The following is a 144,179-nucleotide window of genomic DNA, read 5'->3' as shown; positions in this document are numbered from 1 at the left end:
ACCACTGAGCCTAAATGACCATACCTTTACACTCAGCCCCATTACAAGCCTTAAAAAGACCTTTTTTTTATCTTGAGTGAGCTGAAACAAGTGTTGGTTGGAAAATAAGGGCAAACCTATGGGTGAAGTCATGCATGTGTTCATCTTTTTTAGTGTGAGAGTTGTATGTGATTCCGAAACTATAAAGTGTTGAACAATTGTGTTAATATGGAATCATTCTTTGTGTGAGGGCATTTGAGCACCTTTGTTGAGCTTGAACTTGCATTTGAAGCAAGTATTGTGAACTTGAGAATCTTTGGTAATGGTGAGTCACAACTTGAACCTTTGAGTGCACAATTGATCCTTGCATAAGTAAGTTGAGTCTTGTTGTGTGCATTCATGATTGAGTCTTGTGTAGCACTGTTTGAGACATCCTTTTTGAACTGCTGAACTTGAGTTTTACTTGAGGACAAGCAAAAGTTTAAGTTGGGGGTGTAGATGAGTCCGAGATTTGGACTCATTTAGGGCTTTATTTGTATAGATTAATGTCCTCAAATGCTTATTTTGTGCCAATAACTGATGTAAAATCCTTGATTTCTAGGTATTTGGATTGAGGAACAAAGCAAGGACACTAATTTGCAAAAAGGAACGAAGCGAGCTGAAAGAATGAAGAAAAGTAAGTGTGGTGATCGCCAAGTCCATTTGGTGAGTCGCCGAACGGCTTCTTGACCGCTTAAAGTTCCAGTGTACCAATCTTGCCCTGAAGGAAAGAACCAAGTCGGCGGCGGATCGTCGAGTGGTTCCGCGATGCAGTGTGGATCGCCCAAAGTTACTGACCTCGAGGATGCTGAAGGGCAATGCAGAAGGGCGATGGAATTGACCAAAGCGTGGATCGCCGAATGGATCGGCGAACCCGACTTACTTCGCCAAATGACTCTTCGCAGCACATCTTTGGCCACTATAAATACACTTTTTAACATCTAGTTTAGTATCATTTTTTTTATCAATTATTATCATATTTTCATTTTTGAATTGGAATTACTCTAAGTATTGAGACAAGTTTTCTTTAGTTTTCTCCTTATCTTTGAAGAATTGAAGTTTTTCACTTTTGAGAAATTAGAAGTGGGTCTTTGAGATTTTCAACTTGGACCATTGTAAGGACGAAATTAATCTTACCCAGTTGATGGAAACTCAATTTGGTAACAATTTTTATCTTTTTATGATGTCTAACTAAACCCCAAATCTTGGGGTGTGATTATGTGATTATGGGCTAATTTAGTTTATGGGTATTGCTAATTATTAGTTTAAATGTTGTTTAGAAGTGAATTCAATCAGTAATTGTGGTTTAATTTAAGAATTGTAGTTACAAATGCAATTTTACCATTGTGTTTTTGGCTTGCTCGAGAGAGAGGTTTTAAAACTAAGATTATTCATTGATGGTCAGTGGGTATTGGGTTGTCATGGGTTCAGCTCGAGAGAATGAATCCTAAACCCTTTTCCATACATTCAGCTCGAGAGAGTGAATGGACTAAAGTGTATGATGTTCTTATTTAGCATGGTTGTTGATGTTCGAGAGAAATCAACTTGATTCAGGGTAAACTGTTCGAGAGAAAGTTTACCTCATCTATAGTCTAGCTTATTTACTGATATACAACTATTTCCTAACAGTTGCAATTACCCATTTGTCTATATTAGTCTATAATTGAATCAAATCCCAAGAACCCATCTCATTATTGTTATTTCGTATTGTTTGCTGCTGTTGTAACTGATAATTCCAAACCAAAACCATTTTATTTGACATTCGTGTCACCCCTGACTTGAATTATGTTTTTATTTGATAATGTCTATTCCTATGACTGATTTAACCATGTTCACACTTTACTATTGAATCTTAAACATGTACTGCTCCCTATGGGATTCAACCCCAACTCATTTAGTTGGATTATATACTGATTAACGATCATTGACGCTTAGAATTGGATGAAGGGTCTTTGAAACGTTATTAATCACTTAACTCTACTACTTCATGCTAACCTATCTTTGTTTCTATGAGTTGAGGCTTTCGTCACTGCAGTATTCCTCATCAATAGACTGTTTTCCTCAGTCCTAAAGTTGGTGACTCCATTTGTTAAGTTGTATGGGGAACAACTTGATTACAACAACCTAAAAGTGTTTGGGTGTAGATGTTTTCCATATATCAAGCAAGGGTAGCAACAAGTTCAGTCTAAAGACTTACCCTTGTGTGTTCATAGGGTACAACAGCTTACACAAAGGATATAGATTATATCATCCCTCTACAAGGAGGGTTTACATATCCAGACATGTTGTTTTTGATGAAAACACATTACCCTATGTGTCTCCAAAGCAATCTCAGACTAACATGATGTCTCACCTCACCTTGCTACCTTTGTTGAATCTTTTTCTAAACTGCAGGCACATGATAATTCTGATTCAGGGGAACTACAGGCTACTAGTCCACACGTTTTTCTAAACTGCAGGCACATGATAATGTCTACAGGTTTTTTTTTCTCGCTATAGGGGAGTCGAATTCAAATACATTAAGCTTCTTATGAAGTGTGTTTCATTCCTCAAAGATTTCTTCCTCCTATTTTATGAAGTTTAATTTTTATTGCAAGTCATAATGATTAATGTAACTATTGCAATTTCTTTTTTCTATATTTGGTGACTTGTTGTTTAACTCTGTTAAAAATACCAACAAGGAAGTTATAGAGAACAATATCAAATTTATGTTATGAATCGAACTGAATCGATTTATGTTATTTTTTTAATAAATTCGTGGACTTTTATTTAAGTGTATAACCGTCCCGAACAATTGGGATGATCTTTTTAATTTATGAAAAAAATTAAAAATTCCCAAACCGAATAACCTTATATGTATGTAAATATATTTATATATTAACATTATGTTAAAATTAATATAATATATTTTATAACATTTTTCAAATATAAATATAACCTAGGTCCTAGGCCTCTAGCTAGTGACTAGATGACTTTGAGTCTTTGCTCTTTAATCAGTTTTTACTTAGTTAGGTTTAAAAGTAAAAAATATTGTAATAGATACTCTATCAAACAATACAACAACACCTATGCAAACACTTCCACTAAATATTTAAGATCAAACAATACGACAACAAGATTTTCCATTCTCGTCTTCTTGGTGAAGAATTAAAGTGCTACTTCAAGAATATATTTGTGAAAGAAATATTTTAATAGTAGTATATTTTGAGATGATATTTTTAAAGTAAAAAACCCAAAAATTAACTGAACCGTACTGATACCGAAGAGAAACCGGTATGATTGGGATGATTTAAAAAAAATCTAATTTTGGTATATATTATAAAATACCCAAAAAATTGGAACGACATAATTTTTAAAAAATAACTGATCGAACCGTACCATTAACACCTCTACCAACTATTTCCATGGAGATTTTCTTAGACTTCTTTCTTATACTTAAAATCTTTTGGTCTCATAATTTTTGTGCAACAAAAATGAAAATTAAAAAAAATATAGCACTTTAAGATTTTGGAGGAACGCTTTACCTTAAGATATAATGTTCTTGACAATGAAGTTTATGTATCGAAAATACGAATATTACCAAATGATCATATATAAGCTTAATAACATAATTCAATCCCGTGCGAAGCACATATAATTTACCTAGTATGTAATTTACCTAGTGTGATATATAGCCACGAAACTATTAGCTACAATATAAAATTCATCATAAATTATTCACTTTTGATGACAAAAATTATACTTTGTGCTTAAATATACGAGTCACATAATTTTAGTGATGAAACATAAGAACTTATAGCCAAATTTTGTCCACTAAAATTTCCCATCAAAAAATAAATTGGCACCATTTGTTGTGTACTAGTAGCCACAAATTCAAAGCTTTTCGTGACACATTATTTTGTCACTAACGATATTCTCAATCAGCAACAAATCATTTTAATCCTAAATTTAGTTAAATTCTGAATATGTAAAAATTTTGTCGCAAAAAATATAGTGATACATTAGTGACAAGCCATTTTTTGTCCTAACATTAGTTAAGTTTTTTATACGAAATTATTTTGTCACAAAAAATACGTTGATACATTAAAAACACATCACTTCTTGTTCTAAAATTAGTTAAATTTTAATACGAAGTAATTGATAATAATAATAATAATAATAATAGTAATAATAATAATAATAATAATAATAATAATGACCAAGTAATTGACTTATAAAAAGCCACTTCAAATATATTGACAAAGAGATGAAAAAAATGAAAGAAAATAGTTATCCCTTTCCTCTCTTTCTTCTGGTGTAGTTTATTCTTGCATTAATTTTTATTTTATTTTATAATACTACAATCTTTTATGTTAGTTTTTTCCTCACTAGTTACTATTATTTAAAATGGAACTTTGACCTTACTCTGTCAAAGTTGCCACTTTTTTTTTTTTAATTTAAGAGTTAGTTGATACTTTTCCCTCTATTTTGCTCATCACAGCAGCCAAGAACACTACATTTGACTGGTCAGCCATTGTCCCAACTCCCTTCACCTCCCCTGTCTTCTCTTCACCTAATCAAACCCAAAAACCCTAAGACTTTTTCTTCTTCTTCTTGTTCTTATCAATTAACACTTCATATTAGTATATTAATCAGTCAAATTTCATACCCGCCGTTTCTCTGGTTGCCGTACAGTGAAATTCATCACCGAAATACATCAACGATAATTGCTTTTACAGTTGTTAAACCATTAATTTCGTTCTAAGCGGTTTAACTAATTTATTTCTTTAAATTTCATTTATATAAATATATTTATGGCGACTAGTAGTAACAAAGAAACGGCGATGAGGCTTAGAGAGGTTGCGGAAGGAGCAGTGAAGGCGATTGGGTTAGGGTTTGATATAGTGGATGATTTGAGGTTGAAGTTTTGCAAGGATTATCAGTTGATCTCTGTTGACGATGATCAGGTGCGAGACATATCTATTCCTGGCGGAATTTTGGTTCAAAATGTTCCCAAATCTATCAATTGCGATAAAGGCGAACGCATGAGATTTAGTTCTGATCTTCTCTCTTTCTCCAAGGTATCTCTCTCTTTTTGCAATTTCTTTCTTATTATACACAAAATGATATCTTATGTTTGAGTGTAGAGCTGCTCCTTAACTATGTACTTAACAATTCTGCTCCTTTTAAGTTTGCCAAAAATTAACACTTATTAGTATTAAACTCCATCTGAAAAAAATCATGAACATTTATCTTTCTTTCTGTGATTTTCATGTTATTTGTATGTAATTGTGATTTGGTTTCAAAATATATTTGGTCAACTTGTAGAATCAATGAGTTGTTCCTGCTGAATTCCCAATTTAAAACTCAGTAATTTATAGTTTCCAGGGAAAAGGTCCATATATACCACTGAACTTTGTGACATGGTCCAAATATGCCATCTGTTAATATAATTGGGGCCAAATATACCCCTACTCTTACAAGATTGAACCAAATATGCCATTATTCAAAGGCAAAAACTGGACATGACAAATTTGAGCCTTTCTCTTTCAGAAAAAGCGACGTGTTGAAAAGCTTTTGTCATTAGTGAATAATGGCATATTTGGACCGATCATGTAACCATACAATATATTTGACCTCAACTATTTACCTATGGTATATTTGAACCATTTCACAAAGTTTAGTGACAACTCTGGACCTTTTCACTAGTTTACTCCCTCTATTTCATCTTTACGATAGTAAGGTGATTGACCAGGAAGTTAATAAAGTTATTTTAACTTATTTTCACGATAATGGAAGAAAAATATTAAATTAATAATTTACAAGTTGATGGTGAAAAGATTACATCAAAACTTTAAACATTGAATAGATTAATGGATTTGAATATTTGGAAGTTGCAAAAGTAGTATAAAAATGGAAATGTTGTATTGCAATAGAGGGAGATTAGTGCTTTCACCATGAGATAGGATAATTTCTTTTGGAGTATAAGCAACGAAGGGGCTCAACGAGAGAAAGGGAAGAAGGGATTGCTGAAAATCTAAGGAATTTGGCAATCAATGAATCTGAGGCAAGTCCCTGTTTTGATGATCATTAGTTATTTTGAAAGGGGTGAGAAAATATGCGCATGTTGAGAGATGTGGATAAATGGTTAGGAGTTGACGAAAATGCATGAAGTCTAAGTTTGAGAAAACCTCACTAAAATCGTCCAAAACCGAGCTCACAATCTTCCAAAATCTAGTTTTGAAGTCCAAGTTTGAAAATTGAAATTAAAATCTTCCCAGGTGTAATTCCTTAATGGCAAACGCAACTCAGACTTGAACCTAGACCTATCACATACTTGATCCCACCCCCAAACGCAACCCGAACCCGGACCCCTCTCCTTCTTCGCAATTATGATCCTCACATTGCAAATGCAAAGGTCAACCTTTTCATCCTTCATGAATAGGACCAGAGCTTCACAAATCTGAAGAAGGAACTCAACTTCACCAGATGAAAACAGTTCAACTAAGGCCAAAATCAACCGAAACTCCGAATGGACCCTCGAAAATCATTTGGAACCCAACAAAAACAAATAAAATTTGCAAATGGACTAAAATTTTGTTCTGGACCTGTTAGAATCATCTAATGACGATCCTAGTCATCTTGACTAAAAGTTGACCATGGTCAAACCTTACTTTTCCAAAACTCAAGAATCCACCCAAAGATTCAAAGCAGTCCTCAACACCTCGAGATCCATGCAAGCCACTCAACTTAGTCAAAAATCACCTTGTGGTCCTATCAAAACTCACAACTTGAATCCGACCTCGTTAGCCGCACATACAATGTTGACTTTTATCAAACTTCAAAACTCAAAATCTCATCCAATATTCATCCGATCACCTCAAAAACCATGCTACCTATCCCGCTAGTCACAAAATGATATACAGAAGCGAGGGGAAGGGTTAAAACATGGAGAACACACAGAAAACTCAAAACGACTATGAGGGTTGTTACATTTACTTGAACTAGTTTCACGGCACGTGTGTATCGTATATATAGTATACAATATTGTAAAATAGAATTAATACTACTAAATTAAAGATTTTAGTAAGTAATTATAATTGAAAGAACATAGACAAGTGCTTTTTAACGATTAATACATATTTTCATAGAGTTACTTGTATTTTGAGATCAAAATGACCAGATATCATTGAAATATTTTAGAATACATTCAAAGTATAAGTATGGGGAGAAAGTGACATTTCTTTAGTAGTATTATTTTTTACTTCACTCAATTTTGTAAACAAATCTAACCAACAAAATAGAAAAAACATATCAATACAAAAAATGTCGCCAATAGCCTTTCCTCTTTGAGGTTATGCACATAAATGATGAACACCATTTAAGTACAATTTTTCTCTTAAATATTCATACTTGAAAATTTAGTATGTGCATGACACTAATAAGGATCACCATAAATAATTTAATATTTTATCTTTATATGTAATATATCTTTTACAAAATTTTATATAGCTAGCAAGGAGTGTATCTTGTGACTTAACATTTTCTCAAATTAAAATGATCCCAAAATAACAGGAAATTCATACTTATAAAATTTCATACTCAATATAAATATAAAAAAGAAAAAATATATCGAACAATATGTTAGGGATGCGGAAGTCATTAATTTTAGTATTTAATTATATTTTTAGTTGCTTTATTTATTACTCTAGAATAAGGTTTAGTTTCAGAGTATCATAAGGATTAGGTCAAGTTATAGTTATTAGTTTGGAATAGGATTTAGGTCTCCTACTTTCATAAGAATTAGACTTCCTATTGATGTAATAAGACTCCTATTTAAAGGGGCTTTTGATGAATAAATCAGTAAGTCATAATTCAGCAAAAAGAAGGAGATTAGAGTTCTCTCTTCCATTGAACTCTAAGGTTTCAGTCTCCCTTTGAAGAGATGAAGAGATCAGAGTTCTCTTTTAATGAATTCTATGGTTTCAGCCTCCCTTTAACGAGCTGATTTATATTTCGCCTTGTGAATCGATCCTTTCCTAAAGATTCATAACACAATACATAGTCAATGAAGAAGGAAGACAAAAATATATGTTCATGGTATATTTACTCTAATGTTTCATTTGATTGAAATCTCTTGCCACCAACACTTTGCTTTCTCCATTCATTTTTACTTACATATCTATTTAAAAAATAATTATTATCATGACTATATTATCATATTATAAGTAATAGGAAAAATCTATTTTTGAAATAGTGGATTTAACATCCATACTAATAATTCAATGGACTACGTTGATGCCCATTGTTTTAGCAAAATTAGGAAGAAACTCCTTCGTTTGAGGGTACAAGAATTAAAAATGAAAAAAACAAAGAAGAAATATCTTACCCAAATCATGTGCCTTTGTTCATATTTGTTTAATATTATACACTCTCTCACAACTTCTCATCACTGTTAACTCGTGAAATTCGTAAGAAAGAAATACGAGTGAATTATTATATGATTTGCTACAATTTGTTCACCAACTCTTTCTTATGTGGTACTTCAAATTTCTTTGAATTTCGAACTTAATCAACTGTTACAAATAACACTTAGGAATTTTTAAGAAGAAAAAGAGTAGAAAACTTAAAATAATCTTAGTTTAAAAGTGAGGAAATTCCTCTATTTATAACAAACAAATAGTAGTATGAATAGGTGCTAATTGTGCCTTACCAGAAATGTCACAACCTTTTGAATAAACATAGGACAATTGTTTTTAAATTATTAATACATATTATCATAGAGTTACTTGTATTTTGAGATCAAAATGACCAGATATCATTAAAACATTTCAAAAATACATTCAAAGTTTAAATATGGGAGAAAGTGACATTCCTTTAATAATATTATTTCTTACTTCACTCAATTTTGTAAACAAATCTAACCAACAAAATAGAAAAAAAATATCCATTCAAAAAATGTCACCCACAGCCTTTCCTCTTGAGGTTATGAACATAAATGATGTACACCATTTAAGTAGAAATTTTGTCTTAAATATTCATACTTGAAATTTAATATGTGCATGACACTAATAAGGATTACCATAAGTATTTCAATTTTATCTTTATATGCAACATATCTTTTACAAAATATTATTACTCAATTAATATTTAAATAAGGCTATCATAGAGAGGTAATTTTACCAAAAAGTGTACTTGGTTGTTATCATGAATGATGGTTACATATACTTCAATAGAATAATTTAATTTTAATATATGAATAACATCACCTATGGTGAAAAATATTTCATTTCATTAAAATTCTACCTTATCTTTGTGAAATTGTAGTCTTCTCCTTTTTTCTGCCGCATACATATCATATAGTTGTTGTCTAATGAAAGTATCTAGTATCTTATAGAAGTTGTATCATGATGTAAAATATTTAAATTTTTTAATAATAAAAATTAATAGATGAATAAACTTTAAAGTATTATTTATAGAATCATTAATTTGATTTAAGATCATTTTATGATCAATCAAAATTTTCTTATCTATTTTTATATAGCTAGTAAGGAGTGTATCTTGTGATGTAAAGAAAAATTATATGGAACAGTACATAGTCAATGAAGAAGGAAGACGAAAATATATGTTCATGCTAAATTCACTCTAGTGTTCCATTTGATTTAAATCTCTTGCCACCAACACTTTACTTTCTCCGTTAATTTTATATATACATATCTATTAAAAAATAATTATTATCATGGCTATGTTATCATATTATAAGTAAAAGTGAAAATATATTTTTGAAATAGTGAATTTAACATCAAAACTAATAATTCAATGGACTACGTTGATACCCATTGTTTTAGAAAAATTAGGAAAAAACTCCTTCGTTTGAGGGAAAAGAATAAAAAATAAAAAATAAAAAAGAAAGAAGAAATATCTTACCCAAATCATATGCCTTTTCTCATATCTGTTTAATATTATTGTCTCTCCCACAACTTCTCGTCACTGTTAACTCATGAAAATGGTAAGAAAAAATACGAGTGTGAATTGATGAATGATTTGTTACAATTTTTTCACCAACTTTTTCTTATGAGGTACCTCGAATTTTGATGAATTTCGAACTTAATCATTTTTTGCAAATAACACTTGAGATTTTTTAAGAAGAAGAAGAGTAGAGAACTTAAAGAAATTGTAGTTTAAAAGTGTGAGGAAACCCCTCTATTTATAGCTACCAAATAGTAGTATGAATAGGTGTTAATTGTGCCTTATCCGAAAAGTCACAACCTTTCGAAGAAGTCACAACCCTTTAAAAAAGGCACAACTCATCAGGAAAGGCACAACCCTTTAGAAAAGTCACAACCCTTCGTCACAACTCATTGAAACAGTGACAATCCTTTAATTTGAAAAGGTATCTACTTTCAATATAATAAAATTAATTAATAAAATAAATTGAATATTTTTAATTGGGGGTATTATAGTAATTCAACATTCAAGTTTGGGAGTTCATGCTTTTAAGGTAGTATAGAAGATATAGATAGATTACATGAGACCTAGTGACTTTAGTAATTTAAAAAGATTATTAAAAATTAAAGATATATGAAAATTTTCAGTTTTTAAGAACCTTATAGTAAATAAAGATAAATAAAGAGCTGAGGCGTGTTCGTATCAGTACCATATTACATTAGCACAACAAATTATGTTGCTTATTATGGAAAAGCTCATGGTGTCCCATGCAGTTTTATAAAGCATTGATTTCCATATGCAATAACACAACAATTTAGTACATGAGATAGAAGAGGACGCTTAGCAACCTAAGCTTTGTGAAGGTTTTCTGTTCCTTGTAATCAGTACATTGAGGTTTGAATAATCATTTTTAGTTTTTTGCTATGCATATAGTTGTTAATCCTTAATTGGTTCGGGGGTTTTTCGGTGATCCGGGTGCTGAAAGATTTTTTGTTCAGTTGGATGGAGGAAGAAGGAGAAGACACAAGGTGTGGAATGTCGCACCTCTAGTACTTACGCGGGCTGTTTGGACAGAGAAATAAGAGAGCTTTTGAGGGTGTAGAAATGAATTTCGTACAACTAACAAGTAGTATTTCCTTGTGATGCACCCATGGTATTCCTTTTTAAATAGATAATTGGGTGTCTCTCATGAAAACCTATCACTTTGTAGGTTTTCTACTTTTGGTATACTCCTTGTATACTGGTGCTTACTTTGCCCACATATTACATACTTTTATTATTTTTATCAAAAGAAGTTGTGAATATAGGGTATCCATTCACTTCCTTGGTGTCTTTACCTTTTTTTAATCCTTTTACTGAAAGAACACAAAAAAGGAAGGATTTTCTGAGGTGAGGAAGAGGAGTAAATTTCTACTGGAAAGCTGATATAATTATGATTAATAATTTTTTATTTTGAGTTCAATTTTAATTTTCCTAAGACATATTACCTTTATCCTTCTAGATGTCCGAGCGATTTAATCAGGAACTATCCCTTTCTGGTAAGATTCCAACGGGCCATTTCAATGCTGCTTTTGAATATACCACTTGTTGGCAAAAAGATGCTTCCTACACGAAAGCTCTTGCTTTTGATGGGGTCTTCATCACTCTCTATAACATTGCATTAGAGAAGGCTCAAGTTGTACTGCGTGATCATGTTAAACAAGCAATTCCTTCGTCTTGGGATCCAGTAGCATTGACAAGGTGAGAAGTGGTTTGCATTTCATTCTTTTATTTCCTCCAGGTGTAGGTAACCTCTTTCATTAAATCACTGCTCATGTTTTTTCTACCTACTTTTTTAATGGTTGTTTTTCCTCTTTCTTTTTATTTGGTTTAAAAACTGTAACACATCGATGAACAAATGAGATAGAGCTTGCTCATAAGAAGTCGTAAGCATGTAGGAACCCTTTTATTTCTGAATTCTCTGGTACTCAGCTTCTTAAATACCTCCAATCTTATATATCTTCGTTGTGGAGATTTTTGTTGGGTTCCTTGGGAGGTTCTTGAATACAACAAGTTGATAATTCCCAAGGTATTCATGGAAGTTATTCCCCTATTCTAGAGCTGTGCATGGATAAGTAGAAGTAAGATCCTTTATGCACCTAATGACAGTGTATTTATAATAACAGAGCTTTCTACCCGCAAAGAATGTTTCCGCACCAGTAATTATCTTGTCGATCAACTGATGAGATGCCAAGGGCCAAGGAGTGGGAGACTGCCTACATTTTACCGTTATAGTGAGCCTCCAGAGTGACATTGTGACCTGCAAAAGATGCATTCCCTCAAAGCTAGTTGCTTTGTAATTCTTTTTTGCTGGAACAACATTGTAACTGTTAATAGTTCTGATAAATTTTTGGACTTCATTAGCTCCCTAGTCATAGTGTAGTTTCTACTCATGTATTTGAACTAAGTTTTGCACATTAAACACATCGCATCTGCTTGATGCTTTATTAATGAAACACCCTTACTTCATCAACATAATAAAAATATATTGTGGCCTGCAATTTGATGCTAAATCATATTACTCAGTCACATACTCAACATTAATTCTTAGACTTACATCAAAAGTTGGAAACAATTTTAATTTCCAGGTTTATTGAGAAATATGGTACCCATGTTATTGTTGGTGTAAAGATGGGCGGAAAGGATGTTGTATATGTCAAACAGCAATATTCATCAACACTTCAGCCTGCTGATGTACAGAAAAGGTTGAAAGAAGTGGCAGATGAAAGATTTAGCGACGCAAATGTACAATCCAGCACTACTTTGGTAAGCACATATAGGGTAAAATGGTTTCTGATGTCCACTCTCACGAACAAACACGCACACACACATACAGAGACAGTGGTCCAAAATGTTGGATCACATTTCCTTGCAATATTTTGATCTCCAGCCTTAGCATTTTATGTTAAATCTAAAATAGTCTGTTTTTCTCTACACCTATTAGTATCTTTCTTTAGCTTTTGACAATAAGTTATAATTGCATTATGTCTTGCAATCTGAAGATCATATTTGTTTCTGGGAACCTCAAAAAAGCTGGCTTGACTTGCTTATCCTGATCACCTGCTTTGCTTCTTTCAAATTTTTTACTGGTGATGATTGACTCTTTACGTAAAGTTATCTGAGTATCTAATGGGCACATTGAAATTTGAGCCATCTATATTTTGCTTGTACAGCAACCAAATTCTCGTTTTTGGTTGCTTATTTGGTAAGGTTCCTCTGATTGAGCATATTATCTAGGTGCATACTTTTTCAATGTATGCAGTTAGAATTTCTACTTCCATACCACTACATCTCCCATACCGATTGAAAAAAAAAGAGCGGGTACTGTTTTTACCGAATAACAGAGAGGTATGTAAATAGTCTATATTCTTATAAAAGTAAATGACACTCTGGGAGAAGAAAAAATATGTAAATTCCTCCGTTGTCAATTAGCACAAAAGTTCTGCATCTTTATAGTAATTCAACCCTTGCTTGGTCTTCAGATTATAAATATAATCCTGGCAACCTATATTATTTTGCTTCCGACTTTACTTCCTGCTGAAAAGTTCGATTCTCCTCCAACTGAATAAGTACTTTTGTGAAAAGTTTATCCCTAACTATTCCTTTATCAGCTGATATCGTTTTCTTACAAGTGTCATTTTTATATGATTTAATTCTGTATTTGAATGACAATTTTGTACTTGGGAGTGTGTATAGTATATGCTGCTTATTGTTAATGGAAGGACAGTAAACATTTCATTTCAAAACTTGGGATGCGCACAATCTTTCTGCACTTCAACGCTATGGAATTACTCAAATAATGAACTTAAAGTTCTTCCAAGAAACTTGACTGTGCAGAAGGGCCTCAACTTCCCTTCTGCTCTTGGTGCCATTGCAATGAGAATGAACTTGAGAAACTTACAATCATTAGTATTCTTTTTCTGCGACAGAAATTTCTATACTGTTTGGCTTTCTTTTCTTAAATAGATTTTGTCACTTAAAATGTTGTCTCTTTTTATCCAGGCTTTTAGGTTCTTAGAGTTATAGCAGATGGACCATTTTTCTTAAAATTGTTGGTACTTTTCAAGAAAAGGTTTTATTTCAGAGTTGTGTTAGCCTTGCAATTAATAAAACCGGAAGCATGTTGTGATTCTAACTTAAGCACTTTGGATTCATTGCTTTCAGCTAGCTAATAGTGAACAACTGTTGCCCTTTATGGATTCCACTACATCAACAGTTCATCTTCACAAAGAGGTAACAAGTCTTATGAATACTATTAAGCAAAATTTCTGCATCCTTAAAGTTTGTATTTGCTTGGCCAGTTTCTGATTGAAGATGTTTTATAAAAATTTGACTGTGACTTGTTATGGATATAACCCCAGGTTAATCCAGTAAAAGGCAACAACATACCAGTATAATCCCACAAAGTAGGGTGTGGGGAGAGTAGAGTGTACGTTAAGGATGGCAATGTGCGGTGCGGGGCAGTACGGGTTAGAGTTTTTGCAGGGCGGATATAAAATATTTTTGGAGAAAAACATGTGGGGCAGTGCGGGTACGCGGGTTGTTTTTTTCTCTTTTGATCTAAAGCTAAAGGGAAAATTCTATGGAACACAATAAGGGTAAAACACATCTCTCATTAGTCACTTCTCTCTCTCGTAGTATAAAATAATGGTTTATACATTTTTGGGCTTCTAGTGTGAGTAAGTGGTTGTCTGCTCCTAGTTTGAGGAAGGCTTATTAGTCAGTCAAACTGATATTTCATCCTTTTTCTTTTGTATATGAAGAGCATCCAATGAACTACTATGGTTTGACACTGCTCTTTTTGAGACCATAACTTTCATTTTAGCTCTTATTTAGGTTTTCTGATTGCTCTGATTTTCGCCTTGTTGCCATCAGTGAAACCCTAAAGTGCCTTTTCAAACTCTGGTTGGGTAGATGTTTCATTTCTTCCTTCCATTTCCAATTTGATATTCAAGTTTCTTTCCGTTTCTTCATGTGTCAATATTATATTCATTATTTGGTTGTCCATAATCTTCTCATTTCCTTTACCAATCCCTACTTTTACCTATTCTCTTTGACATCAGGATATTACATTCCTCTGGGGGAGGAGAGGTGGAAGCCGTATCAGAAATATCCCACATAAAAGGTGGTGTCAAACTGTTCCAGTTGAACCAGACGTGATTTCAATGTCATTAATTCCAATATCATCATTATTGAGCGGGATTGATGGCAGTGGTTTTTTGAGCCATGCGATTAACTTGTACATACGTTGTGAGTATTGAATATCTTTTGCATAATATGGGCTGCTGTTTCCTGATTCATCTTAACCAAAGACTTTGCTGCTTGCCTCTTAGGTGTATAGCTAAATCTTTGTTTGGCTTTAAATGATAGAAAGATCTGTCTAAATAAATACAAATTAGAGTTAACTAAAGGAATGCAGCAAAACCTTGAATTGGCCAAAAGTGTAGTTAATATTTGGACACTTTAATTAGCTAGACCTTTATGGAGGAAACTGAATTCCAAATTATCACAATTCATAAATCCAGTAATCTACAACTCCTGATATACTAGAAACAAGATGACTCTTGTGAACTTATGGCTGTAGATGTTTTAAGAATATAAGCTTTAAGATCCTCACATATTTTGCCTTCTAGGAAAGGCAAATATCATGATTTGAGTGTTTTTGCACAGGAACCATCTTTTTGATATTCGTGCAAAACTAGGGGTGTGCAAAAGCCGAACCGACCAATAAACCGAACCGAAAAAAATGTTATTGGGTCATTGCTATTGGGTTATTGGGTTAACGAGTTTTTAATGGTTTTATAAAAAAAATTATTGGGTTATCTGTTTGGTATCGGTTTTTAGTATTGGGTTATTGGGGAAACCGATAACCCATTAAGACAATAGTAAGTTACTACTATACCCTTAATAAATATTAAATATTAATAATTTAACATAACTAAACACTATATCAGAACTCTACACTACGGTCTACACACTTCACACGTCATGGTACTTGTACTTCACATCAGAAATTCCATATTATGTTTTGGTTGTAACATGTTGTTGTAACCTTCGTACTACATCTACTCTTGTTGATGCAATTTCTCATTATATTTCTTGTTTCACTATATCAAAGCATTTACAGTTGATTTGCTTGTCTCACTGTATCGTGCCAAATTGTTAGAGAAGTGAGAAAGCATATATTTATTTTATGAGCATTTTCTTATTGGGTAAACCAAAAACCGAACCGTTAATGTCCAAAAACCGATAAAGAATATGTTATTGGTTTGTTATTGGTTTAGCGTATTTAAAAACCGAAAACCAAACCGATAATACATAAAATCGAACCGAACCGACCGATGCACACCCTTATGCTAAACTCAAAAGTAACTTTTAGACAACTCATTTGATCGTTGTATATGGCATACAGATAAACCACCAATTGAAGAGCTTTATCAGTTTTTGGAGTTCCAGCTTCCAAGGCAATGGGGACCAGTGTTTGGTGAACTTCCTCTTGGTCCAGAGAGGAAGCAGCAAAGTGGTGCAACTCTGAAGTTCAGTCTAATGGGCCCCAAGTTATATGTTAATACAACTCTGGTAATCTCCAGCTTTACTCATCTATTACTTGGGAAGCTATGTTAACTTCATGAATTATTTTTTGATGAATTTTCAGTTTTAAAAAGTTTTACGTCAAATCCAGTTTCTGATCTGTGTTAGATTTTATCAGATCATAGAAAAACAATGTTTACAGATTACCAGGTTTCATGAAGTACTCTTTCATTGAACTGTTTCTTACAATGCTCGATTTGATACTTAAACAGCTGGGAAGCTATTCCGTCTCTCAAAGGAGTTTGTAGTAAATCCTTTGTTTTTTTTTTTCAAAGTGAATCATATGTTTATATATTTTGATATGAGGCTATATTATGCAAATGCTAAACTATGTTAGAGAAAGGCTGATATAAAGCATACTACAGAAGAGGATAAACATAGTAAATGGACAACAGTTGAAACATTGCTCTATGGATTGGATCATGGAATTGCAAAAATTAATGATAAACATAGATACCTTCTTGAACAGGCATTAAATTGCTCAGTTCTTGGTTATTCATGGTCTTGTTATAGTATTGTATGAGCAAATAAATTTTACAAACGAACTGTGATATGTCAAGAGCACAAAAAGAAAAAAGGAAACCAATGGAATGCAGTTCCATTTCTACAAAATCAGTCCAATCATCATCTGTTGATTCTCTTATAGATTTGGGTAACTAGGTGAAGGACTGATTTTTGAACTTCATGTATATAGAAAGGAGTGTCATGTATGAATGAAAATGTAACAATTAAGAAATATGATCCCTTGGATGTGAAATATGGACTTCTTTCACTCTCGAGAGTTCAATGATGCCTTACGCTATGTAATCATTAACTGTTTGTGTTATTTGTAATCCACCCTTCTTTGACTCCATCTTCTAATCACTTCTTTAGTAGAATCAATAAAGAGTGGAATAAGCAGTTCATTTGGAGCAGCAGTTGAAATAAGTGATGCAGGATAGAATAAGAGTGTTGGCCAGTCAAGAACTCTCACATTCTAAAGATGAAAGATGCGGAAATGAGTATGTTGTGATGGATGTATGACCATACTAGGAGAGACAGGATTAGAAATGAGATATCCGAGACAAGATGGGAATGGCTTCGGTGGAGGACAAGATGTGGAAAGCGAGACTGTGGGCATGTGAAAAGGAGATTCACTGTTACCCTGTACAGGTGTAAGAGGTTGGCTATGGATGGTTTTAGGAGAGGTAGAGGTGGGCTGAAGAAGTTTTGGGGAGAAGACATTAGACAGGACATGACATTGATTCAGTTTACCGAGGACATTACCTTAGATAGGAGGAGGTTATGGAGGACACAAATTAGGGTAGGAGGTTGGTAGGTGGTAGTGAATTGTCTTGCTATCTATCCATCATAGTAGTCTTAGTATTACTCCTATAGTTTTATTGTCCTTCGATTTCTGTTACGATATGATATTTCTTGTACTTCGATTATTGTATTATTTTGTTGTAGTTACTGTTTAGAATGCTTCGTTATGCTTGCACTTTCATTGATTCTCTTTTTGGACTGTTTTGCCTGTTTCTTCTTGAGCCGAGGGTCTATCGGAAACAATCTCTAAGGTAGGGATAAGGTCTGTGTACACTCAACCTTTCCTAGACCCCACTTTGTGGGATTACACCGGGTATGTTGTTGTTTATATTGTTCAACAGTTATCAAAAATTACTTTGCATCAAGCTCCCCAATTAGGTCACAAAATGGCAACCCTATGAGAAGATGAAACGTATCTTTTCCTACCTGCTTAATTTAGAAAATATAAGGATCCTTCCTGTTACTAACACACAGCACCAACTCTATTGGGTTCTTTTCGATCCTTAGATTGTTAGGCGCTGAGATAGGACTCTATTCAGCTCGTTGCATTAAAACTCAACTTTAATGGAGCGCTGCTATCAATGCCTTCATTGTCAATATCTAGTGATCCCGAAGACTTGTGTTCCATTCTGAGTGGTGTTTCTGCTGCTGATATGATTAATCAATATACTACTGGTCAAATTACTTGTGTGGCCTTGCATCATAGAATGCAAGTATTTCTAGTTTATGGTTCTGTCTCCAGGAGCCTGCCTTATTTCAGGTTTGCATTTTGTGATCACATTCTGGTTCATGCTATCCAGATTTTGGGGACTTATTATATGCATGCCAAGCTTCCCCAGTATGCTTCAATTTGACACTAGCTTAACTTTGAACAGCTTTCTGGAGATAGTTCTGAGGACTAGTATGCAAATTTTGTACATTATACTGATAAACGACTGTGTAGTCTTTATTATAGTTTCACACCATTCTAATTCTTTTTTTGGGGGCATGAGGAGTGAGGGATGGTGGGAAGCACAATGGGATCGACAATTATATTTTTGTCTACTTCCCATGATTAATTTGTGTCGATAGATAGTCTAATACATTTTGTTTCTTCTTACATTTGTGACTTTTTTGAACGATAGTTGCCTAATGTACAGCCAATCAATGCTGTACATTTTATTTGTCTGTGTCTATTTTTTTTAAAAATGAATTCTTGGCTGTACCATTTTAATAGGTGGATCTGGATAAGCCAGTGACTGGCCTCCGATTGTATTTGGAAGGAAAAAGAAACAATTGCTTAGCAATCCATTTGCAGCACCTTTCATCCTTGCCAAAAAGCCTTCAGCTTCAAAATGAATCATATGGCTATGCGAGCAGCTCCTCGGACCAAAGGTATCATGAGAAGGTCCAATGGAAAAGTTTTTCACATGTATGCACTGCACCCATAGAATCTGATGATCTCTCCATTGTCACGGGGGCCCAATTTGAAGTTAGAGAATCTGGTCTGAGAAATGTTCTTTTTTTACGCCTTCGGTTTTCTAAAGTCATTGGTGCCACAGTCATAAAGAGACCTGAGTGGGATGGTTCTCCTGTTATCACCGAAAAATCTGGAATCATCTCAACTATAAGTTCTCATTTTTCCTCCGCTCAAAAGCCACCGCCACGACCATCTGAAGTTCACATAAATTCTGCACTTTATCCTGATGGACCTCCAATGTCAGCACAAACCCGAAGACTCTTGAAGTTTGTTGATACGACAGAGATGATGAGAGGACCCCAGGATCAACCTGGCTATTGGATGGTGTCCGGCGCTAGGCTTGTAGTCGACAAGGCTAAGATTTCTCTTCGTGTTAAGTTCTCTTTACTAGCTGTTGTCTTGCCAGATGAAGAGGAGTCATTGCAAGGCTAATGTATATGGGGGAGAAAAAGAAACAAAAAATTTCTACAGTTAACTTAGCATTTTTGTTATTATATATCTGTAAAAATAAATAATAGGATTTTGGGAACTTCTCTTGTATGAATTGCTTTATTAATGTGCAGTCTGTAAAATGATCATCTTGTTTACTATGGGGGGGACAAAAAAAGAGAAAATGGGAAATCTCTTTGTAGTCTGGCAATTAAATTAGTTTGTCTACTCTATTTTGTATTTTAATTGCTTACTATGACTTTTGGCTTCTTAACTTAATAACCTTGGGGTATAATCCAGGTAATTACACCGGGTGTCCCTCAAAGTGGGTGGTCTTAAATTTTATATCTCCTATAAGAAAAGTTTTTAGAGACTAGCCTTTCTCCCTCTTTATATATAGAACAACTACACCTTTGCCCTTCTACACTTCAAATATTTTTATACAACTCTTCATGATCAATTGTTTCTCAACATTTATGTCTTTTTCTTCATTTTTTTTCATTTCTTTATTTTTCTTTTTTCTCAACCTTTACTTTTTCCGTCTTTTTTTTGTCATTTTTCTTCCATTTATTATTTTGCTCTTTTTAGATGCGTATTTAGGATTTCGAGATGATATGTGCACTATTATGAAAGATGAATATAAGATACAGATTTGATTAGTTTGACATTTTGAAAACAGTTAAAATTTTATAATAATAGGTCCAAAATTATAGTGGTTTTAATTAATGTCTCTGGCATTTAAACTGCATTAACTGGAGCCCCTATGACAGATAGCAGACGCTGGATGGAAAAAAAAACTAAAACTTACTTAAAACACTTAAACTTAATACTACTAGCTAATTTCAACTAACATTGACTACTAAAAGTAGTGTAATTGCTCTGGACTACTTATGCTAGAGTGACCATTTTCTTGTTGGCGCAAATTCATATGCAATTGGATTTTGGACAAGTTACTTGTTAGCAAACAGAAGAGTCATCGATTCTCCCGAGAGGTTACAATAGGCGCGAGCAAAGATATTAATGATGAGGAAAGCTATTAATCATGAGCAACTGGCCAGTCTCCTTATTATGTTCGTATCTGCTCCTCCTTATCCTAATGCAAAGCTCAGGTTCATCTTTATACCACAAACGAACGCCAAAAAACTTCATTTCTCCAAAAAATAAACTAATAATGTCATAGTCATTTGGTGTTTTTCCATTTTCCCATAAGCCAGCAAGAGGTACCAACAAAAAAAAAAAAAATCATATTTTGAATGGTTGGATAAGGCAAGTTTTCGGGTCATCAACGATATCTCATCATCACATAAGTGAGCTGTGATGTCAACTAATTTACGATTCAACATTGACATATGAAAACCTCACAAGCCTTTCACAATTATACAACATTAACTCAATGAGTTTTCTGAACATCTCAGGGAATGCTGAACCTCTTCAACACCATACATCCACAAAGATACAGATACGCCAAATTTGGCATCCCCTTGAAATTGGTGTTTTTTTCAGGCTTTTGGAGCCCCTTGATAACAATTGAGAAATCAGAGACCAAAAAGAGATGAAACTATTATGTATTTCTTCTGATTACAATTGATAAACTATCCACTATTTATATACAAAGGTACAAGCATGATTCTAGCATAATATCATATCATATCTTGCACAATATCAATGGTGTGATTGTGCTTAGTTAAATTAGAATATTGTCCCGAATATTTTAGAATCATATAAGATATTTAGATATTTGGAATCATATCAGATATGATTTGGAATCACATCTGATATGGTCAACATCCCCTCTCAAATTGATGCTACTTATCAAGAAGCATTAATTTGGATAATAGGAATTGGTGTCTGCTCCTTGTCATCGCTTTTGTAAACAAGTCTGCCAATTGATCATGCGACGTGATATGTCGAAGACTAATGACTTGATCAACAACAAGTTCTCGAATATAATGACAGTCTACTTCAATGTGCTTTGTGTTCTCATGGTGGACTGGATTTGTTGCTATTTGTATTGCACTAGTATTGGCAACATGTAATGTAGTGGAGCCATCAAGAGAGATATGAAGTTCTGCCATCAATCGACGTATCCACACAATTTCAGAGCAAGCGGCTGACATTGATCTATATTCTGCCTCCGTTGATGATTTTGAAATTCTTGGCTGCTTCTTGCACTTCCATGAGACAAGTGATGATCCGATTAACATACACCATCCTGTCGTAGACTTTCGAGAGTTTGGACATCCTGCCCAATCTACATTTGCATACCCTTCGAGATTTAGAGATGAAGTTGAATGAAAGAAAATACCTCGATTAATTGTACTCCGAACATAGCGAATGATTCTGAAAAGGGCAGAAAAATGATGCTGGCAAGGATTTGTAACAAATTGGCTCAAGACTTGAACTGGATAAGAGATGTCAGGTCTTGTTATTGTCAAATAAATTAGACAACCAATGAACCTCCTGTACAATGCTGGTTCTGTAAGAGGGTCACCATCATCATTTTTGTACTTCACATTGATCTCCATAGGTGTGTGAGCTACTTTCTGATCACTTAGAAATGCTTGTGTGACAAGATCCTCTGCATACTTCTTTTGACTTAGCATGATACCATCCTGCAAATATTCAACCTCTATCCCTAAAAAATATGTTAACTTGCCAAGGTCCTTCATTTTGAAAGTTGCATTAAGAAGATTCTTGAGCTGTACAATTCCATTCTCATTATTGTCGGTTATAATCATATCATCCACATACAATAGTAAAATTTTCATACCAGTATTGGAGTGCCAGATGAATAATGAATAATCAGAAAGAGAAAATCCAGCATTTATGATGGTAGATCGAAACTTCTCAAACCATGCACGTGGTGCTTGCTTAAGACCATAAAGAGATTTTCGAAGACGACAAACCGTATCGGTTGAGCTTGGTTGTACCCTAGAGGAGGCTTCATGTATATAACCTTATGTAGTTCACCATGCAAAAATGCATTTTTCACATCCATTTGATGAAGTTTCCACCGTTTGATGGATGCTATAGTGAGCAACACACGAATTGTCGTCATCTTTGCAACAAGAGCAGAAGTCTCCTCATAGTCCAAGCCATATTCTTGTTTATATCCTTGAGCTACTAGCCGAGCTTTGTACCTCTCTAATGTTCCATCATACTTAATTATAGAATAAATCCATTTACTCCCAATAACATAAGTTTCAGCCGGTTTAGATATCAAATCTCATGTATGATTTTCTTCTAAAGTCAAAAGTTCCTCTTCCATTGCCTTTTTCCAGCAGTCATGACTTGATGCATGTTGGTAAGTAGTTGGAACAAAAATAGAATTCTAAGTAGCAAGTAATGCATACGATCGACCGTATCTACTAGAAGAGTATCCATATCGATCTGGGGCAAATGTTTTACGTTCAGAGTGATGAAAAGAAGGAATGGAAGAATTTATTTGGTCACTTGGTAAAGGTTCACCATCAGAATAATCATTGTTGTCAGATGAGTCAGTGAAAGAGGTATTCAATGAATTATGTGACAAAGTACTATTACCTGAATTATCCGTAGGGAATGCATCTGATTGACCAGGATCATCAATAATGCCATTAGGGTCTTCATTGGGAGATGTGAGATTTTGTTCCTGCTGATTCTCAAACTTGTGCAGAAATGAGACAGAGTCTGATTTTGTTGAAGAGGTAATAAGGTAAGCAAACAGATGCTCAAAGAAAATTACATGTCTGGAAACTCGCAATTGTCATCTAAAAGAATCATAACAAAGATATCCCTTTTGAACATCATTATAACCCAGGAAAACACACCTCACAACTTTACCAGATAATTTATGACGTTCATATCTAGGTAAATGGACAAAACACACACAACCAAAAACTTTTAGATGAGAATAATCAGAGAGTTTACCAAAAAGAATGGAATATGGACTATCATCTTTGTTAATGGTAATGGTGTGTCTGTTTATTAAATAGACAGAAGTTTGGATGGCTTCAACCCAAAATATTTTAGGAACATTTGATGTATCGAGAAGAGATAATATGGTTTCCAGAACATGCCTATTTTTTCTTTCTATAACCCCATTTTGCTCAGGTGTGTATGGACAAGAGTATTGCAAAGTAATGCCTCTCTTTTTGAAAAAATCTATGAGTTCTGACTTCATGTATTCTCCACCTGAATCAGATCGAAATTTTTTAATTCGTTTATTGAATTGAGTCTCAACATAGATGACAAATTGTTGTATGATTTTAGGAACTTCACTTTTGTTTCTAAAAAATAATACCCATGTATATAGAGAAATATGATCAATAAACAAGATAAAATATAGATACCCCAATCTAGATGAAATTGGTGCAGGACCCCATACATCACCGTGAATCAAATCAAAAGTAGAGTCATATGAAGTAGTACTACAAGGAAAAGGTAGTTTATGACTTTTGGATTTAGCACAATTTTCACAGGGCAATTTTGATGACAAAACCCATGATTTCTTATTCAAATGAAGACAATACTATAACATGGAAGAAAGTTTTTAAGCATGTGGATGTCCAAGACGATGATGCCACAAGTACCACAATTTATTTGAGTTAGTGATGTCTCCTTTAGTGGCAGACAAATAACATGCATGGTGAAGTGTTTCAAACATGGACAACTGGAACATTCTCCCAACTTTACGACCCTTGGCGATCACCTTCCCTGTCTCCAGATTCTGAACAACACAACCAACACGTGAGAAAACAACAAGGCAATTTTGTTCCACCAATTGTCCAACCGAAATAAGATTAACAGTAAGTTTAGGGACAAAAAGGACATTAGTGAAGCAAGATGATTTTCCAATCTTAGAGGCAGGTAAAGTATCACCATTGGCTGTGAAAATAATATGATTTTCTGATGGAGTTGATAAAGAGTGTAAATTATGGATATCTCCTGTCATATGGTTAGACGCAGCCGAATCTATATGCCAAACTTTTGAATTCTTATTTAAATTCTTACCAGGATAGGCAACAGTGGGAGCACTAGAAATATCCCCGGGGAGAGCAGCTGCAACTGAATCTTGTATCATCTTTTGAAGTGCTTTCGGATCCAAAGAAGATGGTGTGATATCTGCTTGACTCACATAAGCTTCAGACGCTTGATAAGCTTTGTGCTTGGTTTGACGCGTGTTTGGGCGTCAATTGCACTCTAGAATTATATGGCCAGGCTTCTTAGAATAATTGCATATGTTTCTTTTCTTGCAATGTGACGCAATTTGGCTATACTCTTTGCACTCAAAGCATTGTGGTCCAGACTTTTGAAATGAGCTCTGAGTATATGATTTATGGGCACCTTTTGATGTATACATAGCTGCGTCAATTGTGTAGGAAGAATCCATGGATGCCAGAGTATTGATACACGTCTCCTCACGAATGAGTTCTCCAAAAATGACATCGATGTCTGAAAGATTTTCCCTGTAAGAATGTTAGCTCTAATAGGCTCAAAATCAGGTCTCAATTTCATGAGAAATTGGACAACTCGAGTCTTCTTCCTCTCCAACAAAACTTTCTTGAAGCCTATGGAAGAAAGGTTTCCTCCAAAGCTTTGGTCTTGTTCTGACCAGATTGCCATAAGTCCCGAATAATAACTCTGAATGTCTTTATCTCCCTATTTGTATTCCGAAAGAGTATGTTCCAACTCAAAATCCCGAGCATGATTACATTGAGAATATACCTTTTTGAGATGCTTCCACATCTCTGCTGCCAAGTTGAATAGACGCAGACTGAGTGCAACATCTGAATGTACATAATTGAGGATCCACAAAATTACATGAGCATTGTTAGCGTTCCAAACTTGTTTTTCCTTGTCTTCATTTGACTCAGTTGTTGATCCATTCAAGATTCCAAACAAGCTTTTCCCTTGAACAAAGATCCGAAAATGAAATTCCCACATCAGATAATTTTTTCCATCAAATTTGGTAGACAAAATGTCGTGAGAATGTGACTCCATTAGAAAGACGAGATATCCGATGATAGAAATCAATCAACAATAAGGAGCAAATTAAACTAGTTTCTGGAAAAAAAAATTAGGCTCTTAATACAATGATAACAATTGAGAAATCAGAGACCAAAAAGAGTTGAAAACTATTCTGCATTTCTTCTGATTACAATTGATAAACTATCCACTAGTTATATACAAAGGTACAAGCATGATTCTAGCACAATATCATATCATATCATGCACAATATCAATGGTGTGATTGTGCTTAGTTAAATTAGAATATTGTCCCGAATATTTTAGAATCATATCAGATATGATTTGAAATCACATCTGATATGGTCAACACCCCTTAGATCTAGCTTCTGTAAAGACGGGAATTGTTGCTATTCAAAACACACAAAGAATGATGAATGATGAAAATGAGTAAAGTAGTAAATGACATTTTTTTTTATTAGAAATCGTTTATTTTACTTTATATGAAAATTACATGTTTAGAAACTAGATAAAAATCACGTGATCATATATATATATATATATATATATATATATATAAAGAGAACCTTAGGTCCGCCTACGTGGCGCCACCACAAACCAAAATTCCTTTTAATTTATTTATTTACAAAACTAGCCTTCCCCTTTCATGAAAAGTTGTGACTTTTATGAAAAGTTGCGACTTTTATGAAGAGTTGCGACTTTTATGAAAAGTTGTGACTTTTATGTAAGGTTGTGACTATTCCCAAAGGTGGCAATTTTTTCAAATAGTTGTAACCTTTTCGATAAGGCACAATAAACATTTGTTCACACTACCCTTTGTTGTCTATAAATAGAGGGATTTCCTCTCATTTTAAAACAACGAAAATTCTGAACCTCCTCTTCTTCTTCTTCTTCTTCTTTTTCTTCACAATTAAATATTTGTGTACACTGCACCTGTTGAGTGGCTCACTGACACCATTGCTTATGTTATAGATCATGGTATGCATTTTTACAATCATTATGCTTATGTTATTAAGGATAAATGATAAGATGTAATAATTTTCATTTTCCTTTACATTATTAATGTTTATTACCATGTAATCTTGTATGTATTATAATATAGTGTTTTAACTTTATTGACTGATAGGTTTTAACCATTATTTTATAAATTCGATGATATTAAATTTCCGCGCTTTGCGCGGGTAATTTTCCTAGTATATATATATATATAAAAAAAAAATAACCCTAGGCCCGCCGACATGGCGCCATCACAAACTAGAACTCTCTTTTAATTTATTTATTTCCAAAACTAGCCTTCCCCTTTCATGAAAAGTTGTGACTTTTATGAAAAATTGTGACTTTTATGAAAAGTTGTGACTTTTATGAAAAGTTGTGACTTTTATGAAAAGTTGTAACTTTTATGAATAGTTGTGACTTTTATGAAGAGTTCAACTTTTATAAAAAAAATATGACTTTTTATGAAAGGTTATGACCTTTCTGAAGGGTTGTAACTTTTCCAAAGAGTTGTGACCTTTCCGATAAGGCACAATAAGCATTTGTTCACACTACCCTTTGTTGTCTATAAATAGAGAGATTTTCTGCCACTATTATTTGTTTGGTTTTTTCCGCTATAGGTAGTCGAATTCAAATACATTAATTAAGCTTCTTATGAAGGTTGTTTCATTCCTCAAAGTTTTCTTCCTCCTATTTTATGGAGCTTAATATTTACTATAAGTCGTAGTGATTCATGTAACTATGACAATTTTGTGCTGCTATTTTGGTGACTTTTTTTTAACTCTGTTAAAAATTTCAGTAAGGATGATTGAAAATTGATCTTCTCTGTTGTCCCTTTCTGCAGGTTTCTTCATATAAACAAAGAAAATTGATTTCAATTGCAATTCCACATTACTACTCTTGCACCTCTCAGTCCACAACTCATAATGCTGCTGAAATTGTTGATTCATTACATTTGGTTTTTTAGTAATCAAAACTTTTATGTCTGTTACTATTATTTGTAGTTATTTTTTTTTGCTATAGGGGAATCGAATTCAAATACATTAATTAAGCTTCTTATGAAGTGTGTTTCATTCTCAAAGTTTTTTCCTCCTATTTCATGAAGCTTAATCTTTTACTGTAAGTTCTAGTTATTCATGTATCTATTGCAATTTCTTTTTGCTATTTTGGTGACTATTTTTTTAACTTTGTTAGAAATTCCAGTGAGGATTATTGAAAATTTATCTTCTCTGTCGTCCCTTTATACAAGTTTTTTCATATAATTTTTGAGAAAATTGCTTGTGGGTTGTGCTATATTTGATAATGTGATAACTAATATTGAACCAATGATGAAGTTTGTTAAAAAACCAAACAAATTGTTCTCTTGCTTGCCACAGTTAGTATATTATTTTGATTTTTTTTCTTAGGTACAAATATTTTGTATGTCATTGCACTCTTTCTAGAATATTAGTATAGAGACAACTAGTCCACTTCTTTTATCGCAAGTTAACTAATTCTTCGTCTCTTCTTTTTGGGCATAATAAGAGATCAAGTTTTCTTGAAACTAACAAATGTCCAAAATAAACTATAACAAAAATATTTTTTATCGGCAATAAATATGCACATTAACGAAGAATGCTAGAGAATTTACCATCATTAGTTAATTGTCATTACATTCAATGTTGCTATAGACTTTAGGGACAATTATAGAGAGTACCAACTGCATCTGAAAATACATATTTAGCGACAATTAAGCTATTAATTGCCGTGAAAGATCATTTTTTTTGTAATGATAACTCTTTCCTTTGATAATTTTTTTTTGATAAAGTAGTAATAATTGTTTCTTTTGGCTTCTTTAAATTTAATTTGTGAACTGTAAACTTGGATTTGAAAAATATGTTAAGCAAAATGCCTTTTTCTTCTTGATTGTTAGAAAAGTGTAACACCTCGTATGCTAGAACTACCAAAATGCAGATTTTTCATAAGTTGTAGGTGCAACCAACGGTTGCCACCCACGGACTGTAGGGTGACCCACAGTACGTTCTGGTGGTCTGTGGTTCACCACCTGCAACCCTCCCCATAAACCTCAGACAAAATCTTCTAAGGCATGACCCACAAATCGTAGGTCAGGCCACAGACCGTGGTCCTGGTTTGTGGATCATGGCCCCAAAATCTAGTCTTTGAAGCCGAACGACGGCTAACCAGAACGGACCCTCGGTCCATCCACGGTCCGTCGGTCTGGTCCGTCGATGACCCCGACAACTTTTAAGTCAAGGGTCTTTTGGTCTTTTCCTCATGCGTTGGACCCCTAAACTACGTGGTTATGGTCAGTTTTAGCCTAGTAAACAAATTAGAACCTAACCTAATCAATCACTCACCAAAAATTCATCAATCTTAGAACAAAAGAGGAGAAGTCGACCAAACCCTAGTTTAAGAACGCAATAATTTTTCATCAGTTCCACCCCCAAAATTGAAAAATTTCTTCGTGAATTTTGTCACCAGGTATGTGGGATTTCACAAGTGGGTTCCTTTCACCCATTAGGTCCCTAGAATTCAGTCAGATCCTTGATTCCTTTCATTATCTAGATCTAGGGTTCCTAGAATTTTAGCAGATCATTATGAATTAGTTACTTTAATGTTCCTAATCAGATTACTGTGATTTTAGTATTTTTTTTGCGTAGATTCTTTCATGAGTTCAGAACCCTAGCTATGTAGTTCTTTAGTTCATGAATTAGACATACTAGGTCATATATTACAAATATACATGCCTCAGATTTAAATGTTTCATTATCAGTACATTAATGTCACATTTTAAGTTAGCATGTCAGTATTTTGAGCTATCCAGTATTACATAAATTCATTCATAAATTGTTAATTTCATAATCAATTAAGAGTAGCTTAATACCGAGTTGACGAGAGTCAGTAACCCTCAAGTCCCAGAACTAAGTGCCCCGTAGGTTGTAAGTCTCTTCTGTAGGCATCATTTCAGTGATCACTCCAGTCATGCCTCTATACCTATGGCATGGTATATTGGGTCCTCTCGATGGGGTGTATACATCAGACTCCAAATTTAGCTTATGTGGTTTTATGTCGATTATTATTAGCTCCCACAATCAGATTCTATTGCATTGACCATGTTATTAGTTACAGTCAGATTTCAGTCTCAGCATGTTATAAACTTGGTCATTGCATTTAGTTAGTTCATGTTCAGTATCGTGCTTATCTCTTATCATTACTAGATTTATGCTTTGGTTCAGTTATGTTATTGTTCAGCTTTATTGTATCCTTCATGCTCAGTACCTTTCAAGTACTGATGCATACTCTGCGCTACATCTTCTCGTGATGTAGGTTCACGTTCTCAGCTTCCAGATCACGCATAGATCGGTTCCCGATCTTCAGTTCAACAACATCAGTGGTGAGTCCTCATTCTCTGAGGACGATTGACATGATTATCTTCCTTTACTTTTAGTTTTTAGTTTTCAGTATTTGCTAGATCTAGGTGGGGTATGTCCCAACATTTCTAGTTAGTAAAGTATTTATTTCAGACATAGTTAGAATCAACTTTAGAATTTGAGTTTGAATCTTCAGTTATTGTTAAACTCTCAGTATTCATATATTTAAATTTAGTATAGGTATTCCCCATCATTTCAGATTATCTCATGATTAGCTTCCGCACAATATTTATTAATTCAGTTTATGTTTAAGTATGCTTATGATATACCATCAGGGTTAGCTTGGGGTCGCTCGTGATCCTAGGTCCCGTGTCTCTGTCCTGGGGGTAGCTTCGGGGCATGACAAACTTTGTATTAGAGCACTAGGTTTAAGAGTCCTAGGATGTCTGAAAAGCCGCACTAAGTAGAGTCCTTTTCATGCGTATGAAGGGAACCACATCTAATGATAAGGAGGCTACGAAGTGTTTTAGGAAAACTTCATTTTCTTGTTACTCATATCGTGCGTAAGGTATGATCTAATTCCTCGTTTCTAACTCGACGTTATGCACTTTCAGATCATGCCTCCTCGTAGAGCTTACAGAAGGAATGCTAATGCACGCAATGCTAACGCAACTCCTCTAGTCCCAAATTAGGAAGTTTCGAATGCAGAGTTTCAAAACGCTATCCAACTTTTGGCTCAGAGTGTGACTAACCAGAACAACCAACATGTTCCAGTTCTTGCAAATGCTAGTGGTGGATCAGTGGCAGCCAGGGTTCGTGATTTTGTTAGGACGAATCCTCATGAGTTCTTAGGATCATAGATTGGTGAGGATACCCAAAACTTCATAGATGCGGTCAAGAAGATCTTTGGAGTGATGCAAGTGACAGGTAATAATAGGGTAGATTTGGCATCCTATCAGCTTAAGGATGTAGCTCATATATGGTATACTTAATGGAAAGAGAACAAGGGTACATATGCAACTCCTATCACTTGGGAATGCTTTAGTGAAACCTTTCTGGACAAATTCTTTTTAAGAGAGTTGAGGGAGGCAAGAGCTCAGGAGTTTATGAATTTGAGGCAGGGTTCCATGCAATCCAAGAGTATGGGCTCAAGTTCACCCAACTCTCCATGTATGCTCCTCACATGGTTGTCGATTCCAAGGCTCAAATGAACAAGTTTCTATATGGGGTATCCGACTTAGTGAAAACAGAGTGTAGGAATTCTATGTTGCTGGAAAATATGAACATCTCTAGACTCATGACCATGCTCAGTAGGTTGAGAGTGATAAGCTTAGGGAACAAGCTAAGGATAATAAAAAGGCTAGAACAGGCAACTATGAGTATTCTCAACAGAAATCGGGTGGTGGAAATTGCTCGCAATTTCAGCAGAAATCTTCAGCTCCAACACCTTCATCAGTTATTGTTCTATCCTTCAAGACCCGATAAGATCAGAAAGGTAGAGCATCAGGCTCTAAGTTTCAGGGGAGTATTTCAGGTACCAGAACCTACCCAACTTGTCCAAAGTATGGTAAGAACTATCCGGGAAAGTGTCTTGCAGGAAAGGAATGATGTTTTGGGTGTGGTCAGTCTGGTCTCATATTTAGAGATTGTCCTTCTGCTAAACATGGTCAAGGAGGTAATAACGGTAGAACTCAGTCTACAACTTCAACAGCACCAGCAGGTCGTCTGACTCAGCAGGGTAACTCATATGGTATAGGTGGTAGACAACACCAAAACAGGTTGTATGCTCTTCAGGCTCGCTAGGATCAAGAAGATTCTCCTGATGTAGTCACTGGTACGTTAAGAGTTTTTGACTTAGATGTTTATGATTTGTTAGATCCAGGGGCTACTCTTTCCTTTGTAACTCATTATATAGCAGTCAACTTCAATGTTAGCCCAGAAACTCTCTCAGAACCCTTCTCATTCTCTACTCCAGTCGGTGACCCAGTTATAGTTAGACGTGTATATAGAAATTGCCCTGTCATAGTCTCCCAAAAAGTCACCTCAGCAGATCTTGTAGAGTTAGAAATGGTAGACTTTGATATCATTCAGGCATGGATTGGTTACATTCCTGTTATGCCTCAATCGATTATAGAACTAGGATTGTTCGTTTTCAGTTTCCAGACGAACCAATCTTAGAATGGAAGGGTAGTAGTTTAGCGCCTATGGGTCGATTCAATTATTACCTTAAGGCCAGAAAGATGATCTCTAAGGGTTATCTCTATCATCTAGTTCGGGTTAAGGATTCAAGCTCCGAAACCCCAATTCTTGAGTCAGTTCTAGTAGTTAATGAGTTCCTAGAAGTGTTTCTAGAAGAACTTCCCGGAGTTCCTCCCTAAAGGGAAATCAACTTTGGAGATTGCCTATTTATATTCCTCCTTACAGAATGGCTCCAGCTGAGCTTAAGTAATTGAAAGAACAATTGAAAGACCTTCTAGATAAGGACTTCATCAGACCTAGTATTTTCCCATGAGGTGCACCAGTGTTGTTCGTTAAAAAGAAAGATGGTTCTCTCAGAATGTGCATTGACTATTGGCAGTTGAAAAAACTCACAATCAAGAAGAAGTACCTTATCCACAGGATTGATGACTTGTTCGACCAACTTCAGGGTGCTAGTCATTTCTCAAAGATAGACCTCAAATCTGATTATCGTCAACTTAGAGTCAGACATAGTGACATCCCGAAAACAAATTCAGAACTCGGTATGGTCATTATGAATTTGTAGCTATGTCATTTGGACTAACCAATTCTCTTGCAGCTTTCATGGATTTGATGAATAGAGTGTTCAAGCAGTATTTGGATGTTTGTTATCATCTTCATTGATGATATCCTTATTTACTCAAGGAATGAGGAAGAACATGCGAATCATTTGAGAATTGTCCTGCAAACTCTCAAAGATCGCCAGTTATTCGCTAAGTTTAGCAAATGTGAGTTTTGGTTGCAATTTGTTGCTTTCCTTGGTCATATAGTGTCTAGCAAAGGGATCCGAGTGGATTCTCAGAAAATAGAAGCAGTGAAACAATGGCCCAGACCTACCTCTCCTACATATATCAGAAGCTTCTTGGGTTGGGTTGGCTATTACAGAAAGTTCGTGAAAGGATTTTCATCCATAGCCTCTCTATTAACTAAGTTAACTCAGCAAAAATGTTAAGGTTTAGTGGTCAGATGATTGTGAGAAAATCTTCGCAGAACTGAAAACTAAGTTGACTGCAACTCCAGTTTGGACTCTACTAGAGGGTTCAGACGGTTATGTGATCGTTTGTGATGCATCCATAGTCAGCCTATGTTGTGTGTTGATGCAGCAAGGTAAGGTTATAGCTTATGCTTCTAGACAACTTAAGGTGCATGAGAAGAATTATCCAACTCATGACCTCGAGCTTGCAGTAGTGGTGTTTGCACTTAAGATTTGGAGACATTACTTGTATGGTGCTCACGTACATGTGTTCACAGACCATAAGAGCCTTCAGTATGTGTTCACCCAGAGAGAGAGTTGAATCTTCGCCAGAGGAGATGTCTTGAGTTCCTTAAGGATTATGATATGAGTGTGCATTACCATCCCGGTAAGGCCAATATAGTAGCAGATGCTCTTAGTAGACTATCTGTGGGTAGTGTAGCACATGTTGAGAAAGAAAGAGAGGAACTAGTGAAAGATGTTCACAGGCTTGCTCGTTTAAGAGTTCGTCTTATGAGCATATCAGACGGTGGTGTAACAATTCAAAATGGGTCAGAATCTTCATTGGTAGCAAAGGTTAAGGAAACGCAAGAACGTGATCCGATATTGCTTAAACTAAAGGGTGTAGTCCATCAGTAGAGGGTTGAGGTTTTCCCCCAAGGGGGAGGTGGTGTGTTCGCTATCAGGGTCGTTTATGTGTTCCTAAGGTGGGTGAGTTGAGACATCAGATTCTTGTAGAAGCCCATAATTCTAGATATTCTATTCATCCAGACGCCAGTAAGATGTACCGTGATCTGCGGGAAGTCTTTTGGTGGAATGGTATGAAAAAGGATATAGCAGATTTTGTGGCTAAGTGCCCTAATTGCCAGCAAGTGAAGGTAGAACATCAGATCCCAGGAGGGATGACTCAAGAGATCAACATTCCTACTTGGAAGTGGGAAGTGATCAACATGGACTTCATTACAGTTTACCTCGTACTCGCAGACAACATGACTCTATTTCGGTGATAGTTGATAGAGTTACTATGCGCACTTTTTGGTTGTTAAGACTACAAATTCGACTGAGGACTACGCCAAGCTTTACATTAATGAGATAGTCAGGTTGCATGGGGTTCCTTTGTCTATCATCTCAAATAGAGGTCCTCAGTTTACCTCTCATTTTTGGAAGTCATTTCAGAAAGGTCTTGGTACTCAGGTTAATCTTAGCACATCATTTCATCCACAGATTGATGGTCAGGCAGAGCGTACCATTCAGACCTTAGAGGACATGTTGAGAGCTTGTGTGATTGATTTCAAGGGTAGTTGGGATTATCGCCTTCCTCTTATAGAGTTTGCCTACAATAATAGTTACCATTCCAGCATTCAAATGGCCTCTTATGAGGATTGTATGGGCCTAGATGTAGATCTCCAGTTGGTTGGTTTGAAGTAGGTGAAACAGCCTTGATAGGGCCATAATCAATTCATGATGCTATGGAGAAAGCGCAACTCATTAGAGATAGACTTAAGACATCCCATAGTCGTTAGAAGTCTTATGCATATGTAAGGAGAAGGGACTTAGAGTTCCAAGTTGATGATTGGGTTTTTCTTAAAATGTCACCTATGAAAGGGGTGATGAGATTTGGCAAGAAAGGGAAGGCCAGTCCTAGATATGTAGGCCCTTACAAGATCTTGAAAAAAATTGGTAAAATGGCTTATGAATTAGAGTTGCCAACATAATTAGCAGTAGTGCATCCAGTTTTTCACATTTAATTGTTGAAGAAGTGTGTGGGTGATTCAACATCTATTGTACCTTTAGAAAGTGTGGCTGTGAAGGATAGTCTCACTTATGAAGAGGTACTAGTTGAAATCCTTGATCGTCAGGTTCGAACGTTGAGAAACAAATAAGTCGCTTCAGTTAAGGCTTTGTGGAGGAGTCAGTCCGTAGAGGGAGCTACTTGGGAAACAAAAGCTGTCATGAAGTCCAAGTATCCTCATCTCTTTCCTTCTGATTCCATTCAAGCTTGAGGTAATAGTTCCTCTTCAGTTTTGCAGTCATTCATGCATAGCTTCAGTCTTAGTAGCATGTTCCTTCAGCTTGTACTTGCATTTTCAGCGCATTTGCATGTCCTTGGAACTTAGTCCAGTCAGAAATCGGTTTCAAGAAATTAGTGGCAAGGTTTGCAGCTCTTTCCCTCCCTATCCAACTAGTTTAGACTTCATTCGAGGACGAATGTTCCCAAGGAGGAAATAATGTAACACCCTGTATGCTAGAATTACCAAAATGCAAAATTTTCAAAGGTTGCAGGTGCAACCCACGGTTACCACCCACGAACCGTAGGTGCTTCAAGTGGGAACTGTCTCATCCATCTGAACAGGACAACTGAATGAATGCCGCTGACCAGTGTGACTGGTCGTTTAGTGTGACCCACAATCCGTTCTGGTGGTCTATGGTTCACCACCTGCAGCCATCCCCAGAAACCTCAGACAAAATCTTTTAAGGCATGACCCACGACCGGAGCCACAGATCGTAGGTCAGACCACGGACCATGGTCCTGGTTCGTGGATCATGTCCCCAAAATCTAGTCTCTAAAGCCGAACGACGGCCTACCAGAATGTACCCTTGGTCCATCCACAGTCCGTCGGTGACCCCTGACAGTTTTTAAGTCAAGGGTCGTTTGATCTTTTCCTTATGCATTGGACCGCTAAACTACGTCGTTTAACCCCTAAACTATGTGGTTATGGTCAGTTTTAGCCTAGTAAACAAATTAGAACCTAACTTAATCAATCATTCACCAAAAAATCATCAATCTTAGAACAAAAGATGAGAAGAAGTCGACCAAACCCTAATTCAAGAACGCAACAAGTTTTAATCAGTTCTAGCCCCGAAATCAAAAGATTTCTCCGTGAATTTTGTCACCATGTATGTAGGATTTCACTATTGGGTTCCTTTTACCCATTAGGTCCCTAGAATTCAGTCAGATTCTTGATTTCCTTCATTATCTAGACCTACGATTTCTAGAATTTCAGTCGATCATTATGAATTAGTTACTTTAATGTTCCTAATCAGTTTACTATGATTTTAGTATTGTTTTGTGTAGATTCCTTCATGAATTCAGAACCCTAGCTATGTAGTTCTTTAGTTCATGAGTTATACATGCTAGGTTAGATATTACAAATATACATGCCTCAGATTTAAATGTTTCATTATCAGTACATTATTGTCCCATTTTCAGTAAGCATGTCAGTATTTTGAGTTATCCACTATTACAGAAATTCAGTCATAAATTTTTAATTTCATAATCAATTGGGAGTAGTTTAATACCGAGTGGACTAGGGTCAGTCACCTCAAGTCCCAGAACTACGTTCCCCGTAGGTTGTAAGTCCCCTATGTGGGCATCATTTTAGTGATCACGCCAGTCATGCCTCTATACCTCTGGCAGGGTATATTGGGTCCTCTCGATGGGGCGTATACATAGGACTCCACATTTAGCTCATGTCATTTTATGTCGGTTATTATTAGCTCCCACAGTCAGATTTTATTGCATTAACCATGTTATCAGTTATAGTCAGATTTCAGTCTCAGCATGTTATAAACTTGGTCATTACATTCAGTTAGTTCATGTTTAGTATTCTCAATATAGTATCATGCTTATCTCTTATCATTGCTCAAATTTATGCTTTGGTTCAGTTATGTTATTGTTTAACTTTACTCTATCCTACATGTTTAGTACCTTTAAGTTCTGACGCATACTCTGCACTACATCTTCTCGTGATGTAGGTTCATGTTCTCAGCTTCCGAATCACGCATAGATCGGTTCCCGATCTTTAATTCAGCAGCATCAGTGGTGAGTCATCATTCTTCGAGGACGATTGCTATTATTATCTCCTTTTTCTTTTAGTCTTTAGTTTTCAGTATTTATTAGATCTAGCTGGGGCATGTCCCAGAATTTCTAGTCAGTAGAGGCTTTATTTCAGACATAGTTAGAATCATCTTTAGAATTTGAGTTTGACTTTTCAGTTGTTATTAAACTCTCAGTATTTATATATTCAAATTTAGTATGGGTATGCCCCATCATTTCAGATTATCTCATGATTAGCTTCCACACAATATTGATCGATTCAATTTATCTTTAAGTATGCTTATGATATGCCAGCAGGGTTAGCTTGGGGTCACTCGTGATCCTAGGTTCCATGTCCGTGTCCTGGGGGTGTGACAGAAAGTAAGGTTGTCTTTATTATTATTATTATTTGTGGATATTTGTGAGTTCAAGTGCTCACAAAATTATGCTTTTAAGATTTTAATATGTTATGTGTCAAAATTTTGATTTAGAATATCCAGTTGTGAACAGTTCCATTCAGATGTCACCTACTGCTTGATTGATAGTTGCATTATTTTTTTGTAACTCCATACTATAACCACAACAATAACTATGGTTCAGTTTCAAATAAGTTTGGGCCGGTCATGATATGAAACCTAAGCAATCGTAATAATTATTCTGAGACAATTAGGAAAAACATTTATGATACTAACAATTTTAGGGTCATTTTTAATACATACATGATACAACATAGTATAATAAAAAAGAGATTGATGGAGGTTAATAAGAAAAGTGCTGAAGGTCCTCCATTTGAATTTAGTTAATTATGTTCTTGTAAAGACGTGTTGTTCTACTTTACTTGGGAGTGTTGTTGTTCGAGACTTTTTGGTGTCTTCTTTAACATTTGATGTTGTTCTTTATAAATTTTTGGAATTTAGAAAATTTCATTACTTCTGACCAACTATTTAAAATCTTAGACTTCTTTGTTATGTTTAAAATCTCTCTATGACTCATAATTTTTGTACAATAAAAATAAAAACTAAAAAAATATAGCACTTTAAGATTTCGGAGGAGCGCTTTGCCTTAAGATAAAATGTTCTTGACAATGTAGTGTATGTAATACAAATATTATCGAATGATCATATGTAAGCTTAATAAAATAGGTCAATCCCGTGCGAAGCACAAGTAATTTTCCTAGTAATATATAATTGGAGAGCGGATGATATTTTCAAGAATATATATTTATTAGAGATTGATAATAATATTAGCACTGTCTAATGTTTTAATAAAAAAATTGTTACTATTGAATATTGCTAATAATGTTTAAGTGTTGGTTAATATAATGATGTGGAGATAAAAATTGAGATAATCGTATAGGAAAGTGACTTCCATGATCCATCCAAGAGCAAGGTAAGTCATTTTTTTTATTTGGTGAAAATTATTCTCCCCATTTGTTTTTTTTACAGCCAAACACTTAAAACTATTTTTCCTTATATAAAATACACCTAAAATAGGAAAAGAGTAAAATACACTTAAAGAGTCATTTGGTATAGAGTGCATTAAGAGAAATAATACATGTATTGGTAGAGTGTAATAGGCGAATAATGCATGTATATATATTATGTTAACTTTGGGTATTAATAGTACCTTGTTTGGTACACTTTTTTCATGTATGTCTAAAGCTTGTATTAGTTATACACTTTATTGTGTATTAAGGTGGGTATATTATTAATATCATGGATTTCTAGGTATTAATAATGTAATGTTTTTTATGCATGCATTAACATAATTAAAAACTCATCTGCGCTCAACTTTTTATTACAATCATAATTGTGGAGGATATCTTTATAACTAATTTTTTAAAGCAATATATGTTATTTTTAATATAGCAAACCAAATAATGCATAAAAATAAATTATGTATAATTAATATAAGCATAACTAATATATGTTTCTCATGAGATTCTTTTTTCTCTATCAGCATAGTGTTGTACATAATCATGAAACCTCTGGCTGGAGCCAAGAGTAGGGCTGTCAAAAGTGAGCCTAAGAATTTTAAGGGTTAGTCTTAAGATAATTTGTATTGGCTTCAATCTAAAGTATCAACCCATTAAAGCTTTAATCCATTTTAAGTGAATCCTTAATCGAGCCCAATTTAATCTTCAATTCCAACCCGACTCTGTATTTGCATTCATGTAATGTATGTTCTTGTATTGAAAGTATGAATTTCTATCTATATTATATCTTTTAGTACTTATCTATCAATTTGTAACTTATTTTTTAAAATTTTCTTGAGTTCAAATTTAAATTGTGTTTATAAAATTTAAATAACAATTTATTGAAATTATTGAGGTTAAGTGAGTCCAATTGGACTAGTCAGGACCCAATCCAATTTTTAGCCCATTTGAGCCTAAATTGTGGTCAGATCTTTTAAGGGTTGAGCTCAGGATAATTTGTATTGTCTTCAATCTCAAGTCTAGACCTATTAAAGCTTTCACTCATTATAAGAGAATCCGCAATCGAGCCCAATTTAATCTCCAATTTCAACCCGATTCTTTATTTGCATTGATGTAATGTACATTCCTATATTGAAGGTATGAATTGTTATCTATTTTATATCTTTTAGGATTTATCTATCCATTTATAACTTATTTTTTAAAATTTTCTTAAGTTGAAATTTAAATTATGGTTTTAAAAGTTAAATAACAATATATAGAAATTATAGTCAAATTAGGCAAGTCAGGATCCAATCCAATTTTAGCCCATTTCAGCCCAAAGTAAACTTGGGCGGGTCAAAACCGAATCCAATTTCTCTATCAATCCATTCTAATATCTCCAATTTATGCCCAATAATTTGACGCCCCTAGCCAAGAGTATCAGTGCTCGAAGACCCTTGTAACACCCCGAAAACTAGTAGGCCAGACTAGAGCTTGACATTAGGTTAGAAGCCTTGAACGTACCTCTCCGTACCTTAAACTAAATATTTTCGTGTTAGAACGTCAAGGTTCAAATCACAAGGACCAACCATGGGTCCTTGAGGAATGCACCAAAAACATGCTTAGGCAGTGACCCATGAGGGGTCACTCACGCCTCATAGGCCCCCCCACGCCTCGTGGGTGAGGGGCTGTAGATGGAACCTGCAGGATCTGGTCGCAGATCCCGACGCACGCTTCACCAGCACGGGCCGTGGGTCCAACCACAGTCCATCTATGAGGGGGTCGTGGGTGATGACTGGAAACCATTTTTGTGAATTAGTTAGGGGTACTTTGGGGTTTTCCATTTTTATTTAATACAAAGTGACGTCATTTTACACTAAATTAGACTAACTATATAATGATTTAAGACCTCTAAAATTAGTCATCCTTCTCATAATTCCAAAATCCCAAATCAAAATCAACTTTCCCCAAAATTCTCTCTCTAGAACTCAAAGGAAGAAGAAGAAGAAAGTTGAAGCTAGGGTTTGAAGGATCAAGATTTTCTACTCAATTTAGTTGGAGATTCATAGCTAAGGTATGGTAGTCCTTCATCCATGGATAGCTTTCATCCATGGAGCCCCTCAAACTCTCAATTTCAAAGTTATAAAATCCCTAAAAGCTAGGGTTTTGACTCCAAGTCATGGATTCTTTCAAAAATCATTTTTATGATTTAATTACTTTGTATTATGATTGAATTGGTGATTATTATGGTTTTTATGATGAAATCTCCCATTAATCCATGAAATCCCCATATTCCCAATTTATGACTTTGTGATATGGGTTTGTTGATTATAGAAGAATATTATGAGATTATGCTTGTAGTAGTTGAGTTAATTGAATCATGTTATTATTCATGTCTAATGTAGTAACTCTAGATGTGTTGATTGAATATGATCTTTGTCTCTTGAGGGGTAAAGTATGAGAATTATGCATGTTTGTGAAGGTTATGCATATGTTTTAAGAACACTTTGAGAGTAAAGTGATATAATCTTATTGTGTGTAGTTGAAAGGACATTCTCATATACACACATATGTATGATTATGATAATGATATTGTGATGATTGAAAGGCTATTCTCATGAATTCATAATGAACTTAGTATGAAAGGTGTTCTCACATAGTAATGGTTCTAGGGTTGAATGACTTTTCTCACCTAATTGAATTGAAGGCTAAAGAACCTTTATACTTAGAACATGGATGGTGATAGTTGCTCACGTATGGTCTAAAGAGTTATTTTAATGAATTAACTTAGATTGATTGTCAGGGATATCTTTTCATGAAACTTGAGTCGAAGTAGAGACTTAATGACTATCTTGTGGGATTTAGGCCTAGCACCAAGTGGATATTGAAATGAGATGGAGGTTCCCACCTAGTTGAGTTCGGGTTTCCAAAATGGGAACTCTCACCTAGTAGAGTCCGGATTTCCCAAAGTATGTCTCATGAGATGGAAGCCTTCATCTAGTGGAGTTTGGGTTTCTAGTAGCAATCTATGTATCCCATAACTACATGCCCCGTAGAAAAGTTAGCTAGTGGATCCGACTAAGCTAACAAACCAGTTCTACCTTAGGCAAGTGGACCAACCCTTGACGGTGTGGGTAACACCGAGAGGAATCATGTGATAGCTCACATGTTCTCATGTCGGTTAAGGCTATATCCCAATTACAACAAGATTAGTAATGAACTAAGATTATGCTTGAAGAAGAATCTCCTAGAGTTCAAACCTAATGGACTAAGATTGTGCTTGAAGAAGCATCTCCTAGAGTCCAACACAATTAATGAACTAAGATGTGCTTAAGGAAGTACTTCACAGTGTTCAAGAGTTTTAAGAGATGATAAATATGAGTGGTGACCAAGAGTGGTACTTAGCATGGGTGGGATTATGGGGTCTTATCCATGCATTGCAAAGTGTGACTTGAGGTTACTTATGAAGTGTTTCTCTTATATGATGTATATTTAGATTGGATTGTTGCTATAGTTGCTTTCCTTGTTATGTTTGACTAAGGGTGAAGGTTCCCTTGTCCATGAGAATTAAGCTAAGGATGAGGTTCAAAGATGGTAAGTATGATTATGATGGCATAAGAGTTTACTTAGTATGGATGAGATTATGGGATCTTATTCATGCATTGCACAAGTAGACTTTGAGGGTGTATATGAAGTGGTTCTTTTATGCTATGATAATCTATATATGGGTTATGTTTATGAGTTATGTTTTTCCAACTATCTCTATGATGATGTTCAAACTTGGCATATAGCATGATTTATAATGAAATGTCCCCTTTTAGCATGTTTTCAAGGTTTTAATGCATGACTATCATACTTAGTGCATTTTTGTACTAATTCATATTTTTCTATACTTTTCCCAAGTGTATGGTCCGGTTCTTAAGGCGGTCACCATTTGGTTCAAACTTGGATTCGACTATTCTCCTAGCTTGTGGTGAGTTCTCATGATTCGAGGACGGACGTGTTACTTTGATTTTCATTTCTAGTATTTCATTTTTGGACTATGCTTGTATGGGATGTGCCCCTTCTCATTTTGAACTATTGTAATAGATGCCTATATTGAGACAAGTCTAGACTTCCGCTTGTTTTTATAAAAGACTTCGATTGTAAATAAAAGTTTTAAAATTTCTGCATCATTTCTATTTACTTTATGTTATGATATGCTAAGTGGCTTATGTTAGGCTTTTTGGGGTCTAGTACGCCATGTTACATCTAGGGTGTACCATTGGGTCGTGACAACCTTGGGATTGCTCAATTGAGTTTCTTTAGGAATGTATTTTATTTTTTTATTTTTAAAGTATATAATCCTTTCTTTGTTATTTTTAGGTCAAATTTACGTGGTTGGGCAAAAATTGCCTCCTTAGTATCGATGACCAAGGCAAATATGGTATGCGTTACTCCCTCCGTCCACTTTTATTTGTCATGTTGCATTTTTTGAAAGTCAATTTGGTTATAATTACTTTAACATAATAAGACTTTATTTAAAATAAGTAAATAAACTATAGAAACATAATTTTAATTTTACTAAACTTGTTTGGTTAATTTGATTTTGCAAGAATTCTTCTATCTAATGGGTTATTATTTCTTGCTCAATGCACTTTAAAAGAAGATTTCTTATTTTTGGTTTGGAAATAAATCAAATCAAAAATATAAGTTTCACCCCAAAAATATAAAATTTCTAAATGTCAATTGTTTCCCAAAAATTTAGAAGTCATCCCCAAATATCAAATATTGTCCTCAAAAATTTAAAATCTTACTTACCATTTCAAATACCCTTTAGCCACCCCAATATCCCATATCCCCTTCCCATTCCCTATTATATAATATACATTTTTTTAGTTGATATTTTCTTTTGTAGGCTTTACAAAGTGGAGTATAAAAGTATACAACATTATTTTTACATAACATGGTTGTTTTATTGTATTGTATTTTAAAAATATGAATAAAGTTCTCTGTCAGTTTATAATTCACATCAAAATTTGATATGAATTTGCTTACGAAGTAATTGAAATCAACATTTTAATCAATAAATATATCAATATATGTTTATTTGTCACATCACATACAATGTATTTCACTATTTCAATTTCGGTGATATAGAAAATGAACTTAATTAATTCATCCTCAATTTGAAGAAGATCATTGTGTGACATCAATTGAATTACCGAGCAAGTGCTTAAGCCGTAACAATTTTCATACTTATTTGTTGTGGATTCCTATAGATTTTTATGAAATCAAAGTTGTATTGTGCAACTTATTATATACATATTTATATCTTTATTATTTTAATTTTACAGAAGTTTTAATTAATTTGCAATGTCGGTTACTATGTATATGTTTAAATATATATTTTAGGGATAAGGCACAAGTACCCGCTAGACTATGATCGAAATCTCAAAGACACACCTTAACTAAAATAAGGTCCTATTACCTCCCTGAACTTATTTTTTTCGTAATTTTGTACACCTTTTGTCTTACGTGGCACACTCCGTGACTCCACGCAATTGAGGCGCGTGAAAGATATTTGGATGCCACATAAGCCAAAAAGGTGCAGAAAATTACAAAAATAAAATGGGTTCAGGGGGATAATAGGACCTTAGTTTAGTTAAAGTGTGTTTTTGGGATTTTGGTCATAGTCTAGGGGGTACTTGTACATTTTTCCTATATTTTATATCAAATGTCTTATCTAATGAAATGATTATATGTATTGATTATATAGAAAATAAAAAATAATCAATAATAATAATAATAAATCAAGTGATTAATTATATATGCCTCCCTATATATATTGATTATATAAAAAATAGACAAATGTCTCCCTAACCTATTATTGAATTCTCAACTACACACTTATACTTTGCAGGGACGTATTACCCCCCCTGGATTTTTCAAAAATAAAATATATACCACCCTAAAACTAGACAACCACATTCTCAACATGTAGTGATGCCCACTCGCTGGCAACTGTTATTTTTTATTATTTATATTTAGATTTTCCTTTTTATCCCCTTTTTCATTAATTATAAAAATATCTTTATTCTTTTTATTCCTCTTTCTTCTTCTTTTCTCTTTTGTTTTTCATTCACTTCTTCCAAATTAGTCATCCACGAAAAAGATCGAAGCTATTTTTATTATCATTTTTCATCACTTTATATCATCCTTGCACCTTGACGAGCTTGATTACTCATCTCTTTTTTTTATTATTATTATGTTATTTCTTTGTTTCCATGTGTAATATTTTATTTACGAGTTGTAGTTGGTTAAATTCTTGGGTCTTCACCAAACAACAATAGAGATTGAAGATAAGATCTGATGGTTGATATATGTTATTGACCTAAAATCGGTGACAAGGTAGATTAATGATGTTGATATTTTGAACTAATTTGAGATTGATAAAAATGCCTCCAAGAGAGTGAGGACACTCTCTATGCCATGTGAGCATTTAAGGGTGTAATTATTCTGTTTTAAAATAGTCTAGGGGGGTGTTAGGACTCCCGTGAAACATAAGTGTGTATTCAAAAATTCGATAATAGGTTGAGGGGGCATTTGACTATTTTCTCTTATAATAATAATAATATAATTATGTGGATGTAATTAATATTTTATCATATGCCGTATATTTTTGAAAAAAAAAAAAACTTATAATATCGAAGCAATTACACCATCCTACGCTAATTTGAAGAGGGAGATGATCTCACTTTTGAAACAACAGTTGATAGATTGTATTTTTATACATTCTGGACAACCTGAAAGGTTGAAATTTCTCAAATGTAGAATCCTTTAATTACCATTATGATCAAGCATTTTGAGTATGCAAAGGATCATGAAATTATCTCTTAAGCAAAAATGTATTCATATAAGGGGATAAGAAACACATAAATGCCTCAATCCAGCAAAGCCAAAAAGGATGCGTGCAAATGTACATCAACGCTAGATCCATAAGAAGTGGTTAGTGTAATTGTTTAATTTGTTTTAACTTATATAAAAATTATTCAAGATAAAGATATTAAAATTATGAGTGTCAATCTATTAACAATTTTCATAAACTATATGAAGCAATAAAGTCTAATGATCCATCTATAGATTAATTTTGAATATACTTAAAATTTGTTTTATAGGTGTTTAACAAACAAAAATAATGTCCTACTTGATGAAAATTAGAATGAATTATCTCATTCTTTACAAAGTGATAAAGGATGAAAAAAAAGTTTTGACTTTATGTCTTGTGTTTATGTCCATTAAAATTAGGAGAACAATTTAGTGTAGTAGACAAATAATTCTTTCTAAAGTAATTTATATACCTGATGAATGAATATTTTACCTCAAATAAAGAGAATTTAAAAATATTAACAAAAGTTAACTTCAAAACAAAAGGGGACATCCAATTGACCATTTAGGGAATTAGTTGGGTTGGTCATCTTTAGATAATTAATTAATTTAGTTTTAAGGTCTATTTGTGTACTTTTTTAAAAATTTAAATTAATTTTACTGTGGATTATTCTCACGAATATCCTTATTTGGGGTGGTTTAATTCAGTTTGTTTCTCAATAATTTATTTAAGTGAAAAGAAGTAGTCAGAATCACTTCTTCTATTTTATTTTCTGTACTCTTCATCATTGATTGATTCATGTTCAAGTTCTTGGATAACGTTAGGCTCAATCAATTTAACTAAGAGAAAATAAGAAGAATTTTCGAGTAAAATATAAGAAGAGAAAGGAGAACATGGTACATAATGAGGATTAGACTTGAGTAGTAATTTAACGGTAGACTGTACAGGTCTTGTTCAGTCACCAAATCTACACTACACTCTAAATCGATGAAGCTCAAAATAGTAATATGAGGTTTGAGAATATGAGATAAAAATTTAAGAGAATTAAAAGAGAATCTAATCCTAAACTTCCGTGAATCTTCTTATTTAATTTTGAAGAGGCACAAAAAAATTATGTTAACATGAAGAAAAGTACATTTCGTATGAACTCAACCGTCCTGTATGCAAAAATCAATAGTGTATATTACCAATTTTAGTTTTCTCCATTCTTTTTGCCAAGTTTCTTTTGTTAACTGGAGTAGTATAGGAATATTCATATGTTGTCCTTCGACTACGCCTTTCAGCCTGGCATTAAGAACTGAAATGTCACAATATTTTTTTGATTTCGTGATGTTGAAATGTGGCACACAGTTAGTAAGGAGTCAAATGCTTTTAACAGATATAGTTATGCCCATAATCAAATCAAAGAAAGCACAACTGCTTGGCAACTATAAGGCCAATACATGAATTGCACATTAATTTTTGTTTCCTATTCTCTATTTATCTATTATTGAACTTAAATGGAAAAAAACTATATGTTGTTTGTTACTATTTTCATTCCATATTCTCTTCTGCAATACTTTTTAAATCAGCCTTTCATTTTTAGCATTTTTAATTTCTCGTGAATTTCTTATCAAATAGCATAGAAATATATATAGCAGAAGAAAAGTATTTTCCATACAGACAATTATTTTATACAGTTTTTTAAGTAAAGAAAATGGGATCCCAATATAGTGGAGAGAAGTTCCCATTATATTGTGTGGCAAGAACGAGTTCGAATAAAAAAAAGGCAAAAGGGTCTGGTGGACCCTTCTACTTGAATGAGTTTGTATTGTGAACCCTTCTACTTATTCCTTTGTCATCTGAACCCCTGAATCCATCTAAACTCAATATTTTAAACACTTTTTAACCCTTTAGTTGTGTGTGTACCACAAACGCCTGACACGTAATTTTAAAAAAATAATTATAAATGACACATGTATATATACCACTTCATGTCATCTTGACATTTTTATTATATTTAATTAATATATTTCTGATTTTTATTTGTCTTTTGTCATCAAACCCACCACTTTCCCCCACAATCTCATTTCATTTCTCTTTCATCTTTCTTAAAAAAAAAAAGTTCAACCTCTTCTACTCTTTTCATTGAAGAAAAAACTCCAGTAGTAGAAATCATGGCTCAATCAAGGCAATCCGTCTTTGTTTTCATCTAAGTCGAAGAAGAGAGGTTCACCGCAACATCTGTGTGTGGCTATATATACCCACATTTTTCTTTCTCATTTTTTTCTTCATTCCCACAAAATTGTTTGAGTATTTTTGTTGATTTTGTTCGATTTTCAATTTATCTATGTAAAATTTGTAACTTATTTTCGTATTTGTATGTTGTTTAGTCTAGATTTCATCTTCTATTTATGTCTTTGTTTAATTTTTAGGTTTTTAGTCGATTCATACTAATTATGTTGAAATTTTTTGGGGATTTTGTTTGTTATGCTTTCAATTACATGTTTCATGATTTCTATTAGATTATAGGATTCTAACAAAAATAACTTTCATGATGATGCAGAAAACTACAATAGGATCAACCACAAAATGAAGCAAAGAATTAAATGAAAATGCATAGAAATAAAAAAGGAGTATAACGATGGAAAAAATGGAGAAGAAATTTGGGGAAAGGAGATCGAAAAAGAGGCCAAAAAAAGCTCAAATTTGTCTAATAATGGTGTTAAATGCATATGGGGAAGAAGATGGCTTTATAAAACCCTAATGTGGCTATTAGACCCATTTAACCAGATCTCACGCTCATCAGGTGTGTGTATCACACGCTTCTTTGTTGTGTCTGCCACATAGGATGCCAAGTCAGAAAACGTGTTTAAAATATAGTGTTTCGAGGAGTTCAAGGGTTCAGTTGACAAATGATTAAGTAAAAGGGTTTGGAATACAAACTCATACAAATAGAAGGGTCTACCAGACCCTTTTGCCTGAAAAAAATAAAGATAATACAGGCTAGTGGCTACTTATTTAACAATTTTTTTCTTTCCACAATTTAATTAAGATAAAGGGTTTAAACGCTGTGTGGAAAAAAAGAGAATGACTTAGCAATAGACCAAATGAAAAAAGATAGAAGAAGCGATTGAGCGGCAACCACTGACCCAAACAATTCCGTACACCTAGAGTTTTTCTAAATATCGCGGGAAGATAATATTTGATTATAACTAAGTCATGTTTACTTTATTAAATGTGTTTTCTCATATTATATCATGTTATTTATTTTATCAGAAAGTGTATATGGGTCTTACAGAGCTTGAGACGAGCATAATTTGTTTTCTATGATCTTAAAGTAAAGATACATATATATATATAACTAGATCGGTGATAGCACGGACCCAACATTCTGAATTTTGATGTGATCTTTTTAGCGTCATAACAAAACATCAATAATTAACTATATTATTGATTTTCTCGTATAATAACAGTACAACATTAGTCCACGGAGAAAACAAAAAGAGGCATTTCTTATTATCAATGTTTACAAGTCTGCTTTTGGAAAATATGATTAATTGAGTCACCTTTTTTTCCATACATCTAGAAAGAGATGAATACGGTCTTAAAGTTAATCCAGAGTCGCCATGGAATTACAAGAATCTTCAGCTCTGATTTCTCCTCCATTCTCCTTATTGTTTCCTCTGCTGAGCCACTTAGAAGTTAGGATCGAAGTTTGTCCCTCTGTTATCCCCAAATGTCAATTCAATGTGATTAATGGTCAGCCTCTATTACATTCTGTGCTAATCTAAATTCCATAAAAATGTTTGAACAAATTACCATGTCCATATACAGAATCTACCAAAAATAAATATGCAGAAAGAGCAAAAAGAAGATACATATAATGTTTTACAATCAATGCCTATATTTCATTCCTATGATAAACTGATGTCAATGGATGGAGGAGTGGGGATACTGAAATGAAACGAATAATGAAACTCAATCTATCAATAACATGCATCATCTGTAAGGCAAACATTGAACTCTAATATTACAAAATAGCATAATAAATGAAAAAGATAGAAAGACAGACAGGAAGGAATATAGACATATGACATTCAAAAATAAATAAATTTCCTACCTCTTCGGTGTCTCATAATCATCTCTCTCTCTCTTATTTACTCTTGGTTATACAAAGTACCATGGTCCAAAGACGCTGCAAATCACTTGTCCAAGGGTCATGGTAAGCATATTCGTAGATGTCGTGTCAAACAAAATGTTTGTGGTTAGGGTACTTCAAAAGCTTTTCATAAACTTTTTTCATTGCTAGTAACTTTCAGAATCTCAAGCTTTAGACACATTACAACCATATCTCATAATATATGAGTCACAAGCAATAAATAGAAAAACCAACCAAATTAAAGTAGTATCATTTGGGTTTGTGAATATCTTCTTCGTTTATCATATGCTAGGAGAAGCAGTTGACATGATAATACGAAATGAACATGAGTTCATACATCACAAAATATGAAGATCGATAATAGAATTTGAACACTAAATTCAGGTAACAATAATAAAAACATCCAAATAATGAGAGTTAAAGAATCAAATAGTACCCTTTGATAAAAGCTACTATTGCAATAGCACAATCTTTACTAGTTAACTATTGTCAATCTGGAAGTTGTGTACGAAGCACATTCTTTCTATTTGTTAGTAATAGACTTCCAAAATAGTAATCCTTATCATCCAACAAAAGTTGCACTTATAGGTTAGGCTTGTTTTTTCTCCACCAATTGATATCAATTATCAAGAGAAAGAAACCATTTGACATTCAATTTTATCAACACTTTTCCTTCTATCATAATGTCTTGAAAGTTCTGAAATAATAAGTCTTATGATTTATCATCTGGTCCACTAAGTTGATGGCATACATATTCTTGTCTTTTGAGTATATACATGGATGAACACTCTTTATATAAGAGTTGATATTTTATACTTTCTGAGCTCAGTTGAAGTCTACTTGTACTTGAATAGAAATAAAATAAATCTTTCCTAAAAATTCCCAAACCCCCATTCTTTCCCAATCAGAAGAAACAACAAGAGTTTGTGTACTCTGAAATTATGTGCAGAATTTTCCCACCATCAATCATTATTAGCATTAAAAACAGACTCGAGACACCATACAAGAAACAAATCTGAAATATTCTATGCATACTCATCACCATTTCGAAGCACCCAATATTATTCATATGCATGAACTGATTTCCGTTAAATAACAACAATAATCTAATCGAAAAATGGCAATAATCGAGCAAAACGACTTTAGATTACCTACTGCTCGATCTCAGAGACCTTCTATACTCTCAAATTCAACTCTCTCTCTGGGGTACAAATTGACACAAAACAATTAAATTAAAGCTAATCTTGATTATCAAAAATTAAAAGATAATAACTTGTTCTCCCAAGAAAATATAGAATTCAAGGAACTTACTGATGGTATCGAGTGATGTACTTCTCATCTTGCTCATCTCGAGTTCCATCCGCCTTGTTGTCCCTACTACAAGCCCAATACTGTTTTCTGTTAAGTTCAACTTTTGAAATTAGAACGAATTGCCTTACCAAAAAGGGTAAGACTCATTGACAGAACGTGAATGCATTACTAACCTTTGGGAATTTTAGTCACATAGCATGTCTATATTTTTATTGAGTTCTTCCCAATACCCCTGAGGATTATGCAACTGACGCAAAAAAACCCGAATGTGTCGGCCCCAAAAAGTCAAGCCCAAGCTTGGTCATGATTGAAGAATTTTATCAACATATTGAAACAATACTTTCCAAGAATTTAAAAGTCAGTGAATGAATTTTAATTTAAAGTGAAAAGAAGCCTACGAGGGAAAGAAGATGTTTCATCTTCACAGGAGCAACTATGAACTCCAAACCCAAAAGTCCACTGTAATAAAGTTCAAATTTGCACAAAGCTTGTAAATGATTATGACTGCCATGATTGTAAGGTTTTTCTCAAAAGACCTCACACCATTAAGAGAATCTACATCTTATATGTAGTTTCCAATCTTTTCTTGAGAGATACATTAGCTCTCTGGACTAAGTCCAATAATGTGTCAACACAACCATAATGAACATAAAAAGATACTGATTTTGTGGCTCTTAGTAAATATAATTAATCACAACAACCCTCTAGATCTTAATCCCTACTCTTGATTTTCCCATCTGTAAGCATGTAACGAAAAAGCGAATGAGTTTTTTATTTTCCATAGGTATTTAGTACTCACTTTCTAGATGACCACACCTTGTAGATTAATACCAATGCAATCATTATTTAACTACATGAAGTGATGTACAGTCTAGAGTAAATATGAATAAATATAGAAAAGAGAAACTCACAGAGGCGTGATCCTCGAGTGCATATCATTCTGGAACACTGAGAATGAAGTAATTTCACTGTACCTTGCTCATATCTCTTTCTCTCGCTCTCCCTGTCTATGTTTTTTTTAAAATATATCAAAAATACAATGTTTCTCTTTTTCTAAAGTTGTAGTGATTGATGTCCAAAAGATTTTAAACATACCATATCCCACATAAAGAAGAAGAGACAGGCTCTGAGTCTCACATTGCCCTGTTTTGCTCCATTTTACAATGATCCATCACTACACATCCCTTCAAATTTGCTTGCTCTTTCTGATAATAATCACCCCACACTACAAAAATCATGTAAATATCAAATGTATAAGTGAGGAATGGTATCTGTAGGGAAAAGAAATGAAAGTCTTTTAGTTGGTTCGAACATACTATCAAACACCTTTGTTGCACCAATTCTTAAATTAAGTTAATCATGCAATATAAATTTTAACGATAGAACACAGAATTTGCAACACATCTCATAAGATTGCACCTGAATATCTCAATTCAAACATGAATATTGAATAAGCATATCAAAAAAATTGGTACATGCATATTGAAACCCAATAGGAAACAACCCAAAAGAACAAGTGACGATTACAGATAATGAGAGTGCAATAACTAAAGAAAGATTGCTTTAAAACCTCAAAAAACATAAATAGAAACTCCTTCCACTTCTTCGCGTTTCAACCCCAGAGCAGGTAGATGTAACAAAAGTAAGATTATCGGGAAAATTAAATTAAAGTGAACTAAACTATCAGCACAGAAAGCACCTTAGATGCAGTGTGTGCATTAAAGAAAAGATCCAGAGTTATATACTTATCTATTTATATTTTGAATCATGCATGAGCAAAATAGATAAAATTGATGATAGGCACACATAAGAATCCAAAAAAGAATTGAAACGTTGTGTTTCAACCGCTTTGTTCTTGATGTGGGCATTTTTTAAATTTGTTAATTTTTTACCATAGGTCGTTGCATGTACTTGGAGAAGAAAGGAAAGGAAGAAATTAAAAAGATGAGATACAGGGACCATCGAGCTTAGATGGAAGTCCTTCATGGAACCCATGGTTGGATCTTCCCAATAAAAAAATAATTCAAAATGTGAATTTCAAATAGGATTAGTACCTGCTTTATTATATTTGTTCCTTTTTTGGTGTAACCTTCAGAGCAGGTTTATTAATTACCAGCAAGTAAAGAGACAGAATATAAGAAGACCAACAGAAAATTCATTGACATAGCAGAGTCTTTATGAGTATCTGGGTAGTTATATTTGTTGCATATTTTGATTTCTCTAAAGTAAAAGGTTGTTACACCCAATTATTAAGCAACGAGGAGCAAATGAAAGTAGAACAGGGTCATTACGGAAAAGCAAAGATTTAAAAAGACGACGATGAAATGAAGAAAATTAGAGAACATAGAAATAAAATCTAAACTCGATTAGAAACATGCAAGTAGAAAAATCCACAATAAACTCACCTCTATTAAAAATATGCAAGTAGAAAATTGATTGGCAAAAGAAAATTCAACATTAAACTAATCTCCGTTAGGAACATGCAAGTAGAAAATTTCATAATAAACTAAGAAAAAAATCAGAAAATCACCCAAGAATTGGATCCAAAATTGACAACAGATCTACCTCTAATAAAAACGAAAATTAGGGGGAAAAGGGGTGAGAAAAAAAAATAATCAAAATCTGAAAAATCTAAACAAAAGAGTGAGAAGATTAAGTGAACTAAAAACTTATAAGAAGAAAAGCAGAGATTTTAATCTGAAGGCCAAAAACTTACCAGTTTTAACTTTCTCTTGAAAGAGATTGAATTGAGAGCTCTAATTACCCTTAGATCAGCCCAAAGCAATCTCAATTGCTCACACGTGGAAATAAAAAGACTTCAGTTGTTAATGCCCAATCAAATTGAGCCACAAAGGGCCAAAAACTATGAGGCCTTATAGTACAACTTAAAATGTTTTTGATACCACTTTTTAAAGTTGTGTTAGTCCCAACCCAAGTTCCACTTCTAAATAAGGGTAATATCAAAATATTTTTTAAATCTTGTGGTGTTAAACATATCATGTGAAAGTTAAATTTGAAATTTGACAAAAAAAATAATTCTTTAGAGTTTCGAAACAAACTAAAAAAGAGAAACAAATTAATAGATCTAATATAATTATTTTGTTAAAAAATACTTATTATAATTTTATTACTACTATAAAAAAAATTGAGTCCTTCAAATTTGGGGTCCTAAGAAGGATGAAGGATGCCTCATTTTTAAAGACAACGATTCACCATTGAGAAGGTAATATTTGGTTATAATAAAGTCAAGTTTAAGTTATTAATTGTATTTTCTCATGTTGTATCATGTTGTGTATTTTATCAGAAAGTGTATATGAGAAGCCTTAGAGAGAAAGAGGTTGAGGCAAGAGAAGAGGAGATTAAAACAAAAGTTGAACCAAAGTTGCACGCCCTGCGTATTGTGGGATATGGGAGAGAGAAAGGAATTGACTTCTACCTAGCAAAGAACACTTACGGAAAGAAGTGTGGCTATTGTGAGTTTGGTAAAATAATTCGTAGTTTAGTTACGGATTTAACTCATCTCATTATAGAGTAAATTCTGAAGTTGTAATTAAATTTGAAAGTTGTGATTTATTTGGGAAACAAATGTCGTTAATATTGTGTATGACAAATATTATATGTCAACATATTGAGTGTGAGGTACAAAATAGAATGACACATATAATTGTTGGTATATATAATTGTTATGAAAGTAAAATAGGAGAAATCTATGATGCCTATCACAAGTGAAATTAATATTATTTGTTTTTTTTTTTTGGAGTTTATGACTTTCATGATCCATCCAAAAGTGAAATTAAAGTGGTAGATGATAAATCATTTTTCTTTCTTTTTTTATTTGGTGAAAAATATTATCCTGATTTGAAAAAAAAAATCTTTTTCTCAACCAAACACTTGAAATTAGAAATTTCAATATGAGCTAACCCACCCCATTCGGGCTACCCATACAAGCTTTGAAGGTTGAAGGAGTCAGGCCGGGCTGACCCATTTTTTTGTGGGCCGGAAAATGGTCAGTCCAGCCTACAAGTACGTGGGCTATGGGTTGTGTCAGGCCAACCCAATTTTTTAGAAGTATAATATTTTAAATCAATTTATAATTTAAAAATATTATCATAAATATCGCAAAGACAATATTGTAGGTGTTTACTGTTGCTATTTGTCAATCAAATCTACAAATAAAATTATAGAGAATTTTTATTCTATGTAAAACATATTTTATAAACATAATTTGTATTTAAATTTTGAATATTTATGACATTAAATAGATTTTGAGTTTGGAGTCTTGTTATTTTTGTCACGCCCCAAGCCTACACCCTAGGCAGGACTGACACTCGAGAATCATTGTTGACCCCAAGCAAGCCCTTGGTCCGGCTTACTTACTTAGCGGAAGACTTAATTTAACAAAGATAAACCCATATAACTCAAGAATGTTAATAAGAAAGCATTCAACTAGCCAATTAGACAAAATCAAGTCTTTAAACAACATCTGAAATGAATAAGACTAAAGAACTATAACTATCCGTCTATGAAGCCTCTAAACAATAAGGGATGTCAGTACAAGACCCTCGATCATCCTAACAACTGAAATACTAGAAAGCAAAGTAAAGGGAGTCCTCCGGAAAGCAAGGAGGCTCACCAATTGACTCTGAGTGCTCAATTGGATCAACGAGGTGCTGGATGTTGATCCTAGTTACATGTGTCTGCATCATAAAACGATGCAGGCCAAATGGCATCAGTACATTGAATGTACGAGTATGCGAGGGTAATACTAAAACATAATGTAAGCTTGAAAAGAATGTGAAAGGAACACTTACCTTGGCTTTACTCAACTCATGAATAAATTAACTCAATATAAAGCAACAATACACATGCAGTATATGAAAAGCTTTTAGAACAGTAGAAAGCAACTCAGTTTGTTAAACAAATGTGATAACAACTCAAATTACTCATATAATAAAGTAATATAATTTCTGTGAGAGTTTCTCTAACAGACAACCACCACTATGAGCCTAAGTGGTGATACAGTGTCGCCCACACTGTCAGAACTTTCCTATATACTTTGTCGTCATATAGGACGCCTTAACTAAGTGGATCCACTAGTCAATGCTAAAAAGCACTAAGGAATCATCTTAAAAGTATGATCATTTACTACCGATGATGGCTACATGGTTTATGGAGACTTGAGTTATTATGAACTTGCGTCCCCATATCGGTGCTCAATACTACTCCCAAAATGTAGTTAGCTCATATGTTTTTAAAACAAAAACACTTTCTTTGATTTGAGATAATTACTCAAAACTTAGCTTAAAAGCTCTCTTGGAAATCGGTGTTTCTCTTTCTTGTTCAAATGTGAAAATATTTTAAACTCTTGGGAATATTTAGTTCCCGTAATATCTTTGAAGAAATGAACTTTTCCTCTTATCCTTAGATAACTCAAGGCTTAAGTCTTAAAATGAAGTTAAATTAGTTGTGAAAGACTTTTGAAAAACTTTATGAACTTCTCTTGACTTATTCTTAACTTCTAGGCTTGACTCTTAACGTTCCTTGAAATTAATTATGGATTCAAGGTTCATGATCTCATATTTATGGATGATTTCATGATGTTTAGATGTACCTTAGAGTATTGGAATCAACTTAGAAACATAGGTACGTTACTAAGGAACTAGTACGGAAAGATGGGGAAGAATGGGAAAAACTGGCGTTCCTGGCGCTCTAAGAGGTGCGGGGCGCCAGAGGGTAAAATTCAGAGACTGAGTTGGGGCGCTTTGGCTGGCGCGGAGCCCCAGAGGTCAAAATTCAGGAGCTGTGTTGGGGCGCGCTGAGAGGCGCGACGCCCCAGCCCCTTCCCCAGAAAATCCTAAATTTTCTTCTTCATTTTTCAACTCTAAACCCTCTAATTTCACTTGGTTATTTCCCCAAACACTTAGAATCGACTATACCCTCAATATATACAAGATTCAATTTGAAATCACACCTAAAAACATGAATCAACCTCAAGAAACTTCAACAACAAGAACCCACAAGATTTCAATCGAATTTACATCAAGAACTCATATGATATAGTTTCAAATCAATATAATTTTGCTGAATTGAATCATGATTGGTGCGTGGGTGAACTAACCCAATGCTATATGATCTCACATACCTCGTAGGATTGAATTCTTGTGGAAATCCACAACCAAACTTGAGCGTTGTTGACGAATCTTAGACTTTTCTTACTCCTTTCTCCTCTTTTCTCTTTTCTCCAAGCCCTAGCGTGAACTTCAACTTTTATAAACTGATCTCAGTATGATTATACCCCAAATAAACTCCTAAAAACGAATTAAAATAATTGGGTAAGGAAAAGACTAAAATACCCTTTCAAAATCCGGTTTAGACTTTTCTTATTTGAACAACCCAACTTCAAATGGACATATCTCACTCATAAGTACTCGGAATCGCGCAAACTTGGCAGCGTTGGAAAGATAATTCCAATATATTTCCTACAGTATCTGGAAGAACACCTAACTCATCTTGAGCTAGGAGTTATGGTCATTTGAAGTTGACCCAAAACTCAAACTTAACATAACTTAACAAATTTCCAGATTTTTCATTCTTTCCTAAAATGACTATTACCAATTCTAACTCTTTCTAGTTCTTTCAATTAGCGAGATGTTACAATATCTCCCCTTTGGGAACATTTGTCCTCGAATGAGATTACTCGTACTAGGCTAAGGGTGTAACATCTAACATTCAGCTCAAACACCCAATAAGCAATGCAAAAACAACATGCCAACTTATAAATTAAAGAGTACTAAGAAGAGAATTAGTACCTTCATCTAGAATTTCTCCGGGCTCAAAGAGATGTGGATATCTCTTCTTCATATCTTCCTCAGCTTCCCAAGTAGCTTCCTCAACAAACTGATTTCTCCAAAGAATTTTGACTGATGCTACTTCTCTAGTCCTCAACTTGCAAACTTGGCGATCTAGAATCTTAACAGGAACCTCCTCATAAGATAAGCTATCCTTGATCCCAATATCTTCAGTTGGTATGATCAATGAAGTATCGCCCATGCACTTCTTCAACATGGAGACATGAAATATCGGATGAACCGCTGCCAAACCTCATAATACCCTTCATGGGTGAAACTTTCAAGTACACCCAATCATCTATTTCAAACTCTAACTCCCTTCTCATACCATCAGTGTAGGATTTCTGATGACTCTGCGCCATTTTCAACCTCTCTTGAATGACTTTCATTTTCTCCATAGCTTGATGAACTAAGTCTGGTCCTATCAACCCAGCTTCACCAACTTCAAACCATCCAATAGGAGATCTGCATCTTCTCCCATATAAAGCTTCATAAGGAGCCATTTGGATGCTAGAGTGATAACTATTATTGTAAGCAAATTCAATAAGAGGTAGGTGATCACCCCAATTACCTTTGAAATCAATCACACAAGCCCTCAACATATCCTCTAAGGTCTAAATAGTGCACTCTGCTTGACCCGGTTAAACTCTACTGCGGTGATGATACTGTAAGGGAGGTCCTGCGAAAAAATAGCTCGACGCCAGGATGATAAAAGGCTTAACACCTATCATTCTTATTACTTTTTCAATATGAAAACGAAAATAAAATGAAAAATAAAAAGGCTGCCCACTTACAAAATTGGCCTAAGCCTATGCCAATGGACTCATGACATCCATGCACTGAGTCGTCAAATGACGCACGTTAAGAAGACCCAAGCCTACATGCACGGGCCCATCCCACAAAGTTCTACAAATGAAGACTCGGGCCTGTCAAGCCTTCTTTCCTCGATCCAAGCCCGGTGAAAAAAAAGCATAAGAAGAGTCTGATAATGGCCGGTCTTTAAAGGCCCTTAAGAAAGAGGCTTATGTCTGAGGATGAAAAGCAGTGCTTAAGTTCACCTTTGAACCCAAGCTTTTCTGAAAAGATTTCCAAAACTGTGCAGTAAATTGTGCACCTCTGTCTGAAATAATCAAAACTGGCTCCCCATGAAGTCTAACAACCTCTTGAATATATAACCTAGCATAATCTTCTGCTGAATGGGTAGTCTTTACCGGCAAAAAGTCTGAATTTGTCATTGTATCAACAATCACCCAAATAGAATCATGTTGCCTGCGAGACCTTGGTAAACCTGTGATGAAGTCCATATTGATCATCTCTCACTTCCATTGCGAAAGTTCTATATTTTGAGCCATACCACCGGGTCTTTGATGCTCTACTTTAACTTGTTGGCAATTCGGACACTTAACAACAATCTCTGCAATGCCCTTCTTCATACTACTCCACCAATAAACTTCTCTCAAATCACGATACATTTTTGTGGAACCCGGATGAATGGAATATCTGGAGCTATGAGCTTTCTCCATGATCCTCTCTTGGAGTTCATCCACCTTTGGTACACACAATCTACCTTAATACCTCAATACACCATTTCCCCTTTGTTCAAAAGCATTTACTTTTTGCTTATGAACATTTGCCTTCAATTCAAGCAAAATAGGGTCTTGGTCTTGCTTATCTTTTACTTCTGACACTAATGATGATTCAACCCCATTCATCACCACTACTCCTCCTTCTGTGGAATCCATTAGGCGAACTCCCAGGCGTGAAAGTCTATGCATATCCTTTGCTAGTTCTTTCTTATCTTCCTCAAAATGGGCGACACTACCCATAGACAACATGCTCAAGGCATCAACAACAACATTAGCCTTACCTAGGTGGTAAAGAATACTCATGTCATAATCCTTAAGTAATTCTAACCACCTTCTTTGTTTGAGATTAAGCTATTTCTGAGTAAACACATACAGGAGACTCTTGTGATCGGTGAACACATCCACATGAACACCATAAAGATAACGACACCATATTTTCAAGGCAAATACTATAACAGCCAATTGTAGATCATGGGTTGGGTAGTTCTTCTCATGAACTTTCAACTGTCTGGAGGCATAAGTTATAAACTTGCAATTATGTATTAACACACAACCCAAACCAACTCTAGACGCATCACAATATATGATAAAACCTTGAGTACTTTCTGGTAAGGTCAACACTGGGCAATAGTCAGCTTTTTCTTCAATTCCTGGAAGCATTTCTCATAAGTGTCAGACCATTGAAACTTCACTATTTTCTGAGTTATCTTGGTCAAAGGGGATGAAATAGACGAGAACCCTTATAATAGCCAGCCAACCCCAAGAAACTCCTAATATCAGTTGGAGATGTGAGTCTAGTCCAATTCTGCACTGCCTCTATTTTTTGGGTATCAACTTTAATTCCCTCTCTAGACACAATGTGGCCTAAGAATGCCACATACTCAAGCCAAAACTCACACTAAGAGAACTTGGCATATAAATCTCTATCCTTTAAAGTTTGGAGAACTATTATGAGATGACTAGCAAGATCTTCTTCATTCCTTGAATAGATTAGTATGTCATCAATGAATACGATAACAAACATATCTAAATAAGGTTTGAATACTCTATTTATAAGGTCCATGAACGCTGCAGGTGCATTGGTCAGACCAAAAGACATAACTAGGAACTCATAATGACCATAACGGATCCTGAATGTTGTCTTTGGAATGTCACATTCCCTCACTCTTAACTGATGGTAGCATGATCTGAAGTCTATCTTAGAGAAACAAGTAGCACCCTAAAGTCGATCGAAAAGATCATCAATTCTTGGAAGAGTATACTTGTTCTTGATTGTAACCTTGTTCAACTGGCGGTAGTCTTTACACACCCTAAGGAAACCATCTTTCTTTCTCACAAATAAGACCGGAGCTCCCCAAGGTGAGACACTTGATCGAATAAAGCCCTTATCAAGGAGGTCTTTCAACTATTGTTTAAGCTCATTCAACTCTGCTAGTGTCATTCTGTATGGAGGAATAGATATATGATGAGTGTCTGGAAGAATGTCTATACCGAAATCTATTTTTCTCTCAGGAGGGACTCCAGGAAGATCAGCAGGAAAAACTTCTGGAAACTCTTTTACTATTGAAACTGACTAAATAGGAGGTATCTCAGCACTAGAGTCATTAACTCAGACTAAGTGATAGACACACCCCTTAGAGACTAACTTTCTTGCCTTAAGGTACGAAATAAAATGACCCTTAGGCACTGTTGAACTACTTTTCCACTCTAAGACTGGCTCATTTGGAAACTGAAACTTGACAACTCAAGTTCTACAATCAACTGAGGCATAACAAGCATGCGACCAACCCATACCAAGAATGACATCAAAAAATACCATGTCTAATTCGACTAAATCAGCCATGGTGTCTTTGTGATTGATGGAAATGACACAATCACGATATACTCGTTCAACTAGAATAGACTCCCCAACATGTGTAGAAACACAAAAGGGTTCACAGAGTTTCTCAGGAATAACATCAAAATTATTTGCAACATAAGGAGTCACAAAAGATAAGCTTGCTCCTGGGTCTAACAAAGCATAAACATTTAGAGTAAAGACTTTGATCAACCAGTGAAAACATCCGGAGAATTCTCTTGCTCTTGATGACTAGTGATCGCATAAAGGCGGTTTGCTCCTCCGCTAGTACCGGAAATAGCTCCTTTAGGTGCAGCCCTGTCTGGTAGAGCAACTGATGAAGATTGGGCTTTATTCCCCTGATTCCCATTACCTTGCCATTTCTTAGGGCATTCTTTCATGAAGTGACCCTCTTGTCCACACTTGAAACAACCTGTAGAGCCATCGCGACATTTACCTGGGTAGGTTCCACCACACTTACAACATCCAGGAGCCCAGTTACCTCATTGTGCCACACTATTCTAAGATTAGGCAGGTCTAGCCCTGAATTGCTGTGAATTCTGACTATTGTACTCACCTTTGTTTCTGGGTGCCCTTTTGCTTTTGTTGGAAGGAAGACCGGTTCACATTGTTCCTCTGCTGCCCGGACTCACTCTCTGTCTTAGCCTTTTTGTTTCTAAACTCCTCTATGTCCCTCAACTTCTCTTCCTCAACCTACTGCACATAGACCATTAACCTTGCTATATCCATGTCACCTTTTAGCATTGCAGCCTTACCTTCCTTACTTGACAGACGAGATAGCCCAGCAACAAACAAACTCATTCTAATCCTCATATCCGCAACCATCTCCGGAGCATAATGGGATAGTTGGGTGAACTTTAACCCATACTCATGAACACTTAGTGAATCTTGCTTAAGAGTGAGAAATTCTCGTACCTTGGCCTCTCTCAATTCTCGGGGAAGGAAACGGCCCAACAAGGCCTCCTCAAAATAAGCCCAACTCGCAGGTGGTGCTCCCTCAGCTCTACCTTTCTTCCACTGGTCAAACCAAGTCCTAGCAACATTCTTCAGTTGATATGTAGCTAATTCTACTCGCTTAGCATCAACAACATGCATAACTTCAATTAATTTTTGCAGTTCCTCAATAAAGTTCTTTGGATCCTCAGTAATGCTTGAACCAGTGAAACTTGGAGGATTCATCCTCAAGAACTCTCAGATCCTCAAAGTATTAGCTTCTTCTTGTCGAGACCCCCTTTGTTGCCCAGCTTAGTTGGTCACAACTTGGCTTAACATCCTGATCACTTCCCTGAACTCAGCATTGGTAACTTCCCATTGGGGTTGCACTTCAGGTGCATTAGGTACCCCTTGCTCCATAACGTTCCTCCTAGCAAGACGACCTCAGATAGCTCTTCGCGGAGGCATGGTTAACTGAAAAACACGCGCAAGCACGAATTAGAAAGAGACTTTATAGAGATGAACTCTATCGCACGAAATGAGTGTGAAATAAGTGAGATAATTTCCTAAGTGTTGTAGTCTCCTAATTATAGATGTGGTGCGCTTTACACTGATAACTAGGACTCTACTGAAACGGCTTCATAAACTCCCTAGGACTCTTGAAATCTGTGCTCTGATACCAAGATTCTCACGCTCCGAGCCTACACCCTGGGCGGGAATGGCACTCGAGAACCATTGTTGGCCCCAAGCGAACCCTTGTCCTAGTTTACGTACTCAGCGGAAGACTTAACTTAACCAAGATAAACATATATAACTCAATAATGTTAATAAGAACACATTCAACTAGTCAATAAGGCAAACTCAAGTCTTTAAACAACATCTGAAATGAATAAGACTAAAGAACTATAACTATCCATCTATGAAGCCTCTAAACAATGAGGGATGTCGGGACAAGACCCCCGATCATCCTAACAATTGAAATACTAGAAAACAAAGTAAAAGGAGTCCTTCGGAAAGCAAGGAGGCTCACCAACTGACTATGAGTGCTCAACTAGATCAACAAGGCGCTGGATGTTGATCCTGGTTACGTGTGTCTGCATCATAAAATGATGCAGGACAAATGGCATCAGTACAATGAATGTACGAGTATACGAGGGGAATACTAAAACATAACGTAAGCTTGAAAAGAATGTGAAAGGAATACTTACCTTGGCTTTACTCAACTCATGAATAACTTAACTCAATATAAAGTAATAATACACATGCAATATATGGAAAGCTTTTAGAACATTAGAAAGCAACTCAGTTTGTTAAACAAATGTGATAACAACTCAACTTACTCATATAATAAAGTAATATAATTTATGTGGGAGTTTCTCTAACCGAAAACCACCACTATGAGCCTAAGTGGTGATAAAACGTCTTGCCCACGCTGCCAGAACTATCATATACTTTGCCGTCATATAGGACGCCTTAACTAAGTGGATCCACTTGTCTACGCTAAAAAGCACCAAGGAATCATCTAAGAAGTATGTTCCTTCACTACCCATTAGAGCTACATGGTTTATGGAGACTTGAGTTATTATGAACTCGCGTTTCCATATTGGTGCTCAATACTACTCCCAAAATGTACATAACTCATATGTTTTTAAAACAAAACTCTTTATTTGGTTTGAGATAATTACTCAAAACTTAGCTTAAAGCTCTTGGAAATCGGTGTTTCCCTTTCTTGTTCAAATGTGAAAATATTTTAAACTCTTGGGAATACTTATTTCCCGTAATATCTTTGATGAAATGAAATTTTACTCTTATCCTTAGATAACTCAAGGCTTAAGTCTTAAAACAAAGTTAAAACGTTTGTGAAAGACTATTGAAAAACTTTATGAACTTCTCTTGACTTGATTCTTCACTTCTAGGCTTGACTCTTAACCTTCCTTGAAATGAATTATGGATTCAAGGCTCATTATCTCATGTTTATGGATGATTTCATGATGTTTAGACGTACTTTAGAGTGTTGGAATCAACTAAGAAACATAGGTACGTTTCTAAGGAACTAGTACGGAAAGATGGGTCTACATCCTTGGCGCTCTGAGAGGCGCATGGCGCCAAAGGGTAAAATTCAGAGACTGACTTGGGGTGCTCTTGCTGTCGCGGAGCCCCAGAGGTCAAAATTTAGGAACTGTGTTGAGGCGCGCTGAGAGGCGTGGCACCCCAGCCCCTTCTCCAGAAAATATTGAATTCTCTTCTTTATTTTTCAACTCTAAACCCTCTAATTTCACTTGGTTCTTTCCCCAAACACTTAAAATCAACTATACCCTAAATATATACAAGATTCAACTAGAAATCACACCTAAAAACATGAATCAACCTCAAGAAACTTCAACAACAGGAACCCACAAGATTTCAATCAAATTTACATCAAGAACTTATATGATTTACTTTCAAATCAATATAACTTCGCTGAATTGAATCATGATTGGCGCGTGAGTGAACTAACCCAACGCTATGTGATCTCACATACATCGTAGGATTGAATCCTTGGCGAAATCCACAACCAAACTTGAACGTTGTTGACGAATCTTGACTTTTCTTTCTCCTTTCTCCTTTCTCCTATTTTCTCTTTTCTCCAATCCCTAGCGTGAACTTCAACTTTTCTAAACTGATATAATTCTGATTATACCCCAAATAAACTCCTTAAAACAAATTAAAATAATTGGGTAAGGAAAAGACTAAAATACCCTTTCAAAATCCGGTTTAGACTTTCCTTATTTGAACAGCCCAACTTCAAATGGGAATATCTCACTCATACGAACTTAGAATCGCGCAAACTCAGTGGCGTTGGAAAGATAATTCAAATATATTTCCTATGGTATCTGGAAGCACACCTAACCCATTCTGACCTAGGAGTTATGGTCATTTGAAGTTGACCCAAAACTCAAACCTAACATAACAAATTTCCAGATTTTTCATTCTTTCCTAAAATGGCTATTTCCAATTCTAACTCTTTCTAGCTCTTTCAATTAGCGAGATGTTACAATTTTTAATACTTTATTTTTACTTTTATTTTTTAATTAATTTTTTCTTAGCCCACTGATCGACCCTACACATATTTCTCAAGCCCCGCAAATCAGCATACTTACTCAGGTTGGGCTATACTTATTGATCAAATCATTGATGATAATCAAATTGCTTGAAACCCTATACCACTTTTTACCGTAGAGAAAGAAAATCAAATATTTGACTATTTCAACAATGTAAATACATGTTTTCTTTTGTATCACTACAAGAAAAAGGCCTAATAGAGACCAACATATAGCGACAATCCATTAATATGGTTCTTAAAATATATTTATAAGAATGAGATTATTTTTTTGGTCCCTAAACAAATTTTATTTTTGAATATTATTCTAATATAAAAAAAAAAAGTAAATATTTGGCCTCTAATTCTCAATATTTCGGCTGAATGAAGTGCCAAGTGAAATAAAAATAAAAAATGTGCGCCAAAAGTTCTACTTGTTTGATACTATAGAACCAGTCTATTCCTATTGTTCCACTAAACTGCCCGACCAAGTTAGCTACAAATACATTTGTAGGTTTATAAATAACACTAATTTGTTTCTATTGTTCCATTACACTGCTCCACTAATTTAGTTACAAATAAATCTGTAGGTATAAATATATAGATGGCCTACTGTTCGACTACACTGCCCACTAATTTAGCTACAGATACATTTGTAGGTTTATAAATATCACCAATCTATTTCTACTGTTCCACTACACTGCTCCGCTGAGTTAGTTACAGACATCTATAGGTGTGTATATATAGATGGTGTGATGAATATTGTAATGTAGCTTGAATTTTTCCTTATCAAGTTTTCACAAATCTCCTTTCACCTTAAAAATCCCTAAAAATTCATTTCAACTTTTTCACAACTCATAAGCCGTGACATTATCTCCACAATTCAAGAGTCTGGAATTTCTTCTCTCACATCTCACGAGTAAGTTTAATTTTTTCTCTTTTATCTGATTTTTACTCTTTTCTTCTGTTATTTTTTTCAATGTAACAAGAAATCTTTTGTTTCTTAGTTATTTTGACGCCAGGTTCTGCAATTGGATTATTTAGAGCACTGTATATTGTTGTATGAGGACTAAAGAATTATAGTTATCTCTAATGAAATGTAGCCATATAAGGGTTAAGAAATATATGTAAATGTCTCGATCCAATAAATATAATTAGTATAGTTAATAAAAAACATGATTATGGTAAAACAGAAAACGATGACAACATGAAATTGTAAAAGAAAAAACATGAAACTCATCTACCAATAGACTTTACATTATACGTAATATATAGATTAATATACTTATTGATCAAATCATTGACTATAATCAAATTGCTCGAAACCTTTTACCACTTTTTACCGTTGATTTTGAGCTAGGAAATCAAATATTTAATTATTTTCAATAAAGTAAATCTAGGTATGCATATATTTCTCCTATATCACTACAAGAAAAAGGCTTAATAGAGACCAACATTTACCAACAATCCGTAAATCTGGTCCTAAGAATATATTTATATGAATGAGATTATTTTTTGGTCCCTAGAACAACTTTTATTTTTTAAATATTATTCTAATATAAAAAGAAAGTAAATATCTGGTCTCTAATTCTTAATATTTCAGCTGGATGAAGCGCCAAGTGAAATAAAAAGTAAAATATGGGTTCCAAAAATCCTATTGGTTAAACTTGTTTGACATTATAACACTTGTTTCCAGTGTTCTACTATACTGCTCCACTGAGTTAGTTACGGATATATTTGTTGGTCTATAAATAACACCAATTTGTTTTTACTGTTCCACTATACAACCCACTGAGTTAGATAGATGGTGTGATGAACATTGTAATGTAGCTCTCGAATTTTTCCTTCTTCTCTAAATGCACTTTCTTTCTTATCAAGTTTTCACAAATCTCCTTTCACCTTAAAAATTCCTAAAAATCCAATTCAACTTTCTCACAATGCAAGCTGCGGCATTATCTCCACAACTCAAGAGTTTGGTCCTCTCTCAGATCTGACGAGTAAGTTTATTTTTTTCTCTTTTATCTGTTTTTACTCTTTTCTTCTTTTAAGGAATCTTTTGTTTCTTAGTTATTCTGACGAAAGGTTCTGCAATTGGATTATTTAGAGCATTCTATATTGTTGGATGAACACTAAAGGATTATAGAATTATTATCTCTAAAGAAATGTATCCATCTAAGGAATAAGAAATACAGATAAATCTTGATCCAGTAGTTAGTATAGTTAATATTATTTGATGTATTTTCTATTACTCCTATTAAAAATATCTTGGAGAAGCCAAAAAAATATAGTTATTATAGTTAATATTATTTGATTTATTTTCTATTACTCTTACTACAAATATCTTGCAGAAGTCAAAAAGGGTGCATCAGATCTATCAAAAGTTTGATGTAGTTAGTTTAATTGTTTAATTTGTGTTAACATTTTTATAGTATAAAAATTCCTTTTACTTTATTAAGATAAAAGGTTTTAACGATGTGTGAAAAAAGGGAGAATGACTTAGGGATAGACCAAATAAAAAAGATATAAAAAGTCATTGAGCAACATCCAGTAATCTTCTGTACGCCCGGAGTTATTCTGATAAGGTAATATTTAGTTATAATTAAGTCATATTTACTTTATTAAATGTGTTTTCTTGTATCTGTATTTTATTATAAAGTGTATATGGGCCTTATGGAGAAATATATCATGTGGAAGTTAAATTTAAAAATTGATAAAAAAGAAAGAAATATTCTTTAATGTTTCGAAACGAACTAAAAAACAATCAAATTAAAGATATAGTGTAATTATTTTGTTAAGAAAGACTTATTAAAATTTTATTGTTACTGAAAAATTGGACCCTTCAAATTTGGGGCCTAAAACGGATGCCCTCAGTTTTAAAGGCAATGAGCCACCCGAGAAGGTAATATTTGGTTATAATGAAGTCACATTTAAGTTATTAAATGTGTTTTCTCGTGTTGTATCATGTTGTCTATTTTATCCGAAAGTGTATATGATTCATACGGAGAAAGAGCCTAAGACAAGAGAAGAGTAGATTAAAACAAAAGTTGAACCAAAGTTGCACGCCTTGCTAATTGTGGGATATGGGAGAGAGAGAGGATTTAAATCCTACCTAGAAAAGAGCACTTACGAAAAGATGTGGGGCTACTATGAATTTGGTAAAATAATCTGTAGTTGAGTTACATTTTTAACTTGTCCCATTATAGAATAATCTCAGAAGTTGTAATTAAATTAGAAGTTGTGGTTTATTTGGGAAACAAATGTCGTTAACGTTATGTATGTCAGATATTATATGTCAACATATTGAATGTGAGGTACGAAATAGAACGACACATATAGCAAAATTCCAAAATTTGGTCACAAAAGTAGAGATTCAAAAACAAGTGTGTTCAATTGTCAAGGTTCACTTTTTTTCTTTGCTAGCACATCTTTCGGTCTTAATGCATCTTGTGCAATGTTTAATGAACGTAAAAGTTAGAGGAGACGTTGATTATGATAATGTCCAAATTTGTTCAACCAAAATGTCTCAGTATTAAGGGACTTGAGCTATATGATACAACACACATATCCAAGGTATATAGATGTGCATCAAGGCATTAGCATTGATTTGAATGACATTTGATGCCACAGTTAAATACATTTTGTTTTTATAAGTTCACCAGAGTTTGTGCACCTATTTAAATCACGTTATCAGGTCTAGACTAGATTGATCTTAGTATCTCTTATTTTATTCATGATGTTAATTGTAAGGAGTAAAATTTGGGTTTTAATTTAATAGAACTAGTCACCAAGGCACTATGTCTAGTATATATATAAAAGAGAACCGTAGGCCAATCTACGTGGCACCATCATAAACCAGGATTTCCTTTTAATTTATTTATTTCCAAAACTAACCTTCCCCATTTTATGAAAAAATGTGACTTTTAGGAAAAGTTGTCACTTTTATGAAAAGTTGCGGCTTTTAGGAAAAGTTATGACTTTTATGAAGAGTTGTGACTTTTATGAAAGGTTGTGACGTTTATGAAAGGTTGTGATCTTTCCGAAGGGTTGTGACTTTTCCAAAGAGTTGTGACATTTCTAATAAGGCACAATAAGCATTTGTTTACACTACCCTTTGTTGTCTATAAATAGAGAGATTTCCTTTAATTTTAAAACAATGTAAATTCTGAACGTCTTCTTCTTCTTCTTCTGCACAATTAAATATTCATGTACTTTGTTCTTGTTGAGTGGCTTACTGACACCATTGTTTTTGTATCAATACGTTGGTGAATAAAATCGTTCTATCTTGAGAGGATCTAATTCTTCAAACCTCAGGTATTAGGGGGGAATAATTTTCTTAAGGGGATACTGTGCATTCAATGGACTTGATTTTTTTCCTTTCTATGTCATTCTATTTTTACATATCGTGGTATTTTTTTCACAGTCATGAATTTATACTTATGTTATTAATTGTTGTTTGTGAGTACATGTTTCAAACTCTGTTGTTTATGTTTTTGTAAAGTTATTGTCTCCAGTTAAATAGAACATATGCATATATAGTAGGCATATTTATTGTGCAGAACATAATTATTGTACTAAGTTCCAAGAATTCATGTTTTGATATTCTATATAAAATTCTATAACTTAAAACTATTATATATGAACTTACATATTATCTATTTTTATATAGATATGAAGTTTTGTTGGAAATAATAATTCAAAGTTGGAGTAGGAATCCTAAGTTGTTTAGAATTTGTTATTTATGATATTTACATATTTATGTTTAATTAGGATTTGTCAGTTATAGTGGTTCATAGTCGTAGTTTAATTTGTTTTTACCTTTATAAATAGGGATGTTACTAGTTATTTTCAATGCACAGAAATACATAGAACATACACAGAAACATATAGAACTTTTGAGTTTATGAATATAATATTTTCCTTCAAATTGGTATCAGATCTTCTACAATCCTGGTAGAGAATCAAAGAGTTTCCGCTGCTGTCGGGCGGCTATGACCATATATGTTGTCCGTCTGGCGAGTGATCATGTTGATAAAAGCTGGACGAATAATATATGCATGAAATGAACATGCTAGGAGGAAAGAAAAGACTTACAAAAATATTGCATATTTAAAGAAGTGCAACCAAGCACAAGAGGAAGAAAACCTTCTCTAAATTAAAAATTAGAGGAAGTAAAAAAAAAACAAAAAAAAAACAAAAAGAAAGGGAGTTGATGCAAAGGGCATCAACGAGAGTTGGAGAGAGAGTGCTCCAACACAAAAAAAACATAAAAGGAAAAGGAGTTGATGGGAAGGGCATCAACAACAGTTGGAGAGAGATTGCTCCAACACCAAAATAATGCGTTGGTGGGAAGGGCATCAACCTCGGAAGTTGGAGAGAAATGCTCAAACACAACCAAGAGAAAAAATATTGTGAGTTGGAGAGAAAGTGCTCCAACACAAAAAGAAAAGGAGTCGATGGGAAGCGCATCAACGACAGTTGGAGAGAGAGTGCTCCAACACAAAAAAAAAGGCATTGGTGGGAAGGGCATCATCCTTGAAAGTTTGAGAGAAGTGCTCAAACACAACCAAGAGAAAAAATATTGTGAGTTGGAGAGAAAGTGCTCCAACACAAAAATAAAATAAAAAACACAAAAAGAAAAGGAGTTGATGGGAAGGGCATCAACGACAGTTGGAGAGAGAGTGCTCCAATACAAAAAAAGGCGTTGGTGGGAAGAGCATCAACTTTGGAGGTTGGAGAAAAGTGCTCCAACACAACTAAGAGAAAAAATATTGTGAGTTGGAGCGAAAGTGCTCCAACTGTAACATCTCACAAATTGAAAGAACAAGATAGAGCTAGAATTAGAAAGAGTGATTTTTGGAAATAATAAAAATCTGGAAAATTGGTTAAGTTAAGCTAAGTTTGAGTTTTTGGTCAAATTCAAACAACCATAACTCCTAACTCAGGATGAGTTAGGTGTATTTCCAGATATCGTAGGAAAGACCTTGGAATAATCTTTCCAACGCCGTCGAGTTTACGCGATTCCGAGTTTGTATGAGTGAGTTATGCCAATTGGAAGTTGGGATGTTCAAATAAGAAAAGTCCAATCCGGATTTTAGAAGGGCATTATGGTCTTTTCACCATCCAATTAATTAATTTCGTGTTTGGTAATTAAGTTGGGGACTAAACTGATTGGATTCAGTTTACGCTTTTGAGAAACAAGTTAGGGTTTTGAGAGAAGAGAAAAGAAGAGGAGAAAAGAGGAGAAGGAACAAAGAATCGTCAAGTTCTTGAAGCTAGGCTCATGGATTTCGTCAAGGGGTGATCCCTACTCATAGCGTTGGGTTCGTTCACCCACACGCCAAACATGTTTAGTTCAGCGAAATTCGTTCTATAAAGGCTGAAAGTTTGATGTTCTTGATATGTATTCTTGAATTTGATGTCGTTCAAGAATTGGGCTAATATTGAGAAGTTTCTGGGATCTTTACGTCAAATTATAGAGTTGGTTTGAGTTAGGTTCTTGGGTACATATGTTGGGTATCTGAATCTAAAGAGAATTTGAGAAAGATAGTCGAGTTTAGGAGAATTGGGACTCGAAAACGAAGAAGGAAAAGTCGGGCGAATTTGGGCAGTGGGGCCGCGTCGCGGACCTGCTCCTCAGATTTGAGAAAAACTTCTTCAAGTCGTGGAGCGGTCACGGACCGTTTTGCCTCAAAAGTTATTTTCGCGACCAAAAATTTAAATACATCTCCGCATCGCGGACCTGCTTTCATACAGTGATTTCTTGATTTTTCTCATGTTTAGCTATCTAAAAACACTCTTAAACATCATGAGATCTTTCCTATCACAAATCACAATCCTTGAATCCATAATTCAATTCAAGGAAAGTTAAGAGTCAAGTCCAGAGAAGTAAAGAGTCAAGTCAAGAGAAGCTAAGAGTCAAGTCAAGAGAAGTCAAGAGTCAAGTTAAGAGAAGTTCGTAAAGTTTTGCTAAAGTGTTTTACAAACATTTTAACTTTGTTTTAAGTTAAGCAAAGAGTAAAGATTGAAGTCATTTCTTCAAAAGAGTATATCGGGACTATGTATTCCCAAAAAGTAAATGTTTTCACATTTAAACAAGAAAGGAAACTGAGTTTTTCAAAAGAGCCTTTGAGCTAGTTTTCAGTAAAGAGTAAGAGTAAAGTTCATATTTTTCCAAGAGTTATAAGGGAACTAAGTATTCCCAGGAATTTAAAATGTTTTCACATTTGAACAAGAAAGGGACCACCGATTTCCAAGAGAGCTTTGAAGTTAAGTTTTTGAGTAATTATCTCAAATCAAAGAAAGAGTTTTGTTTTTACAAACATATGAGCTAAGTATATTTTGGGAGTAGTATTGAGCACCGATATGGAAACGAGTTTGAATTCAGATAACTCACGTCTCCATAAACCATGTAGCCATCATGGTAGTAAATGATCATACTTTTTTGATGACTCCTTTAGTTCTTTTTAGCATAGACTAGTGGATCCACTTAGTTAAGGCGTCCTATATGACGGCAAAGTATAGAAAAGTACTAGCAGCGTGGGCAATACGTTGTATCACCACTTAGACTCATAGTGGTGGTTGTCGGTTAGAGAAACTTCCACATAAACTATATTACTTTCTTATATGAGTAAAGTTGAGTTTGTTATTGCATTTTCTTTAACGAACTAAATTGTGTTCTACTATTTTAAAGGTTTTTTATATATTGCATGTGTTTTATTGCTTTATATTGAGTTAAGTTATTCAGGAGTTTAGTAAAGACAAGGTAAGTGTTTCTTTCAGATTATTTTCAAGCTTAAGTTATGTTTAGCATTCCAACTCGCATACTTGTATATTCAATGTACTGATATCAGTTGGCCTTCATCTTATTATGATGCAGACACATGTAACCAGGATCATCATCTAGCACCTCGTTGATCCAGTTGAGCACTCAAAGTCAGTTGGTGAGCCTCCTAGCTTTCCGGAGGATCCTTTTTATTGCTTTATTTTAGTTCATTAGGATGTTGTGGGTCTTGTCCCGATGTCCATCTCAGTTGTTTAGAGGCTGCATAGACAGAGTTAGTTGATGTTAGTACATTAGTCTTTACTTTCCCTTTTCAATTAAGTTGAGACTTGAGTTGCCATTTCGGCTAGTGAATGTTCTTTATACATTCTAAGTTATTTATTGAGCAGTTCAGTTTACTTTTTAAAGTATTTTATCATGAGTAAATCAAGTCAAGAGAAGTTAAGAGTCAAGTCAAGAGTCAAGTTGAGAGAAGTTCATAAAGTTTTTCAAAAGTCTTTTACAAACGTTTTAACTTTGTTTTAAGACTTAAGTTTTAAGTTAAGCAAAGAGTAAAGATTGAAGTCATTTCTTCAAAAGAGTATAGCGGGACTATATATTCCCAAAAAGTAATTGTTTTCACATTTAAACAAGAAAGGAAACTGAGATTTCCAAAAGAGTCTTTGAGCTAGTTTTCAGTAAAGAGTAAAAGTAAAATTCATATTTTCCAAGAGTTATAAGGGACTAAGTATTCTCAAAAATTTAAAATGTTTTCACATTTGAACAAGAAAGGGAAACACCGATTTCCAAGAGAGCTTTTAAGCTAAGTTTTTGAGTAATTATCTCAAACCAAGAAAGAGTTTTGTTTTTACAAACATATGAGCTAAGTATATTTTGGCACCGATATGGGGATGAGTTTGAGTTTAGATAACTCACGTCTCCATAAACCATGTAGTCATCATGGGTAGTAAAGGATCATACTTTTTAGATGACTCCTTAAGTGCTTTTTAGCATAGACTAGTGGATCCACTTAGTTAAGGCATCCTATATGATGGCAAAGTATAGGAAAGTTTTGGCAGCATAGGCAAGATGTTGTATCACCACTTAGGCTCATCTTGGTGGTTGTTGGTTAGAGAAACTCCCACAGAACTATATTACTTTCTTATATGAGTAAAGTTGAGTTTGTTATTGCATTTTCTTTAACGAACTAAGTTGTGTTCTACTATTTTAAAGGCTTTCTATATATTGCATCTGTTTTATTGTTTTATATTGAGTTAAGTTATTCAGGAGTTGAGTAAAGTCAAGGTAAGTGTTTCTTTCAGATTCTTTTCAAGCTTAAGTTATGTTTAACATTCCATCTTGCATACTCGTACATTCAATGTAATGATGTCAGTTGGCCTTCATCTTATTATGATGCAGACACAGGTAACCAGGATCAGCATCCAGTGCCTCGTTGATCCAGTTGAGCACTCAGAGTCAGTTGGTGAGATTCCTAGCTTTTCGAAGGATCCTTTTTATTGCTTTTAGTATTTTAGTGCATTAGGATGTCGTGGGTCTTGTCCCGACGTCCATCTCAGTTGTTTAGATGCTTCATAGACAGAGTTAGTTTATGTTAGTACATGAGTCTTTACTTTTCCTTTTCAGTTAAGTTGAGACTTGAGTTGCCATTTTGGCTAGTGAATGTTCTTTATACATTCTAAGTTATTTATTGAGCAGTTCAATTTACTTTTTAAAGTATTTTATCATGAGTAAGTCTTCTACTGAGTAGTAAGTCAGGCCAAGGGTTTGCTTGGGGCCAGTAATGGTTCTCGAGTGTCAGCCACGTCCGGGGTGTAGGCTCAGGGCGTGACACCAACACTTGAAAGTTGGAGAGAAGTGCTCCAATACAACCAAGAAAAAAAAATATCGTTAGTTGGAGAGAAAGTGCTCCAACACTTGAAAGTTGGAGAGAAGGTGCTCCAACACAGCCAAGAAAAAAATAAATGAGAATTGAAGAGAAGTACTCCAAGAATTAAAGATTGAAGATTGAAGATTGAAGAGAAGTATTTCAATACAACAACAATAACAAGAACAAAAAGGTAAGAGTATACAACTTTGAATTACGGGAGAATGTTGGAAATAATAAGTCAAAGTTGGAGTAGGAATCATAAGTTGTTTAGGATTTGTTATTTATGATATTTTCTTATTTATGCTTAATTAGGATTTGTTAGTAATAGTGGTTCCTAGTCCTAGTTTAATTTGGTTTTTACCTTTATAAATAGAGATGTTACTAGTTTTTTTCAATACACAGAAATACATAGAACATACACAGAAACATATAAAACTTTTGAGTTTATAAATAAAATATTTTCCTTCAAGTTTCTCACTTTTTAATTGAAGAAATTCATTATGCAAGTTCAAAAGTTATAATTGCTTTCATGTTCAAGCGTAATTTCTTTTTTGAATCTGTTAACAATTTTTTGAATTTTCCCCGAGACATATATCACAATTGTATAATCTATACAACTTAAATGTGTTCATTTTCTTACGAAATGTCTTTGTGTATATATATATATATATATATATTCTTATTTTCTTCTTTATTTTTCTTTTAACGTTGATTAAAGAACAAATGATTTATTATTTCCCGAATAATTCATTCATTAGAGGTTCTTGAGTTATGTGATAATGACAAATAATCAAATTCATGTTGGAATATTGCTAATATTTTTTTAAGAACCTATTTTTTCAATTATTTTTAATGTATGGATATTAGTAAAGGATTATTTGCAAGTTCAATAAAATTATTATTTATGACTCTGCGAAGCACGGGCAAATTACCTAGTTATAAAAAAAAGGAAAAAAATCTTATGAAAAAACAAAAGACCTTAACCTTAGCAACAATCTGTTAGATAATTTCGACGTCACAAGTAATAAGGAAATAAATATGGAAGAAAATATAGCTAAGATAAATGATAATATATAATTATCTCTCTGTAGTATTACCTACGTCAATAACTCCTCCTTAAAGCATGGTTCAATTGCTCTCGACGACCTTGAATTCTTCCAATAGGTACTAAATATAAGGATAATAATTAAATAATAATTATTTAAAAAATAATAGCAAAAATTTCAATCAATATTTATGAGGATCTTCGTGTTTTTAATATAGTACTAGTTCTCGAACATGTGCAACGCACGTGTATTTCACACTTATATTATAAAAGTTAAAGTATTTGAATTAATTTTTTAGATGTCATATGAACATGTGAAGAAAATAACTACATTTTATTTTTTAAAACTATTTTTATGTACATTATTTTTTATTTTATAAGGTACATAATAGATGATGTTCTTGTTGCTGGTTCTCATATTTGACTTCTCGATTAAGTGTGTACATAAATCAAAGATAGTTATTTGACTTTCCATTTCATTTTTTCCATATATAAACTAAAAATTAAATATAAAAATATATTCAATATGTGAAATCATATATATAATCATTTGTTTATCTTGCACCCAACAAAGATATTGTTCATATCCTTGTAAAAGATTTTTAATTTATTCAACCAGGCATGATCCATTCAAGGGTCAATAACATTGATGTGTTATTAGGTATATAGGAGTGGTTTAAGAATGCGAAAAGCTATTGGATCAAAAAGTTAATATAAGGAAAGATGAAAGATTGAAAAAAATAATGTAATAACTAGCTGAATTCATAATGCTATAACTAAAGAATGTAAAAGAGTGTGGATAACATTTGCAATAATTAGTAATAACTAATACAATTATAATTTCATAACTAAAAAATTAAAGTGCAATAGATGAATTTCTTATTAATTCTGCATTTACTTAAATAGATAGGACTTCTAATTAATTTTTCTATTTATTTAGATAGTTAATTAGACTTTACTTTAGTGTAGGGGTAAAATGGTAATCTAACGTTGCCATTTAAAGCTTCCCGTGTGTTGTACGTTTATTCCATATTATTTAATATAAATTTATTTCACAAAAGATAATTTTTAAATGATTCGCTTATTTTCCTATTTGCTATTAGTTTTTATTTATTTTTTAAAAGAAGAAATAAGAACATTTAAAAGTAATATATTTTGAAGTTAGAAGATCTTGTTAACTTGATAATACTTTCGTGACATATATAGTACTATAATTGAAATACAAATAAAAAATATTTATCTCATAAAATTAAAAATTAAACTAATACACCTTCAACGATTCAACCCAACATCATTATAAATCATTTGAATATTCCTTCGACTAAAATACATAAATATTTTTTAAAATAAGTAATAAGTAAAACAAAAGGAAAATGCTTATATAGTAATAATTATTTTGAAGCAAACTTTCTGACAAAACTCAAATCACATAAATAACATTGTAAATAAAGTCATTCTTATGTCTTGAGCATCAACAAAACAACTCGTGAAAATTCTATGAATCATGAGAAGTTCAATATTTTTTTAAAAGGATATTTAGAAGCATATATTTGCATCAATGGAGAAATTGTTAAGAAAAACAAATGAATTTAGACTAATTAAAGTTAGCTTCATTTACGAGAACAATATATACTACTTTATATATTAAGAAGAAAAAAAAAGAAAAATGATTATTATATCACCAAAAAATATTTCCCTCAAGTAGTCGAGGTTCTAGAATATAAGTTCTTAGGATAGAATGATTTACTTAATCAGAATAGTGGTACCTGAGATTCCGCTGATCTTCAAACTAACTGAATGACAATAAATCATACGAAAATTTTTAACATACAAGAAGAAGAGTAGAAGATTAGAAATTTTTTATGGTTGAAAATTGAGAGAAAATTCCACTCTTTAGAGCAAAGAAAGGGTAGTATGAACATGTGCTATTGTGCCTTATCTGAAAAGTTATGATCCTTTGAAAAAGTGACAATTCTTTGGAAAAGTCACAACTTATCGAAAAAGTCATAACTCATCTAAAAAGTCAGAGTCCTTTGTAAAAGTCACAACTTATCGAAAAAGTCACAACCTTTTGGAAGAGTCACAACTCATCAGAAAAGTCACAACCCTTCGAAAAAGTCACACCTCATCGGGAAGTCACAACCTTTCGAAACAACATATATTATTCAAATAGAAATAGATGGGTGTTTTAAGTAGGGCTATTATAGTGATTTAACATTCAAGTTAGGGAGTTCATGCTTTTAATGTAATATAGATATAGATATAAATATAGATACAAATAGATAGCTGATAAACACCAAAACAAAAAAAAAATACATTTACAGGACAATCAACACACGATTCCTTTATCCCCTTTTACCTTTCATGATAAATTGGCTAAATCCATAAAAAACAAAAAAAAATAGCATTGAAATTAATTTTTATTGACCAATCAAAATTGTCTTCCAGAATCTATAATTGCCTCAAAATGTCCAAAATATAGTAAAAATTAGCGGCCAGACCTTAGTCACGTACTACTGAACCATTTTCTCAGAAACATCATATAATATAATATCTTATATTAATCCATAAAAAGGCAAATTGTACAGAGAAGCCATGACAATAACATTTGCTTCATACCTCATCGACTATGTCATTAGCCATCAACTCAAATGCCTATTTATTCAAATGAAAAATCAATAATTGGACTATAACTCTACTCAAATTAATTGTTATAACATTAATATCTCCAAAAAATATAAAAAAATCAAGACAATGGAAAAATCACATGAAAATGTAAAGGCATTTGGATGGGCAGCTAGAGACACTTCTGGGGTACTTTCTCCTTTCAATTTTTCAAGAAGGTACAAATTAATTCTATCTTTATAATATTCTTTTCGGATTTAAGTTATATAAACTGAAAGTAAGTCCAAAGACTTTTTGCACGTCCCCAACCACTTCAGCCAACTAGTTTACAGAAGGAATAATACATAAACATGTACCTTAACTTGGCTTCAGCGGACAACTATGCCGTCCAATTTTGAGTGTGCACAAGTAGACAGTTAAACTTATATAAAATTGAACAAGCAGACACACATGTCCCACATGACATAATACACGTAGAACACAAAATTGTCATGTAGGACAAATGTTTATGTATTTTATACTAATTAAATCTACACAACATATCTACATTGATATTGTATATATTGTGTATATTTTTCATATACTGATAAACTAGTTCACCGAACTGTATATATATCGGTAACTTTCCTATTATACTCCAAAGATAAACACTAATGGAAGTTTGGTTTAATTTGGAATTGGTGAAGGGTGACTGGTGAAAAAGATGTGCAATTCAAAGTTATGTATTGTGGAATTTGTCATACTGATCTTCATCAGCTCAAGAATGAATGGAGCAATAGTATATATCCAATGGTACCTGGGTAAGTTTCATTTTTCTCCATCTCTGTTATTATGTTCTTTTATTATAACCCTATCGGAGACAAAAGCCGTAATATATATTAAGTGGAAAATGGTAGATAAGCGGACTTATTATTCACCAAGTTTCAAAAAGAATATTCTTATAATTGCATTATATATTGTCTTTTTACAGAGCCGGAGCCAGAATTTAAACAATATAATAATCGCAACATATGTAGTTAATTTAGGTAATTTTCCTTCTTTCTAATTGTTTGGACAATGATATTGTAAATTTGATCATCAAGAAGTTTACTAGAAGACTTTGCGATGATGAAATATGTCGCTAAACAACTAAAATCCATAGCTAAATTGGATTAATTAGTTTAGGATTCCATAACATAGCTAAGAGAAATTCATCTCTAACATACAAAAGGTAGGGGACAGTTCTGCTTACATTTTATCCTCCTCTGACTCGACTTGTGAGATTACACTAAATAAGCTGTTGCACGTAAGAGAAATTAGTGCCAGATTATATGTACTTCTAAATTTAATACTTTGTAATTGTCAATTTCTCTTACAGGCATGAAGTTGTTGGTGTAGTAACTGAAATTGGTACCAAAGTGGAGAAATTCAAAATTGGAGATAAAGTTGGAGTTGGGGGTTTAGTAGAATCATGTAGAAAATGTGAAAATTGTGACAACGATCTGGAAAATTACTGTCGCGATCAGATCATGACATACAACGGTGTTTACACCGATGGAACCACCACGTATGGTGGTTACTCCGATATAATGGTAACGAACGAGCACTATGTGGTCTACTGGCCTGAAAATTTACCAATGGAAGCTGCTCCCCTGTTATGTGCAGGGATCACAATTTATAGTCCATTGAAATATTTTGGACTTGACAAGTCGGGAATGCACATTGGTGTTGTTGGTCTTGGTGGACTTGGACATATGGCTGTGAAATTTGCTAAGGTGTTGGGGACCAAAGTTACTGTCATTAGTACATCTCTTAGTAAGAAAGACGAGGCAATTGAGCATTTAGGGGCGGACTCATTTTTGGTCAGTCGTGACCTTGACCAAATGCAGGTCGATCAATCAATCAACTATGCTTCAATTTCAAATTTATAACAAAGGTGTGACAAATGAATAATACTAATTTTCGTTTGTACGTGTAATATGAACAGGCTGCAGCGGGATCACTTGATGGCATCATCGATACTGTATCTGTGATTCACCCTCTTCTTCCATTGATTAATTTATTGAAAACTCATGGGAAGCTTGCGATGCTTGGGGCACCTGAAAAACCACTAGAGTTGCCTGTAATTCCCCTGCTTTTAGGTATGTTTGGTCTTCAATCAACGATTTTGTCTATTCATTTTTTTCAACCGGAAATATTGATATACAATGTTAATAATATGTGTGTAATAGGAAGGAAGCTAGTGGCGGGGAGCTTTATAGGAGGGATGAAGGAGATACAAGAGATGGTAGATTTCGTGGCGAAGCATAGCATAACACCAGATGTTGAAGTCGTGCCAATGGACTACGTGAATACAACATTTGAACGCCTTTTGAAATCGAACGTGAAGTATCGCTTTGTGCTTGACATTGGAAACACGTTGAACAAGAATTGAGATGGGGGGACATATTGTTTCTGGCAATATCAATGTTGTTTTTTAATCAAGAAAATGAGTGTGTCATAGGGTTATGATTTTGTATTAAGCTTTGCACGTTTTGTTGTTTAATCTATTTCTTACATTTTGTGTATCAAAAGGAATAAGGAGTTAAGAGAATAAAAATGGTATTGTGTTTTCTAGTATTGAAACTCGGTAAAAACTTATAAGTATTCAACGTTTACATCAAATTATACTGGTTTATCATGTTAAGTCATAAATTAAGGTGAAATATGTATATGTTAACTATAGTTCAATGATAAAAGTGTATGTGTAGGCATGTGGCGAAGGCTTCATAGATCTTATCTCGTTTTCCAATCAGATGTTTGGATGTGAGTATTGTCACCCCCTGCACCTACTCCCTGGATGTGGCCGGCACTCGAGAACTATTGTTGGTCCCCAAACGAATCCTTGGTCTGACTGACTACTTAGCGGAAGACTGACTCAAGAAAATATAGGCTTTAAAACGTAAATAAATCATTAAGTCAAAGTACTCAATTTAACTGTCTGAAAATAATGAATGATAGCAGTAATAGTGTAAACAAAACATCTGAAAAGCAATAAGACTCTCAATATTGTCTATTTATGAAACATCTACTATTTTAAGACAAGCGTCGGGACAAGACCCGTGACAACCTTAAACAAACTAAGACTGAACTAAAGTGATTGGAGTCCTTCAGAAGCAAGGAGGTCTCACCAAATGCTATCAAGAGTGTTATGTGATCTCAGTGAAGTGCATGTTGATGATCCTAACACTTGTATCTGCATCATAAAAAGATGCAGGTCGAATGACATCAGTAGATTGAATGCACGAGTATGTAATATAGCTGAATGAAACAATAACTGAACTGAAACGGCTGAAATATAACTCTACTGAATGTAAAGCATGATCATGAGATTTAAAGCTTCACAATAAAAGTAAATATAATAACTCACTGAACTGAATATATATGCATAATAAAATGCTCTGCTTTTTACTTTACTAGGGAGTTTCTCTAACCGACAACCATCACATGAGCCTCGTGATGATAAAATGTCTCGCCCACATTGTCAAAATTCTCTTATACCTTGCCGGGGTATAAAACAAACTCAGCTTATGGATCTACTATAAAGGTATACTCAAAGGCAGTGAGGAGTCACCCGAAAGTAAATATAATAACTTCACAATAAAAGTAAATATAATAATTCAGTGAACTGAATATAATTGCATAATAAAATGCTCTGCTCTTTACTTTACTAGGGAGTTTCTCTAACCGACAACCATCAAATGAGCCTCGTGATGATATAACGTCTCGCCCACGCTGTCAAAATTCTCTTATACCTTGCCAGGGTATAGAACAAACTCAACTTATGGATCTACTATAAAGGTATGCTCAAAGGCAGAGAGGAGTCACCCGAAAGTAAATATAATAGCTTCACAATAAAAGTAAATATAATAACTCACTGAACTGAATATATATGCATAATAAAATGCTCTACTCTTCACTTTACAAGGGAGTTTCTCTAACCAAAAACCATTGCATGAGCCTCGTGATGATACAACGTCTCGCCCACGTTGTCAAAATTCTCTTATACCTTGCCGGGGTATAAAACAAACTCAACTTATGGATCTACTATAAAGGTATACTCAAAGGCAGTGAGGAGTCACCTGAAAGTCAGTGCGATCCTAACCTACACTGGCTACGTGGTTCAAGTGACAGTTTCTTACCTTCGTAAGAAAATATGGAAACTCTTCAGAAGACTTAAGTTACTATGCATTATAGGGAAAATGCATAAGTACCCCCCCCAGCCTATGCCCAAAATCCCTGAGACACACCTAACCTTTACTAAGGTCCTATTACCCCCCTGAACTTATTTTTTAGTTAATTGTTTACCACTTTTCGGCCTACGTGGCTGAGTCCGTGATTTCACCTCTGTTAAGCGCGTCGGTGCAGCTTTTAGACGGCACTGACCAATAAAAATTGGTCATGTGTTAAAATAAACTTGGAAAAAATAAATATTAACTCAATTGTCTTCTTCTTTATTATTGTTCTTCACTAGTATACGTACCCGCGCGTTGCACGGCTATATATTAATTTAAAATTATTTTAATTTAATAAAATATCAAATACTTCAAATATTTTTATATATTGTCCTTTATTACTTTTATGTTGTATTAATAAACTAATATTTTTCATATTAAATATTTAAATTTTTTTCACATGAAATGTAAAATATCATAAGATTAAATGACATGTTAGTATATTTTGAATATTTATTTTTCGAATCCAAAACATTCTTTACATTCTGAAATTTGCGTCAAACTATAATAGAAAAATGATTTAATATAGAGTGGATATAAATAATGTAATAATAATACATGTACTTGCTATATACATTTTATTATTAATCATTGAAAATAATTAATTAATCAGTTTGTTATATTATTTTTTAAAACATTAATTTAATCTCTTAAACTTTCGCAGAAGAAAATAAGAATTTAAATTTTAATCAATGATTAGATGTTGAGGAACTTATCAATTTTTCTAGTATTCTAATATAGTAATTATTGCGTAAATTCCTGTTATGACTATTATAAAATTTATCATAATTTTTAATACTTATTATTTTAATACAACGTGTAATCTTTACTTATTATTTTCTTCCCATTGTTATTTTTGTTTAATTATATTACAAATAATACTAACAACAATTTCTTTTTTTATTAATGTAAAGATAATTTAATATAACGTGTAATTTTTACTTACTATTTTCTTCCCAATTTTATATTTTTAATCATCTATAAATAATAGTTACAACAATTTATATTTTTATTAATGTAAAGATTTTGAGTAATAATTCTTCTTATGTTCTATTAATAATAATGATCGAAACTATTCACTATTAAAGTTTCTACATAATTGATATAAAAATTGAGGTTGCATACAAATAAAAACATGTTTGAACAAACAAAATAATTATATGCACTATTAGAGAGTACCTTCTAGTCTTATAAGTATCCTACAATTATGATAAAGTTGGAAAAGTGTAACTATCTATAAATAAAATAAAATTATATATATAATATTTACAAAATTTTACAAGCCCAAATTTGAAATAAAATATATAAACATTGAAAGCTATAAACTAACTAAAAATATATTCACAAAGTAGATTATAAGTAATATTTTTTTTATCTATAAATAAAATAAAATTATATATATAATATTTACAAAATTTTACAAGCCCAAATTTAAAATAAAATATGTAAACATTGAAAACTATAAACTAACTAAAAATATATTAACAAAGTAGATTATAAATAATTTTTTTTATCTATAAATAAAATAAAATTATATATATAATATTTACAAAATTTTACATGCCCAAATTTGAAATAAAATATATAAACATTAAAATCTATAAACTAACTAAAAATATATTAACAAAGTAGATTATAAATAATAGGATAGCTTTTTGAAATTTTGGGAAGTGTAAAAGCTACTTTTTAAAAAGTTGAAAAAATGGGGCCCGGCGCGTGTTGAACAAAGTTTTCAACCTATTTGGTTTATATTTCCACGTAAGCCGAAAGTGGTAAAAAATTAATTAAAAAATAAGTTCGGGGGGGTAATAGGACCTTAGTAAAGGTTAGGTGTGTCTCAGGGATTTTGGGCATAGGCTGGGGGGGTACTTATGCATTTTCCCATGCATTATATGACAAATCTTCTATACTACCTTAAAAGCATGAAATCCCAAACTTAAATGTTAAATTATTATAATACTCCCAATTAAAAATAGAGAAAATGACATAAATGGTCCCTAAACTATCACAATAGGTCTAAAATAGTCCCTTAGCTATACATGTGACAAATATAGTCCTTTAACTATCCACCCTTTTGTCAAGTTTGGTCTATATCACTTTTTATAAAAAGTGTTAACAAACACCGTTAACATACATGATTGAATTTTGTCTCATTTCTTTTTTCCACCTTTTTTTCTCCATTATCTCATTGTTTCCTCACTTTCTTTTTCCAATTCTTCTCCATTGACTTTCTTTTTTGTCATTTCCTTTGTCTATTATCTCACTATTTCCTCACTTTTTTTTTTTCAATTCTTTTCGTCATTGTCTGCAATTATGTCGTTGATCGTTATTTCATGCAAGTTAAAGCAAAATGCAAAGTAACGAACACAATTGAGAAAATATGATTTTATTTTCATGTTAATAATCGATCATTACATCAATGAAACTGCATAAAATTGCAGAAAAGTTCAAAAATCAGCAACTAAATTGAACTATAGTGCTCTGTTTCCAACATTTTTTGTGCAGAAAATAGCTTAAACTACAAAAAAAATAGCAGCTATCAAACTTCGATCGAATTGCAGCACCAAAACACCCAATCAACAGAAAATTGCAAAATCAACACCAAACTATACATAACACAGCACTAAACAACAACATCAAACCACCAAAAAATCAGCACCAAACTGCACAAAACACAGCTCCAAAAACGTCACCAAACTGCTGAACAAACAACAACACCCAACCACCAAAAATCAACACCAAACTACACAAAAACTAGCATAGAAACTGTGCCAAACTCGCCAAAATCTAGATTCTAGGGTTTTCTTGACTGTACCGTCTCAGAATGAAGAAAAGATGAGGGAAAAAGAAAGTCAAGAGAGAACGTATTGAATGACAGCTTTTGTTAACGGTGGATATAAAAAGTGGATAGAAACCAAACTTGACAAAAGGGTGGATAATTAAAGGACTATATTCATTAAGTGTATAGTTAAAGGACTATTTTAGACCTACTATGATAGTTTAGGGACCATTTATGTCATTTTCTCATTAAAGATACTCAATTTATTTTATTTACTTATTTAATTAATTATATTATATTAAAACTAGATACCTTTTCACATTAAAGGGTTGTGACTTTTCCGAAGGGATGTTATTTATTTGTGGGGTTGTGACACTTTCGATGAATTCTGACTTTTTCGAATGGTTGTGGTTATTTTAAATGGTTGTCTTTTTCAAAGGGTTGTGCCTTTTCCGATGAGTTGTGACTTTTTCGATGAGTAGTGACTTTTTCGAAAGGTTGTAACTTTTCTGATAAGGTACCTATTCATACTACTATTTTTTAGCTATAAATAGAGGAGTTTCCTCTCACTTTTAATCTACGATTTTTATGTTTTCTACTCTTCTTCTTCTTAATAAATCTCAAATGTTATTTGCAACAGTTTGTTAAGTTCAAAAATCAACGAAATTTGAGGTACCACATAAGAAAGAGTTGGTGAATAAATTGTAGAAAATTATTCTTCAATTCACACTCATATTTTCCTCTTACGATTGTCATCACATACATACTTCAATATTATTTATATCATTTTAGAACATTAATACCCTTTTAATTAACCTAGATATTTTATTTATTAAAAAAAGACTTATTTACTATGAATAGTCACAACAATTTCAACCTTCATGTTTCTTCGGTCATAAATCACAACCATTCACTTCTTATAAATTCTTAGGGATCTCTTTTCTGCAATAATTTGAGATCGTTTAAAATTTTCATAAATGATTCATCCGCAATCCATTTATATGGTTCGCTGAAGTTCTTAGCATGGAAATTTAGGTATTGGCTTTCTATTAAATTATTAAATAAATAAAAAGAACAGAAAATTGTACAATTAACTGTGGACTTTGTTTCACACAAAAAAACTTCTATATACAGTAAAACCTCTCTAAATTAATATAGGTGGGACCATGAAATATTATTATTTTATGCATGTATTATCTAATATATAAATTAATATTTACTAATTTAGAGAGTGTTCGACAACGAAAAAATTATTCAGGGATGGAATCTCAAAGAATTTGAAAGAACATACTTGTGAAAACCTCATTCATGTTCAGAGGTCCAGAGCATAGAACAAATTGCAGATATCATTGGAAAAACAATGTTGATGATACAACACATTTGGAACCAGTTACACATAAGAAAACACTTGCATCTAGAACTCTTCACAATTTTATGGTGCAATTAGAAAAGACAACACCGAAACTTTTTGATGCAATAAGAAAAGTTAGAGATAAGCTTCAACTAGATTTAACTTTTAACATAACATAATAGAATCATATTTTACTAAATTTTCTTAGATATATTTGTACTTTTAAAGAATTATCAATTTATAATATTAATGGGACCATATATTTATATAGCAGTCTTCTGAAAATATATTATCTTATTATCTTATCGAAATAAGTAATTTTTCCCATTGGCCCAAGTAGGAACCGGAGGAAATTATTATCTTAATGAGATTATTAATTAACCGAGTATTAATTTATTGAGGTTTTACTGTATAGTGTGCGAGAATTTTCATTTATTTTTCTTATTTTATTTCTTCAATTAGTTTATTTTATTTTTCATTCGAGAGAGAATTTAATAATTAGTGTTCACATAACGAGTGAACATTGACAATACACAGATTGAGGATTATTTTTTTCAATAAAATTAATAGATCAAGTTGTGATAGAGACAATAATAATAAACAAAGACAAAAAAAAGGCACATGATCTTCTTTATTTTTTTCATTTTGTATTCTTTTACCCTCAAACAAAGGAGTTTTTTCCTAATTTTTCTAAAATAGCAGGCATCAACGTAGTCCATTGAATTATTAGTTTTGATGTTAAGTCCTCTATTTCAAAATAGATTATCACTTTTACTTATAAAATGATAATATAGCCATGATAATAAATATTTTTTTAATAGATATGCAAGTAAAAGTGAACGGAGAAAGTAAAGTGTTGGTAACAAGAGATTTCAATCAAATGGAACACTAGAGTGAATATAGCATGGACATATATTTTCATCTACTTTCTTCATTGGCTATGACTTGTGTTCCATATATTTTTCTTTTTGCATATTTATATTCGGTATACAAAATTTTAAGTATGAATTCCATGTTATTTTGTGCTCATTTTAATCTTAGAAAATGTTGTCACGAGATACAACACTCCTTGCTTGCTATATAAAATAAGATAAAAAAAATAGTGATTGATCATAAAATGATCTTAAATCAAATTAAAGATTCTATAGATAATACTTTGAATTTTATTCATCTATCAATATTTTTTATTGAAAAAGTTTAATGTTTTATATCACGATACAACTTCTATTATATACTAGATACTTTCATTAGACAATAACTATATGATATGTATGCGGCGAAAAAAGGAGAAGACTACAATTCCGCAAAGATAAGGTAGAAACTTAAAGAAATGAAATATTCTAAAACAAAGAATTGGTAAAGCTAAAAATTTAACATAAATTATAACAACATTTCACTGTAACAACCGAATTTTCCTTAAAACTAATTTTTGATATTATATGTTTTATCTCAATAATATCTGATCATTTTGATCTCAAAAAACAAGTAACTCTATGACAATATGTATTAATAAATCAAAAGCACCTTTTCTATGTTCTTTCAATTATAATCATTACTAAAAAACATAATTTAGTAATATTAATTCCATTTTACAATATCGTATACTATATAATATTATACACACCGTGAAACTAGTGTCATTAATTAAAAGTAAGAGTATTGTTTCATTACATTAATTATACGTTAGTTTCTTACATTCTTCTGATGGATGAAAAGGTAAATGATTTTCCTATTTAAGGAATATCATTTGCGAGCTAAACACACAGAAAAAAAAAGTCCCTTCTTTCATTTACTCTCTCTTTCACCAATTCTTTTATTGGCTCAAATAATCATTCTTCCTATTGTGGATTTCTGGGCAATTGTTTTTGTGCAACTCCAAACTTTCAGCCACGAGTGCACGTGTTTGAGAGTAATTATGGAACCTTGGGGAGAGACCGGCTACAACGATTTGCACCGAAGTCAGGCCGAAATCTTTTTCAAGGCAGTGGCTTTCCACGACACAGTGTTTGTGATAAGTTATTTACTACTTTTTTTAATTCTAGTCCAATATCAATATTGTAGTATTTTCCAACAGAAACGAATGCATGTGTTGTGGGTTTGTGTTCATCCTTGATGCAACAAGGTAAACCCATTGCTTACCGTAGTAAAGGGTTGTCTGGAAGGAATTTGTCATTATCTATTTATGACAAGGAGTTGCTAGCCTTGGTCATGGCCATTAGTAAATGGAGCCAATATTTATTTAGTTCATAGTAAAGACAAATCAGAAGGCCTCAAGTTCTTGCTTGAACAACAACTGCATACTGGTTCTCAACTCAAGTGGATTACTTATCGTATGCAATTTGATTTTACCATTGAGTATAAGAAGGGAAAAGAAAACATGGTAGATGATGCCTTATCTAGGATCCCTGTTGTGGATCTTGCAACTCTCACTCTGTCTACTATGAGACCTAATTTGTTTATGGACCGTTGGATCCTGGATACTCAATTGATTGATTTGATCCAGCAGTTAGTCACACATAAAGGTGAAGTTAATGTTGGGAAACTATATGCACAACAGTGTTTCCATTGACTTAATTTGCTCAACAAAGAGAGAAGCTAATAAGAAGTTGAGTGAAGAAGCAGGCTGTTGATTTGCCTTTGGATCAGAACATAAGCCCAACTATATTATTGGATTGATTTATTCATTATGGGCTTCAACAACAGAAACAATAGAGGTCTAGTTCTAGTAGAATAATTTCCTTGTAAATACTTATACATGTACATATATTTTAGAGTAGAGTACTCTGGAAATACTACATGTCCTATTTTATGCTACACAACTGTATGTACTAGGCAGGTACTTAGTTTATTTTATTACCATTCAATCCCTAGGAAGTTTCAATATATTTTCTTGTACAGTAGCTTTGTAGTCTTAGGTTGAAGAAATACAAAATCTAAAAAATTTCTCACGATCCTTTCTAGTATATTTCTATATATTCTTTCATGGTATCAGAGCAATACTAGAAGGATTCATCTTCTTCCTTTCCGTTTGATCTCCTCTGGAAATTCTTCTTCTTCTTTAGATTCAGATATGGAAGTAGATCCTCCATCAACTCTCTCTGTTTCTGAATCCAGAACTACCAGCAAGGAGGTAGTAGACTCAACCCATTCCTATTATCTCTCTTCTTCAGATTCACCTGGAATGAACCTCATTAATGTTACTTTTGATAGATCTAGTTATGGGAACTGAAAAAAGGGAGTTTTGATTTCTCTTTCAGCTAAGAACGAACTTGATTTCATAAATGGAAAAGTTGAGATTCCTAGTGAAAACTCACCTCTATTCGGACAATGAAAGAGGTGTAATGACATGGTGATTGCTTGGCTACCCAACTCTCTAAGCAAGGACATTTCTGAGAGTGTCATATACTCTCAGATTGTTGTAGATGAGAGATATGGACAGCCTGATGGTTCCAAAAAATTTCAGCTGCAAAGAGAGTTGAACAATATTAGTCAAGGAAGCAATGATGTTGCAACATACTATACTAAACTTAAAAGAATCTGGGATCAGTTGAAGGTGTTGAATACTTTTATGACATGCTCTTGTGAATGCAAGTGTGTAGCAAAGACCAATAATCAAAAAATGAATGAGGACATGAAGCTGATCCAATTTTTGATGGGGCTCAATGAAGCTTAATGCGCAGTTATGGGCCACATTCTGATGGTGAAGCCATTACCTTCTACCAATCAAGCATATTCCATAATCCTACATGATGAATCATAGAAGGAGGTGCAATCAGGTAAACATGTATCAATCGATTCTGCCGTTTTTTTCTCCGCTAACAAGTTCACTACACCTGGATCTAGTTCCTCAACCAGATACAACCCTGTTGTGCACAATCCAGCACCTGCAAAAATGGGAGAAGTAAGAGACAACATTACTCATAGGGGAAACTCTAAAATGACGAATGGGAGAAACAATTTATATTGCACCTATTGTAAAAAGACTAATCATGTGAGAGGTAATTGTTATAGGCTGATTGGGTATCCACAGGATTTCAAGTTCACAAAGGGAAAGAAAAATTTCAGCAATGCAAAAGCAAATGATGTGGAAGCAAATGAAGCACCTTATCCTATACCATTAGTTTCAAGAAACACTATGTCCACCCTTGTTAACTCTCAAGGCTTCTCAAAAGAGCAATGTGAAAATCTGATTCATATGTTTCAATCAATTCATGCAGAAGGTTCCAACCATTCAGGTTCTTATACAGATATGAATGCAAATCTAGCTGGTATTGCTATAGCATTGCATCTTTTCTCTAGTTGTTACACCACTTTTCCTGAAAATCAATGGATCATAGATACATGAGCATCACAACATATGACTTATGAAAAGTCACTTTTGAATGATATAAAACAATTATCTAAACCTATCTCTGTTGGGCTTCCAAATGCATATAGGGTCAAGGTTTATTTCTTGGGCAGTATTACTTTGTGTTCTCAAGTAAAGTTAGAAAATGTTTTATATGTCCTTTCTTTTAAGCATATTCTTTTATCAGTTACTCAATTCTGTGAGCAAAAGGATGTTGGAGTTCTCTTTACTAAAAATGGTTGCTTCTTACAGGACCTTTTTACAGTGAGGATTAATCGAAAGTTTGGTGATTGTGCTGCTAGTCTATACATGCTGAAGGATAACACATCCATTGCCAACAATTCCATCAAGTTTTCTAACATTCAGTCTTCGAAGTTTTCTCCTAAATGTAGTCTCAAGTCTGAGAATGTAGTCTCTAAGTTTCAGTCTTTGTGTGTTGTACCTGAGCCTGTTTTGACTCCTCCTCTGTCTACTTTTGATCATATAAATGAAAAGAATTATGTTTCTGAAAATCCTGAATCTATTAAATTATGGCATCTCAGATTAGGGCGCATGTCTTATAATGCGATGAAGAATATTGCAGGGATCCTTGTTTCACATGAGAAACATCGGTTTCCTTGTGATGTTTGCCCCATGGCAAGATAATCTAAGCTTCCTTTCCCAAAAAGTTCTATTTTCTCTAAACATTGTTTTGAACTTTTACATATTGATACTTGGGGACCATACAAAACTCCTACTCACAAAGGAGAAAGATATTTTTTGACCATTGTGGATGATTTTTCAAGAGCTACTTGGACCTATCTTTTATCTACCAAATCCAATGCTTTTCCTCTTCTTAAATCCTTTTTAGCTTACACAGAAAGACAATTTTCTAGAAAAGTAAAGATTATTAGATCCGACAATGCTTATGAATTAGGTTCTGGGAATGTAGATACAGATTTTTTCAACTTTCAAGGGATCATTCACCAGGCAAATTGTGTTGCTACCCCGCAACAAAATGGGGTAGTTGAGAGGAAACACAAACATTTGCTTGAAGTTTGTAGGGCTTTTCTTTTCCAGTCGCATCTCCCTACTAAAAATTGGGGGGAAAGTTTGCTTACTGCCACTCATTTGATCAACTTGTTTCCTTCCAAGGTTCTGAAATACAAAACACTGCATGAAATTCTTTTAGGAAAAACACCAAATTACTCTAACCTTGAACCTTTTGGGTGTCTTTGTTTTGCCTCCACATTGTCTGCTAATAGAGACAAGCTTGCACCTAGGGCAGTTGCTGGTGTTTTTCTTGGTTATCCTTTTGGGAAGAAGGGATACAAGGTGTTAAACCTTCAAACCAATCAGCTATTTGTTACTAGACATGTCAAATTTCATGAAATGATCTTTCTTTTTGTCCACCTAGAACCTATGACAAAACTTTTTCCTTCTTCTTCATTTCCTTCTAGTGATATACCATTTCCTTCCTTATATATCAAGTCCACAAATACTACCTCTCATCTTGATGTTTTCTCGCCTCTTTCTATCCATCAGGATGATTTTTTCAATCCTACCTCAGGTAACACGATAGAACATAGAGACTTGTCTGTTGATTCTCCTACTAATTCTATTTCTCCTGACAGGGATGTGTTACCAACAACACAAGACCAACGCAGATCTACCAGAACAACGATTAAGCCTTACTATCTCTCAGATTATATATGCAACACTGCTTCTACAATTATCTCTCCTAATCCACTTGTGGTTCCTATGTATTCTTCTGCTTATTATGTACTCAATGATTCTAATCATCACCTTTTTTACTCTATTTCACAAATCAAAGAACCTTCTTCTTACCAACAAGCAGCTATCTATCCAGGTTGGACATTAGCTATGCAGCAAGAACTTGAAGCCCTTGAATCTAAATCCACCTGGGAAGTAGTTTCCCTTCCTCCCGGAAAGAAGGCTTTACCTTGCAAATGGGTATACAAAGTCAAACTGAAATCTGATGGCTCTTTGGAAAGATTAAAGGCATGTTTGGTAGCAAGGGGGGATATTCAAAGAGAGGGTATAGACTATACGAAAACTTATTCATCTGTGATTAAGATGACAACCATACGTTGTATTTTGAGTATTGCAGTAAAGAAGGACTGGCTTTTGTATTAGATGGATGTGAATAACGCTTTTCTCCATGGGGACTTGGACGAGGAAGTGTACATGAAGTTCCCTCCGAGGGTTGATCCTCCATCTTCATCTCATGTATATAGACTTCGTAAGTCTCTTTACGGATTAAAACAAGCTTCTCGACAATGGTATTCACGATTATCTGCAGCTTTGGTACTAGGGGATACGTCCATCCATGAATGATTACTCATTATTTACAAAATCTTCAGGGACATTGATAACCATAATTGTTGTATATGTCGATGGTATTTTGTTGACAGGAAACAATACAGAGGAAATTCGTGACTTGAAAATGTTTATGGATAAAAAATTTAAGATCAAAGATTTGGGCTTAGTAAGTTATTTCTTGGGGATGGAAATATTACCTGAATCAGATGGACTCATCATAACACAACGAAAGTTCACTCTTGACCTCTTATTAGAATACCCAAGCATTGGATCTCGTCCTGCTTCCACACCCTTAGATCCAACAATAAAATTGAGCTCTAATTCTGGAACTGTTCTTCAAGATCCAACCTTTTATCGGCGTTTGTTGGGACAACTGAACTTTCTCACCCACACATGACCGGGTTTGTCATATATTGTTCAAACCTTGAGCCAATTTATGCAAACCTCTTGTACAGGGCATTTACAGGCAGCTTATCACACTTTGCGATACCTCAGAAAAGATCCAAGTTTAGGCCTTTTTATCAATTCATCTCCTTCTTTTCATATTCTTGCCTTTTGTGGTGCGGATTGGGTTGCGTGTGCTGATTCCCGCCGATCTGTAAGTGGATTTTATCTTAGCCTCGGAGGCTCTCCAATCTCTTGGAAATCTAAAAAACAGATGGTGGTTTCCTTATCCTCGGCGGAAGCCGAATATCGTTCTATGCGCAGGCTAGTTGTAGAAATCTCTTGGGTGGTTTGTCTCCTTTCTGATCTCTCTTTCTCTCCTTCTCTTCCTATAAACCTTCATTGTGACAATCAAGCAGCAATTCATATTACACGTAACCCTGTCTTTCACGAACGAAAAAAACATATCGAACTTGATTGTCATTTCGTCTGTGAAAAACTTCTTGATGGGTTAATTTCTCTGTCTTTCGTTCCTTCTTCTTCTCAAATTGCAGACTTATTCACCAAAGCTTTGGCTGGACCACTCCATCGGCACTTTATTGGCAAGTTAGGAGTCCGATCTCCGGTCTCCTACTTGAGGGGGATGTTTCCGGTGACTTAATTTGCTCAACAAAGAGAGAAGCTAAGAAGAAGTTGAGTGAAGAAACAGTCTGTTGATTTGCCTTTGGATCAGAACATAAGCCCAACTATATTATTAGATTGATTTATTCATTATGGGCTTCAACAACAGAAACAATAGAGGTCCAGTTCTAGTAGAACAATTTCCTTGTAAATACATATACATGTACATATATTTTAGAGTAGAGTACTCTGGAAACAGTACATGTCCTATTTTATGCTACACAGTTGTATGTACTAGGCAGGTACTTAGTTTATTTTATTACCATTCAATCCCTAGGAAGTTTCAATATATTTTCTTGTACAGTAGCTTTGTAGTCTTAGGTTGAAGAAATACAAAATCCAAAAAATTTCTCACGATCCTTTCTAGTATATTTCTATATATTCTTTCAGAAGCATACCAAAATCATACAACTTACATGAATAATAAACAACATATAGTTAATGCTAGAACAAGTACAATCATGGTAGAGCACATAAACTTTCTAAAATTTAATTCAAGAATTACCTCTTGAAGTATGAACAGATACCTTCAAGCGAATCCACAAGCTAGTCAACAAGCTAGAACCTTCAATTGAATCCACAAGCTAGTCCATAAACTGGACCACAGTTATGCGGTCTTCTACAGTGATCCCAAGTTCACTTTCGAACTCTCTCAATACTTGGGTGGCAAAGTATCTTATAAACAAACTTATTCACTTTTCAAGGGTTAGAAAAATCCATATTTATAGAGATTTCTTCCTATTCCAAGGAGAAGAAGGAATACCATGTCTTTCCTTAGAATAAAAAAAGACATGTACATCCCCCTTTCCTTAGAATAGAAAAGTCACATCCTTCTCCCTTTCCTTAGAACAAAAAAAGTGATATACTTTTCTCTTATCTTAGAATAGAGAGAGACACATACTTCTCTCTTTCCTTAGAATAGAGAAAGACACATACTTCTCCCTTTTCCCTTTAGAATAGATTCTGAGCTCTAGTCAAATATGGGCACGGTAGGGACCACGAAATTAATTATCGAAGTTTCCTATTATGAAAATAATTCTAAATAATTAATTTAAATTATTCTTGCCATAATAAATTACAAATCATTCCACTAGAAATTCGTAATTGCACTCCTCTAGTTATAATTCAAAATTCCCCATTAAACACATGTAATTCCCCATGTTAAGATTACAAATATTAATCAATAAATTAAATTACAGACGAATTTAATTCAATGATCAATATCCTTTAGAGCACTGGTTTACTTATTTCATGTGTCGGATTCATAAATCCTCTTGCATGGTTTGATACGATGAAAACTTATAAGCTTCTCAAAAAGATATATCATCAATCTCTATCGAGACATGAATTCCGTCAAGTAACTTATTATTTCACCAATATATATTATTATCATCCAATCTACTAGACATATTGACCCATCTTAGAATCTCACCTTTTAATAAATCAAAACGATAATTAACATATACAAATCATAATAGTTATATTAGGATTAAGAATATAAGTACATTTAACAGTTTAGAGAATATGTTTTTGTCAGTCAGTCTAAAACAACTATCTCTACTCGGTCTCGTTCAATATATACAAAATGCACTACCACAAGAAGTTGGAACTATATCATTCCCGTAATCAAGATAAATTACATATAATCTTATGCTACAATTGTACTGATGGCATGCCCAATTCCCATCATAGATTGTGAATGAAAAACTTTATACTTATAAGAACCAATGATTTAATTCTCTGTGTATAAGCTAAAACTATATACACTAAATCATCTACTATATAAGTAAACAAACACCATAAACGAATAAATGATCTATTAAAATTGAATAAATAATTATTCTATAATAAATACTATATCTAAACACATGATTAATAGTATATATCCCAACAATTAAGGGGGTACTCCTATGTGAACAGCCAGTTGCGACACCTGATCGAGCTGTGGCTAGGAGAAACAAAGAAGAATCCATTAATTATGGTATTTCTTGTTTTGGATGCTGAAATATGAAGGAATAATTTGACAGAACACTGCTACAGACCATTGTGGTTTTGGGAATTATGGGGGGTGAAGGGAGAGGAAGACCAAATACACATCTTACAAATGTCTTCAGAAAAGAAACCAAAGAGAAAATGACAATTCATACCTTGCTGATTCTTTGCATCTCCTATACCCATGCACAACTTGTTTTGCCGATATACTAATAGTCAACAAGAGCAAGGCAACAAAATCTATTACTCGACCTCTTCAAGTCATTTGGTACAACATACTACCCAGACCTGGACTATCAAAATATGGGGAGCGTGAACAGACTCCACCATATTTGCTACAACTAATTATAAAATACTGCATCAATAATGTTAAGAAGAATAGATAAATACTTCACGGGAGGATCCAGATATCCTCTCACTATGTCTATGAGATTGACCATCAACAGGAAAAGCAAAGCTCAAAATAACTCAAATATCACTGTTGTGTTTCGCTACTTGGGGACTCTTGAGTTGGCCGGCTTTTGATCTGGTAAACCTGCTTGACTTGCTTGTCGTACGCCGGCCCTTTTGAAGTTTCTTGATGCTTTGAGTACGTTGCTGTAGCTCCCCTTGCAGGTTTATTAATCCACTGCAGAGGAGGTGAAGGAAGAGGACCCACATTTTGTGTGATTGGAGGTGGTGGGCAGACGTTAGATAGTTGTCCAGAATTTGGCATTCTTGCCACAGTCGAATAAGGTCTTGTTCTTGCACCACTTTCGATTGTCAACACTGACATTTCATTTCTCATGCTATGATACTGATCCTGATATGAATGTCTATCTTGCATCCTGAAATTTTGCCTAGTATTTTGCAACTCATAAGGGGATGGAGCATATCTGGGGTTCCCAGATGCACCACGAGGCATAAAATTGCTAGGGATATAAGAAGGGTCCTCAAAGAAACCACTTGCATGTCCAGAGGGTCCAGGAAATCGTGGCCTGTGATTCGGAGACGAATTCCTACGACTCATTTGATCATAGAATCCACCTTCATAGCCAGATGGTCCAGCTGGCCTTGGCCTATTCAAAACATGGTTGCCCGGAAAATTTCGAGAATATGATTGATCCAACACTCCAAAATTAGTTCCACCAGGTTTGATATTCAATGAGTTCTTAAGCAACCGATGTGCTGCTTCTCCCAGTGAAGGCCCTGCTATTGCCCCGGGTACAGAACCCCTGCATAAAATACAAGATAAGCCATGCATATCATCAGTTGATTATTTGTATGAAGAAAGTACATTCACAAGCTCATTACGTGCAAGACAATTTCTGTTGTTACTTGTTGTAGATTAACATAGTGAAAAGCAAAGACACCCAAATACCACAAGACACGGATAAGGAGGTCAGATTTTTACCTATCTTTGCCTAGATGGCGCCGGGTTCCATGATCTTCATGCCATAATACAGGAAAAGGTTTTATATCAACAGCTCTCAACATCTGCAGCACAAAGTTAAAAAAAGCTGCATTCACAATCTATATTTTTTATATTAAAAGCAGGAACTCCAATACTTAAAAGTTAAATTACCTATATTCGCTTATTATTTATTTAAATACCTTTATTTTAAAAACCTACAAATGGATACATATGTCTATTTTCCTTTTCTGAATAGTTGCCACTGTTTAGTTGCACCATTTTGATAAATTGAAACTAGCACAAGTTCATTTGGAATCGCACCAGAAAAATAAAAATAAAAATAAAACTGGAACAAGAATATCAACGGACATTTCAATAGGTATCACTTTGGTCTTCATATGACACTCTCTCACACTTCAATCTTCTTCTTCTTTGTTTCTGGTCCAGCTTCAATCTTCTTTATTAACACTTCATCAGATCTGAAATATTAATTTTCTTTCACCAAACTATTATCCTTTTTCCTTGGCTATTTTCTAAATCCTTTGCAGACATGATGTCTTCTTTACCAACTGGAGGAAGTTATATTTACACTATTTTTGACACCCTTCTGGTAAAGCTAAAGGACTGCTCAATGAAGAGAGATGGAAACTATCAATATTCCGAGTCAAGAAGAGAAGGCCTAGCAACCTGGTCTATGAACCACCATGCATTCCCAACATTATTACCTACTTTTGTTTTTGTAGATATTAAATTTCCATGTCAAATGCTCTCACTATATAAGAAGGCCAGATTACACCCCCTTCCTTCCTTGTATTTTACAAAATTCAAAGTAGTAACAAAATTGTGACTTGGATTTAAACAAAAACGGTAAAATACCTTTACCACTGAGATAGATAACTTCAAACGTTTATTGAAGAATCATATAAATATATTTGTTACAATTTGAGGGGAGAGTGAGTTTTGATTTTGAATTGACAACATTTAGTCTTATAAAAATAAATTTTTAGTCTTTCTTTTTTTGATGACAAGGGAAACCCGCAGCCGCTACCCTTTGGGTGAGCGCACAGGGTATAAATTTTATTTTATTTTTGAAACTGGTAACTTTAGTCTATATATCCACAGGTATACTACAACAAAAGTGTAGTTCCCCTTCAAAAGTGTTACAACTTACAGAATAAAATAGTCTTAGTCTAAACTGCTGCCTATAAACAATCTAGCACATCAAAGATGTCTTCTGTCCGAGTTAATATATCTTGTTTACACAAAAAATAGAAAAGAGCTAAGCAGTCCATCTTGATCTTCTGTAAGCTATTCTGCCAATTTTCAAAACTCCTGTTGTTTCTCTCTTTCCAGATTGTCCACCAAATAAATTTTCACAGGGTATAAATTTTTAGTCTTTCTTAAGCATATAAATTTTGAATAATTCATTTCTTGACAATTTTATGCATACTTTTATGAATTCTTTTTCAATTATTGCATGACACTGAATGGTTCACATAATAAACTATTTTTTTTCTTATTTCTTTTCCAATATTGGTGAAGTATAGGGAGTAATATTCTGCACAAGCTATCAAAATTCACAAAGAAAAAAAAGAGTTGAGAGGAACAAAAAAGAGAAACAAATGCAAAGTGAAGGAGAATTTGGAGTTATACTGTTGTCATCATTGTGTCAGTTCCTTTTTTTTCCTCATAGTTAGCCTTTTCTTTCATAAACATCAGCACTCCTAATAATGTGAAATACACATGTTAAAGCTTTAAAAGCACCTTTTAACATTTGAAAAATATATAACTTTAACCAACAAAGAAAAAAAAATACAGTTGTTAATTACAAATATGTATATTACTTATCTATTTCAAATAGTTTTGTTTGAACAACGAGGCTGGAGTTTGAAAATAAAATGCTTGGAGTTAAAGTTGAAAAGAAGATGAAATTGTGTTTGACATAAATTTTTCTTGGAGAAAAAATTAAATTTCTCTTCGTAAAATATAACTTCATTTGAGATACTCAAACAAGATTTTTTTAGCTTAAAAGATTCCATTTAAAAGTGTATTGAAATAATATACAAATTTATAAGTAAACATTGATTTGGAAATAATGTGTGTCTAAATGTCTTTATAACTCAAGCAAAAAATTTAAGTATGCATATGACAAAATACAACATTTTGCAGTACAAATTTTATAATAATGACATCAAATAAATGTGCAGAGAGAAGCAGCAATGCAGCCTATTCAACCAGGCATTGGACCTTTAATGGCGAAAGATGTGTGTCAAAATACATGAAAAAATGAACTGCCGATTAACTCATATTGAAGAAATATTAGAATGAAATAAACTCAAGCATCTACACTAGGAAAAGCTCAAAGAGTAGGCTTGTCTTTAATTTAAAAAAGTGGAGGGCATATGCTAATCAATAGCAGGAAACACCACCTAAATAACAACACTAACTAGATCAATTTGGAAGTAGAACCCAATTTACTAAGATACACGATAATTCCAGTAAAGAAACTGAAAAACTAATTACAGCACATACTCCTGTTAGATTATATATCTGTCATGAAATTAATGGTTAAGCAGTTTTATGATTTGGTTATTATTGTTTAAGAATGCTCACAAATGTACAACAGCAACTAAACAAATCATGGATCCTTCACAAACCTTTTTGGGCATAAATACTCCTTCTGGAGGCCGCGGAATGTGCTTATGAGGTGCTGGATTCAGAAAGGTAATATTTCTGGCCATAAAAGAAAAAAGAAGGTAAAAGAGGTACTTCCTCAAACAATTGAAATATTGAACATGTCAGTCACAATTTGAAAGAAGGGTAGAGGTCCAGAATTGCCACAAAGGAACTCACAGAATCTTATTATTTAAGATATCTTCCAATCCATTAAGTGGGGAAGGAACCCTCTCTCTCAGGCCATTCCTCTCAGATAACCAAATGAATCCGTTCATCCCACCGCTGTGGAAAAGGGAACAAAGGAGAGCTTGAGGAACTAGCAAACAATTGGCATAAAAAAAAGGTTGAAAATTTCAGCAGTAGACCAGATTACCAACCTCAAATTTGGATCAATTATCCATGGCCTTTGGGCCCCGGAGGGAATCATAACATTGTGATGATAGTACGAAATGATACATGGGGCCAAAGTATGGTGATGATGAACATAGAGCAAATCGAACATTACACTGTTCCTTAGTTGCTCCGTGTCCTGTAAAAATACAAAATGAGAATGACAAAAGAACAACTCTAATATGCATTACAATTATACACCTTCCAGCATTTACCACAGTTAAGCTCTGGGAAAACAAAAGGGATCAATGGATACTCATGACCACACTAAACTCCCATGAAAAATCCTCTTAAATGTTTGAAATCATTGTTTGCTTATGGACAACAAAGGAAGGTAAAAACAAATTGTTTAAGGACTAATACGTTGAAAAATAACAATGAACATCCATGTTAAACTACAACCATTGCATCTTTAAGCAGCTATTTAGGTTAAAATAGTGCAATAAATAGAAATACTACGATCCGTGAATTCTAGCGCCACACAAATGGAGACAATCAGAGATAGCCATGGTGAAACATACAGCATTCTGCCGTAGTAATTTCGATGGAACATGGGAAAGCTATAAAACTGTATGCAGTTTGTTAGAATCTTGAAGATCTTCTAGAATATTCTAGGATCCTGTAAATATAGTATAGTTTGATTTATCTTGTAATTATGTATTTTGATTCTATATCCTTTCTAAGAATATGTACACAGCTAATTCATTAGAGGAAAAATATTCCAAGGAGACATTATGCATATCAAATACCATAATATCGAAACCGCAGGATCAAAGTTTCGGTTTCGGTATGGTAATTCGATATTTACCATACCATGCCCAGCCCTAATCCTGTCTACTTTTTAATCTCTTTTTGGCTAACATGTTAACCGGAACAAAATGTCCTTATATCCGGCCAACATAGTAGGCTGCCACGTGGGGACTTTTCCAACAAAATATTTGTGGATGCCCTTGGGGCTAAGAATTAAGTCAAAAAAGATATGCAATGTGGTTACTTAGAGATGTGATAGAAAGTTAGCAAGGTGAAAAATCCAGTATTTATTCTTAGGAGGAAGATTAACACCTATTTTTTGAAGAAAATTTGTTTTTTGAAGATAATGAAGATTGGCACCTATTAACTCAGTTTTGAATGCTCTCCCCACTTACATGATGCTTGCATTTACAATTTCTAGAAGAAGGGTAGAAAATAAATTAGACAGCTAAGGAGAGATTTTTTTGGTAAGGCAACAAGGTGAACAGAAGTATCAATCCAGTGAAATGGGAAGTCGTAACTCTAAGCAAGAAGCAGGGCACTATAGGTATTAAGAATCTGAGTTTAAACTCAATAGAAGTTGTGAGAAATATATGAGAAGAATATTATTGAATTGTTGTTGTTTACATTATTACATTGAGACCCTATTTATAGACCCTAGAATACAATCCTTTACCAAGTAGGATACTATTTAGTATTCCTATTTCTATTTCTATTCCTATTCTAATAGGATTGTATAAACTTATTCCTATTCTAATAGGATTGTATAAACCTATTCGTATTCTCACACTCCCCATCAAGCTAGTGCATACAATTCATGTACCTAGCTTGTTACAAATGTAATTAACACGAGGACCGATGAGGGGCTTGGTGAGATATCTGCAAGTTGATCACTCGACTTCACAAATTTGACAATCAATCTCAATGGGCTTGGTCTTCTCATGAAATACTGAATTTGATGCATTATGCTGATAAAACAGAGTGATAAAATTACAGTGTTGAACTTCCCAAACCAAGCTTGCAAAGACTATTTCAGACCATAGAGTGACTTACGTAATCAACATACAAGGCTACTAAACTCCCCCCTGAGCAACAAAATTAGGTGGTTGCTCCATATAGACTTCTTCACAATGCAACGGTCGCCGAAAGTGCTCAAAATCTAGTATAAAGTGTATGGATCATGTTGGAATCAATAGACGTGTCAATATTTAACAAGAAAGTCACCGAAAAACTGGCCGGAACATGCTCATATGCCGGAGTATTAGATTTGATGGATAAAAGTGGTCACAATCTAAGAAATAAAATTATATGGGTAGGGTCGGAATTATGTCACCACCCAACTAGAAAATAGAAATTATATAGGATAGTTCGAATTGATGGAACGACCTCCATTGAAAAAGAGAAATAATATGGGTAGGGTCGGAATGATGACACGACCCTACTGAAAAAAGAAAATTATATGGGTAGGGTTGGAATGATGGCACAACCCTACGCAAATCAGATTTGAGGAGTCACCGGAAAGACGAATGGAACTATGCAAATCAAATCTGAGGAGTCACTGAAAAGACACATGATGCTATGCAACTCAGATATGAGAAAATAGTTCGGAAAAATCTACGATACTACACAAATTAAATATGAAAAGTAGTCCGGAGAGATGCACGGTGCTACGCAAATCAGATATGCAAAAAAGGTAGTCACCGGAAGGATGACACGGTGCTACAAAAATTATATATGAAAAAGTAGTCACTGGAATGATGGCACAGTGCTACACAAATTAAATATGACAAAGTAGTCACCGGAAAGATGGCACGGTGGTACGAGTTAGATATAAGAAAGTAGTCACCGGAATGATGGCACGGTGCTTACATAAATCAAATATCAGAAATAGTCACCGAAAAGATACACGGTGACCCAACTTTTGCTAACATAATTGTTGGCCCAGACGGGTGGCATATATGAGTAATAGCCGCCCGCCAGCAGCGGAAACACTTTGATTGTTTACTAAGATCGTAGAGGCTCTGATACCATGTGAGAAATATATGAGAAGAATATTATTGAATTGTTGTTGTTTACATTATTACATTGAGACCCTATTTATAGACCCTAGAATACAATCATTTACCAAGTAGGATACTATTTAATATTCCTATTTCTATTTCTATTCCTATTCCTATTCTAATAGGATTGTATAAACTTATTCCTATTCTAATAGGATTGTATAAACCTATTCGTATTCTAACAGAAGTTTTCCGCAAAAAGGCTATGGAAGTTCAACAAATGATTTGGCACTATGGAGAAATTTCATCACACAGAAATATGGAATGGAAAATCATTGCATCCCGCAAGCCAAAAGTTTGACTTGAACCTACGTTTGCTAAGAGAAGAGAGAGAAGGGAAAGATAACTCACAGAAAGAAATTCTTCCGACCACGGAATTGAATACAAGACAGACTTTGATCAGGTTCTTTTATCAATTTCCTAGACCTTGCTTAACTTATTGTTTCTTAAACCAGCTGCTGATAGATCTGATCGGATACCGGACACACAAGAACCTAATCCGTGAGGAATGCATGGTTCTATGGAACCTCAATCTCCACAGGTTTATTAGCTAAATGGCAATTGGCACATAAAATACACCCAATCACTTCTCGTAAATTATTATAACCCTGTTGGAGAGAACTTAGGCAATTCACTTCGAGTACAAGGAAGTCTGGTGGTAGGACTTCCTTAGGGCGTATTACCGTTTTTCACTGAGGGGGTGAACCGAAGCTATTGCGGCGAAGGATTGATCGAAAATGAAGCACTCTTTTCCCGAGTGGAGCTTCTTATGCCTAAATGCAGCAAGCCCCAAGAGTAGTTGAAGTTTCGAACAAATAAGAAGTTTTCAACGAAGGGGTCGAAGGTTGAGCTTGCAATAATCCAAAGGATGCGCAAGACCCCTTCAATCTCGCCCACATGTTAGCTAGCTTGTACTATTGCTCGCCTGCGTAACCTGAATTCTGGCAAGCGCTACGCTAACCTAGCTAGAGCTACATCTTGCTAACATCGTCTGAATTGTCTCGCATGCTCTACATTCATATGGAAAACCCACATCACCTTCGTCTCCCATCGCAGTCGCCTTCTTCATATGGCAATTGGCCAATTGCTACCCGTCGTTTGCACTACGTTGTCAATAACCTAAGAAGTCAGAAGATCCTATGGAAGCAGTGTGAGGAGAACAATTAGAAATCAGTGGCAAGAATTTTTGGGCAAAGTGAAGATCATCGTGGGTAGTGGGAGAAAGACTGACTTTTGGAAGGATCACTGGATTGGTCTTAATGGTTTGAAGTGCACCTTCCTTGATCTATATTTACTGAGTTTCCAAATTCATGCTAAGATAGATAAAATCTGGAGTTAATAAGGTTGGGATTTGAATTTCAGAAGAGCTCTCAATGATTGGGAAATTTAGAGGTTTACCTCAATGCTTCAGCCATTGGTGGTACAATTGAGATGTGAAACAAACTTATATAGATGTTGAACAGCAAAGGAAAATTTTCAGTGAAGTCTGTTTACTGGCATATGAACCACAGAAGCCATCAGATTGCGATTTGGCCTTGGAAACTTATTTGCGGAGTTAAAATTCCAGTGAAGATATCTTGTTTTGTCTGGTTGGTGGTAAGCAAAGCATGCCTAGCTCAAGAAAACTTACAAAGAAGTGGGTTTCACATTTGTTCAAGATATCTATCATATGAACAGAAAAGTGAAAGTAATGAGCACTTCTCCTACACTGTAAGACAACTATAAATCTATGGCACGTGTTCTGTTCTTTTGTATATTGGGGATAAAATGTGTTATGCCTAGCTCCACCCTAGAACTTCTGAGCAATTGGAAGAATGTGGGGAGAAGCAGTGAAGAGGATTGATGGTAGGTCATTCCTGCTTGCAATTGGCGGATAGTTAGGAAAGAGAGGAACTCAAGATATTTTATTTTTTTTGACAAAGGTAACAGTTTTGGGTATTATTATTTAGCACTAAAGGCGGGGATCCCAAATTTACATCATGGAGCTACATACAATTGCGTGTACTTAAAACAAAACTAAACTAGATCCTACTTCATCTTACAAAGGACCTAGGATATCTCTAACCGCTATAGGGTCATCTACATACTCCGAACTACACCAATAGCAAAAAGTGATTATGCAGTTCATTTTGAAGACACTACCAATCCCAAATCAAGAAAAATAGGTTACATTGTTTTAGTTTGTATTTTTTTAGTGGAGCAATACATAAGCTTATGGGTTTTGGACAGGAGAGTAGGACAACCCTTATACTTCTCAATGTTTGTGAAGTTAGACAACTGAGCATCAATTTTTTATTAATACAAATGGTTACCTTAATCTCTGTGAGAAATATAGGAAAAGAGTATTATTGAATTGTTGTTGTGTCTACATTATTACATTGAAACCCTATTTATAGACCCTAGAATACAATCATTTACCAAGTAGGATACTATTTAGTATTCCTATTTCTATTTCTATTCCTATTCCTATTCTAATAGAATTGTATAAACCTATTCCTATTCTAATAAGATTGTATAAATCTATTCTTATTCTAATAGGATTGTATAAACCTATTCTTATTCTAACACTCCCCCTCAAGCTAGTGCATACAATTCATGTAACCTAGCTTGTTACAAATGTAATTAACACGAGTTCCGATGATGGGCTTGGTGAGATATCTACAAGTTGATCACTCGACTTCACAAAATTAACAATCAATCTCAATGTGCTTGGTCTTCTCATGAAATACTGAATTTGATGCATAATGCTTATAAAACACAGAGTGATAAAATTACAGTGTTGAATTACCCAAACCAAACTTGCAAAGATTGTTTCAGACCATAGAGTGACTCACATAATCGACATACAAGGCTACTAAACTCCCCCTAAGCAACAAAGTGCTCAAAATCTAGTATAAAGTGTATGGATCATGTTGGAATCAATAGATGAGTCGATATTAAACAACAAAGTCACCAAAAAATTGGTCGGAACATGCTCATACGCCGGAGTATTAGATTTGATGGCTGAAAGTGGTCACAATCTAAGAAATAAAATTATATGGGTAGGGTCGGAATGATGTCACGACCCAACAAGAAAATAGAAATTATTTAGGATAGTTCAAAGATGGAATGACCCCATTGAAAAAGAGAAATAATATGGATAGGATCGGAATGATGGCACGACCCTACTGAAAAAGAAAAATTATACAGGTATGGTTGGAATGATGGCACAACCCTACGCAAATCAGATTTGAGGAGTCATCGGAAAGACTAATGGAACTATGCAAATCAAATCTGAGGAGTCACTAAAGAGATATGATGCTATGCAACTCAGATATGAAAGTAGTTCGGTAAAATCCACGGTACTACATAAATTAAATATGAAAAGTAGTCCGGAGAGATGCATGGTGCTACACAAATAAGATATACAAAAAAAGGTAGTCACCGGAAGGATGGCAAGGTGCTACACAAATTAAATATGAAAAGTAGTCACCAGAAAAATGGCACGATGCTACGCAAACCAGATATGAAAAAGTAATCACCGGAAAGATCACACGGTGCTACACAAATTAAATATGAAAAAGTAGTCACCGGAATGATAACACGGTGCTACACAAATTAAATATGAAAAAGTAGTCACCGGAATGATGGCACGGTGCTACACAAATTAAATATGAAAAAGCAGTTACTGGAATGATGGCACGGTGCTACACAAATTAGATATAAGAAAGTAGTCACCGAAGTGATGGCACGGTGCTACACGAATTAGATATGAGAAAATAGTCACCAGGAAAGATACACGGTGACCCAACTTTTGCTAACATAGTCATTGGCCGGACGGGTGGCATATATGGATAATAGCCGCCCGCCGGCAGTGGAAGCTCTTTGATTGTTTACCAAGATCGTACAGGCTCTGATACCATGTGAGAAATATAGGAAAAGAGTATTACTGAATTGTTGTTGTGTCTACATTATTACATTGAGACCCTATTTATAGACCCTAGAATACAATCCTTTACCAAGTAGGATACTATTTAGTATTCCTATTTCTATTTCTATTCCTATTCCTATTCTAATAGAATTGTATAAACCTATTCCTATTCTAATAGGATTGTATAAATCTATTCTTATTCTAATAGGATTGTATAAACCTATTCTTATTCTAACATCAAAAAGAGAGAGAGAGAGGAACATCCAAGTCTCAATTCAACTATTCGTCAATCAAATCTACTAGAACTTGAAGCAGTATTAACTTTTGGGCACATAAGTGGTGGGGGGAGAGAGTTGAGGGAAGTCTTCCCTAACATATACAGAGTGTTTTGCCAAAGAGAGATGACGATTCAGCAGATTCGTATGTCACACAAGGGGGTAATTCACTGGGATTTGAGATTCAAAAGGAACCTTCAGGAATGGGAGATGGAAGAATTTCACAAATTGACTGAGATTTTGTCTGGGGTGGATAATCCAGCAAACATTTTAGATGCTTGGAATTGGCGGGTGAGTGTAAATAGTTTGTTCACTGAGTTTTTATTGGTGAGAGGGGAATGCACTTTCCCTCATGACTCCATTCGGACACCTAGAGCACCAAGAAGGTGTATTTTTTTATGTGGTTGGCAGCAAGGGATATGATCTTAACTGCAGAAAATCTGATAAAGAAGAGGATCAAGTTGGTGCTTCATGTGTAAGAGCTCGAGCAAAAATGTAGATCATCTTCTATTGCACTAAAAAGTGGCTAATAAGTCATGGAGGGTAGTTCTTAATTTGTTTGGATGAAATGGGTGATGCCCAGTGAAGGAGGTTTTACAAAGTTGGACCAATAAGAGGGGGAAGAGAAGACCAAGGGCTTGGAGTGTTTCCCCCTTAGCAATCATGTGGGTTATTTGGAAAGAGAGAAATAGGAGGGCTTGTGAAGGGTTGGAACAAGATTTTGTAAAAATGCAAACTAGTAAGTTGTCTCTAGTTTCTTTTTGGTGTACTTATGATGTCCCCATTTGTATAGAGGATTGGATCTCTTACTTATGATGTCCCCATTTGTATAGAGGATTGGATCTCTTTGTCGAGACCCATATTTTGGTGTAGGTTCTCTATATGGCTTGTACACAGAATTTCCACAATTGTCAATAAAATTATTTAGCTTATTGAAAAAGAGAAAAAAAAACTACTAGAGCTGCATGTGTCTCGTGAAAATGATGCTTATAGCAAGGACGGAATAATCAGAGTAACCAAAACGGAGGCAACATAAATTGAAGATGGAAAAACTAGTTGTACTTAAACTACTCTCTTTTATCCTCTTAAGGCAATCAAGTTCACCATCTTTACAAATTTAAAAGTAGATACTATTAACAACAAGACCCAAGACAGTAAAAGGTCTAAAATAATTTTTTGTTTTCATACCGTTAACGTGTCTTCAAGCTTCTTTGTTTCAGCAAGTAACTTTTTCTCATCGATGAATGGCAATTTTACAACAGCCTATTTCACAGAGGAAATAACAAGTAGTTCAGAGATATCAAACTTTCAAATAAGTGAACATCTACAATCATCTCGAGAACCACTTAACCTACGAAAATTGTTGTGAAACTACCTGCCATGCAAAACGCTTCCCATTCATGTCAAGTTCAAAATCTGCATTCACAAAAGAATTTATGATGAATGATTGACTTCGGAACATAAGAGAAATATAGTAAACTGAACTACAGTAAAATGTTGACATCACACCTGTTGGGTAAAAATCAGAAATTGGTGATGAAGGATCCATCATTAGCATCCTGTACTTTTCAGGAAGAGCTTTTGCACTGCAGGACAGGTGAAGAGGGAGACAAATACAAAGAACCACAAATAACCACCAACTTAGAGAAATAGTCAAACACAGTATAAAAGATGTTTCCTTTGAAATTTCCTTCAATACAGAGTATAAAGAGCCTAAAGATAACCTTGCAGCTGGTAGAACACCCATTAGCTGATCGAAGGGCTTAAATGGTTCCCCTGGGAAAAAAGTAATTTCCAAGTCTGCTAGACCTTTGAGATCAGAAGCAAATGGAGCGTAATGATACGGGTAAAACCTAAAAAAGAAAAGTGACGTCATAAGTGCACATTTCCACTTGAACCATCAGAAAATTAGAAAGGACAAAGAAATGTTTAGAGTAACTAAGTTTCTCCCTCTATCCCAATTAATATGAACTCTTCTGATTCTGGGACAGCCAAAAATGTTTGACACCATGCCACTAATTGTATTATACATTACGAATTTCAAAACTTTTGAGAATTCAAATTCACTTTTATTATTCAATTTTTGAACTTTGATGTGATGTTTTCTCTACCAAACTAATCTCACACATTACTTTAATATGTTTTCCACTACCACTAGTACAATCAATCAAGTAAAATAGCATTTTCAATTGTGTCGAATCTAACGCTGCCATATAAAATGGAATTAGCCGATAATTTTGAATCAAGTATGAAGTGGTCTTGTCCCCTATTGTGGGATTATACCGAGTATGCTGTTGTTGTTATAATTGTATGGAGTGGCATTGCCTAGTGGTCAATTAAGTGGATATAAATCTTAGACCAGGATTGAAATCCCAAAAAGTACACTAGCTGATGCTCGCAAGTTGACTTAGAAACTACCATTATCACCAAAAAAACACTTCCGACACAATAATGAAGCATAAAAAGTAGGAAGAAGAGAGGTCCCCCCTAGACCCCAAGCCCCTCACACCCAATTTACAAAAAGAAAAGAATGACTAAATGGATAATAAAAAATTTGACTAGTATACTACAAAAGGAGGTGTTGCTTATGCAAGGAGGCGGGTGAAGATAGAGATCATCTTCCTCTATATTGCAGCCTGGCCACAAAACTGTGGTGGGATATTATTAGTTGGTTTTGTATTTCATGGGTGATGCCTAGATCTGTTAAGGACTTGTTGTTTAACAGGAAAGTTGGAAGAATAAGGAAAATGCGCAGGGCCTGGAATTTTGCTTCTGTAGCTCTGATGTGGATTATTTGGAGAGAGAAACGGGAGAGCATTTAAAAGGGTAGAAATGAGTTTGGGTAAGTGTTTCTGATCCCTTATTTAATGTTTGTGCACCCATGTAGCTCCTGGTTGTAAAGAGCAATGGGTGTCTTTTGTAGATAACCATCTCTTTCTGTAGGTTCTTCACTTTTTGGTATACCTCTAGCATGCGGCTGATTTTGTCCTTGTTGATTAATGAAATTGTTCACTTGATCACAAAAAAAACAAAAAAGGAGTCATACAGAGCATCCCTACAAGGATAAGTACAATTGTCAAACAGTAATCAACATCATATATGTAGCACACTGCATGCATAAAACAGCAGCTCCATCTATTTACCACAATGTACTCAATGAAGCAATAGTTACACGAAGAAAGGCATAAAGATGAAGTAGAAAATACTATTTATTTAAATCCAGGAAAACAACAAACCATTGCCACGAGCAAACACCTTGGTAGTAATACCGGCAAACCCAACATAATCCTTCCACATACTTCTGAACCTGAAATTTTGAGATTAATCATCTAATAGTTTTGACAACAGAACTCAGTTTCTCTATCATCTTACTAGCTACAGGATGCAAAATGATGTTTATCTGCAAAAGAAAGGAAGGTGTGAAGAAGGGAATTCTCCTTTCCCTCCTGACACATCTATCCAAGTTGGACATAAATGACTACAGCATCATTACATGTAAATACAGGCCCCAAAACCACAGAGTTCACAAAGAGGAAAATGGGATCTCTAAGCACAAGGGCACTTACTCCACTAATGAGCATTGTGGTGCAACAAACGAAGCTTTTAAAACTCTAAAGGGAGAGCTCAAGTAAAGTGGGAGACTGTAGATAACAACTTATCTAGATGTTTATTGTCCTTATTTCAGTTTATTTTACTTTATTGTGCTTCTTTGGAACTAGATGTTACTTATTCATCCTTTATTTTTTTTAATTACTCTTACTTCCAACCAATTGCAATTGGTTGGATGGTGAAACACAGTCAATTGTGCTTCATAAAGGTAAATCAAAGCAGGCTCATTTGAAACTACAACAAAACAAGTGCATAATTTCATAGGTGTACGAAAACAAGCCAATAGTGGTCTTTAAAAAAAGGTTTTACAGGGTCAAGATATTGCATTCCAAAATTCACGCAAGCACTAATGTGCAGCAAGAGTAAATTAACGGCATGCACTGTGGATAAGAAAACAGAAAGAAGTTGTAGATGCATTATAGGTCAGAAATTGTATTAACTTTCTTTCACCCAATGATTTTTGCAACTGAACTTATCACTCTCAGAAGTTGTAGATGCAACATATTTATCTGCTTCTTTACAATTTTTCATGTGTATATAAAGTTTGAGCCAAATGAATGAGTTCGGTAAAATCCATAATTATCACTGTAGATCCACCACTGACTGTATACCAAGAAGTACAGAGACATACAAAATAATATGGTTCACTACAAGGACATACAATAATCAATAGAACCCGAGACATCATGCATGCACCAAGAGGAAACCAAAAACAAGAGGCTACTCCTCAAATATACAAAGTCACTCTCTATCTTCCAAATGTTCTTTTATTTTTCTCTTTCCATATTATACAGTAACATTAAGGGGTCACTTGGTTTACAAACAAGTTATGAGGGGATCGGCAATACACGGATTACTAATGCGGAGACTGTAATGTAAGAGTTAGTAATTGATGTTAGGCCAAATATATGAGTAATCTAGTCATTATTTGCCTCACATTTAGTACTTTTAATTGCCTTTTAATATGGATTTTATCACTTGGAGCGTATAATGGTGTTTTTTGATGTGTAGTATTTAAATGAAGAAGTTGAGCTAAAATGGATGTATTTGTTCTTCGATTTGTTGATTTGTTGTTGGTGTTGATTTGGTGTTCCTTCATAGCTTTATTTTAGTCAATCCCAGTCCCTGTTCTCGCGTTTTGCCTACTGTTTATTGCATATAAAAATTTTGCTTACTGTTACTGTATATATTATATATTGTATTGTTCCGTTTTTCTCATTGGTTCTAAGTTACTTGTTTTCTTCAAGATTGGGTTGCATTCACAGTATAGTGATCCTGTCTCCAATTTCTTGATCTATATTCTCTTTCTCCCATAGCATACTTTGTATCGTTGTTCTCTTTTATTGATTTGCGGTATAGTTCGGGTTCTTACTTGCTTCGTCCTGATTTACAGTATAATTTGGAATTATTGCTTGTTATCTTGCATTTCAGACTATACACTTGATTTAGTATCCCTTGGTAAATTCCTTTGTAGTTACACCTTATTTGGTGGCTTCGGTGAACGATGATAGATTAGGGTCATGTCTACAGTTGAAGCTGGGATTGAGGGGAAGGGGCAGTAAGTGGGTTAAAGGTTCTCCTAGATTGAGAATAGGGTCTTGGAATATATGGTCTTTGACAGGGAAGTACATAGAGTTAGTGAAGATTCTAAAAAGAGGAGGATTAATATAGCATGTGTCCAGACGACCAAATGGGTAGGTACCAAGGCTTGGGATGTTGATGGTTTTAAGTTGTTGTATTCAGGCTCGTGAGATAGGAATGGAGTAGGCGTTTTAGTAAACGAGGACCTTAGGGAGCAAGTGGTGGAGGTTAGGAGGATCAATGATAGGATGAGGACGATTAAGCTAGTCGTTGGAAGGTTTACTTTGAACAATATTAGTGCTTACGCGCCTCAGGTGGGCTTGGATGAGGTGGTGAGGGGTACACTGAGAAGTAAACCGAAAAACAAAACCAAATTGAACTGAATTCTAATTTGGATTGATTTTTTAGTTTGGTTTTGGATTAATAATTTACTTTGTTTGGTTTTTTGGTTTGGTTTCGGATTTAGAAAAATATAATCGAAAAAACCATATATATATATATATATATATATATATTCATTTTCAAATTGCAAATATAACTTTGATTATGTTTCTAATTATTGACATAACCGAATAACCAAACTGAAAAGAAAAAACCTAACCAAACAAAATTTATTTTGGTTCGGATTGTGGGTTACACTTCTTCAAAACCAAAAAAACCAAATGCACACCCCTACTGAGAAGATATTTATTGACGAGATTTGAATGATCACATCAGGGCAACATCCAGTGGTTTTGACGATGTGCATAGAGGCTTTGGTTTTCGGGATAGAAATAGAGGTAGGACCTCGCTCCTAGATTTTACTAGAGCTTTTGAGTTGGTGACAGCTAGCTCATGCTTTCCAAAGGAGGCAGTTGGTTACCTTCTGTGGTGTAGTGGTTAAAACTAAAATAGATTACTTACTCTTAAGGAAGGGTGATAGAGGCCTTTGTAAGATTTCAAGGTTATCTGGAGTGAGAATCTTACTATTCCACATAAGCTTTTGGTGAAGGAGTTGGAGAATATGCATGGGAGGAGGAAGAGGATTTTATATGACTGGCCAAAGATTAAATCGGGTTACTTAACCCCTACCCTCTCTTGGGAAATGGGAGAGAAGTTGATAGAGATGGGGTCTTGGAGTAGTAGTGGGGATATGAACTACATGTGGGATGAGATAGCTAGTTGCATTAGGAAAGCAACTAGAGAGGTGCTAGGAGTGTCTAGGGGTAACTATGGTGGTCACCGATGGGATTGGTGGTGGAATGGATAAGTGCAAGGCAAAGTGGAAGCAAAGAAGGTTGCTTATGTAAAGTTGGTGGAATGCAAGGACGAGAAGGAGAAGCACACAAATAAGGAAATTTATAAGACGGCATAGATGGAGCCTAAGTTAGCGGTTAGGCAACACAAACAACAGAGCTTAAACGATTGTATGTAGAACTAAGGGACAAAGATGGTGATATAAGACATGTACAGAGGAGCTAAAACGCGGGTAAGAACACTCAGAGGAGACTTGAAGCATTTTCCTGTGGAGATGGGGTTACACCCGAGGTCGACTCTTAGCCCATTTTTATTTGCCTTGGTGATGGATGTATTGATGCAAGACATTCAAGATAAAGTGTCGTGGTGTTTGTTATTTGCGGATGACATAGTCCTGATTGATGAGACGCAATTAAGTGAATGCTAAGTGAGAGGTGTGGAGACAAACTTTGGAGGCTAAAGGGCTTAGGTTGAGCAGGACTAAGACGGAATATGTGGAGTGCAAATTCAATGATGCAATACATGAGGTAGGAGTGGAAGTGAGGCTTGACACACAAAATATCCTCAAGAGAGATAGATTCAAATATCGTGGGTCTATAATCTTGGGGAGTGGAGACATCGACGATGATATCACACACCATATTGGTGCGACATGAATGAATTGGAGAGTTGCCTCTCGAGTCTTGTGTGATAAAAAGGTACCACTGAAACTCGAAGGTAAGTTTTATAGGGTGGTGGTTAGACCGACATTGTTGTATGGGCCTAAGTGTTGGCCAGTTAAGAACTCCCATGTCAAGAAATGCATGTTGCGTAAATGAGGTGGATATGTGGTCATACTAGGAGCAATAAGATTAGAAATGAGGATATCGAAATAAGATAGATGTGGCCTCTTCAGTGGACAAGATGAGGAAAGTGATACCGAGATGATTTGAACGAGTGAACAGAAGATGCATCAAATTCGGCGACTTTATAGGGTTGTTTTGTGTCACCCCATATATGTTAGAGTTGTACGAAAACCACACCACCATGGAGTCCCAAGCCACTCGTGACCATAACCCATAAAATTACACCAACAGAAAACCTTCTGCGTGCCGCCGGAAGTGGCCTTCTCCAGCAAGATCTACACCACGCGATGGGTGCATCAGTCTCTTTCCGACCACTTTTTCAAGACTACTTTTTTCTCCGATCAAGTCACTTAGTTCCAACCCCAACCATATATTTTTCTTCAAGTTCTTACGAGGAAATCATTGTTCCTACCAGGTCCATCCTCGTTTGGGCTCCCAACCAATGCTCTAATTGGGTGTGGGCGTGAAGAGGGTGTTAAAGTGTATTAGAGTCCCACGCGATAGGTGCATCAATCTCTTTCTGACCACTTTTTCGAGACTTCTTTTTTCTCCGATCAAGTCACTTACTAGTTCCAACCCCAACCATATATTTTTCTTCAATTCTTACGAGGAAATCATTGTTCCTACCAGGTCCATCCTCGTTTGGGCTCCCAACCAATGCTCCAATTGGGTCTGGGCGTGAAGGGGGTGTTAAAGTGTATTAGAGTCCCACATTGGTAGGGAAATGAACTGGTGTTATGTTTATATGGACTTTGGGAAATCCTCCCCTCATGAGCTAACTTTTGGAGTTGAATTAGGCTCAAGATCTATTTCTTTACACGAATTTTAGGAGATGTAGAGGTAGGCAAAAGAATTATTTAGGGGAGGTGATTAGACATGACATGACATATCTCAAGCTTATTGACCCTATGGATGTGGAGATTAGGGTAGAAATGTAGTATGTAGTCTAGTTGTAGCACTTTTACGTGGGAGAGGCAAGGGTAATCTCCTCTTCCCATCTTTCCTTATTTAGTAGTATTGGTTTTTTATCGTGTAATATCTTATTCTTCAATTTCTACTACTACCTGTTGATCAATTTGCTTTCTTCATCTAGCTAATTTGTTGTAGTAATTTTCCTTTCAATTCGGCTTTGATTGTACTCCTTTGACCCGAGGGTCTACGGTCTACCGAAAACAACTTCCCTACCACATAAGTAGGGGTAAGGTCTACGTACATCCTACCCTTCCTAGACCTCACTTATAGGATTACACTGGGTATGTTGTTATCTGATTATTGGCTTGTTCCAATGGTGATGCTATGTGATTAGTCATTAAGTTTAGAGCCAACAACACTCTACTTATCATATGCCAAGAGTGAAAGTCAGCAATTCTTTCCCAACACTCTCAATTCCATTTTACATAACACTCTTTCCCATTTTAAGTTTGTTGCAATGCTCATTTTATATGGCCCTCTTTCAATTTGTCTATACCAAAAAAAAAATTATATGCTCTTATGGGGTCGTTTGGTTTGAATACAAGTTATGATGGGATAAATTATGCTCAGATTATTTCTGATTGAGTGTTTGGTTTATTGTATTCAAAATAATATGCATTGCATAAATTTTAAGAATAAGTTGTTTGTTTACAAAAATACCCTTCACTCTATTTAGTTTTTTATATTTTCTTTGCAATCTTTAGCTTTTCATTCTTAAAAATAAAATTTTCATCTTATTTAGATGTATCTTTGTGTGTGCATTCCCATGTCCGTATGCGTTTAAAAATAAAACTTTCATCTTATTTAACTTTAAAATAGAACTTTCATCTTAAGTTTGTAAAAGTAAAAGAGGATTTATTATTTATATCACTTCATTAAGCACATATCACTCTTAAATTGTAAAATTTTAAAGTTATCTTCATTTTAGTTGATTTATAAAATACAAGCTTTCAAGTGACTAAAAGAATATATAATTAAAGATATGTAATACAGTAGTAGAGATATAAATTATAAAGAAACATAAGAGTTAAATCAAATAAATTCATAAATAAAAATTATATTTATATAGTGTAGTTCTTTTTAAAAAAATATGAAGAATCATAAAAATAAGGAGTAGTGAAGGTTGTGAATGTTATTATACATGGTATTAAAAATAACGTGAATCTATATATATATAGGGGCGGATTTAGGAAGGTGGATGGGGTGTCACGTGACATTGCTTCGTCGGAAAAATTTCTAAATAGGTATATACAATTAAGAAACAAAACCAGATATAGCAGTTATATATTACAATATTACAAGTGACACTCCTTAAACAAAGAATGCATGTAGCCTAGATGGTTTTGTGCTGAAGAACCATAGTGAAAGTTTCGGTTTCAAACCTCCACAACCTCATTATTTATGTGTGTATATATATATTCTCATTTTAAAAGGGTGATACCGCTTACAATAAATCCTGCGTATGCCACTGTATATATCCCAAGATTACTAAACCACCTTAAACCACCCAAGGGAAGGAATAACTTATCCCGATACTAATTGTTAGTCCCAGGATAAGCTATTCTGGACTTGCCAACCAAACAACAAATTAAGTGGCACCATAATTTAATCTCAGAACTATTTGGTGTTATCATTCACACCAAACGACCCCTTATGGACATAGACGTCATGGCATGTTTAACGCATGTTTAAATTATACTTTTTGTATACCCATGGAAATGTGGCATGTTTAAAAACTGGACATTTTAAGGGTACTTTGGGTATGTCTCAAAAGTCTTTTCTTTCTTAAACTTCGTACCCAATAAAACACTGCTATATTAAATGGAACAGAGGGAATACTATCCAGAAATAGTGACAAGCAATCCAACTGAATATAATATGAACAGATTATGAAAGAAGTGCAGTAAGAGTAGACCATATTCTGTAATTGAACTTACTACATCTTGTCTGACTTCATGGATATCCTCTGCAGTTGATACACCAAATTTCTCAGAATAATACCTTTCCTTGTATCCAGGCTCTCCTAGCTTCACCTAAAAGGTAATAGACATTTGATAGCATTCATAAAATGAATTACATTTATTCTACATATGCAGCATGCATGCAATCAAACTTTCATTCTGCAATAAGATGATATAAATATAGTTCTACTTTCAAAATCCAGTAACATACAACTTCTACAATGGGTTGAACTAGAAGCAACAAAAGTCGGAAGAAAACTCCAACCATATTTAGCACAACTTTTCACTAAGATTTCTGACTTCCATAGGGTTTACTCTATCTAGCACATTTGTTCTCTTCTCTATTTCAGTACATTCTGTTGCTGCAGGAGTTCCTCACCAAGTTAAAGACTTTCATCACTATCCTTACTTTTCTCTCAAGTATAAAACACTCTATTCAATAATATTTTTTACTTTGATCAGGTAAAGGTAAACACACCATTCCCCATTGTCCAGCAAATGCATGCTGGGACAATCTTCCATATCTCCTCCTTTGAAACATTGCCATCCCCAATCCAGCTACTTAGAACTCCTTTGATGCTTCCTGGTTTCACCCACCTAATTCCCTACAGGAAAATGAACATTCTCCAGCTTCTCAGTCCACTAACAATGTAAAAAAAGATGGTTAATTGTCTCTTCTTGTTCTCCCCACAGACTACAGAGTACATCTAGAGGCAAATTGATATCCTCTTTTCTTCAGATTTTCATGGGTTAGAACTGCTTCTTTTGACAGCAACCACAAAAAGCAGTTTACTTTGTAGGGCACCTTTGGTTTCCAGATCATCTTCCACGGCCAGTCTCTCTTGGTCTGCAGTTTTGTTGAGTACACTACCCTATATGCTGAATTGATGGAGAATTGACCATGAATGTTACTATGCGAAACCAGTGAGTCCTTCACCTCAGTAAGATTGCTAAAATTATCTACTGAGTTTTGGAGTACGATTACCTTCTCTATTTCCCAGTCATATAGGTGTCTCCTTAGGAACAAATTCCTGCCTTGACTTATGGCCACTGTTACCTGTTGTTGTTGACATAACATGCATATTTCTGGATGCAGTTGTTTCATATGTGTTGCTCCATTCCATTTGTCCTCCCAGAAGCAGGTTTTTGACCATCTCCCACTTTGATTCTGGATCTGGAATACAACATAGGCCACAGGTTCCTGATTGCTCTCCATACAGTGCAGTTGTATGGAGTGTTAACCACTTTTGTCAGCCACTTGTCCTCCATGCCATACTTTGTTGTGATAACCTCCTTCCAAAGCATATGATCTTCATTGGCAAATTTCCACAGCCACTTCAACATGAGGCTTTGGTTTTGCTTCCTTAAGTTCCTGATGCCAAGGCCACCTGTATTCTTGTTGACTATCAATTCCTCTCATTTAACTAGGTGGAACTTCTTTTTATCTTCACTGCCTTGCCATAGGAAGTCTCTCCCAAGGGAATCAATGATCTTAGATACACTAGCAGGCATTGGAAATATTGACATTATATAGGATGGTAGTGCACCAAGGACAATGTTGATTAAAGTTAGTCTGCCTCCAAGGAAAGGTATTGACTTTTCCATTTTGGTGAGTTTCTTTTCACATTTCTCTAGGACCCCATTCCAAATACCTTTGGACTTGCTTTTAGCTCCCAGAGGCATGCCTAGGTAAGACGTTGGAAGTTCCCCAATCTTGCCTCCTCACTTACTAGCCAAGCTTTCTATCCCTGTCACTAGGGGTGAACAAAACCGAACCAAAAACCACACCAAACCGCGAATAGAGTCAAACCGAGAAAATAAACCCGACTAGTGGTTTGCTTTGACTTGATTTAGTACTGGAAAAAAAACCCGACCATAATTGGGTTGGTTTGATTTTAACATAAAAAAAAGTCAACCCGAGACCAAACTACCCGACATCATATATATATATATATAATTTATATTATACATAAAAGTATTTACTTTGATATAATAATGTCCCAATACTACTTGAAAAATTCCATGGAGAAGCCATCTGGACCTGGGGCCTTGTCCCCTGCACATGCCTTGATGCTTTCCAGTACCTCATGTAGTTCAAAAGGGGCTTCCAACATGGAACTGTCTCCTGCACTGATCCTAGGGCAATTCTCCGTCTCTAAATGAGGCCTCCACTATTCTGTTTCAGCATATAAGTTCTCATAGAAGGTAACTATTTCCTTCTTGATTATCAATAGTGCTGGCTCTCCTGTGAGTATTTGTTGTCTTATGGAAGAAGTTTGTATTTCTATCCCCTTCCTTTAGCTATGTCACCCTAGACCTTTGTCTCCAAGCTATCTCTTCCTTTCTGGCAATATCTTCAAATTCAATTATAAGAGTCATTCTGGACACAATTTGCTCCTCAAGCAAGGTTCTGTGCTCCTAGATTTCTTCCAGTCTTGTCAATTGTGTTAATACCAACTGCTTTTGAATTCCCAAATTACCTTGAACTGATTTACTCCAGTCCTTGAGTTTAGTCTTCAGAGCCTTCAGCTTGACCATTGGAACAAAATCAGGATTGCCAACACTAGAGAATGAGTCCCACCAGATCTTGACCTTCTCTTTAAACCCCTCCATTTGAAATAAGAATTGGAATCCCCCCAATCACCACACTATAGCATCATAATTGGAGAACTGTCTGATGTTTACCCTCTGCATGACTGACTGTTTTATGTTACTGAAGCAACTGTCTAGTCAGTTTTTACTATTTTTTATTTCCATAAAAGGACTTGTTGTCCAAAGTAGAGTAGGATTCGAATCCTCAAGTTCCTAGGGGGATTACACTGTTTTTACCCCTATATATAGGGGAGTTCTTTTGTTTTTTCCAGAAAACATTATAATATATTTTTTGTTGACACACAACATTCTTAATATTATTGAAAGTTCTTTTCTTTACACTTTTGTGTATTGGACTTGGGATTTATCATCCAGCCTTACGAGAACGATTCTTCTAAGAGGTAAGATTAATTCTATGTTTTTTGAAGTTTTTAAAAAAAAATTAAAAGTAATTCTATGTTTGATATCTATTGTTCTTACTCGATCAATTGAACAAGGTAATTAGTCTTATACTAACTATTGTCTTTAATTATTCAAAAGGTGTCAAGATCACCTTCCATCTAAGTTCTTGAATTGAATCTGCTAGTAAACATGATTAACCCTAATCAGCTAATTAGGTCTACTACAATCAATTAGGGTACTAAGTCAATACTTTCAAGATTTAGAGGATTTATTTCTCGAATTTCTCCCATCTTTAATTTCCTGTCTTTAATCTTTAGATTTGCGCTTCCACATTATTTTCTTTTCTATTCTCTAAAGTAAGTCGATTCTTATCAAGAAGGAACTCAAGATGTTTTGAAGGAATCATCATTTCCAGTCAGTCTGAAGATAAATTGTCTACTTTGTTTTACTTTTAATGTAAAATGAATTTAGTAAATGACAAAATAGAATCTTTGTAAAAAGAACAAGGATATTTTTGGTTTTTTGGTAAATTGTAAAGATGGTTTTAAGCACAGCTCTGGTGCTGAATATTTCCAGAAATGTTACATTTCTCAAAGGAAAAAAATGATTGGGGACTAGATGGTTGATTGAACTTTGAAGAGATGGAAGAAGTGACCAGCTATTCCAACAAAACTTAATTTTATGAAGCACAAATATGGAGAGTCGGGAATAACAAGGAGTCAAAAACAAAGCCAAGAAATTATTGGAATAAAAAACATAGAATAAAGATATTATCATTTACTTGATAACTTTTAAAATTGTTTAACCCAAAAAAAAAAAAGATAGCTTTTAAAATTGACTAGGATTTATGCATTGCTGGCACACCTGATCTACTCCCTCTACGCATTTTACGAGAAATCATTTTTATATGTGGTGTCTAACAACTTTTTCTTTGCTATATAGTTTAGATGTTCCCTAATATTAGTAATTGTTCAAAAATTTAATCAACAGTACTTTAATATAAGCTATAAACATATATAATCTTCACTTTTGGAAAAACCTGGAATTGATGTTCAACCCATAACTAGAAAGTGTGGAGTTCATTTGCTGGACTCCGTTATACATTTTGGAACAAAGTACCAATATCCAAAATTGAGCGAACTCAGACTTTCGCTTAATCACTTCAATAAACTTCTCTAGTGTCAGGAAGTGTAACATTTAAGAGAAACAAATCACCTTGTCCTCTGCCGGAGGATGTGGCTGAGCATTAGCCTCTTTTCTCACCCTTTCATTATTTTCTATCGACTGCAATGAGAAGAAGAATCATAATAATATAAAATTACATATAATAACAATAATGAAACAACATGAAAGCCAACAACAACAACAACAATGATCACGATAACAATAACAATGAAAATGATGAGTAAAGCAGATGTACATCATGTTGAACAATAACCATGCTTTTCTACCAAAGACATGACTTTTAGAGCCCAATAAAAAACAAAACAGACTACTGTATCACAGAAACTTGGTAAAGTAACTAGTGTCAATTGCTAGTACAGTTCAAGATTCAGTATTAAGAAGGCAGAGTCACTTAAAAAAATCAGTAAAGCAATTCATAAAAACCCATCCGATTTTCTAATAAAAAGGTGCATAACTAAAATGGAAAAACAATATTTGATATGCCTGAGTCAAAGAAATATCTTATAGCACTATAAGCATGGTTATAGAATCAGAAACAGGCTAAAATTCTCTTCTTCATTGAACTTTATGTCATGGTCTGTGACACAATTTTTAAAAAGAAATTGAAGAGATCACCTGTTGTATCCGGGCTCTCTTTTGGAAGATTTGATCTTCATAAACTGCTGCTGCCTGAATAAAATGTTCTACTCTATCCAAAAAAAACCTGTGAATGGATGGTCATATTACTCAACCAAAATATAGGATTTCTCACCTTGGCAACCCAGAGAAACTAAACTTATCTAGATGCCGTGTCTTGTATGACTACATAATAAAATCTTATATATGTTAGCTTTAAAATTCAAGTAGCCATGTCATATAAATGAAGCAAATTCCTTGAATCAAAGTGGTGATATTTAGTAGGCCGTTTGGACATGCAATTTCACCTCGTGATTTGAAATCATGAAATGAAATCAGCATTTGAACATGAGATTTCATCTCATGATTTGAATTCATGAGATAGAAATCCCAAATTCTCCAAAAAAATTGATTTGAGAATTTCATATCATGATTTCACATTTTTTAAATACAAAATTTGGCCCACAATTTATATTTTGTAAAAAAAAATCACCATTTTGTATCTACCAACCAATCATTTATTTCATATGTAAACAAAAGTTATAGTTGATAACATTTTTGTTACGTGTCTCTTTAGTAAATATTATTCGTTTACACAAAGCTATCTCATTTCCGTCATATGTCTCTTTAGTAACTCTTTACAAAAATGTTATTTTTGTTGGTAGATAAATATTGTGAGAAGTATAAGAGAAGAATATTATTGAATTGTTGTTTCTACATCTACCATACAATCCTTTATCAAGTACGAAACTATATTTTGTTCCTATTCCTATTCCAAATAGGATTGTATATACCTATTCCAATTCTAACAAATATTATATTGTACACTATTATATTAAAGAGTATTACACTACAACTCCGGTTCAATTTTACCTTTTTATTGATCAAAATATTGTATTTTTGTCACAATAGCTTTGTGTTTGTGATAGTGTATTATACTTTTGTTATGAACTTTTGTTTATTTGGTAAGATTGTATAAAGAATTGGGACAATTTTGATAGTTTTCACAACTTAGAGGAGTTCTATGTACGAGCAAAAAATATAACTTAAAAATCTAAATTGCATGTGCAAACTTCAACTTCAACTTCATCTCATATGATTTCATCTTAAATGGCCAAACGGGCCCTCAGAAGCAGATGAAACAGAAGAACTATCAGATATATTTATGCTGTCTTGTAATGTCTTTTAGTTGTTTAACATACAATTCTTGATGCCAAAAAGAAATTTAAAAAATTGAGAATGAAACAATTGATAAAAATAAATAAAAAATAATTTTACATACAATTGCAGTGTTGTCAAAGGTGGACTTAAAACGTGCTTAAGTCGTGAAGTGAGGGTCAAAATGTGTTGAGCAAGTCCCCTCACTTAATGTGCGCTTTATGGCATCATTGAGGCGCAAAGCATACTTTTCCTTTCCAATGAGCCTCTTTTGAAGAGCGGCACTAAACAAATGATATTTTACTTTATCGTAAAAAAAATCCAATTTCTTTTTTTCATATATTTGTCATTCATGCCTACAATTATTAGACTTTTTCCCCAGACATTACTTTAGCCAGTTAACCATGGACACTTCACAAAGCAGAGAAATAACATTATTACCAATATAGGCCATGCAAAGGGTGCGGACATGAACTAAATTATCTGAAATAATCAAACAATCAAGAAGTACTTGCACTAGAAAAGTAGGTATACCAACAAAAAAGTTCATCTGACTGAACAATGAAAACATCTATATAATACAAGCATGCTGCACTACATCACATATAAGTTGAGTCCTTGTGAGAAATTTGAAGTGTTTCATTGTAAGAAAGTAAATTACCTCACCCGCATCCGTAAGATAACCACCCATAGTTGTAAAGTCCCTTCTATAGATGGACATCAGCAAATTGATGGCACCCTAGAAAAGTTTACAAGATTAAGGAAACATTAACCAAATAAGTAGAATGACCACCCGCTGCATAGCAATGGGACAGAAGGAAGGAATAGCAGTTGCAATGTCATTCGACAGAAAAAAAAAATTTACATGCCCAATATTCTTTAACAATCAGAGTACAATATCCATAGAGGGAAAGCTCATTATCACCAGAAATTTAACAATCCGAGTACAATATCCACATAGAGAAAGCTCATTATTACAAGAAACTTAACCAAGAAGAAAAGGCATATATCAGAATAATTGCATACCTCTCGAATCTCCAGTGTTGGCATATGGGGAAGAAAATCGTTTCCAACAAAAAAACACAAAAAAACAAAATCATCCACCACCCTTTCAAAGTCTATCTGAAATGGAGGGTTGTAAATCTCTAAATCATATTGCAAATACTCTCGCAGCACACAGATATGGAGAAACTGTGAATGGTAAAAAGAGGTATCAACAAGATGGACCAAGTATTAGACGATACGATACTTAAAATTGGAAATTAAAGAAGAGGCATCAATCTTTAAACCTGATATTTCTTCTTGTGAATAGGTGTGTCATTCACAGCCTTCCCATCTGTACCATGACAATTAGCTGCAAGATGTCCAACCTGACCACAGGCAAAACACTTCTCCTGCTGACCTGGTGGAGTAATCACCTGTACAGAAGATCAGACTGTCAGTTTCTGAAGAAAAAATAATTTGAATGCACAGCCACTTGGTAGTAGTAGCTACTGACCTCCCTCAATATTGAAAAATGGACTTCATGAGTAGCCAGAGACAACATAATAAGATCTGCATCCTAAAGAAAGTAAATTGGATAATTATGAAGAACTAAGACATCAGATTATCAAGACAAACTCAAAAAAATGAGGCAACACTTGTTGAAAGCAAAATAGCAAGGATGAACCGAGATTCTGTCAAAAACATATCAATTTCTTGCACCGAAAAAAAAAGTTAGAAGGATTAACAGAATATAAGAAGATATCAAACAATAATGCAACACTTTCACTCACTAGACCATAGAGACAATGGCGGGTATTCGGGTTGAATCCAGGAATGTTACGTTGCCAGCGGATGTAGGACATAATTTTGTGTTCACCCTCACCAGGCACATTAGCATCAGAAAGGATAACCTACAAATAATCACCCAATGCAGCCCAGTAAATAAGTTAGGAGGGACAGGATATCCTGAAAATCAGAATTGTATTCTAAAAGAACCAGAAAGGATTACTCCACAGAAGGAATCCTCCGACTCTTAAAGGTCATATTAAAGCAAGATAACTTTAGTAGATTAAACTGGAACAACCTTGGTAAACCGCCAGCCAGCATTTTTATTCAACCTCGAGTGTATATAATATTGAAGAGCTACTGATAGTACTGCCATAAATGGAGTACCAGGAGTAATAACATTTGAATCAGATGTCTCGGGCTTTTCTGTAGGCACTAAAATAGCAGCTTCCATCTCAAACTCTTCTCTTAACCTTTTTTCTTCAGCTTCCTGTCATAAAAGTTTGAATGAGATGCATACATTTACAATGTTAAACCACATAGGTAAAGGAAAATTATACAGATTCAGCAGCATCTTTAGCAGCTCTGAAACGCCTGGTTCTCTGCTGATTCATCTTAGCTCTAGGAGCCACTCCATCTAAGAAATACATATTGAAGTTAGGACTTTAAAGATTGAAGTTGTAAAGATATGCAACATTTACGGCCACAACTTACCAATAGCCATATAGAGGAGTTTTCTTGGACGCACTAATGAGAAAAGATGGTCAATGTAGTCAAAAATTGAGTTGAATACGTCATTGTAGGTTGCTGGTGCAGGCTGCAATGTGGGGAAAAAAACTTGATACGAAGGTAGTGCCCAACTAAAGGAAAAACAGTAGAGAAATGGGGAGATATACTTAGTATTTGCAACAAGAAATTTATTTTTATTTATATTTTTTCTAACCAAGAAAAAAGTACCGCACTCCAGGTTTAAGGTAGTAATGCCAATCTATAAAGTAATTTGATTGAACATCTTGAATTGTATTGTTATTTTGGATGTAAGTTTGCCCATATCAAGCATGAAATGACGTGATTCATCATCATCCTACACAACCTTCATTACATTCATCAAAAACTATTTTTGGATCAAGTACCTCATAGGTAGCCGATATGTCAAAAGTTATTTGTTTACAGCTACCACAGACAAATGACCAGGTAAATGCCTTAAATTCCTCCATTCTATTTAGAGCTTTACATAAATCAAGATTATTTTATTTTATTTTTTGAAATAATAAATCAAGATAATTTTCACAATTAAATTGCTGCTGAATCTCATCATCTAAGATCCTGTCTTGTCTTACTTCAATTCCAACAAATTCTTGTTCCACTGTAAGCTTTCACATAAATCGTTTACTTTAAGCTGCTTTGTCTACCCTGCAGATATTATTAGTTATATCTTATCTAGTACAAACAATGTGCAGTAGTAACTTGAATCCAGTTCACTGAAGCAGCTGATAAATGATGTGTCGTGGAATTACGACACATTTGATGTCTTTTAGATGAGTTTTTATTGTCTTTAGCTTGTTTTTATGTGTTTCTAATGTTAAAATGTTGTGTTGCACGTACTAGGAGGAAAATTGGTCAAAACAAGGAAAAAAGGGCCAAGGACCCCGTATGGGCATGTTGCGGACCGTACATTTGATGTAAGGCACGTACATGCAACAGTAGATGAACCCAAAGCCTTGGAAGTTGTTAAGAAGTCCCACATCGGTAGAGGGATGGGAAATTGGTCTCCTTGTATGGACTTGGACAGACCTCCCCTCATGAGCTAGCTTTTGGGATTGAGTTAGGCCCAGGTGCCATATCTTTACATGGTATCAGAGTCGGGCCCATCCCAAGTTGTTATTCACCGATGTTGGGCCCCCATTTAGTAGTGTTCACGCTCCAATTGAGGTCTGGGCGTGCGGGAAAGTGTTAAGAAGTCCCACATCGGTAGAGGGATGAGAAATTGGTCTCCTTTTATGGACTTGGACAAACCTCCCCTCATGAGCTAGCTTTTGGGGTTGAGTTAGGCCAAGGTGTCATATCTTTACAGAAGTGTTTAAGTGTCGTTAAACTCCCTTACGTGCAATATGTCTGGTCGTGGGAAAAAGAGTCCACTATCCAGAAGCTCAAAAATTAGAGAGGCCCAAGCACGGTGGAAGATACAGACTGTATGTCAAGCCACTGTCTGTAAAATAAAAGACGGAAACTCAGGGAAGACAAACCACGAAACAGCTCATGGACTGTATGTCAATTCCATGGTCCGTAAGTCATGGAGAAGGAACCCCACACTAGCAAAGATCATATAGTCGACCATCTACCGTCGCCATCTATGGACCGTTTGTCAAATTCACGAGCCATAGATGGATTAACAGTGGACTGTTTGGGACAAGTATCAAGCCATTTACGGATGGCTGAAGAAGATCTATGGGCCATATGTCCGTTTTACGGTCTATAAATGGTGCCGACAGGAATTTCAGTTAGAATTTGATTCCGAGTTTGTGGTCCAATATAAATACTTTTTGTAGTGTTTTTGTACAGTATCTTTCCAAGAATTGATACAAACAAGTTAGAGTATAGAGTATTACTTTGTCTTGTCGTATTTCAAGGAGAGAATACTAATTTTCTTGAGATTGTTTTCTTCATCATCGTTGTAAGCAAATTATGAATTATTTATTACTTTGCATTAATTTCAAAATTATGAGTAGCTAAATCTACTACTAAGGTAGTGAACCCTTGTGCGCATGAATTTTTCGAGCTAGTACATGATTTGGGGGTTTCGATATTTGTTTATTTCTTGACTCTCATTCTTAATTGTTGGTTGGTGGTTGCAAACACTAACCTAGGACAATTGCCCTAATTTTACGTGGAAAAGTGAATTAGGATTTGGAAGAAGTAAATAGAAAGAACTCGAGGTGTTAACCCTCCTTTAATAGAATTGCTTAGTAATAAGTTGAATTTAACAAAAGGGGTATTATTCTCTCTTCAAAAAAAAACTCTCAGACACAACAACCGAGGAAATGTCCTAACCTAGTACGACCCCTCCCCAACGTCCTCCGGTGATCCATCTGATCACCGGATTTCATTTCCCTTTCTTTTCTTTCCCTCTATCCTTGCAACCGATCTCAAATGGAAGACAGTATTTATTTTGCAGTTGGATTGAAGACCTACGACATCACAAGAACACCTGGTACGGCAAGAGCCTGGTACGACTGGACAAAAAGAAATAGGAACTTTATTACAAGAACGACTTTCAATGAGAAGACAATGGAATGAATTGTGCAGATATTAAGGGAGGCATCATTGACAAAGGGGAATATGGTGAAGAGATGGAAGAAAGTCGATTTTTCAGATGTTTTTTGCTCGAGGAACTACAAAAAATATGGGCGCAACATTAGTTTAATAAAAGTGAAAGGCAGGAGGAAGGGAGTTATTATCATTCATGAATTAAATTTCAACTCAAGGTGGTTGAGCATTGCGGAAAAGGTAGGGAGTTTTATTAATAGCCATAGAAAGTTAATGTATGTGGGTAATCATAGGTTGGTGAGCAGAGACATTCCATATGCTACAGTGCTAAGGAGCACTAAATAGGTTAATCAGGATTCAAAAGTTGCTGAGAAAGAGAAGGCTGCTCTAAAAGGGGATAGAATCTTTATCAATGATGACCCAGAGGAATACAGTGAAGTAGTGAAGTGTTAAAGAGGAGTTTGGTGTGTGCATTTCAATCCAGAGTCTGAGAAACAATGACTCTATCAGAAATCAGGGGATGGGCTAATCAACTGTGGAAACAAACACACGGCTTGAACATCTATGAAATAGGCAATGAACTCTTTCTATTTGAGTTTGCACACATGATCACAGCAGAGCAAGTGATCAAAGGGGATTGGAAGTGGAGGAATAGTTATCCTCTAGTGGTGGAACCCAACAATAGGTATAATATGCGGGAGGAGTAAAGAAAATTCAACTTGGGTAAAAATTGTAGGGTTACCTTTGCATTTTTGGGATTAGAAAATTTCCAAGGTCATCGGAGATTTCTGTGGGGGTGGGTAGAGACGGAAGAGGAAACCCAATTGAGAAATCATCTCAAATGGGCAAGAATCAGAATCAAAGGAGATGGGGCAGACATACCCAAAAAGGTGACCATTGACGGGGGCGGAATATGCTACACGATGCAAATCTGGACCGAATCGCCGCTAAGGGTGTCCACCGGAGAAGATCTAAACTTTAAGGTCATTACCCAATGGTTACGAGGTGGAGAACCACCAGGTGAAGTTAAGAACCTTCTACAAAGTCAAAAAGCAACAGATATAGTTGATAGAGCACGTGTTTTAACAGAGGCACATCGGCGGTCCTTTAAATTAAATGAAACAGTGGGTTAGGGCGAGTCCAACTCGAAACAAAGCCCAACTTTAAGATTGGGGCCAGAAAAATAAAGAAGATGGGCTCGTAAATAAAAAGCTTGACATGGCACGTGAAAAGCAGGGGGAATTTCTACAAGGGTTAAGTGATATCAAGGACTTAGCAACTCAGTTCTTATAGGCTTACAGCAAATGGGAAACATCAAATACGGTGGAAAACATAGACATCTCTGCTCACAAAATAAAGAGTCGATAAACAAGATGAAAGAGGATGTCGAACCAATACTCAATGAAGCAAAAGGGATCGATCAATCTAAGGATTTTGGGGAGGCCTCGAGGGTACAAAAATTTGTGAAAGGAGGCATGCAAATTAAGCATATTCACAATGTTGAGCTGGTTTCCATACAAAATCCTGGGTATCATATAGACGGCGAGATTGAAAGAGTGATGGAAAAGAAAGGGGCAAACAATGCAGTATCAACACCTCATCACAGAGGAATTGGCAAGAATGAGTGAAAGAACTTACCGTCAGATTTGAAAGAGGAAATTGAAGGTGTAAGAAACAAAAGGAGAGTTTTGTCATTAACTCTTAAATGAAAGTAAATATATTATCATGGAATATCAGGGGGATTAACAAGATTTCAGCAAGGAATCTCGTTAAGAGCTCTCTTCTGAAATGGAGAGTGGATGTTTATTGCTTTCAGGAGACCAAAAACGGTAAAGATGTAAAGGGGACTACCAAACAATTGTGGTTAGTAGATGGATGAAGTGTGGGTACATTGAAGTTGATGGTAGTAGTGGGGGATACTAATTATATGGGATTCAAGATTTTGGGTAGGCAACTGTGTAGAGGAAGGCAAATTCTCAATCACTTGCAGATTTGAAGTTGTCCAAGATGGCTTTTATTGGTTTCTACTGGCGTGTATGTTCCACACACCAGAGCTGAGAAATTGGAATGCAGGGAAGAAATTACAGCAGTTAGGGAGTTGTGGAGGTCCCTGGGTCACTTGTGGGGACTTCAACACTATCAGATGAATGGTAGAAAGGAGAGGATGCAAGAGAATAACCAATGTAATGACTAATTTCTTGTGTTGGATAGAGGATATGGAGTTACATGACACCTACCTAAATAGTGGGATTTTTACTTGGTTTAGAGGGGCTAACTACCACAATGTTGCGAGATTGGACAGGTTTCTCTACTCAATTGAATGGGAAGAACACTTCAGAAACATTAGACAGCAAATTATGCCTAGAGTTATATCTAATCACAACCTCATTATGCTACAATGTGGTGATTAGGAAAAGAGGAAGGCTTACTTCAAATTCAAAAACTGGTGGCTTAAGGTAGAGGGTTTCAAAGATCTAGTCCAGGATTGGTGGAATGGTTTTGTTGCGGAAGGATGCCCAAACTTCAAACTCAGTATGAAATTAAAGATGCTAAACCAGAAACTCAAAGAATGGAGCGGTGTAACCTTTGGGGAACTTAATAAGAAAAACCGTTTACTAAATGAGCTAGCTGAGATGGATCTGATTTAGAATGATAAAGTGCAGACAGAGGATGAGATGATGATTAGAGCAACAGTTCTAGTCGAGCTAGAAAAATTAGCAAAGAATGAAGAGTCCAGGTGGCATTAAAATGAAGTGTTTGAAAGATCCTTGAATGCCACTTTTGTGGCATTAATCCCTAAGAAGTTTGGAGCTAAGGAACTCAAGGATTTTAGTCCTATAAGTTTGATTGGTGGAATGTACAAAACCATCGCTAAGTTGATCACCGAGAGAATGAAAACAATTATGGGGAGACTGATTAATGAGCACCAAATGGCTTTTTTGAAGGACAAGCAGATAACAGATGCTTCTTTATTGGCTAATGAGTTGGTGGACCCACCGTAAAACAAAAGATACCAAGTATTCTATGCAAATTGGATATAGAGAAGGAGTCTGACCATGTCACCTGGAACTACCTCATTAAAGTTCCGAGTGACGTGGGTTTTGGGTGGAAATGGGTGAATTGGATCAAGTATTGTGTGTCAACAGTGAAGTTCTCAAATCATTATGAATAGGATTCCAGAAGGTTTTTTTCAATCACAAAGGGGATTGAAACAAGGAGATCCCATGTCTCCTTTCTTATTCCTCCTAGCAATGGAGGGGCTCAACTACATGGTTAGAAAGGCTAATGAATTGGGGTGGATAGGAGGTATTGGTACATATATACAAACAGGGCTGATAACATGGAGGTCACACACCTACTATATGCAGATGATTCTTAAGTGTTTTGTGGTGCAGAAGTGTTTCAAATTAGACATTTGAGGGCAATACTAACCATATTTGAAGGAATATCATGTTTACATGTGACCTGGCAGAAGAGTTGCTTGTTCCCAGTTAATCAAGTTAATAGCATACAAGGCTTTGCCGACAACCTGGGCAGTCAAGTGGCTTCCCTTCCCACCAAATACCTTGGATGCCCTTGGGCACCAAGAATAAAGAATTGGAAGTATGGAGTGAAGTCTTGGAGAGAAGGAAAGGAAGTTGACAAGGTGGAAGAGTCAATATCTATCCCTGGGAGGTAGGTTGACTCTCATAAAATCAGCTCTGGATGCCCTTCCAACTTATATGCCAAGTCTTTTTCCACTGCCAAAAATATTGGAAAGGAACTCAACAAGTTGAGGAGGGTTTTCCTCTAGCAAGGGAATAAAAAGAAGCAAGGATACAACCAAGTTATATGGGAAGAGGTGATAATGCACAAAACACAAGGGGTCTGGGCATTAAGAATCTGAGTACTCAGAACACCAGTCTGCTGCAAAAATGGCTATGAAGATACTGTTGTGAAGCTATGGCATAATGGAGGAGGTTCATTGCTGAGAAATATGGCCTACGAAGCAACTGGATAACTGAAGAAGTGAATGGCACTTTTGGGTGCTCTGTATGGAAAACCATCAGGAGAATGTGGTTTGATTTCAATGCAAAGGTGACATTCAAAGTGGGGAACGGTTTGAAGACTAGTTTCTGGAATAAGATCTGGTTAGGTGATGTGAAATTGAGGATACTTTTTCCTAATTTGTACATTATCAGCCTAGAGCAGAATGACACTAAAGGACAGATTTGGAGTTGGGACCTTATGTTAAGAAGGGCACTAAATGATTGGGAGGTTGGATGCTTTAGACTTGTTTCCAAGCATTGCCACAGAGCCCGCCAACCCATTTTGGGAACTGCATAGCAGAGGAGATTTTACAGTGAAGTCCTATTACTAGGAGAGGTATACCAATCATCTTTTGACAACAGTTTGGCCCTGGAAATTAATCTAGAAGGTTAAGATCCCTTTAAAAGTTGTATGTTTCACTTGGTTGGTAATTAGAAGAGCTCATCTAACCCATGAAGTGCTACAAGGAAGAGGTATACAGATCTGTTATATATGCGGACAAGAGGCTGAAGTAAATGACCATTTATTTCTGCATTGCAAGCTAGCTACAGTTCTGTGGAACATATTTGTTTGTGTACTCAGGGTAAATTGGACAATGCCTAGAACCACTTTTGAGGTCCTAACACACTGGCAAGGAATTGGAAAGAGAGGATCAAAGGAAGATTGGTGGAAAAATATCCCTGCTTGCATCTAGTGGTATTATAATGGTTTAGCATATCGGGTGGGAGGCATTACACGAGGAAAAGGAATGGTTGCAGAGATAGTTTGATGCATAAGAAGTTTTGAATTGCATAAAATCATGTGCCAATGGGCAAGAGTTGTTTATCATTTTAGCTTAAAACCAAGTGCTTATAAGCACTTTTTCAATATACCCAAAACACTCCAAACATGCTTAAAAGTTATTTTGGCTTAAAAGCACTTAAAATAAGCTAATCCAAACAAGCTCTTACAATCTCCTTCTTCCTTTGGTTCCAATTATTTTTATCTCCAGTTTCCATTCCTTTAGCTTCCCCTTGAGCATTCTCATCTTAGAAGCTAGGACATAAGAGCATGTACCAGTGATATTGAAAGATGCCCACCATTCTTTAACTGCCTGAGAAACTTTCCACCCTAAACCACCATTGTTCAAACTTGAAGTAAGACTTCTTCAAATTTAAATCTCCAAATTCAAGTATAATTGGACTGTAGTCTGAACCTATTTTGGGAAGTAGGCTTTGTATAATTTGTGTGAAGGTATCATCCCATGGGGAAGAGAATAAGAACCTATCAATTTTGGAGGCTGACATGGGATTGTCCCCTCTTCTCTGTGTAAAGGACCCCCCAAATAAAGAAGGGTCAATGAACTCCATCTCATTGTTCCACTTGGAGAATTCAATCATTGTCCCAGTAATTATGCGCCCTTCTGATCTTTTCATTTGGGTATCTTGTGGCATTGAAACCCCCACAAGCTACCCAAGGCCCACTGCTCTCTTCTTTGATATTGATTGACTCTTGCCAAAGTTCTCTTCTAATTATTGGATCACAAGAGGCATACACAACTAAAAGAAACCTGGTGAATGCCTGATTAATGCCTTCAAACTTGCAGGCTACCATTTGGTTTGTTTCTGTCACCAGTTCTCCTTTCCACACTATCTTATCCCACATTACTACAATACCCCCACTTCTACCTATAATAACATGAAATTTCCCCATCCATCTATTTTGCCATACTTTTTTGAATACATTCACCTATGTTCCTGTCAGTTTTGGTGGATGTCTCCACCAGAACATAAAATTCAGCTCCCATCGCTGAAATAGTCTCCTGACTACCCCCTTTTTATCTTCCCCAGTCCCCCCCCCCCCCCCAACCTTACATTCCAAGAAAGGATTTTGACTTTCAGCTAGAAAAATTCCCACTTTAAAGAATGAAAGTGTACTTAAAGTGAGCCAGTGTGGTCCTTTGAATTTGAGTGACATTTTCCAATAATCTTCCAATAAAAACAGAAGTCCTCCAAGAGGAAAGAGGAAACAAGCAGGTCCTTTTGTTATTTCTCCTATCCTAAACCCTACATACTTAGGCAGGAGAAAAGAATATTAAATCTGGATGACAGTTTACTGGTCCAAAATTTACTCAATTGAATGATCTTAATTAGTTGTGACAAGTACAGCACAAGGGAAGTGCTCTTATAATGACAGGAATAGTTGTCCAAATAACATTATTTTCTAGCTTAGTCATAGGTTCTAACGTAGATCCTATGACTGATATATATACTCATTATCCTTCATTAAAAGCTATGACTAAGTTAAACAAATTACAGTCACAAAAGAATAACATCCTTTTAACATAGAAAAGCTATATAAGTGCTAACAAACTATATGTCAAACAACAGTAACATGCATTGTGCATAAGCGTAAATGAATTAGGTATATCAAAATACCAAATAAATCCATAGGAGAACTTTCAAAAAGAAATACTTGTTCACCTTTCCTTCAGGATGAAAACAAGGATGAATGATACCATTCATGTCCAAGTACAAGTTATCAAATTCCATGCCATTAGGGTTTGGCTTTGAAACATCCACCGGAACATCATCTTTAGGCTCTTCCTCTACCATGTCCACAATCGAGAGTGGGTATCGATCAGCCAACCACCTATAAAATGCTGGTACTCCCATTTTGTCTGATTAGCTCAACTCCAGTCAATTAAAAGTACCTGTTACAAATATTGAACAGCAACACCAAAATTTGATCAACAAGTGAGCATTTTTCTGGCCAACTTTAAATTCTTCACATCAATGAAAAGCTATGCTAACCAACCTTCTATCTGAATAACAGGTTACAGAAATCAAAAACATTTTACTGATTGAAGTAGAATTAGTCAAAAGGTTAGATTTTAGTTTTAAAAAAAACACAAACATACAAGCAACATAGAGCTAACTCTTCTTCTGGAAAAAATTATAGCAATCACCCATGCTTTCCAACTTTCGATATACATAAGCATGGAAGTTATAGGCTTTAAAAATGAAAAGAAACAGAGAAAACCAAATGAATTTAAGCAACAAAAACGAAACGTACCTGAAGGGGTTTTAGAACTTCACAATTCACCTAAAAACCGATCAATCTGGACAAAATTAGGGTCATAAAAATGCGATTTGAGAAGAGACAGAGAGGGGCAGATTTTAAGGAAAAGTGAGATCAATTTATAAAATCTCAACAAATCGCCACAGCAGCTATGAATCAGTTTGGATTTTCCTCTCCTCTTCTCTTCTCTTCTCCTTCTCCTTCTCCGTATGGAACTCTTTGCTTTCCCCTTCTCTTCTTTTTTTTTTCTTCCCCTTTTCTCTTCGGGAGGTATAAATAAAAATACATTTAATCCATATTTGATATTTTATTATTATTATTATTATTATATACACTTTATATTTAAGATTGATCAATTATATATAACAATATAATATTTTTTCCTTAAATATAATATCTTATAATATTATACTATATTCATTACTTGTTTGGATTGGTTTATTTTAAATAGCTTTTGTAATTTATTTTTTTAATTTTCAGAGGTGTTTACTAAGAAAGACAAAAAATGTTTTTCTTAAGCTGAAAATGTACAAAATTAAGTTAGAAGTTAAAAATTGAATATTCTCGACTTATAACTTTTAGCTTTTAGCTTATACGCAACTTTTAAAATGTCAATTCAAACACTTCCTAAAAACTATACAATTTTGCTTTCTTTATATGAAATAGGACAGTGGCTTTAAAAGCCTCATTTATTTACATTGTTTGCTCCCTAGTTTATCCTATTTTAATCGCTCCATTAACAAATATTCGTGGAATATTTTTTTGGCATAAATATTCAATATTAGATAACTTTTAGATAAAACTTCATATTTTTTTCATTTCTTTTGTTTAATATTTCTGCATTTAAACACACACAGCAGAAATTTTAATCAATTTTAAAATATGTTTCAGTCAGATATGACTAAGAGCAGAAGTACATAAAAAGAAATCTATATTTGTATCATATATCATATTCTTTATATGAAAATACATAATTACCCCCATCAAACTTAGATCTTTTTTTAAAGTAGACACCATAAGTTTGCGGGGAGGGGGGGTCCTAATACCTCCACGAAACCAATTAAATCCGCAATAAATATGTCATTTTGACCCATTTTCACAACAATTGTAATTTCACGCTAAAAAAGCGCGTGAAAGAGTAAAATTGCAGTCCCAAACCAATGCAAAACTGAAACATGGCATGCCAACCGAAGTAAAAAAGAGACTCACGTTTCTTCGTCCCTAAACAACCATTAATGGTTGTTGAGAGCTTTTCTCAACAGCATAAATTGGTTCTTTACTACGGCGAAGCTAATTCCTTTATTTTATACTCTATCATCAAGTTCTAGCAATCCATCTTAAAGCTTTTTTTTATAAAAATCTAATTAACAATGACATAAAACTTAGCCAATATATCACCTAAGCTATAAGTTAAGGTTCTTACCTTGGCAAGTGAGAATACCCCTTTTCGGTGTGGGGTAGATACCAAATTCCATGTTTTAGCTCACATGGTCTCTCTATCGGTTAAGGCTCATTTCCCACAAACATGACTAATGATGAACTAAGCTTACTTTAAGAAGTATTTCCCAAGTGTTCAAAAGAGATGTTTTATTTGCAATTGACCATGATAGTATGATGCTCTCTAACTTTTCTTATGGTTTTAACTTAGTCTTTGCATGAGCATGAAAAGGTCCTTTTTAGCATGATTTTACTACTCTATGCATTACTGTCATACTTGGTACATTTTTATACTAACGCATACTCTTGCCTACATTGTTTTCTTCAATTTAGGGTCTGGCTTTACATGTTCTCATTCTCGTTGCTAGGAGTCACCTTCAACTTTTACTTAGTAGTGGTGAGTCCTCATCTTTCGAGGACCAAACCTTTATTTCTTTCAATTTTAATTTTTAGACATTGTACGTGATGTCAGGGTTACGTCCCGGTACTCTTGATGTAATAGATGGCTTGAGATATTAGTAGACTCCCGCTTCTTTTTTATAAACTCTTGATATGAAATGTTGTTTCTTTAAATCTCTTATATTTCCTTAATCTATGCTATGTATGCTAAGTGGCTTGTGTGGGGCCTCTCGGGATCCTATACGTCATGTTACTCCTAGGGTGTACCCTGGGGTCGTGACATGGCTGCAATCTATAAACACGCAGGAATATACCGAATGAGGAAAGAACACATCCACTCCTTCAAACCTAAACCCTCCTACTGATTTTCAGGTAATAAATCCCACATTATAACTTCTACTTCATTATTGTTGCTCACATATATTGCCTTTTTCTCCGAGATAATATCTCATATGGTCCCTCAACTATTAAGAAAGTCACTCAACTTTGATTTTTAACTCAAAAGTCACTTAACTATGGACTTTTTTCATAGAAAGTTACTCAACTATGAATATTTTACTTACAAAGTCACTCAACCTTTTATTTTACCTTTTTTCCCCCAAAATTATTCTCTTATCTGTTGTGTATTTTTTTAAAAAATTTTTTTTAACTAATGAGGTGCATGATTTGATAGGTTTAATTTTGGGCTTTGAATATAACCAAAGACAGTTATAAAATACATTAAAATTAAACAACAATTTTCAAGTTGAATGGTTCGACTTAATGCCATTTCTTATTTTTCTGGTAACAAATTAGTAACTACTTAATTATTACAATAATATCTTGTTAACATCATTTATTAGGTGCTAAAATTATATGTAAATCAAATGATTAGTATTTACTGGTCATTGGTATAATATAAGTTATAATATTCTAAATCATTACTGGTAAAATATTAGACATAATATTAAAAATAATTATGCATCATTACAAAAATATTAGGACGTCATTATGGACGATAACGTTCTTGTCAAGACTCAAGACCTTCAGTATATTATTGATTAATATTATCCAAAAAATTTCTTACAGATGTAATTTTAATTTAATTATTTTGTTTAACTAAAAAAAATAAAGAACACATAAGATAATAATTTTGAGAGGATAAAGGTAAAATAAAAGGGGTAACTATTATATTTTTAACTGGTTGGACCAAATTGGCGGACTTTAAATGGTTTAAATGGATATTTATTTCTTAATATTTTGGTTTTAATAAAAAATTTATGTCAATAAATTTTAATGAAAAATAAATTAAATAGTTTGAGTGACTTTTTAAGTCAAACATCCAGAATTGAGTGACTTTTGAGTTAAAAATCAAAGTTGAGTGACTTTCTGAGAAAAAAAGTGCAAAGTTGAGTGACTTTTGAGTTAAAAATCAATGTTGAGTGACTTTATGAGAAAATAGTGTATAGTTGAATGGCCATCTGTGATATTGTCTCATTTTTCTCTTGCTTCAGCAACTAAACTACCTCCGTACCCCCTCGAATTAGCATACACTCACCTATTAAAACTATGAATCAATTACTTGCGGAGACAACACGCCCACATGAGGGCCTTCATTATACCATAATCCTGCAAGAACCATCGGACAATTAACAATGATTGCAGAACCAATGTCTTATGTACTAATAGATTATTATCCCCTATTTACCTCTTCACTTTGCTACCCTTGTACTGCGAATTACCTATCTGAACCTCCCCAAGGTGTTTAACATTGACATTGTTGTGGCAATGCCATTTTATTTTGAACAACTCACCTCATATTCTATTTCTATTATGTTACAACTCGAGTTATAATGATATATATCCTTTAATATATCTTGTGTCCCTTCATTAACATGATTTTAACAAAACACATTGGCCCAATGGTCATTACCCACACTATATACACTAAAATTTTCTACCAAGGAAAAAGAACTATCGTGTTCCATTTGATAGTCCTCATGAAGATTGTGGAACTCCTATGGTTGTTACAATATGCATATTTGTATTATGTGAAGGACTTGTGTCCCTTCATTATCATGATTCTAATAAAACACGATGGCCCAATTATTGAATCAAGAATTATTTAATTCAAATTGCAACGATAACCAACTATACAATATGTTGATGAAGCATCATTCGAGATATATTGAATCTCAGAAGTTTGTAAAACTGTGGCGATGTTATCATTCTACTTTTACTTGATGTGGATCTTTGAAAGTCCACGTTTGGCTGCAAAACATTCCATTTTTATCGTATTTTAACGCTTGAGTAAACTAGGTTCTGTTAAATTTCATTCCTCATAGAATTTTCCGCATATCCTTAGTAATTGTATTGTAAATAACAGTTTATTTCATAAAATTTCATTTTTTTTATCCATCAAGAGTATTGTCACGCCCCGAGCTACCCCCAAGATGCGAACACGGGACCTAGGATCACAAGTGACCCCAAGCTAACCCTGTTGGCATAATCATGAGCATACTAAAGATAAACTGAGAAATAAAACTGTTGTGGAAGCTAATAATAAGTAAATATGAAATAATGGGGAATACCCATATACTAACTGAATATATAAAATCTGAGAGTTTAATAGAAACGAAACATCAAACTCAAATACTAAGCTGAATCTAACTATGTCTGAAAATAGCCTCTAACTGACTAGAAGTGCTGGACATGCCCTAACTAAGTCTAGAAAAACTGAAACTAAAAGACTGAAATAATGAAAAGATAACATGACTGTTGTCCTTGAAGAATGAGAACCCACTAATGCTGCTAGATTGGAGATCGGGAACCGATCTAAGTATGATCTAGATGCTGAGAACCTGAACCTACATCACGAGAAGATGTAGTGCAAAGTATGCATTAGTACTTGAAAGGTATTGAGCATGCAGGATAGAGTAAAGTTGAAATAAACATATAATTGAACAAGCATAAAGCAAGAGCATAATCTAAACATGATATCGATACTGAGCTAACCGAATGCAATGACCAAATTATAACATGCTGAGACTGAATACTGAACTGTACTGAAATATGGTCAATGCAATGGAATCTGACTGAACTGTGGGAACTACTAATAACCGATAATAAAACCACATGAGATAAATGTGGAGTTCGATGTATACGCCCCATCGAGAGGACCCAATACACCCGGCCAAAGGTACAAAGGCATGCTGGAGTGATCACTAAAATGATGCCCACAAAGGGGACTTACAACCTACGTGGCTCGTAGTTTTGGGACTATATGGGTGACTGACCCTAGTCCAATTCGGTATTATACCACTCCCAATGGATTAAGTGATTAACACATTATGACTGAATTACTGTGATATACTGCATAGCTCAAAATGACATGCAAACTGAGAATGCACATAAATAACTGATAATGACACATTTAAGACTGAGGCATGTATATATGAAATAACTGAAATATCTAGCCTAGCATGTGTAATTCAAGAACTATAGAACTACATAGCTAGGGTTCTGAAATTCATGCAATAGACTGAATATTAACATACTAATCTGATTTGGACCATTCTAACAGCTAAGAACCGAATAATCTTAATCATTCAAGCCCACCCCAGGTCTAGTCATAATAAGGGAATCAAGAAACTGACTGAAAACTAGGAACCTAATGGGTGAAAGGAACCCATTAGTGAAATCCCACATACTTGGTGACGAATTTCACGAAGAAATCTTTTGATTTTGGGGCTGGAACTGATGGAATCTTGCTGCGTTCTTGAACTAGGGTTCTTGACCTCTTTTCTTCTCTCAAGCTCTAATTTTCTAAGTTTTGATTAATGATTTTGACTAAGGAAAGTTCTAGTTATGTTTCTAGGCTTAAACTGACTAAAACCTCATAATTTAGGGTCTAAACAATGTAGTTTAGGGGTCTAACGCATAAGGAAAAGACCGAAACAACCCTGACTTAAAAGTTATCGGTACCAACCGATAGACCTGGTCCACGGACCGTGGTCCACCCTACGGTCCATCCTGGTCAGCCATCGTTTGGCTTAGAGGATGGGTTCTGCGGACCACGTTTCACGAACCTGGTCCCCAGACCGTGGTTCAACCTACGGTCTGTAGATCCTGGCTGTGGGTTGGGGTTTTTTTTTCTGCAGACCACATTCCACGAACCTGGTCCACGGGGCGTGATCCCACCTACGGTCGAGGTTTTCTGGGGTTTTTTTTCTGTGGACCACGTTTCACGGACCGTGGTCCAACCTACGATTTGTAGGTGGCACCTGCACTTCTGGAAATCTGCATTCTGGTCTATCTAGGATACAAGGTGTTACATTATCTCCCTCTTGGGAACATTCGTCCTCGAATGAAGACTAAACTAGCTGGAATAGAGGGAAAGAGTTGTAAACCCTACCACTAAACACTGAAAATTGATTTCTCACTGAACTGAGTTCCAAAACATGCAAATACGCTGAAAATGCAAGTACAAACTGAAGAAACATGCTACTATGACTGAATCTAAGCATGAATGACTTAAAAACTGAAGAGGAACTATTATCTCAAGCTGGAGTGGAATTGGAAGGAAAGAGGTGAGGGTACTTAATTTCATGGCTGCTTCTGCTTCCCAAGTAGCTCCCTCTACGGACTGACTCCTCCACAAAACCTTGACTGTAGCGACTTCTTTGTTTCTCAACCTTCTAACCTGATGATCAAGAATCTCAATTGGTACATCCTCATAAGTAAGACTATCTTTCACAGCCACACTCTCTAATGGCACTACAGATGCTAGATCACCCACACACTTCTTCAATAGTGAGATGTGAAAGATTAGATGCACTGCTGCTAATTCTGTTGGCAACTCTAACTCATAAGCCACTTTACCAATCCTTTTTAGAATCTTGTAAGGGCCTACATATCTTGGACTAAGCTTCCCTTTCTTGCCAAATCTCATCACCCCCTTCATAGGTGACATTTGCAGGAAAACCCAATCATCAACTTGGAACTCTAGTTCCCTTCTCCTTACATTTGCATAAGATTTCTGGCGACTCTGGGCTGTCTTAAGTCTATCTCTAATGAGTTGCACTTTCTCCATAACATCATGAACTGAATCTGGCCCTATTAAGGCTACTTCACCTACGTCAAACCAACCAACCAGAGATCTTCATCTTTGCCTATATAATGCCTCATAAGGGGCCATCTGAATGTTGGAATGGTAGTTATTATTGTAGGTGAACTCAATAAGAGGAAGGTGATCATCCTAACTACCCTTGAAGTCGATCACACAAGCTCTCAACATGTCCTTTAAGGTCTGAATAGTACGCTCTGCCTGACCATCCGTCTGGGGATGAAATCTTGTGCTAAGATTAACCTGAGTACCAAGACCTTTCTGAAATGACTTCCAGAAATGAGAGATAAATTGAGGACCTTTATCTGAAATGATAGACAAAGGAACCCCATGCAACCTAGTTAATGTAAAGCTTGGCGTAGTCCTCCGCCGAATTTGTAGTCTTGACCGCCAAAAAACGAGAAGACTTAGTGACTCTGTTAACTATCACCCAAATGGAGTCATGTTGTCTGTGAGTACGAGGTAACCCTGTAATGAAATCCATGTTGATTACTTCCCACTTCCAAGGAATGTCTATCTCTTGAGTCGTACCCTCTGGTTTTTTATGTTCCACCTTAACTTGCTGGAAATTTGGGCACTTAGCCACAAAATTCGCTATATCTCTTTTCATACCATTCCACCAATAGACTTCCCGTAGGTCACGGTACATCTTAGTAGCACCTAGATGAATAGAATATCTAGAGTTATGGGCTTCTGAAAGAATATGCTATCTCAACTCGCCCACATTAGGAACACATAATCGACCCTGGTAGCGAAACACACCATCTCCCCCTTGGGAGAAAACCTCAACTCTCTATTGATGGACTGTACCCTTGAGTTCGAGCAATATCGGATCACTGTCTTGCTTTTCCTTAACCTCCACTACCAATGAAGATTTTGCCCCATTCTGAACAGTTACACCGCCATCTGAT

At 34.6% G+C, this 144,179-nt stretch overlaps 3 protein-coding genes across 3 annotated transcripts; 2 read left to right on the top strand and 1 right to left on the bottom strand.

Moving 5' to 3' along the window:
* The first annotated feature begins 4,538 nt into the window (after window positions 1–4,538).
* On the top strand, window positions 4,539–19,903 carry LOC125821028 (MACPF domain-containing protein At4g24290-like). Its single transcript, XM_049500454.1, has 7 exons — window positions 4,539–5,078; window positions 11,447–11,685; window positions 12,573–12,750; window positions 14,149–14,217; window positions 15,048–15,234; window positions 16,397–16,563; window positions 19,097–19,903. Exons 1-7 carry the CDS (start codon window positions 4,812–4,814, stop codon window positions 19,769–19,771), a joined length of 1,782 nt encoding a protein of 593 aa, XP_049356411.1. The 5' UTR covers window positions 4,539–4,811; the 3' UTR covers window positions 19,772–19,903.
* A 58,692-nt stretch (window positions 19,904–78,595) lies between these two features.
* Window positions 78,596–80,895, top strand: LOC125821031 (8-hydroxygeraniol dehydrogenase-like). The gene is made up of 5 exons (XM_049500460.1): window positions 78,596–78,700; window positions 79,169–79,282; window positions 79,840–80,350; window positions 80,449–80,602; window positions 80,693–80,895. The coding sequence occupies exons 1-5, from the start codon at window positions 78,612–78,614 to the stop codon at window positions 80,893–80,895; spliced, it is 1,071 nt and encodes a 356-aa protein (XP_049356417.1). The 5' UTR covers window positions 78,596–78,611.
* Window positions 80,896–96,572: 15,677 nt separating this feature from the next.
* On the bottom strand, window positions 96,573–136,571 carry LOC125821027 (5'-3' exoribonuclease 4). Its single transcript, XM_049500453.1, has 23 exons — window positions 136,323–136,571; window positions 135,731–135,960; window positions 126,687–126,789; window positions 126,533–126,609; window positions 126,271–126,462; window positions 125,978–126,097; window positions 125,701–125,763; window positions 125,492–125,620; window positions 125,229–125,393; window positions 124,863–124,941; window positions 123,045–123,130; window positions 122,460–122,528; window positions 118,227–118,322; window positions 111,283–111,353; window positions 109,771–109,899; window positions 109,556–109,632; window positions 109,422–109,462; window positions 109,235–109,309; window positions 101,039–101,190; window positions 100,839–100,943; window positions 100,643–100,718; window positions 97,986–98,068; window positions 96,573–97,806 (listed from the first exon to the last, which is right to left on the bottom strand). The coding sequence occupies exons 2-23, from the start codon at window positions 135,920–135,922 to the stop codon at window positions 97,068–97,070; spliced, it is 2,919 nt and encodes a 972-aa protein (XP_049356410.1). The 5' UTR covers window positions 135,923–135,960; window positions 136,323–136,571; the 3' UTR covers window positions 96,573–97,067.
* Between the last annotated feature and the right edge of the window lie 7,608 nt (window positions 136,572–144,179).

Source organism: Solanum verrucosum, unplaced genomic scaffold, assembly GCF_900185275.1.
Source record: "Solanum verrucosum unplaced genomic scaffold, falcon-dt-bn FXZP01000050.1, whole genome shotgun sequence".
Classification (NCBI taxonomy): domain Eukaryota; kingdom Viridiplantae; phylum Streptophyta; class Magnoliopsida; order Solanales; family Solanaceae; genus Solanum; species Solanum verrucosum.
Note: the sequence above shows the minus strand (reverse complement) of the source record. Positions and strands in the feature narration are given on the sequence as shown.

What these genes read in the sequence shown, in the direction of transcription:
- LOC125821028 (XM_049500454.1), top strand. Translation starts at nt 4,812, where the DNA reads ATGGCGACTAGTAGTAACAAAGAAACGGCGATGAGGCTTAGAGAGGTT. An exon ending in GATCCAGTAGCATTGACAAG is followed by an intron (nt 11,686 to 12,572) that starts GTGAGAAGTGGT and finishes TTTAATTTCCAG; the next exon opens with GTTTATTGAGAAATATGGTA. An exon ending in GATTAACTTGTACATACGTT is followed by an intron (nt 15,235 to 16,396) that starts GTGAGTATTGAA and finishes TATGGCATACAG; the next exon opens with ATAAACCACCAATTGAAGAG.
- LOC125821027 (XM_049500453.1), bottom strand. Translation starts at nt 135,922, where the DNA reads ATGGGAGTACCAGCATTTTATAGGTGGTTGGCTGATCGATACCCACTC. An exon ending in GCCATTGTCTCTATGGTCTA is followed by an intron (nt 125,764 to 125,977) that starts GTGAGTGAAAGT and finishes TACTTTCTTTAG; the next exon opens with GATGCAGATCTTATTATGTT. An exon ending in ATGAAGTCAGACAAGATGTA is followed by an intron (nt 111,354 to 118,226) that starts GTAAGTTCAATT and finishes TCAAAATTTCAG; the next exon opens with GTTCAGAAGTATGTGGAAGG.
- LOC125821031 (XM_049500460.1), top strand. Translation starts at nt 78,612, where the DNA reads ATGGAAAAATCACATGAAAATGTAAAGGCATTTGGATGGGCAGCTAGA. An exon ending in ATATATCCAATGGTACCTGG is followed by an intron (nt 79,283 to 79,839) that starts GTAAGTTTCATT and finishes TTTCTCTTACAG; the next exon opens with GCATGAAGTTGTTGGTGTAG. An exon ending in TGTAATTCCCCTGCTTTTAG is followed by an intron (nt 80,603 to 80,692) that starts GTATGTTTGGTC and finishes TGTGTGTAATAG; the next exon opens with GAAGGAAGCTAGTGGCGGGG.